A 116330-nucleotide genomic window follows, 5' to 3' on the forward strand; every position below is an offset into this window, starting at 1 on the left:
GAAGTCCTACACCTTTCTTTCCATTTAACTTCAGAAAATACTCTTCCCTCCTGCTTTGACCATAAAAGAACAGGGCTTGTGATGTCCCCTCCGAGGGGTGGTGGCAGAGCAGAGAATGAGGAGGGCATGAGAGGGAAGGAAGGAAACAGTTGGGAGGAGGAAGGGCTGGGAGGTGCTCATTTGGAAACCCAAGCTGGGTTACATTCAAGGAAAATTTAAAACAGGTATGGAAGTTAAGTCATTCTGAATCGATAGAGGGGAAAGGATTGCAGTTCTAATCCACATCAGTCTGAGCCACACACGTCATCTGAGTGAGCCCCTGGCTGGACAATGTTAAATGCCCTTGCTTGGAAGTAAGCAATGCCCTATTAAAGATAGCATTTTAACGATCACTTTGTCTTTGGATTATGTACACAGACCACTTATCTTTTTTATTTTTTAATATAATGAGCATATCCTCAGAACTAAGACATACCACATTGAAAGGGGCTTATTCATATATGTATATGTTTATAGGACTGCAACCTAAACACACCATCCTAAGGCAATAATTCCCATACTTTGGAGGAATCACATCCTCTTTTTCATTTTTTTTAGGAAATGTTCACACCTTCCCAACTGTCTTTTATCATTATCCAACCCCATTTCAACAAACAAACAAAAAATCCATTACAGTGGTGCCTCGCATAACGTTTTAATTGGTTCCAAAAAAAAAAAAACGTTATGCGAAACATCGTTATGCGAAACACCATTTCCCATAGAGATGCATTGGAAACCGGTTAATCCGTTCCAATAGGCATGGATTGCCGTCCTTAAGCGAAAAAACCCATAGGAAACATCGTTAAACGATACAATGTATCCTCCATTGGAATGTATTGTAGCTGACTCAATACGTTTCAATGGCTTTGCGAAGTCAATTTTTGCAAAATTAAGTGTGTCATAAAAGGGTCAAAAATGGTTTTAAATGCTTGGATTAGCTTCTGCACCCTCTAAAACGGATGCAAAAGTTAATTTGGCTTTGATCTGACTTTTCGTTAATTAATGGTGAATTTTTTTCCCCCAACTTTTGACAGCTGTCAAAATCTGACAGCTCCATTATTTCCTATGGGGGAAGAAAAAATTCACAAAAAATTAATGAAGACTCAGCAACTGTTCTAAATTCTTGGGTTCGTTAGAGGACCCCCTAAGTTGTGTGCAAACCTGATTTGGCTTTGATCTGAACTTTCGTTAATTTTTTGTAAATTGTTTTCTCCCCCATAGGAAAGCATGGAGCTGTCAGATTTTGACAGGTCCATTGGTTCCTATGGGCCAAAAAACAAAAATTCACAAAAAATTAACGAAACGTCAGATCAAAGCCAAATCAGGTTTGCACATGACTTAAGGGGTCCTCTAACGAATCCAAGCATTTAGAACCGTTTTGGACCCTTCTAAGACACTTTTGTAATTGAAAAAATGAACATCGTTAAGTGAAGCAGGGGACCTAAAACAAAAAACGTTAAGCGAAGCATGGTCCCAAAAACGCTATGCGAAAATCGCCCATAGGGAAAAACGTTATACGAAGCACAATCTGACTCTGAAAAAATAAACGTTAAGCGAAAAAAACGTTAAACGAAGCAAACGTTATGCGAGGCACCACTGTATTTAAATTGTAAAGGGAATACCAACAGGTCTGTAAAAATATTTACATTGGAAATAAGCACAACTTCAATTTTATTTTCACAAAAACTTAATAAAAGTATAATTAATCATAAGACACAGCAGAAATATGTTTGGGAACTAATGCTTTAAGTAGACGGGTATGCAGAATTCTTTACAAGAGGGGAAGAACCACATCATGTCATGTTAGCAGAACTTGTGTACATAGCAAATGCCATTAAGTGGATGGAATCCTGTTGATACAGCTCTGCATGCATAAGATGGATGACATAAGCAGCATTGATCTTTTATTTTAATCAAATATTTCCTTTTCCTGCCCCCCCCCCACCATTCAAAAAAAAAATCAACGGTACTGATTTTCTCCAAATGCACTGTCTCAGCGCAAATATCTCTATTCATCCCCACGGCATACCCATTTTCTTGATAATTATGGTTAAGAGAACTCCAAGGTCAACAACAGCAGGGAACATGTAGCAATGACACACAAATACAGAGATAGATGAAATTCTTACTGTGGGAGCAACTAGACAGGTACTGTATATCTCCTGTCATTTGTGCCACATTTTCCTTACATAGTTATTCTGTAATGCTAAATGCACGTAGATCCAATCTTTATTTATTTATTTATTTATTTATTTATTTATTTATTTATTTATTTATTTATTTATTTATATCCCGCCTATCTGGTAACATGACCACTCTAGGTGGCTAATCTTTGGGCATGATTGTGTGGTATATTTTGTTCAGCCAGCAGGATCTGCTGCTGTTGTTTAGTTGTTTTAATAGCATTTACATCTGCATTGTTTTCAGACTTCCCAGTGTTGTGTGGAGCGCAGAAGGAACTCTTCAAAAAGGTTACTTGTCTATTATATTGTAACACTGCGGTTGTTTCAGCATTTTATGCTACCCGTTCCGCCACCTTGCCTTTAAATTATCTTAATTATTTCTAGCTTTTAGTTATGCTGCTTGTTTTACGTTTATTTGATGTTTAATTTTGGGTTTTGGTTGTTATTATGTTTATTGCTTTTATATTATTGTTCATTTGTTTTCAAGTTGTGAACTGACCAGAAGGGCCCAGGCAGCCAGATGGGTGGTATAAAAGTCAAATAAATACATTTTGGCTTGTGCAATTCTTCTCTGTCAGTTCTCTAGGGCTGTTGGTGGGTATGTTCAGATGTCATTATTAATAAATGCACAGAACAGGATCTGGTGAGGGAGTGACTCCTACTTCTTTTGCCCCCCCTTTCGCTCACTGGTAAGGTCTGGTGAAGACTTCCACTGCAATTCAATCTGTAAGCTGTATTTTTTTTTAAAAAAAAAATACTTTCCCTCCTATTCTAATGCTATAGCTACAGTGCTGAACTAGAACGGCATTCATTTGAATGCTTAATGTGTTTTGTCACTTCCACTTGGGAAACGATTTTATAAAGGAGAGAGAAAACAGATTTGAATGCCAGCAAAAGAGTGGGTCGGAGGTTGATGATAATGCCAGGGCAGGTGGAGGGAGAAGGTTGTGTGATGTGCTGATGCGTAAACACACTCTCCAAAGATAAATGAACATTTCTGTGTGAACCGTGAAAGTGATTTAAATGCCAGAGTACTGAATAAATAAGTTTGTATCAACCCAGGACAAACTTTTGTGTGGTCATGCCCTGTCAGGCACCAATGAACTCTGATACTCTGAGCAAAAACATTTCTTCCAGCAGGGGGAGCTGTTCCCATCTTCTACTGTAGAATTCTATCTTGAGTCTGGCCATTTGGACTAGACTGGACGTATGATTACGCACCGCCTTCTCTTTAACAATCTGTAAGTTTCACAACCAGCACCACAAATTCCTCTCTGCCACAAGTCCCGTGAAAGATGGTTTTGTTGTGGCCAAATCTGTGATTAAAAATCTCCCTTGTGAGACTTTCCCAAGGACTTTCCAGTGATGTGTGATGTGCAGAAAAAGGAACTCTTCAAAAAGGTTAAATTTTTTTGACAATTTTTGTTTGTTTGTTTGTTTGTTTCCCTGTACTTTCCATGCCAGTCTCAGGTTATGGCATGGGTTACAATCATAGTCATCGCCTTTTTTTCCAGCAATGCATATTTTTTATCTGTGTTTCCAAGAGTACTGCACCATTTTCTGTCCTCTAGATCTGAATGCGGCCCTTGCTCTGTATCTCTGTTCAAATGCTCTTTCTTTTGGGAGATGGAATAAGGCAGTCAGGAAAAGGGCCATATTTGATTAATAGAAACTGCTAACTCTCCATATGGCACCAACCCTTCCTTTAGAGGATGTTTATCCAATCTGCTGCCCTCCAGGTATGCTGGACCACACATTCCAATGATAGACAGTTTGTGACTACAGCAGGCTCCCTCCCCTGAAATTTTAGAGTCAGCCATCTTTGACTTCAATGTATGGGGCGAAGCATCTGGAAGGCACTACACTGGGTATGATGCTGGTGCTGCTTTGCAATATGAACAAGAAAAGCCATTTCAGCCCAAGGAGCACTTTATTTTTTCACAGACCACATTGCAGCAGCAGGCAGTGCCAAAAGCACAAGTGAAAACAACAAGCCCTCAGGCATTACCTCAAACACATACTCACACATACAGCTCCCCCACAAAAATTACAGATCCTTGCCCCCAGTATAGCAATTTGGCTTGAAAAAAAGCTTCCCATGGATGCCTATGGAAGCTGTGAATAAACCTAAGTGATACTATGGGGGGTGGGGAAGGAATATCCATGAGGTGGACCTGGCCTGCAGGCCACTGGATTCCCACCCGTGATCTACAGCAATGGTTCCCAATCTTGGCTCTCCACTGTTCTAGAGTCAAGTGTCATATACTTCCCAAAGATATTTTGACAGGCCAACCTCATCCCCAGCCATGCCATATGTCAGTGGTGAATCACCCTTTAATAACTTTTTGCAGGTAGACTTGAAATCCCGTTTTTTAAAAAGAGCTTTTATTGGTTTGTTGCCAAAATTCAGTGGCGTGGCAACAGCAAGTTGGACCAAGGCATGTCTGGAGATGCCCCTTGAGATGCAGAAGTTGCTTACCACTGTTCTACTGCCTGTGGAAATGAGTGTGTCTCAGAGAGAGAGAGAGAGAGAGAGAGAGAGAGAGATGCTCTATTGTCTCCAAGACTATTTACTGACAACATTTCTCAGTCTATATCATGGCACCTTTTATACTCGTACCAGAAAGGTCTTTGAGAAACACACTATTCTGTATGCACAATTCAACACAGATCCACCTGCATATCTTTGTGGGGTTTTTTCACCCCAATGGCAAGGAAAATATTTTTGAAGGGAAAGCCATTCTGGGAATGGTCTCGGAGGAGGCAGAGCTGCGTCCTGTCATCTGCAGAGCCCCACAGGTAATGACGAGACTTGGATGCTGGAAGTGGTAACGCGTTTGATAAGATTCAGTTACACACATGCCTTCTTTGTGTTTCATTAGGAGGCTGTTTTCATCTCATGGGAGCTGGGACATGAGCATCGCCATTCATGTTACAACGCCCAGTCAGTTCATTCCCTTTCCTCTAGGTAAGCAAGTGAAACAGCTTTTCAGTCCACGTACATGGCTCTTAATGTTTGCGGTGGGGCTGTCCCTAAAGGATGGCACCACTTACGGGGCTTTGCATACCATCATCACTGACATTTCTGGTCAAGCACCAGGCCCCATTTCAAGCAAAACTCAGCCCTTTCATTATCCTCACTTTCCTACTGCTTGCCTGCTTGAATATGTGACATGCTTTTATGGAAAGGCTCTGAGGGAGGAGCAAGATCCTTTCCACATAAACACACCCTGCTCTGTGTCTGCAGTCACCTTGTCTGGGAGAATGGGGAAAGGGAGGGGTGCCCGTTGGAAGTGGTGAGCGAAGGCCGACAGGAATTCCCAGGCTTGTGTACTTTCGTCATGGAGGAAAGATCACCCTAAAACAACTCATGCACAACAAGGTCCTACCTAAACCTATTTCCCCTTCTCCCTTATTGACATACTGTGGGGTAGCATCTCAAAAGTGTGGTAAGTGAGTAAGTCTAGTCACAGAAACGATAAAAACTTTTAAGGAAAAATGCAGGCTCTCACTTTTAAAAATATTTGCTTGCTTGCTTTAATATACCACCTATCCAGCCAACTGCTACTCTGGGCGGTATGCGACAAAAATATAAAGCAATATATATATATATATATAACTGCAACAGACACTAAACAGGTGCGCAAAAAGAAAAATGGCTGTTGTGGCAAGGGAACACAAAGTGCAGTATTACAGTATTCCTCTCCGCTGCCCCAGGTACTTGGGGAGAACCTCCCCTAAAGCTTCTCTGAACAGTTCCGTTTCAAAGAGCTTTTTTGACTGTACAAAGGGAGGGTGCCTGCTGTACCTCACGTGAGAGAGAGAGCGTTCCACAAAGAAGGCGCCGCTGCTGAGAAAGCCTGGTTTCTGGTTACCATTTTCTAGGCTTCTCAGGATGTCAGCAGAGGTGAGGTCCATGAGGACCAACTCAAGACAGTCATTGAACTGGGCAGAAGATGTTCAGCCAAGTACCAAAGACGAAAACCATTGAGAGCTTTGTTAGAATATATTATTCCAGTGAAAATAAACCTACTTTTAGGCTTGTCATAAATGTATCATTTCCAGATCATGCTAAAATATAAAAGGACTCGAGGCTTTTCCATTGCAGAGTGCAACAGCTCCACAGTCAGTCAGGCTCCCCAGCCTGCAGTTGCACAAACCGGAGAGCGCCCTGTTGCTGTCAGTAGAACAGCCCTGTTGCTGTCAATACAGCTCTCTGCTCCTGCAAGGGGCTTGTGAATTCCCTGTTGCGCAAATGTCAGACATAAGACAACCACGTGGAAACCAGACTGTTTACACACGTGGTTAAAAGCAACAGAATACAGCCCTAGATTTCCAGCTGTCTTCACTTAGCATCTGTCCCGTGCTCATGCGTGCTCCTGAGTCCTCACCCTCTGCTAAGAGGTATTTACTCTACATTTTTCCCTTACTCTCCAAATTCTACCAAAATAAATGGACAAATTATGTATTGGTCAGGCCAAATAAAGTGCAGATCCTTTAAGGCACTCAACTGGAGATATTCAGCCTAGAAGATTCCTTTATGTGTCTTCTCTCCGTATTTCCTGAAGTACTGTAATGCTAAAGGTTTCGTGATTAAATGCTGAATCAAGAAACCATGGACTACAAATACAGGAGTCACATCCTGTTGCCTCAATCTCCCCAGGACACTGTTTTTCTTGAAATGCTAGATATTTATGAACACATAAATATTTTGTTTTTAAACAGGAAATTGTGATTTAAGGAACACTCGCACATCCAGTTTTCCGCACATTTTAATTGCCTCTTTGTTATATGCCGTAGCGATAAACTCCAGTTTTCCTAAAGCTAACAGATTTTTAATCTTTTCTGCCCATTCTAGCAAAAACTGTGGACCCTTCAGTTCATACAGATAGTGACAGAAGGTGAGATGGCAAGGCACTGGGTGAGAATGCCTACCCCAGCCAAGTGGTTCAGCCTCCTGGTGGGATTAGTTGAAGGAAAGGAATTTTTCACATAGTAAGCCAGGAACTAAGGCTGCAACTGATAACTTGATCCACAGCCTATATTACATCTGAATTAGCAGTAATCACACAGGAGCTGCAGATTGATCCAGGAGTTTAGTGTTCACATTCAATGTAATGCAATGGGCACATCAGCCCATGGCTTTCTGCTGCTCTGCTGAGTGTTCTCCCTCTCTTTCCTTGGTTGGTGGCAGTTATTTGCTGTTGAACTGTTCAGTTGGTTATTAAGTATATGAGCAGCAAAGAACGCAGCAAGCATGAGTCTGTAATTTCAAGCAACAGTAAGTAATGTTTTTATTCTTTCTCCTACAAACGTCTCAGAGTTACTGAGACTTTAAACACCAGTTAATGGGAAAAGGGTGGGCTCTGGGGAACTTGTAGCTATTCTTCTTTGTGAATCACTGTACTTCTAATGCACAGAAAAAGAAATTTTGCCAGAAATCTAAAACCTACAACAATTTGATCATGTAGTCATAGCCTTAGATAAGGCTGCAAATTTAAGAGTGCTTATTTGACAAATTACTCCCCCCAAAAAAGGAGGAACTTATTCCAGAAAAAAATGTATTTATAATGGGAGTGTCAGTATGAAATACACTATGACTTCTGTTCTTGAGAATTAACATGTGGATCAAAACTCCCCTCAACCCCAGAAATGTACTTTGCCTTTCTGGGGGTCCTCAGCCTCTTTTCTTTCTTTGGTGATATTCACACGATTGGCTAAACAGGAGAAATATATATAAAGACTGACTCAGAACTTTGATGACTCCATTTCAGAACCTTTCCCCACCCGCTTCCTACTTGTGGGATAATATGGTGGAGAAGCTTAGGGAGACGAAGGACCATTGGTGAGACAAAGTTGGGGTGTGGCAACAGCTCCATCTTTTCTTCACTGCTTCCATACTTTTGAAGCTGGAGTGAGAAGCCTTTGGCCTTCGATGCACTTTTGACTTAGAGTTGGGATCAATCCCAGGGTGAAAGGCAATGGTTTGTGGTAACCCACAATGGATGGGGTCAAAAGTTCTCTATGCTGATTCTAAAAGGGATAGACTTGGCTCATAACCCTACCAGGTATGGTGAGCTCGAAGGATCCTTTGGGGTTACCTTCAAAAGCTAGCAAGCTCATGGCATGTATTATATAACGTCCCACTGTGCAACTTTACTCTACCAACTCATGCATAAAACAGACAATGTGAATTGCCTACCTCCTAAAGAGCTATTATTAACAGAATCCTCTTGGAGAATTCTGTGTGCAGAATGAGCCCTTGAGCAAGTGGTTCTTTCCTTTCTCCTTGTTTGGAGTGCCACAGAAGCCACATCCAGGAGAAGAATTTGCTTGCAGTGTTGGGTAAGTGGTTCCTGACAGATATCAGTCCAGATGGGGCTGGTATCCTACTGCTCTGCTCCTACTATGAGTGGAGGCTGTTGGTGCACAAGGTCTAAAGGAAAGGGGGTGCAGTGTGACAAGGGAATAAAGAAGCTTCCGTGCAACGAGCAAACAACAAAGGGCCAAGAGGCACAAGGGGTGGCCTGCAACGGGGGTTGCTACATCTGCCATACCTACCACCGCTTCTGTAGCCCTGGCAGCACTGCAGAGGCAGTGATATCTGTGAAGAATGGGAATGATGATCCAACACACTTGGAGGATGCTGCACTGGGGGGGGGGAAGGTGCTCTCACACTGAAGATTATGCACTGTTTGTTTCTCCCACAGAGCTGTGAATACACTGAGCAACATGCCTCTGCAAAGATATGCTTTCAGTGTACTTTTCTGTGTTAGTGGGGCTTTGGAAAGACATAAAAGGTATTTGTTTCCTGCACATGAAAAAAGCCACCCACATTCCAAGTACTCCAAACTACTGGGGAAAGTATTGCTGACGGTCACCCGCAAAGCATTTCTCAGCCACTAAGTAGTCTCTTCCTTTGCTGATGCATCTGATAATGTTTTGCATCAGCTGGAATGGAGGAGGCATGGGAAATGCCATATTATAATCCGCCACCCACGCACTGCTCATTCTAATCCCCAAGAGCTGGGCATTGGCATTAGCCTGGGGAAAGGAGGGTTTAAACCCTCCAAAGATTGTTAGGCCATGCAAACAGATAGCCTTCATTGTCACTGCTGGAGGGGAACAGCTTTCTGATGGGGTCACAAAAAACATGTGAAGAGCTTGCCTCATTTGGGATAGCACTTTCTGGAATACCTCAAGAAATTTAGAAACCATTGGTCTCAATTATTACATTTTCTGGTCTTCCAGAACAGACTTCGGTTCACAGAATTCCAAACCCTTGGCTATGCTGGCTTTGGTTCTTAGAAGTCCAGAACATCTGGACAAGCTTTCAGTGAAAACTACTGATCCAGAACAGCCTCCCACCAACTGGAGTTCTCCCAGTGCTGCTGTACTAGAGCACCCATCAGCTGAAACCAGTATAGCTATTGGTTAAGCTATACTGACAGCTGAATTCCACACAGAAGGCATCAGTTTATGGATCAACAACTCAAAACACACTATTTTACATTTACATTTTGCAAAATGCAGCTTGATTCCTCAGTTTGGTATGTTTATTTTTGCTTCCGAGTACAGAATGATTTCCAAATTCCAAGATGTTTCAGGAACATACAATGTGAATTGGGAGAAAATTCGTTGGGTACAACTTTAATACCTAGCAGTGGGAAAGGCAAGTACTGTATCTTTTGTATTATTAATTGATATGGATCTCTATTCATTCACATGCCACCCTGACTGCTCCACCAAAGCAGCTTATTAACTCAGCATGTTTTCCCCTTTGTCAATGTACACGATCCTAGCTACATCCCCACCCCCAGGCTGTATTATTATTGGGTTGGGGTTACATGTTTCTTTTTAGGAGCTTTGGATTTGTTGCATTTCCCTCAACCAAGTTTACTTTAATAGCCTATTGGTTAATGGTCTGCCCTTTTAATCTTTTCATTATCATTAACAAATAATTATCACAGGAGTATCCTCTCTGGTCCTGAGATAAATAATTCCCGTGGGATTTCCCGCTGCCATCCCCCCCCAACCTCCCCAAGCCACTGCTTCAAATCAGCAGCCTCTCGCTTCTGCCTCTAGCGCTGTGAATTCTTCTTGGCCTGCTGGGGTTGCCCTGCTCTTTCATGTTTGTTCTCTTTTTGTTGTTACTCTGTACAAACTCCTGATGTACCGCCGACCAGCTGACTGTGCTGAGGCTGCAGAAAAACAGAGGCAAACAGAAGGGGGGGAGGGGCCTGCATGAAAGCACATTCCTGGTGTGCCACTCAGTGTGTTCTCCCTAGTTCCCCGTGGCTGATGCTGCAGGGAATTTGTATGGCTCTGCTCTCCAGTCATGCCACTCACATGCTTGGCAAGAGGCAATTCAAGGCCCTGCTTGCCAATTCTGCAAGATGAGTCATGCCCAAGATCCTAGACTAATGCCATTGCACGGCTATCCTGATGGTTCTTTTCATTTGGTTGGAACTGAATCACAGTGGAAGGAGGCAGCCATTCTGCCAGGAAAGTGTGTGTGTGTGTGGGGGGGAAGCACACAAATCAGCTGTTTTGGTCTGAGGAGAAGATACTGTTCAAGGCAGCTCCATCTTGAAGAAGGCTGCCCTGAACATTTTCAGCAGACAAGGGAAGATCCTGGGAGTGAAACTGGAGCGACAGAAGCAAAGCTTGGACAAAGTGCCGTTTTGGACTAAAACGCCCAGAATTCTCTGTTCAGTCATTCTGGGAATTAGTCCACAAAAAGTAGCTTTTCTAGCTCTGAGACATATATGGATCACTGGGGGTGGAGAGGCACTTTGAAAAGCAAAGAAAAAGTAAACTTGTAGCTAGACATCAGGCAGTGGAGAGTCAACTGCAATAACAAATTAGTAAACAATATATTATGTTAGCAGGGCCTGGGTTTTGGAAGATGGCGCTTCTTGTATTAGAAGTGTCACACAGCGGCTGCATTATCAGGTGCAATATCAATTCTGCAAGAAGGAACAAAGCAAACAAAACAAAACAAAACAAACCCCACTGGACAATCATGTTCCATTGCTAAAGGCAGCAAGACAGGTGGCCTTCATACAGTGTCACACTGAGTCTATATTTAAACAACAGCAGTATCCTTCATTATTTTGTTTTTTGTTGTGTGCTTTGTGCTATCAAGTCATAGTCAACTTAAGGTGACCCTCATAGATTTTTATGGTATGTATTTAAGGAGTGGTCCCCCCTCCGCTATCAGTTTCTATAGCCAAGTAAGGATCGGAACCTAGATTTCCTGAATCCTAGGCCGTCCCTCCACCCATTACACCTCATTGGCTCTTGTTTAGTCGTTAAGTCATGTCCAACTCTCCGTGATCCCATGGACCAGAGCAAGCCAGGCCCTCCTATCTTTTCCTGCCTCCCGCAGTCGGGTCAAATTCATGTTGGTTGCTTCGCAGACACTGTCCAGCCATCTCGTCCTCGGCTGTCCCCTTCTCCTCTTGCCATCACACTTTCCTAACATCAAGGTCTTTTCCAGGGAGTCTTCTCTTCTCATGAGATGGCCAAAGTATTGGAGCCTCAGATTCAGGATCTGTCCTTCCAGTGAGCACTCAGGGCTGATTTCCATTAGCTCTTACATCCAATGAAAAAGTCTACAGTAGAAAGTTATTTACCACCGAAATCAAAGAGTTAATTCTGATCATCAGCCTTTCCTTGGGTCATTCCCAAGAGACAGAGATGGGGTGGAGCAGCCTCATGCCATGAACTACTGCATATACGAGGAAGGATTGCCAAATGTGATGAGACTTCCTCAACCTGACACCTCCCGGCTGTGTTGGACTACAACTTCTATCTCCCCAAGCCATATTGGCTGGAACAATGGGAACTGTAGTTCCAAGATATCTGGCCGACACTCGATGGTGGAGAAGCTGTCTGGAAGTTTCTGAAGCGGTTGTCAAAAGCAGCTCTCCCAACCATGTTTGAAAACTTTAGCTTTAACCAGGGATACTCGCCCCTCTTTCCCTGGCCCCCCTTCCCCAAAAAGCCATAGACTGGACTTGGGTTTGCACAAGTTCATATTCAGATGGTGTTCACAATCTCTCTCTCTCTCTCTCTCTCTCTCACACACACACACACACAGAGAGAGAGAGAGAGAGAGAGAGAGAGAGAGAGAGAGAGAGAGAGAGAGAGAGAGAGAGAGAGAGAGAGAGAGAGAGAGAGAGAGCATACCATCCGCCTCCTCAATCTCTGCTCCGACTCTGGCCCTCTAATCCCCGCCCCCACCGTCGCCTTCTGGGAGGCCTGGCGTCACGTGACTTGCCGGCAGCTGGACGCGATGATGTCAAAGCATCTCCTCAGCGGCTCCCTAAACGGGTGCGGCAGAAAGCGGCTTAGAATTAATCTCCGCTTGTCCCCCTTTGGCCTGAGAGAGGCTGCCCGAGGGGGAGAGAGCGCGAAGGGACACGCACGCAGTGTGGGGCTCGGAAAGAGAGGGGCCCCCCCAGAGTCTCCCTTCTTTTTGGGGGAGCAGGAAGGCGGCCAACGGAAAAGTAAAAAAAAAAAAAAAAACACGAAACAAAAAGAACGAACAAAAGGCAAGCCGGAGCTAGCCTAAGAGACCCAGTCCGGCTGATGCGTCACGCCTTCCTCACTTGCCCGGAGGGGAGGGGAGAGGAGGCAATGGCGCTCTTCAGATGAGTCAGTGGTGCTGGGAAGAGCCCAGGGTGCTGAGCTGTTTCCTTTGGAGCCGCTTCCTGCCTGGGCACCTGTAGGAGCTCGCAGATGCACCTCCAGGGAGAAATGCACCAACCTGTACGGCTCCAGTTTTATTTACTTTTGCCTACTCTTTGCAAAAATGCTGTGCCGTGGTGGCTCTACTTTGCCAGCCTGGGCAGAGCAACAGGCCTGCAAGAGTGAAACGTGGGATGTATGCTTTTTCCCTTTGCTCGCAAACGCCACCTCACACTGCCTCTGACGCCACTTCATCCTGATTTAAGGCATCCTATTTAGAGCTGGTTGAAAGGGGGGGGGAACGTGGAAGCAGCTGTGACTTAATTGTTGTTGTTGTTTAGTCTTAAGTCATGTCCAACTCTTCGTGACCCCATGGACCAGAAGAGGCCCTCCTGTCTTCCACTGCCTCCTGGAGTTGTGTCAAATTCATGTTGGTAGCTTCAATGACACTGTCCAAACATCTCATCCTCTGTCGTCCCCTTCTCCTCTTGCCTTCACACTTTCCTAACATCAGGGTATTTCCCAGGGAGTCTTCTCATGAGATGGCCAAAGTATTGGAACCTCAGCTTCAGGATCTGTCCTTCCAGCGAGCACTCAGGATTGATTTCCTTCAGAATGGATAGATTTGTTCTCCTTGCAGTCCAGGGGAATCTTAAGAGTTTCCTCCAGCACCACAATTCAAAAGCATCAGTTCTTCTGCGGTCAGCCTTCTTTATGGTCCAGTTCTCACTTCCGTACATCTCTACTGGAAAGACCATAGCTTTGATTATGCAGACCTTTGTCAGCAAGGTGATGTCTCTGCTTTTTAAGATGCTGTCTAGATTTGTCATCGCTTTCCTCCCAAGAAGCAGGTGTCATTTTGTGGCTGCTGTCACCATCTGCAGTGATCATGGAGCCCAAGAAAGTGACTTAATATGTTGCTGCTAATACAAGAAGAGTCATGGTGGTGACCTCAGGTGGAGTTAGGGTCTGGTGTGGAAGGCCGCCCGGACACCTCAGGCATTGCTTTTCACTGCCTTCAACTCTTGCCTCTCAAAAAGGTATGCTTTCCTGCCCAACAACCTAGTCTTATTTGGTCTACACCACTCGGAGAGCTTTCCACTAGAATGATCAGAGGAGGCTTCTCTGGCTGCTCCTGGCAGGGCTGCAAGTTCCCAGGCTAGGAAGAGCCACCCACTCAGCACAGATGGAGTGACATGTGTAGTCAATTGAATAAACAAGGACAAAGCAAACACAGCCCTTAGCCCTAAGCAGCCTCCAGGCAGTCCTCCTGGCCCCCTCCTAGGGTTCTGTCCAAAGACAAGCCTCTCTCTTGCTGAAAGCCTAGGCCCAGACATCCTCACAATTTCCAAAAAATGCGTCCTCTTTTTGGGGTGGGGGAAGGGTTGGCTTTAGGTGCTAAAAGCACTGTATGGGCCGGATCCTTTTCGGCAACTCCAGGAAAGTGACCAAGCGTACCCTATGTTCTGGTGATGTTGCCTGTTCTTGTAGGTCGGGGGTTAGGGAAGCATTTCGTGACAACAGACACCCATACTGTCACATGAAATTATCCAAACACTAAGATTAACAGATTTGTATTGTCCTAGGATGCCACTTTCCCCTCCCCTCCCTGGACCTAGAAAGAGGTAGATGAAGTCTCCCCGATTATTCCCATTGTGCACTCTTACTTAGTACATAATGTGGGGAGGGGGACAAAACATGGCATCTATCTATTCAAGACAAGGTAACCTTTCGTTCTGCTGATGTCCCACAAGACAACTCCCATGACGCCTTACCATCTACTCTGCAAAATGGGGCTTCTGGGAATTGGTCCAATAAGGACGGGAGGGCTGGTGTTTCCCCAGTGCTGTGTTAGGGGAAGGGCACAACTGTGCTGGTGAACTGATCTGTAAAGTACTTTAGTTTCTCTGTTTTAAAAAAAGAAGAACGAAGAGCTGTAGAGTTGTGAGGACAGCAGCCACCTCTTTCCTATAACACCCCTCCCCCACCAGCCACCTTCCAATCAATAATACATATACTACTGTGTCGAGTAACTGCTATTACTGCAAGAGGAACCATGTGGCAGTTCTTCCTGCTGTGACCTTTGGCTCTTTCACTGGAGTCTGAAAATTGCATCAACTGCAGACATAGGCCCAGTTCTTCCATCTTCTACTGACTTATATCATGTCCCCAGGATAAGATGTAAGACTGCTATTCAAAACACTTTATGAAAGTTGTTTGCTGTAATTAAAGCCTAAGGACAGAAGGTTCACAGGGTTATTTTTTTAAAAAACTTGAGCTGATTATTAAACCATAGTCTAGGCAAGCGTCACAATCCAGAAATAAAAAGGGAGAGTCATAGTATGCCAGATTCTACCACTTAAGAAATAGCATTGACAGCAATTTGCCTCAAGCCTCTGCTCTTCTGTGAACTAGTTAAAGACACAGTCCATAGTGCAGAATGAAACTCTGGCTGCACTCTCTGGATCCCACTTATTCCTGCTCCATGCCTCCATCCATCCATATGGGTGTCCACTTCAAATGGAACCAAATGTGTTTTGCCGTTTTCTTGATGCTAACCAGCACTCTTAGTAATATAAGGTTGCAGGAAAAAGAAAAAAAAATTCATGGCATGAAATCATTTCGCCAACTTCTTTTCTTGTCCTCTGTTTCATTGGCTCCTGTTTGGGTGGTGGGAGGAATTATAGCTGTGTGTTTCTGCAAACACAGTTTATTTACCTTTAAAAAAACACTCAGTAACTCTGTGCAGTGTAAAGTCTATTTAGTTAGTACATACATTAGGAAGAAGTTGGAGGAAAGCCGCATCCATATATCTGTACAAAACATGGACTCTGGGACTGGAGAGGATTAGTGAGAAAGACTGATAGCCATAAGACTATAAATAAGGCACTGAAGTACAAAACACATAAATTGGAAGTGTTGTTTTAAATCTGTTTTTGAGTCAGGAACAAGGAAGCATACTGCCAAATGTGTGAGGTGGGGGGTGGAATGGATGTGTAAGGAAGACAAGGTACCTATGTTTGTGGTGGCGGTGTTTTGGAAAAGCCGCCTGAGTACTCCTGTGCAGGAGTGACATGGTCAGGGAAGACATGCAGCTTTTAAGTGGGGATGCACAGATTGTGGCCTTCCATATCTTGCAGGGCTACAGCTGTCATCAGCTCTAGGCAACACAACCAGCGGTGAAGAATGATGGGAGCTGGAGCTCATGAGGGATGTGTGCCTGAGCCCTGCTCTGAATAGTGATTTAAAAGTTCATTTTGAAAAAACCCAAGAAATGCCTCTAATACTTACTCAGTCACATTCCGTACAGCACTCCAGATTGCAATTCTCATGATGGGTTGGGGGTCTGGGGGATGGGAATCATAATTCACCCAGCAACAAAGTACTGAGGGTTGAAATTTAGACACAATGAGATGTTTAGCAGGAGAACTGAGATTTTGCAGAAAAATTCTGGCTGCCTTCAAACACAAATTAGAGGTGTGTATTCAAGACATTACACAGAGAGTATCTGGAGAGAACCTGGGTGATGTCAGCATTCGGCTCATGTTCAGCTGAAATGGCAAGTGCTCACCTCTCTATCTTAAGAGAAAAAGAGTTGCCAGGGCTGGCTGAGGGATTGGCCTAGCAACAAGCTGCAATTGATTAGGAAGGAAGTATAGTAGCAGCAGCAGAGCTGGTATGTGTGTGTAGGACTCTGACCTTCCCCATGAGAGGCAAACATCTGCCCTGGAGGGGTTCAGCTGCCTGCCCTTCACCCATCACAGCACAAACTCAAAGCAGAAGAGCTGCTCTTCAGCAGAATGGCATGTTTCTCCCCATCTTCCCTCCCTCTCCGTGCTGAGTCAGTATTTTGAAGAAGTCATGTCATGCTGAATTGCAAAAAAGGGCATTTTTCCACCCTACCTTGTGCGTGTGAACAAATAAATGCTGCCAGATGGAGCTTGTGAGTAAGAGGCAGAGTGCACAGAAATCCATTAGCAAGCAGGAAATGCAGAAGAACCAGGCCAGGGCACCTGTAGAAGGCATTTCAATTGCTCCCCAGCTGCTTAAAATCTTAAAGAAAAATTGCTTCACAAAATCTTAAAAACTCAGAGCACTTAAAATCCAGGGAAGGCTTGTACAGTAATAACAAACTCTGGGTCTATGTACATATCCCATCGTGCCTCACTTCATCCCACTGCCTATTTGATTTGTATAGCATGCATTCATATTTCCTAGAAAAAGATTGGCTGGCCATTGATTTCACTAAGCAGTACTTGCCCTACGTGTGTGCAAATTTGCTTCCAGAAGGAGGATATAAAGCCTGTTTAGTGTATTTACAAGTCCTGTGCCTCATCTATTTTTCTTTTGACAATGATGATCAACCTCATTATACATAGACATCCTAGAGCCCACATTTCTCGCTACAGGCCTAGCACACATCTTTCAGAGAGAGAGAGAGAGAGAGAGAGAGAGAGAGAGAGAGAACACACACATGCAAGGGACAACAGTAAGGAACTGAGGTGTGTGTGTGTGTGTGTGAGAGAGAGAGAGAGACAAAAAGCATAAATTAAAGTAGTTGGCATTTCAAAATAAAATGGATTTCATGCTTTTAAAAAACTGGGTGGCGAGCATTTACGTCGATGGCTTTTAATCTTGCATTTTAATCTTCTTCCATGAATATTAAAAAAATATTTTAAACAGAGTCTGGAGTTCAATATCATGATAGAATTCTTGGTTTTTCATGGACCCATAAAATGACAACAACCAAGATTAATGGGGAAGAGCTGGCAGTACAGGGCATCACCTTTTGCATACTGGCCCTGGCTGCAGCTTGCTCCGTTTCCCCCCCTCCCCTTCCCTACAACAGAAGGCAAAAAAGGTAGGATGTCTCCTTGATTCACCTTTTCTTTGGCAGGTTTTTCTATTAGCAGGGCATGCCTGTGCCAGTTAGGGTGGCACAAGAAGAAAGGCAGTAAGTAGACAAGTTAAAAAGCTGCACCCTAAAGGAAAAAAAAAACCTTTGCTCAAGCATGCCTTGCATAATTAACAGCCTGCTAGACTCTATCACCGCCACTTGCAAAGCAGAAAAAGGGAACCAGAATAAAGGCACCTGGAAAATCTGCTTAAGAGCTGGGGGCTCTTCATCTTCCCCACAGCTTCTGGCATAATCTGCAAGGCAGAGTGAGTGGGTCAATCCAGCATATCCTGTTTTGCAATTAGTTTCATTCCTGTCCACAATCTGAGAAGCATGACAGTGGAATTAAATCCATAATCATGCTGGCATTAGGAGTTCTTTTCCTTCCTCCTATGAGCCCTTCCAACGTTTAAAAAACACACTGTCCAAGTGGTAAATCAAGAAAGAACCACACCATGACCACCCCCTTTTGTGAGTTTGCTTTAGAAAGAAGCCTGTAGATTCTCCAATTCTGCACTCACAGCAGTTTCCATGGATTTGGCAGATGCTACCGAAGATACTAGTGGCTGCACAATGTCAAACATGAGGACGTCAGAAAGGCATAGCCAGCTGCGATGACCAAGGCATAATTAATACATAGAGACTACTTCCAGCTACACTCTCTATAGCCAAAAGAAAAAGAAAAAGAAAAAGAAAAAAAAGAAGAAAAAGCTCAAAAGCAGATCTGTGAGGAAGACAGCTACCTCTATGAATTCCAGTCTTTAATTAAAAGCTTAAACATAGGTTAGGGTTTCTCGGCATCCTATGGCCAAAATTCTGTTACTTATACCTGCTGGCATAATGCAATCAGGAGTAATCTTGGTGGTCAATTGCCACAAGTTAAGTTAGCGTAAGTATTTGCTGTTGTGTATGGACCATATTGGGTGCTAACCTAAAATGTAAGAAATCATGATTCTTTTAATAGTTTTTTCTTAAATATTATGATCTGAGGAAATGGAAGAAGCATTGCAGAAAGGTCCTTAAAGTAAAGCTGCATTTCAATGACAGCTGCATTTCCCAAATTATCCACAGCAAAGACCTAGGCTAATTTCCTATGAGAATGTATGCTAATTGTGTTATGCTGGCATAAAACACATTAGGTTTATTTTCATTTTTAGAAGCACCCTGTTTCACCACAACTGTTTTTCTACAGCAGCACACACTGCTTCTGCACATCAGGGACAAAAGCCTAGTAGCTGGGCATTAGCTACATTATCATCTAATTATCCAGGATGTTTATGGAATCAACTGTTTGAAATTTTATTACCAATGCAAATAATGCAGCTGTCATTGAAAAGCAGCTTTACAATGAGGACCGTTTTAGATCTATATACCCAAGTTGAAAGCAGCGTCGTTGTCATCGTTGTTTAGTCGTTTAGTCGTGTCCGACTCTTCGTGACCCCATGGACCAGAGCACGCCAGGCCCTCCTATCTTCCACTGCCTCCTGGAGTTGTGTCAAATTCATGTTGGTTGCTTTGCAGACACTGTTCAGCCATCTCATCCTCGGTCGTCCCCTTCTCCTCTTGTCATCACACTTTCCCAACATCAAGGTTTTTTCCAAGGAGTCTTCTCTTCTCATGAGATGTCCAAAGTACTGGAGCCTCAGCTTCAGGATCTGTCCTTCCAGTGAGCACTCAGGGTTGATTTCCTTTAGAATTGATAGGTTTGTTCTCCTTGCAGTTCAGGGGATTCTCAAGAGCCTCCTCCAGCACCAGAATTCAAAGGCATCAATTCTTCGGCGGTCTGCTTTCTTTATGGTCCAGCTCTCACTTCCATACATCACGACAGGAAAAATCATAGCTTTGACAATTTGAACTTTTGTTGGTGATGTCTCTGCTTTTTAAGATGCTGTCAAGATTTGTCATCGCTTTCCTCCCAAGAAGCAAGTGTCTTTTAATTTTGTGGCTGCCCAAGATGGTAAAATCTGTCACTGCCTCCATATCTTCCCCTTCTATTTCCCAAGAGGTGATGGGACCAGTGGCCATGATCTTACTTTTTTGATGTTGAGTTTCAGACCGTTTTTTGCACTCTCCTCTTTCACCCTCATTACAAGGTTCTTTAATTCCTCCTCACTTTCTGCCATCAGAGTGGTATCTTCTGCATATCAGAGGTTGTTGATATTTCTTCCGGCAATCTTAATTCCAGCTTGGGATTCCTCCAGTCCGGCCTTTCGCTTGATGTATTCTGCATATAAGTTAAATAAGCTGGGGGACAATATACAGCCTTGTCGTACTCCTTTCCCAATGTTGAACCAATCAGTTGTTCCATATCCAGTTCTAACTGTTGCTTCCTGTCCCACATATAGGTTTCTCAGGAGATAGATAACGTGGTCAGGCACTCCCATTTCTTTAAGAACTTGCCATAGTTTGCTGTGGTCCACACAGTCAAAGGCTTTTGCATAGTCAATGAAGCAGAAGTAGATATTTTTCTGGAACTCTCTGGCTTTCTCCATAATCCAGCGCAAATTAGCAATTTGGTCTCTAGTTCCTCTGCCTCTTCAGAATCCAGCTTGTACTTCTGGGAGTTCTCGGTCCACATACTGCTGAAACGTACCTTGGAGGATTTTGAGCATAACCTTGCTAGCGTGTGAAATGAGTGCAATTGTATGGTAGTTGGAGCATTCTTTGGCACTGCCTTTCTTTGGGATTGGGATGTAGACTGATCTTTTCCAATCCTCTGGCCACTTCTGAGTTTTTGCTGGCATATTGAATGTAGCACCTTAACAGCATCATCTTTCAAGATCTTAAATAGTTCAACTGGAATGCCATCACCTCCACTAGCCTTGTTGTTAGCCAGGCTTTCTAAGGCCCACTTGACTTCCCTCTCCAGGATGTCTGGCTCAAGGTCAGCAACTACATTGTCTGGGTTGTCTGGGATATCCAAATCTTTCTGATATAATTCCTCTGTGTATTCTGGCCACCTCTTCTTGATGTCTTCTGTTTCTGTTAGGTCCCTCCCATTTTTGTCCTTTATCATGTCCATCTTTGCGCAAAATGTTCCTCTAATATCTCCAATTTTCCTGAACAGATCTCTGGTTTTTCCTTTTCTGTTATTTTCTTCTATTTCCTTGCATTGTTCATTTAAGAACGCCCTCTTGTCTCTTCTTGCTATTCTTTGGAAGTCTGCATTCAATTTTCTGTAGCTTTCCCTTGCATTTTGCTTCCTTTCTCTTCTCTGCTATTTCTAAGGCCTCGTTGGACAGCCACTCTGCTTTCTTGCATTTCCTTTTCTTTGGGATGGTTTTTGTTGCTGCCTCCTGGACAATGTTATGATCCTCTATCCAAAGTTCTTCAGGCACTCTGTCCACCAAATCTAGTTCCTTAAGTCTGTTCTTTACTTCCACTGTGTATTCATAAGGGATTTGGTTTAGATTAAACCTGAGTGGCCCAGTGGTTTTTCCTACTCTTTTCAGTCTAAGCTTGAATTTTGCTATGATAAGCTGATGATCAGAGCCACAGTCAGCTCCAGGTCTTGTTTTTGCTGACTGTATAGAGCTTCTCCATCTTTGGCTGCAGAGAATATAATCAATCTGATTTCGATATTGTCCATCTGGTGATTTCCATGTATACTGTCACCTCTTGTGTTGTTAGAAAAGAGTGTTTGTGATGACCAGCTTGTTCTCTTGACAAAACTCTATTAGCCTTTGCCCTGCTTCGTTCTGAACTCCAAGGCCAAACTTCCCTGTTGTTCCTTTTATCTCTTGGCTCCCTACTTTAGCATTCCAGTCCCCTAGAATGAGAAGAACATCTTTCTTTGGTGTCAGTTCTAGAAAGTGTTGTAAATCTTCATAAAATTGTTCAATTTCAGTCTCCTCAGCAATGGTGGTTGGTGCATAAACTTGGATTATTGTGATGTTGAAAGGTCTGCCTTGGATACGTATTGACATCATTCTATCATTTTTGAGATTGTATCCCATTACAGCTTTTCCCACTCTTTTGTTGACTATGAGGGCTACTCCATTCCTTCTGCGGGATTCTTGCCCACAATAGTAGATATGATAATCATCTGAGCTGAATTCGCCCATTCCTGTCCATTTTAGTTCACTGATGCCCAGGATGTCGATGTTTATTCTTGCCATCTCCTGTTTGACCACCTCCAGCTTCCCAAGGTTCATAGGTCTTACATTTCAGGTTCCTATGCAGTATTTTTCTTTGCAGCATTGGACTTTCTTTTCACTTCTAGGCACGGCCACAGCTGAGCGTCCTTTCGGCTTTAGTACAACCACTTCATTAGCTCTGGAGCTACTTGTACCTGTCCTCCGCCCTTCCTCAGTAGCATGTTGGACGCCTTTCGACATGAGGGGCCCATCTTCCAGCGTCATATTTTTAGCCTTTTGTTTCTGATCATGGAGCGTTCTTGGCAAAGATCCTGGAGTGGCTTGCCATTTCCTACTCCAGGTGGATTGCGTTTAGTCGGAACTCTCCACTATGTCCTGTCCATCTTGGGTGGCCCTGCACTGCCATAGCCCATAGCTTCTCTGAGTTACTCAAGCCCCTTCGCCACGACAAGGCAGCAATCCATGAAGGGGAGTTGAAAGCAGCATTCCATCAATATACAAGCAAGAATGACAATACCACCACCTTGGTTAAAGGACACGGATTTAGAACGCATGTTCTTAATCTGTGGTCTAAAACTTAAGAAAAGGGGGGGGACTGTTCCTCTGAGTAGGGAATTCTATAACTCTGGCACCATTCTAGGAGGCACCTTGCTTTGCTCCTTGTTGAGCAGAAGGACACATTTGGACTGTTGATGAAATGCTCTGGATATTATCATAAAATGGCTGCCAGAGGAGAAGCCATTGGAAGCCAATTGCCGTGAATGGTTGGCCAGCCATGCAATATCCATTCCCCAGAAGGTATACTGGGGATCTTCACTTTGTTAAGGCAGAAATGGAGCTAGTGTCCCAAAAGATAAAACAATTTTTTGAGTTAAACTATCTGCTTAAGCATTAATTTTGCAGTAAGCAGACTGAGGAAGATAAGAGACAAAACTTGGCCAATAATGGAGTACAAAGACAAAATGCAGTTTGAGCCCCAAATAGTAAATCATGCTTTTGCCCTTGAAGCATCACAAACACTAGTTTCACAGAAGGCAAATTGATGATTTTCAGAGAAATACCAGCCCATGCAAAACTCTCTCTCTCTCAGTAACCCGCACATCACACAGAAACAAGCCAGACATGCTCATATAGCACATGGCCTACAGCCCTCATCCCCATCATCTCCAGGGCCTTCCCCCTCCCCAAATGTTCCCTACCAACACCCACCCACATATTTAACTTTTTCCTTTTTTTCTGGGCAGCTGGGCATATGGCAGAACAAAGTACTGGGCTGCAATTCTTGCACACCCATGTAGAGTCTATTAACATCCATTGTATCTGGCACCTCATTTTGCAACAAGACGACCTACCGTTAACTTTTGACTTAAGAAAATGATAGATTAAAAAGCCTTTAAACAAAACCAGGGTGGATATAGAAGCCTGACAAAGTTTGGGCACATTGACTTGTGAGCACAATAGTGTAACCATATAGGGGTAACCATACTGGAGACCATGGCAGTATTACATGTTTCTCCATCTCGTCTCTAACGGAGGCAGAATTTGGAAAAGTGCTGTCCCCAAAGGTCTTAGCACTCAAGACAATTCATAAGAGGAGGAATTCTCTCAGGCTGGGGTCCCCAACCTTAGGCCTCCAGATGTTCTTGGACTACAACTCTCAGAAGCCTTCGCAACCACCTCTGCTGGCCAGGATTTCTGGGAGTTGATGTCCAAGAATATCTGGAGGCCCAAGGTTGGGGACCACTGCTTCTAAGGCACTCACCAGAAGCACTTCTAATTGATGCAGAAGCACACTAGGAACCAATGCAGAGTGGTGTAGTAACCACTAAGTCCTTTCATAGGACTGCAGTGGTTTTCCAGATAATGTGAAGGTTCTGCCCTTAATACATTAAGATCAAAAGAGCCCATATGCATCTATATGCAGCTTGAAAGTCTCACAAGATTCTGAGTAATAAGGTGAACTTAGGCACAGGTGCGGATCCCGTGCCTTTAATAGCTAAATGACAGCCAGAATGGTATGGTGGTATAGAGCGATGGTTCTCAACCTTGAGTAATGCAGAAATCCTGGTCAGCACAGCTAGTGGTAAAGACTTCTGGGAGTTGCAGTCCAATATTGCAAACCACTGGTATAGAGTAACAAACTAGAACTAAGAAGCCCTGGGTTCAAATCCTTCCTCAGCTGTGGAAACTCATGGGGGAATTGGCCCTGGTAAAATCACTCCTTAAACGTCCTGCCTAACTTAAAAACTCTACTAATGTCTATACAAGTTGGAATAAACTTGATGGTGCATAAGATACAGATGAAGCAGATTTCAAGTGGTGCAGTTCTTCTCCCATGACCCATTGTGCTATGAATAGCAGTCATCATGAAAGACGTATACTGTCACAGGGGCCCAGGCTTTGTTCTCCATCCCATCTGGTTACTTGCTTGGGTCAACCATTTCTATACCTGCAGTCTAAAAGCTTCCCCCACCCCAACCCCCAATAAATTAAATATTTGGAAAGCCAGATGGCTCTGGCCTTTTGGCACTTGCCCTATGATTGATCCCACAGGGGTGGAGAGCAAATGCTTCCTACTTGCCTTCCAAATCCTGATGTCCCACTGCTCCTTTCAGTCCATACAATGCTGAACAACTGTTTCTGATCCAGCTCTTTTCACAGACCCTGAAAAGGTTTGAAGTAGCAAAGTCAGAGTGAAAAAGCCACCGAGCACTGGAGTATTTTGCAAAAACAGAAACAAAACCCTTGAAGGAACTAATGGGCATGCATAGAACTGAATTCAGTTTCCATGGAACGAAGAGAGGGGAGGGCACGGGGCTAGAGAGGATCATTATGTGCTTGGCTGAATGCAAACTCCTTTCTAGAGAACCAGCTTCAGCTTGGCTCTTGGAGCTGCTCTTGCCTCCCTCCTCTCCTTGCAGAGAAAAAGCAAAAGACATACAATAACACAGAGAATTATAGCCTAATTGCCCTTTCTCTGATCCATCTGCTCCAAGTGTACTGAAAACAAGCATCTGGGGTGGTTGCAACAACCTTTTAGTCAAATGTACACGCCACAGGCCCGTAGCTGCCTCTCTCATCTCCTGCACAAGAAAGGGAGCTCAGAAACCTACAGGCCTCCAAGAATAGGCATTCATTCCCTCTTCTGCAAAACAATTGCTCCACGTTGCCCCCACCCCTGCATCTCCCAGGCAGCACCTTAACATCCAATCTATAGCCCACACGCTTCCCCCCTTCTCTTTCCCTTGGCCTCCAAGGAGGGCTGCCAGCTTTTCATTTCAAAGATCCCGGCCTTTGGACAGAGCCAAGGAGATGCCCCCAAAAGGCAAGAGTCAGCAACCAGCCCAGGCGATGCGGATCAAGGCATAGATCTCCTAATACATGTATGCTGTGAGGCTAAGCAGGTTTCACAAGAGGGAAGGCAGAAGCTGTTCAGAAGCATCAGACTCCCATCATGGGACCGGCCCCCACAGATTACCATTCAAGCTCTCGGCTAACAAAGTCGTTCCATAACAAATTGCTCCAGATACAAGCAGGTCTAGACAAGCCGCACATACAGAGAGAGTCAGGGGAAGTGAAAACAGTGTCCTTGTCCTTTTACAAATTCTTCTGTAGCAAAGAGATACACAGAGATGCCCAGGCTGCCCAGAAAAGGATACTCTGGCCTTTTGTGAGGGACAATGATGCATCTAGGCTGTCCATTGCCCCACCTGGCTCTTTGAAATGCTGGGCTTGTACTGTTTGCAGAATGTACACAGTCCCTCTTTGCTGAGAGATAAGATGATGTTGGCTCTCTGTCTGGGGTCTTGGAAGCAGGCTAAAAATCAAGAGAGCTTGGTTACTCTTACTCGCTTTCATTTCCCAAGGTGGTTCTCCATTTAGAGAGCTGGTTGGATCTATTGCCAGGGATGGGGAAAGCATGGCTCTACAGTCTAAAACTGCCACCCTACCTTAGGTGGTAAGGACAATTTAATGTCCCAAATGTATCCTCCACAATGCACAGATGCCACATGCTGGCCCAAATGCAGAGGCAGACATGTGTCTGGCTGTGCTCGGTTTTGTTCTTGCCCTTCCAGCTTCAGAAAATACAATGTGAATTAGTAGTTGGTTAAAAAATATAAAACTGACAGCATATTAACCCCTGTCTCCTTGACTTCCTGTGAGAATGGTGGGAAAAGATAGTTTATCAGTAAAGCACACATTTTTTAAAAAGGGGGGCCATAGGGAACACGTAGGGAAGTAAACCTACTGGAATATCAAGGAGGCCACACCGTCTCCTACACAATGTTAGAATCAAACCAGATGTTTCAAGAAATGTGCATTCCTTGTGACTGATTCATACTACCTCTCCCAGTGGTTTTCCTCCAAAGATAAGTGGTCAGCAATCAGAATTGTAGATTTAACTGTTTTACTTTCCAATCACAAAACAAAGCAGGCTAAATGCAAATTTGTGCAGGTGAAAGAAATAATGTGCTGTGACCACCAGTCCACTTTTGCTACTTGAGGAGCACCTCTTTAAAAAACATGTTAAACTAGTGCTTAGTTTGATCTGTAGTTGTCTATGGGAAGCCCACCAGAAGGAGAGTGCTGTTCCCCTAATATCCTGCTAGTGGGTTTCCCATAGACAACTGATTAGATGAAGTAGCACTACATAAACCTTTGACACAATCTAGTATGGATGTTCTCTTGTTTCTGGGCAAGTCTTGTGCAAACAATATAAACCTGAAATACAAAAAATGTCTTGTATTTTTGAATATTGATTCTCTCTTTTTCTCTTCCTAACACACACAAGAATCACTTGTGTATTAAAAAAAACTATTAGCAATTGTTTTCCTTGATTGTAGCCACAATAATGAGAATTCACAACAAACTCTAGTCTGGAAATGTATGGCTCCAAGGCAGGTCAGTTATGATAACATTTCAGAAACTCCACCAGTTAAATTGTTGTCAAGGACTCCTCAAATATCCACCCTCATTTTATAAAAGCATATTATTCTGTGTGCTGTAGCTTATTTTCATTTATCCATGTCAGAAAGAAGAATCCTCAGAGCAAAGCCTTCGCGAATACAAAGGAGTCAAGAACATGTGTCTTTTCGTGATGCTTAGAATTTCCTTCAGAGGTAGTAGCAAAATGCTGTTGGCATAAAGTTATGAGACACAGCCAGTTGGCCTGAGCTGGTCTTTTGCCCTGGGGAGGCCTTTGGGAGTCTGGGGGAGGGGAGGGGGAGAACTTTGGACATACAAAAATTGCTGCTGGTTCACCACCGCTGGGACCTCATCGCCTGAAATGGGAGGGATAGGAAGCTTTCAGTTCATTTAAATTAAGTATTACTGGTGCCTGATGATGACGATGACACCCGGCTGGCATTGCATAACTTTGGGATGCACAACATAGGAGACGCACAAAATCCAGAGTGTCCATGCATTAGGCCAAATGATTACCTCAGACACACATTTTACTTCATTTTAATTCAAAGTATGTGAACTAAGCGATACTCATGTGGAGACACTGTAGGGGGAAGAAGGGTTCTGTAGGAGAGGACCTGCTTTGCAACCTTCCAGTCATAATTCCTGGCACCTGCAAAAGAGGCCCGGGAAAGAGCCCTGCCTGAAGCTCTCTTAACAACCACTACCAGGCCAGGCAGACAGTACTTTGCTACAGGGACTAATGCCCTGACTTTGTGTAAAGCAGCTGGTGACATGGACAAACCAGCCTCTGCTCTAAGGAGTTACATTCTTGATCACACCATTTCCGTGGCGAGGGCAACAGGTGACAACTGCTTCACAGTGCACTGTTTACAAAAACGGTTTCTGAGAACCATCTGGCCACAATCCTAACAAGCTGCCCTTGTTCCCAAAGCAATTGTGCGGGAATTGTCACGATGTGGGGAGGCAACCTTTTGCAACTCTTTCCACACACAACAATTATATTTAGCACCGTAAACATTACAAGAGTGGAGGCTAAGAGCACCATGGGGGGAAATCACCATGACTGGAAAATACATTCCCGTTCCAGTGTTTGCTCCCCTTTAAAACAGTGGCAGAAAAAAAGATGGTGTTGCCTGGGTATAATACATTTTATCCAGACCACCGGGGAGAAAACATTGTAGCCTTATGTTCACTGGAAGCCCTTCCTTTTCTTACAGTCCACTTCTGGCTCCTCTAAAAATACATTTGATAACATGCAAGTAATATGCTTCCATGGAAGATGAAACCTATTAAAGAAATAAAAATTGAAGCCATTCAGCATAAAATTTGCCGAAAGACAGTGAAATCTGTGGTCTTAGGGCACCTGATTCCATGCTGCATTTTCTCCCAAGTTTCCCTAAAATATTTTCAGATTATTCCCAAGGCTTATAGCTATCCATTCACATTAACCCACCAGCCAATGTCTAATCTTACTTGCACAGAGCAATTTTCTGTTTCAGTGGGATTATCCAATCTACAACATTTCCAATCAGGATGGCAACAAAGAATGATTCTACTGCAGATGTGAATCTACTCCCACCACAGCTTCTATTTATTCCAGCAGCATTATACAAATCCTGCAGGGACTAAGGGAATGTTACCTGTTATGGATTAGCCACTTGTGTCTGTTGGAACCACCTAGACTGACTCAGAAGGGAGTAAAAATACATATTTTGAAGGCATGTAGTATTTAATCTGTCCTGCAGAGTTGTTTTCAATCTGCAACCCTTGTAATATTCATGTTTTAACATTTTTAAAAAGTATTTTGCTGACTTGCATGGCTTTAAAATGGGCCAGGTTTTATATTATTTTATTAAAGTTTTCGCCAAATGTTGATTTTATCTGTTTTTATTTCTTTAATAACTATGCAAGCCACCTTAAGCGTGATCTTTTAATGGAATGGTGTAAATTTAACAAATAAATATCCAATGTAAGCTGCTCTAGTACCAACTTATTCTAGAGAAACTAGAGTAAAGCCATTTGAATTAATGGAATTTATTTTGGAGTTGACTCACCAAACCCCCAAATTCAATAGGCCTTCTCTAGTGTGACTTACTACACTATGCAACAGGATTTCAGCCAAGGAGTTCTGAAGGTCCAGGTGACATATTTTACTTTTAGGAACTTGTTCGGAAAATGAAAGGAAGGCTCAGTTACGGCCTATAACCATAGTCTGTAAATCTAATTTGGGAATAATTTGGGAGTAACAGAGGTTACTACAAGCAGTGTGCTTTTGTGGAAGATGAAACCTATGAAACAAATAAAAACCCACAGAGGCCTTCTCAGTAAACATCAAACATGGAATGAAGCCATAAGACATTTGTATTGCTGAGGAATACAACTTCAAACATTACTGCAGTGGCCCCATATTTCCAGTACAAATAACATGACAACATAAAAAGCATCCTAATCCTTTGCTCAGTCAGCCCTTTTAAATGCAATGCTCCTGACAGTAACGGGCCATTTACTAATAAATCTGGAATGCAAGACAAGATATTGTACACTATATAATACCTTGTATTATTTCTGAAGTTGAAAATATGCAGGATCTGAATGCATATGTAAGAATGTGTTATAGTATTGTTCCAGTAGTTTACCATTCTTTCATTTATCAGCAGGACCATTTTAGGAAACAGCCAGAAAGCTAACGTAGCAACTGAAAACCTCCTATCTCCTGAAGTGGAACTACCAGGGGCTCTAGGCTAAGATCTATGTTATGGCATGTTTACGGTGTCATTTAGTTGTATGTTCCCGCTCCCCCAAACACTGGGAAAGTAGCAAGATAATTGTGAAGCCAGGAATTATACAATCACGTACATTCATGCAATTATGTAATCCATGAGAACTGCACTCCATGCATCTTAGTGCGGTTCTAGGCATGATGATGCTACAGAGGTGGTAGGATATATTTCATAACTGGACTTCCCCTTCACATTTCATCCACAGCAAGGTGTGAAGTCTGTGAGATTCTGTGTGGGAAACATAGGCATCTTACTGCAGGTGCAAATCTGAGTTGAATTACACATTGTTACACACACAAAATGCAGCTGAATGTTTTTGTTTAAGAAAGCCCATGGGACCCAAAAACCACACAAAGGGAGGGAGACATTCTCTCTCCTCTCTGCTGGATTAAAAAAGAAAACATCTCCATTGATGCCAATGAAAACTTTTCTTTATTAACTGTGGGGTGGTTTGAAGAAACAAGGGACTGGCAGAATATGGGAAACCTTTATCTGCTCCCCACACAGTGACTGCAACCCAGACTAAAAGTGCCTCATGTTTACTTTAGAGTAGGAAAACAGAGGGGGTGGTGTCAGCTACACATTATGTATTTACCTTAAGATAATCTGTATTTACTGTGATGCCTGAAACCTTCTTCAAATATCAGCCCAGACTGTGTATAATGCTTGATGGCATTTCAACTCAAAGAGCTGATGAAGTCAGCCTTGTGCCTCGTCTCCAATTACCGCCTTTCATGAGGATGTAAGTGACATACCTGCCATCTCATCACATCTCTAGCTTCTGCTAAAGCAGAATAGCCTTCACTCATGCTGTTGCCCCTGTGCCCTATCCTTACTAGTTTTTCCTTCATTAAAAAATATTTCCATTTTCTTTTCCCAGACAGCAGAATGAATGCATTTTTGCTCATTTGGCACATAAACACCTCCCTCGTATCTTCAGGGTGGGGATGATGGGCATGTCAGAGCTTGTACAAATACTCCAACTCCTAACAGTTCCATCAAGACAGCTCAGGGTGTGACCTACCTTTCTTGTACATCACATCACAATTACCTGGGTGGCAGCACATATTCAGCATTGCTAATAAAGCAAAGCTGAACCCACACCCTGAAAACTGCTTAGGAAACAAACAAGATAACAGATAGCAGAAAATGTATGGAGATACAGTAGAAAGAAATGCAGAACAGAGTGGAGAGGTCTGCAGAGAGGGATTTCTACACATATACAACAACTGGTTTCTGAAAGTGCTCACTTCCCCAATACAGAGGAAGAAACAGTCCCCATCCCAGCACATTTGCTTCCTTTAAAAACTTCCAGGCAACTCTGAATAATGGAAACAAGCCACTTGATCCAAATGTCACCACATTTGACATGACATCTTCCACTGAGCAGCAACTAACTCCTCTCCCTAAAACAAAGCAATTGTATGAGGATAAAGACAGACATCTTTGTTCTTTGACATTCCACTATTTCACAAAGCCCCCCTTGCCCTCTGATCTCTAGGAGAATGTCATCCCAACTCCAGGACTCCCAGAAAAAAACAACATAAAGGCTAAAACTAGTCGAAAACTGCTGTTCAGGCTCTGTTACAAGAACAGGAGTTGCCTCCAAGAAACACTTGGTGTCATTAATCATGTTCTAGGAACATACTGACACAGTACATCCACAGTGCTTTCTTGGAAGGAGCTGCTGCTATGTGTACAGGTCTCTTCCTGATAAATGCTGCTTTACTTTTTCCAAGACAGTCCCCCCACCAGAAGAGGGAAACATCCACTTCCTTGTTCCATGGCCATGAGCCAAGTGTCAAAAGGAAGGCTCCCGGACCCTGAGAAGTACCTGATTCCCCGGGGATTCCAATCTCTGGAGTTCTCCAGAGGGACACACCCCTTGCTTGATGATATCATTATTTGGTGGTTTTTAAAGATTTTATGTTGGCCTCCCCCACACTCAAATTTTGAAAGTTACCTAAAACATGATAACTGGCACAAAGAGCTTCAGGCTTAAAATGCTGTTTTTTAGATAACAGCCTTTTGCCTCTGCCCTTGTCCTCCCCTAGAATGTAACCCCGATAATGAATGAAATTGAAAACCTGAACCAAGTTTTTTTACCCTTGATTTAAATAGTGTGTGTGGGAGGGGACGTTTGAGGAGAGCCCTTTTCTGAAAAAGGGCTTAGGCACAGATTAAAATAATTTTGGATATACAGGAAATGCCATTAAAGATTCTGCAAGCTGTCTATTTCTATGTTATTTGACAAGGTAACCTCATTCACTATTACCTGCCTGTACCCACTGGGACAGACGTTTAAGGTTCCGCTTAAGAAAATGGCACCCAAATGCAGCAAGACTGGTTTACCAGATTGCAAATGCCTACTCCAGGAAGTCCAGAGTCTTAAGTTGCCTAACTGCACCATTGCCTGTCTTCACTAAATGCTGACAGGAAATATGGTTGGGTGTGACAGAGTTACCCATTCTCAATTTGAGAGGGGAAGACTACGGCTCCTAGCCTCAGCCCTCCCCTGCATCCCCAAAGCAATTAAAATAAATGCATGAAGGTGTAACAGCTGGGCACCAACTGCAGGGAAAGTGCAATGCAATCTCCCTACTCCAAAGAGTTATTCCTTGCTATGTTGACCAGTTTCCCAGCAACCACAAGAGGATACTGTGCTCCATTTATAAAGCTGACCAGTTGCTGAGCCCCTTTTCCTCTTTAAGGGCACAATGGCAAGTACAGCCAGGAGCTAGCAAACACAGATAAGATACCCTGTCATTTAAGTGCTGTAACAAAATACTCCCCTCCTCTCCCTCCTTTCCTTAGCACAATAAAATGGAAGAATGCCAGCAAGGGCAGGACACTTTCAATGCTGCTGGAAGACAAGAGTCCTACTCTGAAACACGAGCGCAGTCACTGCTATGTGACCTTGGCAAAGAACCTCCCCCCCTCCAGCCTAGTCTTGCTGTTTGGACGTCAGTGAAAGAAGAACATATTAATCAAATCCAGCTCTTAATTACATTGCAATATGGACAATGACATTTCCAAATCAACATTTTGAAAAATAGAACACAGACAGGTCAAGAGTTCAGGAATACCTTGCACTCACTAGTGTCTCATCACTCATCCCTTGGCATGACACATTAAGGAATCTTCAAGGCACATGAGATGTCTTGCCTCCAGTGTAAGTGTGAAAAGAATCCCCCCCACCATCTCCACAATTAATGGAAAATATGTCTGCAGCAAGCACAGGAGTGGGCGATAGTTCAAAAAGAAACACAAAAAATTCCAGCCATTATCAAATGCTTCCAAATTCTTGTAAGTCCATCAAAGAACAAATGTCATTTTGCACAGATTGTCTTATTTATGTAAAAATTATTCTCATAAATTGAAAAATCCTGCTGAGGCACACAGAAAGCATCTTGCTCTTTGAGAGGTGTGAACACATTTTTGCAGGTTCTCATTCACATCCACAGGAGTGAGATAACTTGTGAATTCACACCCCTCCAATAAACCTGCCAAAGTCTTGCGATCAGCACCAACAATTTTGCTCTTCTCACTTTCAGATGTTTCCTAGGTAAGTACAAAAGAGACACTCTCTGCTTCTCAAATACGGAATGGCATGAGAAGAGTTATACATTTGCATACCCACCAACTTCTAACTGCTGGCTGCTTTGAAGACTCACCAGCTAATCAAGCATATTGCTGCTTCAGTATTTGATTTGACATACAACCAGCTTACCTTCTTCATGTGCTGCTGTTGAGATCTGGCTGTTTCAGTGTACAGTATGCTGTACTGCTCAAATCCTGTGAGCCTATTTTATCAGCAGTTGAAAAGCAGGGTAACATTTTTAATTCAGTGGTTTGACCACGAGGTCAGACAATTCTTCAGCAAATCTTAGAGCCAATATTAAAAAAAATCAGGAAAGACAAATCAAAAACAACCAAGCAGTATACTTCAGAGGAGATATTGGGTGGGGCATATTACTGAGTGTACCTTCCTGCTAAAATCACTCCAACAATTTAAGCCTTGATCTGGCAGGCTAACTTTTTAAGGAAGTTGTAAATTTATGTTGCAGGCAAACCACCTCTGGTTCAATCCCTCACATCTTTGGGTAGACATAACAATTATTTCTGCCTTGAATCCTAGAGACCTGCTGCCAGTTAGCACAGAGTTCTACACAAGATGGACAAAAGCTTTGCTATTTCTAATCCAAAAGGAGATTTCTGAAGGGGGGGGCAGAGAGAAAAGTGCAAACATGACAGCTGCCTTCACCCTACTTTCCTATGTCTCATAGTACATGTTTTTTTAAAAAAATGCACACACATGCTGGATATTAGCTGCTATATTTTGGATCTAAGTCCAATTTCTAGTTCAGCTCTTCTGAAGTTCAGTACAGTTAATCACCTCCAAACCACTCATGTTAATATCATCCTGTACATTCTACAGTACCATTAAAGCAACTGCGACAACACATTAAAAACCATACAACTGTATTTTTCATAAGCCAAAAAAAGTACCTCATAAATGGCAGGAATAAACTTAAAAACAGCACCAATTCTGTTCTTTTCCATATACAGTAATACCAACTGTGTGCCTGCAAGCCAGTTCTGACCTATGGTGAACCTTTTCAGTGTTTTCTAAGTAGAAAGCACTGAGTAGGAGTTTACCGTTCCCTTCTTCTGGGGGGTGATCTGGTACTGTGCAGCTTGCTAAAGGCCATAAGCTGGATCTTAGATACACAGAGAGGAATAGAGATTCCATCTTGGGCCAGCTAGGTACTTAAGATGGAGCTATCCAACCAGCTATTCCTTTCCTTTATGCCTCCCCAACCCACTTCTGAAGGGTAACCAATCATCCAGTTTGCATCACTCATGGGAAGTACAACAGATGAATGTTTTGACAGAGGAAATATAAGAGGTGGATAAACCATACACCAGTTTTTAAAAATTCAGGCTTCCAGGGCATGATCAATGGGTCAATAATGTGTTCCCATTCCTGTTTTAAGCCAGGCAACAGTTAAAGCAAGAAGTGCAAGAGAAGTGCAGTTATGGTGCACTCACTGAATTTTGCAATAATGTCATTGACTTCCTGAAGCATTTCTAAATGTTTCCATCAGAAAGCACTGGCTTTGCACACCTTGAAATCAGAAAATGGCAGTGATGCTGGCCTTTTAAGCGGGAGGACTGAGTTAACAGGAAAATGAGTCTGAAAGCGCTTCTTTGAATCAATTACGACCAGAGAAGATCGTCCAATTTCAAAACAAAATGAGTCCCAATGCCGAGTCTTGAATTCTGTCAAGAACACATTTCCCCTTGCTTTCTTGTTATTTTTTTGTCAAAACACCAAACTGGCAAAAATACACATAATTGAGAAGTAGGTGGTTCTGACTATCCTCCTGATCCTCTCCGTAAAAGTAACTATTTGCCAATTATAAATCAAGAAATATAACACTATTAATGAAGTCCTAAGTGCCACAAGCCTTTTATAGACTAGGCATGCTTCAGTCTCGAGAGAATATGATAATGTGCTCTGAATAGAGGACTTGGAACAGCATCTAGTGTGACTGAGAAGGCCTATTTGAGAGTGACAGTGCCTTCCACACTGAACACCTTTTAACAAGCCTTATAAAAATGGGAGAATAGCTAGTTTAAAGTAGGCTTTGGCAATATTGGTACAAATCTTCGTGAAGGAAAATACTGAGAAGTCCCATACTACTCAAGAGGAGATTAAAAAAAGATATTTTGCAAGTGAAGCAATAGTGTAGCTTTGCCGCTTACCTTACCCAAGGCCTCAATGCAGAGCTAAACTCTGCAGTTAAGCTCTATAACTACTTCTCAGCTTCAACATAATCTGCTAGGGTTAAACATTCTCCAATTAACAAGATAATTCTCATCATCACCACTCATTCAATACTCATGCAACTGGGGGATCTTTGGGGTGGGGGCTTTTATAAAAAAAAACCAAAGGAACAATTAAGATAAACACTTATACATACAAATAAAGGTTGTAATACTAGAATCCTCAAACAATGAACTCCTGTGTGGCAATCAATCCTAAAATTATGGAAATAGATCCACAAAACTGCAAAGAGGCAGTTTTATATGCTGATGCTGTTTACTGGAAGGTAACCTCTAAGCTTGGTGTTCCACTGGAAGTGTAGTTTGGAAAGACTATAGCTCAAATTTCTACTATCTATGCCATTATGCCAGGTCTTCTTAAACTCTGGTCACACAATTCTAATTAGTATCCACCCTTCAGGTTTTGGAAGTTTAATTCAGCATTCAATAATTGCTGACCTTTGTTACACACAATAATTTGCTTGATAGCAATTAGATTACCAGTACGAGGCTCTTTGAGTCAAGAGTTTTATTTGTACACTTCATTGTTCAGCATACTTGGTGAAACAGACAAGAGTTAAAAAGAAAAGTTGCAACATTTGGTCAATTAGGTCAGTTGATTAATGGACTAAAAATCTGTAGGCCCCCTAAATATGTGACCTCTAATTAGCAGGCCATTTTAAATTAGTTACTCCTTATGAAACTGCAGACAGCATTCACACTTCTCAAGGCAGCAAAGGGAATTAGTAAGAGGTTGCCTGCTACAACATAAATGTGTGTCTCAAAAAGCCTCATTTTAGAAGGCATCTTCTTGAAAGTTTTTGTTCCAACTGCTTTTAACATACACATATGTGCTAATTCAAATCTGTGAAAGTTAAACTAATAGATTAAGATTCTAATAGATTGTTTCCTTTAATCCAGCAGCTGTCAAAATCCAACTTGAATGTCAACTGACTTGATTACTTCCAAAACTGTTTTGCAAACTTAAAGAATGCAGTAATAAGAGTAATAACAAAAACACTAACAGTAACCATTTTGCTGGTATTACTTCTCTGTGTACTTCCACCTGGCACCTTGTATCAGTTAGGATCATAAGAGGCAAGCAGATTCACTCTGAAGTAGGAACTTGTCAAAATGCACAAAGGTCTGCCTGTACTTAGCTAGAATATTTTTGATGATTAAAGATTTTTTCTTGCTCTTAAACACTATTATATATTCTTCCTGTTGACCATCTTTCACTAGTGTGACTGAACTGTATTGCAACAACTGAGTATACAATAAGGTACCCATGATATCTGAACTACCCATTCTTCAAAAAGTATAGTGCATTTGTCTAGTTGAAATTATCAAACAAAAGTAAAAATTACCTTCTTGGAGATACAAAATCTCGATGTTTGGCAATACTGAAATCTCAGCTAATTTTCAACAAAGAGCATTTGCAAATAAGACTCCCTGGAATGGTTCTTACAGGCATATCCCATGTATTGAACATGTTCTCCAGATAACCGCATTGCTTTGCCACAATATAATTAACTATACATTTTATTGGGGGGGAGAGCTGCTGGAGATATTCAATGTCCCACAGAAAAGTATGCATTGCAACCCATACCTCTAATATACACAGACAAGGTCTAGAAGTCATAAAAACCATGTACACAATAGGCATCTGGCAGCATTTTCAGACTTAAAATTTATTCTGACATGCTATAAAGGAATAAGTTACACTGTTAGATGAATTTGCCAGCAGTAAGAATATCTTTCAGCTGGATTAAAGTGAGAAGGATAGCCTAAGGCAGCAACCAGTAAACCAATGTGAACACTGCACACTGAAAGGCTGCCTGAGAACAAAAGTAAATCTGATCACATCTGCTTCACAAGAACTTGAAATAAAATTCCTCCTTTTAAAGCCCTCCACAACTTCCATTTTGAATCTGCAAATTAGTTCAGCCAACGTAACACAACGGCAAGCCCTGTGAGGTGCTGTGATAGATCTGAAAAGATGCCTTTATTTTTGTTCCATCTCTTCTGATAGCAAGCCGGGTATCAATGCAACAGATTATAAAAATGCAAGAGTGCCCCTTCCCATCAAGAAAAAAAAAATACAAAATTTATTTAAAAACAAAAGTGAGGAAGAGCTACAACACTAGACCTAAAATGATTAAGAAATAGGACTTTTGCTTTAACAAATGGCCTTGTAGTTGCCTATTTTTTTAAAAAAAGGGTGGTGTCTAATTTAGATTGCAAATTATCAAGGCAAATTAAAAAAATCTCATTTCCTTACAGAAACAGTTTAGTTTTTAATGAACTTGTAAACAAAAAAGCTCCTGTTCCAAAATAAAAACAAAATCCCAGATCATATAGATGTTTACAGTGATTACATTTATCTAAGCAACTTACATACAGTTTCAGTTGTAAGATGTTAACTAAATTTGTGACAAATATGCTGTTTCTCCTTTTATACCAAGAACATTACAGAGTTAATGCAGAGTCCTAAATATAATCTAGTAGTCGCTAAGTTTCTCTTAAGTCTTCACTTTAGACGCTGTTACTTCTAGCACAGGGTAAGCAGGCAGAGTCTTTCATATGCTTAACAACTGGAATCTTTGGTTACTACCATGTCAGCTGGCTTCTTATGTCACTCAGACACCAGCAATTTTAGAATGTTTTAAGTGTACAACTTTGAGAACCAGGGAGGAATACCCAGAAGGAGTGCACAATTGTGAGCATTTACAATTATCACAACTGTTCCTGAAGACTTGCTCATGCCATTCTTCCAAAACAATGAGATCTCATAAGCAGTGTAGTTCAAAGTAAAAAGGTTACAAAAATTGGCATATGCACAATTCTTTCCACCACTTGTGTGTCAACCACTCAGTTAACTTTTCCACTTGAAAAATGCAATAGAAAACTGGACACCATGTTCAACTATCTCAGTAATATTCACAATTACAGCTGCTACAACTCAACGGTGCAGCATCAATGGTGCTGCCCAGAGCCAGTTTATACTGAAATTAAGTCTTTACATCAAGTAGATGGTTGTCCACACCCACTGGCAAGTGTGTTTATGAACTAAAATTCCTAGAATTTGGGGAGTGATGCATCCTGCTCCATTCTGCTCTGCTTCGTTTCTTCTCTTCTTCATGCTCAAAAACCTGGAAAGCAAACAAAAATTCTGATATTAGGAATCCAACAGCCACTTGAGTGGGGGAGATTTTCAAAAGCATTTATGGCCTTCTTTAGATAAAGCATTACAGAATGCAATGTAATGATTTATTTCCAAACTTAGTGCTGCTTGGTTGAGTTTATCATCTGACAGCAGCCCTCCAGAAAGTGTATTCGATTTAAACATGCTAAAATCCATTTTTCTTAACACAAACTATTAATCACTTATCTTAATGAAAGATCAATAGTTGTATTCTAACATACACAACAAATACTATTAAGTATGTATAGAGTCACCATTCTTGTTTAGGGCTGCCAACTATTAAACGATGTTTGTTGAATAATCATTTTTCTTTTACTCTGTTAAATTTAAACAGTTCTGCATTTGACAAGTTTCAAACACTGGAGTAAGAACTTAAACTAGTCATTCCCAGAATAATCTAAATGGTCTTTTGTCATGCTTTCTATTATCTTACATTATCATGTGGCTCCCAGAATGAACAAGAATATCTTATCTCAGTTTTGCTGATTATCCAAACCAGATCAGCTAAAATGTGTAGTACACAGTAATATATTAAAATTAAGCATTTTTGTAGCTAAAAGTACACTACTACTCAGAAATAAGACCAACAAGCTTCATTCATATTTACTCCCTAGTAAGAGTGCTGCATATATAAGAAAAAGGCTGTCATTTTACAGAATTATTTCCAAAAGGAAACTACAGTGCAGAGCTAATCAAGTGTGTAGAGAAATGTAAGTAAGTAAGTAAGTAAGTAAGTAAGTAAGTAAGTAAGTAAGTAAGTAAGTAAGTAAGTAAGTAAGTAAGTAAGTAAGTAAGTAAGAAAGAAAGAAAGAAAGAAAGAAAGAAAGAAAGAAAAAGTTTTCAGAAGAGAACTGACTTCTGCTTTACAGGTCTTCAATTATGTGGATAATGAAAAGTTATGAATCATTCTAAAAGAAACGTGGGTGCCACAACATTTGAGTGTCCTAATGTATAATATGCACCCCTGGACAAGATGCAGTTAGTACTGAAAATGGAGGAACGGAATACAGTGGGGTCTTGACTTGAGAACTTAATCCGTATTGGAAGGCGGTTCTCAAGTCAAAAAGTTCGCAGGTCAAATCTGCATTTCCCATAGGAATGCATTGAAAACCATTTGATCCGTATCTGCTCTTTTCTGTCCATAGAAACTAATGGGAAGCTGCTATTCTGCCTTCGACCACTAGAGGGGGATATTTTGTTTCTTTTTTACTTAGGTCAAGAAAGGTTCAGGGAAGGCAGGGAAAATACAGTCCAGGCAGTACAAGTACCAGGCAGTCTGAAGACTGTCTCCCAATCCATTCTCTAAATGCTGGGAGGAATGAGGAAGCAGACAGGCACCCTTTTCACTGGCCAACAGTTAACTGAAAGTTCAAATTTTGCACTTTCCCTGCCTCCCACGTGGGTTTTTTTCAGTTCTTAACTCAAATCTAAGTACTTAAGTCAAGTCAATATTTTCCTATGAGAGTGGTTCTTAAGTCAAAATGTTCTTAACTCAAGCCGTTCTTAAGTCAAGACCCCACTGTAGTTTCTAAAAATGTCAAACAAGTATATATTGTGTCTCCCTATCAATCATCATCACCACCACCACCACCACAGAACTGCAGAGCTGGAAGGGAATGCTGATCGGCAAGGGCAAGGTCATCCCCACAATGGTGTTCCTAACTGCTACATACAGATATGAAAAGCAGGACATAAAGAAAGCTAACAGTTTAAAAAAAACATTCAAATGTGATGTTGGAGAAGAGCCACCATGAATTTCCAGGAAGGCCAATGAATTTGCAGATTAAAATTTACAGCTATAGAGCAATCAAACCTAAACTCGCATTAGATACTTAAATTATTAAACTACAGTGGGGCCTCACATTACGACGTTAATTTGTTCCAGCGAAATCGCTGTAGAACAAAAACGTCGTAATGCGAAATAAAGCCCATAGAATCACATTAAAACCCAATTAATGCGTTCCTATGGGCTTGAAACTCACCGTCCAGCGAAAATCCTCCATAGCGCGGCCATTTTCACAGCCTGTGCAGCGAGGAATCCGTCCCAGAAAAGAGCGGGGAGCTATTTTTTTTACCCAGTGGCCATTTTGGAACCACTGATCAGCTGGCCGAAAATCGTCGTTTTGTGAGAATCGGTTCCCGAAGCAGGGAACCGATCATCGCAAAGCGAAAAAAACCCATTTAAAACATCTTAAAGCGATCGCAAAAAGTTTGTCATGATGCGATTTTGTCGTTAAACGGGGCATCCGTCTTGTGAGGCACCACTGTAGTCTACTGTACTCTGGACATCTCATAAGGAGGAAAGGCTCACTGAAAAAGCTAATAATAGTAGAAGGAAGCTCAAACATGAGATGGAGTGATTGAATAAAGGAGACCACAGTATTTTGTTCACAAGACCTGATCAGAGCATGATAGCATGCATTAATTCTACAGGATCACCATAAATTAAAAATAAATTCAGCAGCATGTAACCAAAAGTAGTCCTTCAAATCATCATCACAGAACTTCAGAAGCCATCTATGGACCATCAAGTACAGCCCCTGTCAGGGTGGCACAGTGGGGAATTGAATTCTCAACCTTTGGTTCAGCAGCCAGATACCTAAACCACTGAGCAATCCAGCATACTATGTTGCTCAATAAATCTGCTTTAAAACTGAAAAATGGCACTTTCTGTTTCATGCTGCTGTTCAAACCACAGTGTTAGCCAACTTAATTAATGGTAAAAATCCAGTAACTCATGCTGACTGTAAATCAAAGATCTATTCAAATTCCTTGTGGAACCTTTATAAGTAATCTTATAGCCGCTTAGAGTGGACTGGTAGTCCAGATAGGCGGGGTATAAATCAAATAAATAAATAAATAAATAAATAAATAAATAAATAAATAAATAAATAAATAAATAAATAAATAAATAAATCAATCAATCAATCAATCAATCAATCAATCAATAATCTACCCCAATTCAAATATATAGAAGCAATCCCCTTAAGACCAATAAGCAGACCAAACCTAACATCAGATATAACTAATACATAGGAACACACAGATTACGATCCACATGTTTACCATCCACGTTTATCCTAAATTAGGTACTACTTGATGACCAAATAATAGCTACCTAAATTCAAGCTGCCAAATGGCAAGGGTCAGAAACTACAGTGCAATTTCTGTGAAATAACTGAAAATTCACTTTGGTTGGGAAAATCTTGGTCCAAAGCCTGTGAACATGCCTGTCCATGTACGTTATTGTGGCAGGGCAGAGCAAGAGTGGTAGACTGAGAGGAACACCAAGGATAAGGGATAACATGAGACAGGGAACCCAGGAGGCAGGATGAACAAGTCAAATCAAGATGAGGCTGGTATACAGGCTCCTAAAGGAATGGAAAGCTAAAGACACAAATTTCTGAAGGAAACATGATAGAAAATTTGGAGAAATGCTGTCACCATGCCCACGTATAGAAGGTCATTTGCACCGTTAAGAACCGAGGTTTTAGGGAAAGGGTTTTTAACACATTAATATGAAACGATGAGGTATATCCTTCACCTCTATTTACATACAATTAGGCCTTGGATGTTTTAAATATCTTTGTCAGCAATTCTCAACTTAGATTTTTAAAAAAACATTCAGTAGCCACTACATTTTCTCTACCCCATTTCTCAGCACCAGATAACACCAGCATTTACATCCTTCCAGAGTACTTTTGACTTAAGTTCATCCTTCTGATTATGTCATTTCCTATCCTTTGCTATAAAATGGCAATATGTGGTATACATAAAAGCAAACCATGTGAGTCTAGACGTACAGCATTCATGCATGATAGCACCTTACTTTAAAGACAAGGTTATCCCTGGCGAAGAAAATTGCATCAGTCTATACAACCAGACAAGGATATGGCCTGGAGAAACTGATTCATCAGAACAGTACCAATGACTGGAAGTTTCTGGTAAGCTCTTACCATAGATGGAATTCTGACCTGCTGACATCAATTAAATGCACACTATGCTTATCACTACACAAATGAATTCAATAGAAAGTTTCAAAAGTCTACTGTGCCTGTCTCTGTAACTAGTAACAACAGTCTAACTATTAAAGCAGCAACCATAAATGTGAAGTTAATTTAAATTCCCGAAAAACCCACAAGCACCATTAATCTAAATAATTTTTGTTCAGTATCTTCTAGATGGCCAGTCGTTAGAAAGTGTAACTTGGTCTTCTATCCAGAATGTAATTCATCAATCCTTACAATAAAAAGGCAGCCCCAATTTCTTAGCATATTTTACTAAAATACAGTGGTGCCTCGCAAAATGAAATTAATCCGTTCCGGGGTTAATGTCGCCTTGCAATATTTTCATCTTGCGAGTTGTGGTTTCCCTTAGGAATGCATTGAATTTTAATTAATGCGTTCCTATGGGATTTTTTTTTAAAAAAGTCACATACCAGTTAGGGAGCTGGAGAAGCACCATCAGGGGACTGGTGGGGGGGGCCTCGCCCGGAACACTGCCTTAGGAGGTCCCCCAGGGCTTCCCCTGCACCATTGGAAGACTGGTGGGGGTCCCTCCGAGCGGCGCTTGCAGAAGCTAGCCAAGCACCATTTTTGAAGATTGCGCCCCTTTCCCCTGCCTTCGGTAAGACTCTGAATGGGAAAAAAAAAAAAAAAAAGAAAGCCTTTTTCCATTCGGAGCCTTACTGAAGGCAGGGGGAAAGCCTCTGCAAGCGCCGCTCGCCGTTCGGAGGGGCCCGCCGCAAGTCTTCTGATGGTGCAAGGGAAGCGCCAGGGTCCCTCCAAGCAGCGCTTGCAGAGGCTTGTCCAGCACCATTTTTGAAGATTGCACCCTTTCCCCCTGCCTTTGGTAAGGCTCCGAATGGAAAAAGGCTCCCCCCCTTTTCAGTTCGGAGGCTTGCCAAAGGCAGGGGAAAGGGGCGCGATCTTCAAAAATGGTGTTGGGCTAGCCTCTGCAAGAGCATTCATCATGCGAAAAATGGCCATAGGAACAATCGTCTTGCGAGACACCAAAAACCTCACCGGACCCATTCGTCTAGTGAGTTTTTCATCCGGTGAGGCAATCGTCTTGCGAGGCACCACTGTACAGCAATTTACTACTGTACATGCATATAGCATAAACAAGCTAAAACTCTGAATTGTTTTAACAAAAGCCATTGTTCACTCCTTCATCCTCAAAATGTTTTCAATGTTCCTAGTTCATGCTACTGATTTTTAAGAATCAGATAACTTGAAAATTTTCTTAAATCGTAAGTATTTCTTAGTCTCTTATACATAGTTTTCAAGAAACATCTATATGCGCAAGCCCATCTTACTGGTTTCTCATACGTTTTATAAACTGATACAATGATCATGTGTATACCTCAAATAAAAAAGATACGACTTTTTATTTTGGCTTGAACCTAAAGAAACCTCAAATCAAAGAAACTCTTGAGTCATGGGGTTCAGTTTTCTCCCTTCGTTGTAGTACACAATGTTCATACTCCTATTAAAAAAACCTCTATGGCATTTTTGGGAACCAGGGACCCAGCAAGAAAAACCAGGAACACTTATGTGTCTGTTGCTCAAACATGAGGAACTTTGGATCTAATCCATGTCTGCCAGGTTCTGTTGGGGGTCATGCAAAAAATGTGCCAGAAATATGCCATGACAACACACTGAAATCTCTGAAGTTCAAACCTTTCTGTAAGCCAAGGAATAAGACTGGTTTCTGTTGTTTTAAGACTTTCATGTTTGATACCAATATAAATTAGTCAAGAGTATTATTACGTACCCTTTGACAGACTTTTATGCTACCCAGTTAAAGCTACTATTGATCAAGAAGTCTGCAAATCCACTGTTTGCTCCTCTGATTTATACCAGTGGGTTATTTTAGTTTCTACCATTAAGATCAAACTACTAACCAAGGCCTCAAAATATAAGCAACCATTAGTTTACAACAACAGTTGCAGTAAAAATACTAACAAAATTATTGATCTGCTGATTGAGGCATGTATCCAAATAAATAAATAAACTACAGTAACTCAACAGTGGCTGTGTTAGTGACTGCATATTTTCAGCCTGCACAAGTGAAGAGTTCTGTACAACCAATAACACAACAATTTTGCAATTCTTTATATGACTTGCACAGTCTAAAAGTGGACACAACAGCTCAATTTTCACAACACTACTACTGTGCAGGATTTAGCTCAAAGTCGAAAGGTTAAAAACCATATGTTTACTCATGTTTGCTTTCCACTATAGAGCTGGAAACAGAGTGCTGTTTTTGAATGTCTCTGCTTTGTGATGCACCACAAACAAACATGTGCTTTAAGACTGCAGCTTGTTGAGAAACCTCAGCATTTGAGGCTAATTATAATAAAAAAAGAAAAGTGATAATCCAGGTATACTGAATGGTTTCAATTTATATTCTGATCTTCTAGATATAGTCCGACTATTTAGGAATAGATCTCAGAGAGAACACCACCAATACATTTATGCAGGCATGAAGTTTGTATTTTGCAAAACGTATTTTCTATCCCTCACAAATGCATTAGACAAGGAAGTGTAACTTACAAACTGTCAAAATTGTATAAAAAATTAAATCTACCTAATGGCATGTACATATTTCAATACTGTTTTATTAATGAAATTACATTAAATATGCTGGTGATACGTAAGAGAAAATGTGAAAACTCTGCTCAAATCTGAAACAAAAAATAAGGCAAAAGCTATTCTAGACAAAAACAATTATTATGCTCTACCGTTTGGACTGACATTTTACTGCATACTAAAGGTTATCAGAACTCACAAGGATATTAAAGGTACAGGCTGGGAGCCACAGTTACTTGTACAACTCAGTTCTATAAAAACTATTCTAATTTTGGTTGTTGTGGGTTTTTCGTGCTCTTTGGCTGTGTTCTGAAGGTTGTTCTTCCTGATGTTTCGCTAGTCTCTGTGGCCAGCATCTTCAGAGGACTGGAGTAGGAACTGTGTCCATGCTCTGTTGCCGTTTGTTGGATAGATGAGTATCAAGTGTACATGTATAAAATATTACCAATACATAGTACAGTACCTAAACCATACAGTATTAAGTTATTGTTTAGATAATATTAAGTCTCTTATTGAGCTATATAAAACAATTACCAGTTAGTGATGGAAAAAGTTAAATCTCCAAGAGAACAGATGGTTAGTGACAGACGTATTCTACTAACAAGAAACTTTGGAGATTGCAAAACAACAAAACAGAATGACATGAGAGACAGTTTCCATTTATTATTATTATTATTATTATTATTATTATTATTATTATTATTATTATTATTATTATTATTATTATTATTATTATTATTATTATTATTATTATTATTATTATTATTTATACTCCACCTATGTATACAGTCTACTCTGGGTGGCATAATTTAATATATTCCATCCTGTGTTTTCAAAGAGCGCAGTTCTCATCAGATTCACTACTTGCAGGTAGGGGATGGTGAGAGGTTAAAATTGAGTAGTATGTTGACTGACATGCAAGTGACTAACCAGACAAATGAGGCTGGAAGATAAGGAAACAGTGGGGACAGATTAGGTGAACCTTGCTCACTGGGCTGTTATATCCTTGCTTTTTCATTTCTCTGTTCCTTTGTGCATCCTTGATTCTTATTTCAAAAAAAATTTAGCCCCTTGTTCTACATGCACCATGAACACATTGCTGGTTTGGCTGACTTTCTGCTGAAACCACGATCTACTCTTCCATTTCATTCATGTCACAAGGGCAAACATGACTGTGAAAGGAAATTATCTTATGGTCTTCAATCTGATTTCGGTATTGCCCATCTGGTGATTTCCATGTGTAGAGTTGCCTCTTCTGTTGTTGGAAAACAGTGTTTGTGATGACCAGCTTGTTCCCTTTACAAAATTCTTTTAGCCTTTGCCCTGCTTCCTTTTGAACTCCAAGGCCAAACTGTTGTTCCTTTTATCTCTTGACTCCCTACTTTAGCATTCCAATCCCCTATAATGAGAAGAACATCTTTCTTTGGTGTCAGTTCTAGGTGTTACAACTCTTCATAGAATTAGTCAAAGCCTCTTCGACATCGGTGATTGGTGCTTAAACTTGGATCACTATGATGTTGAAAGGTCTGCCTTGGATTGGTATTGAAATCATTCTATCATTTTTGAGATTGTATCCCAGTACAGCTTTTCCCACTCTTTTGTTGACTATGAGGGCTACTCAATTTCTTCTATGGGATTCTTGCACACAATAGTAGATATAATTGCCTGAATTGAATTTGCCCGTTCCTGTCCATTTTAGTTCACTGACACCCGGGATGTCAATGTTCATTCTTGCCATCTCCTCTTTGACCACATCCAGCTTACCAAAGTTCATAGATCTTACATTCCAGGTTCCTATGCAATATTTTTCTTTGCAGCATCTGACTTTCCTTTCACTTCCAGGCACGTTCGCAGCTGAGCATCATTTCGGCTTTGGCCCGACCACTTCATTAGCTCTGGAGCTACTTGTACTTGTCCTCTGCTCTTCCTCAGTAGCATGTTGGGACACCTTCCAACCTGAGGAGCTCATCTTCCAGTGTCATATCTTTTAGCCGTTTGTTTCCGTTCATGGAGTTTTCTTGGCAAAGATACTGGAGTGGCTTGCCAGTTCCTGCTCCAGGTGGGTTGCGTTTAGTCTGAACTCTTCACTATGACCTGTCCGTTTTGGGTGTCCCTGCACAGCATAGCCCATAGCTTCTCTGAATTACTCAAGCCCCTTCGCCATGACAAGGCAGCAATCTGTGAAGGGGAGTCAGCCAAGCAGGGACACTATATACCAGTCAGCAAATAATGTTGACCTTACGAATGTGCTGAGTGGCTGCTACATTTATGAGAAAAAGAGAAGTAACTGCCTCATTATGGTTTTTATCACAGAAATGTGTCTTGTCCTAATAATTGCACCATCTTGACTTTTCATGAAACTAAATATCTAACAATCTGTTCTATAATCCAGCATCCAAATAAATTTAGAAGTCCATCACCACTGAAGACTATCAAGACCTTTGAGTTCACAAAATTAATTATGAATGTATTGTCAGTAATTTGCATGCCTGAGTGCAGGGCCAGAAGTAGGCAACAAGGTGGCTATAATTTGAGTAAGATAATTTGAATAAGAAAATGTAAAGTTCTCAGGAGGCCAATGTTCATTTGTGGGAGTAAGACCATAGTATCAATATAAAGTTTGCACTAAAATTTGGTGATTTCCAGGTTTAGGGGAATGTATTACTGTAATAAGGTACTCAGAAACAAATTAACAAAATCACTGACACCATTAAACCACCACCCCCATACTGAATATCAAACTTAATTCTCCTAAATTCTCCTAGAAGTGAAAAACCCTATACAGGTGTTCAGCCTACTCAAGTGAGGAGCTAGCACAGTGCTTATCAATTTTTCAATCCCAACACTACTACACACATTCACTTTCATGGAAAAGAGAAGCCTCTGCATAATCAATAGCCTGTAGAAGCAGAATTCCCCATCATGTAGAGGTTTCTATTCATGTCCAGGCAAACTAAAAGTCCCTTCAGCTTCCACCTAGGACAAAGCTAGCGTAGTTGCTCACATGCCCCAGTACCCTCTCTTCTTTTAGCCACCATATCAGCACGTTGAATGCTTCAACACAAATAAAAAGTTTCCCAGAATTTCAACTGATGTCCACATGTTGACTCAGATAAACCATTTTAGGCCATTTCTCCTCTATGGCAAGACGTAAGCACTGCTCAGCTCCACCATTCACACTGCACTATCACCTTCTACTCTAAACCAGAGGTCATCAACCTTTTCCTTACTGTGGACCGGCTGAGCCTCTGAGGAAGTGGGGCGCTCACACTCTCGGATGCATGTACAAAATGTTAGGGGATCACGCGTGCCGGAAGGCTGCGGTGGGAAATTCAAATGGTGAAGGACGGGGAGGAGCGCCAAAGACTGGCACGGCAGCCCTGGCAAGCAGCCGCTGGTGCCGGTTCTGGAGCTAGAGGCACCAGCGGAAGCATTGGCCTACTGAGGACGGCGAGGAGCGCCGACCCTGGCCTTGCTGGATCCTAGGAGGTGAGCAGCCAGAGAGAGCACCCCGGCCATGCTCAGACTCCCAGGCTGCTGGCGCTGGCAGGCACTCCTGCACCCCTTCAAGCATGTGACCGTGCACTGGGGTAGGGTGGGCAGGCACTCCTGCGCACCCGCGAAGCGGTGGGGGAGCATGCGTGCGTGCCGGAGGCATGGCAAGAACTTTGCAAATGGGCTTTGGTTCCCAACCTGAGGGTGAGAATACCTCAAGCCAGCATACGTATTCTTTCTGCCTCCTTACCAGGGGATGTCCTACCTCTGTTCCCTTCCTGATGTAGACATGCTTGCTTGCCTCTCTCACACTCTCTCTCTCCCGGCTCTGCATCACCCCCGTCGCCACCGCTGCTGGGCCACGAAAACAGACCTTCCCCCCTCCCCCCTGCATGCACTTGCCTCCCCACAGCTGCTTTGCACACACGGGTGCATGCGTGAAGGGGTGAGAGCGCTCACGCCGGCGCTGGCATGCGCGAGTGTCCACAAAGCAGCTGTGGGGAGGGGAGTGCGTGCAGGGGGTAAAGTCTGTCTTCGCGGCCCAGTCTGGCTCATGCCAGGGACCGGCACCGGGTCATGGACCAGGGGTTGATGACCTCTGGTCTAGACTGAACATGTAAAACATTCCAGATTACCCTTTAAGTTTCTCAGACTTACAGTTACCAATAACATCGGTTTTGTATCACACATGACCTCAAAATGGTCAAACACAAACACTGTATCTAGGATACAGCTGTCCCTCTAGACAAGTCCTTTTGTTTAGAAAAACAGGCATGCGTATGTAACCATGAAGATCTTGTGTAACTATCTTCAGATTGTTACAGTGCACTGAGCCAAACTAAACACTAGAAAAACCAGAAGTCAAATTCATCACCTTCCAAAGGATTTGTTACTTCTAGTAGAGAAACTCTTTTTACCCTGGCATTTCAGAGAGACTGATTTTTCAAATTAAACTTCTTCATGGTCACTGTACTCAAGTGTTGAAGAGCTGGACATAGGTTTCAGATCTGATTACACATTACACAAGCTGGAATGTAAGCATATTACATCTACACAGCTTTGCTGCATTCTTAAACTGAAGTACATTGAAATTATTATTTTCACTGGAGTTCTACTATTTTAACAATTCAATCAGCACTGATTTCTTTCACACTTAAGATTAGAAAAAGAATTAATTATGCTGTATGAATAAGGTGGTTGTAATTAATTTAGTAATAATTCAACTAAACCAAATGTTTTGAACTGTAAGTAGTTATGAGATTGTACTCTCCATTCCCAGAGTAGCATAAAATGTATGCCTATTAAACACAACTCCTTGATTAAAACTGTATGCGTAATGTTAAGTACATATTTATCCCAAAATCAAGAATCATGAATCTGTTAATAAAATGTTAAAGAATATATAATCTAGCACATAACACTGAAATTGGGACTTTTCGTCCACAGACTGGAATCAAGTAGTCACCCAGAGTGGTAGAATATACCAGATGGGCAGGATATAAATCGAACAAATAAATAAATAAAACAAGTAGGCTTTTTACCTGTTCTGTTTTCTAGTTCATTTTTCAATTAATAATGAACAATTCAAAATGAAGTCAATAGTTGCTTCTATCTGCTAAATAAACTTTGCTTGGAAAAGCTGATTTAATACTGGAAAAAAACAACTCCAAAAACGTAACAGATGTTCACTTCTTTAAAAGATAAGGATCAGGCATGTGTATCTTGAATATCTGGCCTCTATGTGAAATTACAGCTGAGCTGACCAATTAATGCTTTTTGACAAATTTTGCTAATCTAACTAGGCCTCTAACCTGTGCTATGGACTAAAAACATACAGGGAACTATGAGGTAAAGTTAGTACTTCATTAGGGCTTGCATCTCGATTTTGTTAATATTTTTCTTTCAATATCTACTGAAAATTCTTCTAAAATGCTTATTGCTCCAGCAATACAACAGCCATCTTATGTGTTATATAGATGCTATAGATTCCTCCTGTATAATTTTTCTATCCATTTGAAAAATAATGACTTTCTTCTGAATGTTAGTACAAAAAATAGCCTTTAAATGCCAAATGTACAGTGGTACAGTGACGGAAAAGGCTGCCTTGCAAGAAAGAAAGCTGGGCAAGCATTGTACAATTTCCTTCTATCCTCAAAGACACACTTTCTTGTTTAACAACATAATCCTATTCCCAATTAATTAGAAGCTTCACTATATAGAATGAGGTCTATTTCTATATGTGTCATCTTAAAACAAACTTTAATTAAAATCTAAGATGATCAAATGAGATTCATAACAAATTTGAATGAGAGACATTAAATGAGACCCAAACCTGTTCACGTTTCTACATAATAGAGACCCTTTATTTTTGCTATGCATGTAATAATGCATATAACAATGCCACATTCTTTATCACTTTCACTCATACTTTATGTTAGCAACTCTTCCCATCCACTATTCTGAAAAACAACCCTATATCCTGCTTTGAAATAAGGAATATACTGTTGAATTACTGTGGATGTTGTTTTGCTGAGCAAATCGAACTAGTTGTTCTCCATTGGATTTTCACTTTCTATTTATGCACCCATACACTCTAGTCAATAATATTTTAGGAATTTCTTACTTGATAAAATTAAAGCCTGGCCATAATGAATGAACTATACTAATAACCATATTGTGACACACACCCAACACAAAAGGGCCAGTTGCACAAAATGTCTCTTTTTAAAATCTATTATAATAACAAGACCATCCATCCAATGAATGAACATTTCGGTTTTAGGGTTTACATTCTATTGTCCAACAATAAAACTCAATTTAAATAATGGTCTTCTATATAAAGGCTCATTACTGCTGGCTGTTATAAATATTTACAACACAAATGAAGGTTTTATTTTTTTGAATAGTAACTTTTCAATTCAGTTTTACAGTTATATCAGAATATTAATGATTATGTGGTTATCCACCATCTGAAACACAATTATGAAATCATTCTGAGACAGTGATAATGAAATCACTATCAACCAGTTTAATAAATTAAACATCCGTATTTGGACAACATTTCTGCTGTACCTTATTGGAAGGAGAAAAATTATTATTAAAAATAACAATAACCTTTACAATTGTTTTATTTAACAGAAACAAAATTATATAGCATATATATTTTGTATTTGGTTAAACATCCAAGTTTTTTAACAGATGGGGTTAAACAAAAAATTTAGTGGGAAAACGCAAAATACTGTCTTCTGCACTTCACTCATCTTCATCTTCTTGTTTGTTTAAATCTTTGTGGGGGGGGGGGGGGACAAGCTTCTTTGCTTTATCAGATTCCAAATTATTTCTCAATTTAGAATGAATGAGTCCAAAGGAAGAGAATATTCTTTCTATACCAGCAGAAGCTACTGCTGTTAAAAACGAATTCATTAATTCAACAGTCTCTAAATCCAAGTGCTTAAGTGACTTTCACCAGTTCACTGGTGTGACTTTAAGACATCAGCAGCAAACATATACAGTGGTACCTCGCTTAACGATTGCCTTGTTTAGCGATGTTTTCGCTTAACAATGTTTTTTTTAAAAGAATTCTATGCATCATTTAACGATGTTTCCTATGGGTGATTTTTGCTTAGCGATTTTCGGACCATGCTTCGCATGCTTCGCATTTTTAGGTCCCCTGTTTCGCTTAACGATGTCCGTTTTTTCAATTTTAAAAGTGTCTTAAAATGTTCAAAAATGTTTTAAATGCTTGGAATCGTTAGTGCACCTTCTAAAACGTGTGCAAACTTAATTTGGCTTTGATCTGACTTTTCGTTAATTTTTGGTGAATTTTTTTCTCCCCCATAGGAAAGTATTGAAACCAACTTTTGACAGCTGTCAAAAGTTGGGCTCAATGCATTTCAATGGGGGAGGAAAAAATTCACAAAAAATTAGCAAAAAGTCAGCAACTGTTTTAAATGTGTACGTTCGTTAGAGCACCTTCTAAATCGTGTGCAAGCCTAGTTCAGCTTTGTTCTGAGTCTTCGTTAATTTTTTGTGAATTTATTTCTCCCCCATAGGAAGCAATGGAGCTGTCAAAAGTTGGGCTCCATTGTTTCCTATGGGGGAGGGAAAAATTCACAAAAAATTAACGAAGGCTCAGCAACTGTTTTAAATGCTTGGATTCGTTAGAGCACCTTGCAAAACCTGTGCAAACTTAGTTTGGCTTCGTTCTGAGTCTTCGTTAATTTTCTTGTGAATTTTTTCTCCCCCATAGGAAAGCATGGAGCTGTCAAATTTTGACAGCTGTTGAAAGTTGGTGGGGGAAAAGAATTCAGCAAAAATTAACGAAAAGTCAGATCAAAGCCAAATTAAGTATGCACCCGTTTTAGAAGGTGCACTAACGATTCCAAGCATTTAAAACAGTTTTTGAACCTTTTAAGACACACTTAAATTTGCAAAAATGGACATCACAAAACCATTGAAATGCATTGAATAGGCTTCAATGCATTCCAATGGAGGAAACATTGTATCGCTTAACAATGTTTTCTATGGGTTTTTTCGCTTAAGGATGGCAATCCATGCCTATTGGAACGGATTAACCAGTTTTCAATGCATCTCTATGGGAAAACGTGTTTTGCTTAACGATGTTTTCCCATAGCGATGGTTTTTTTGGAACCAATTAACATCGTTAAGCGAGGCACCACTGTATTTCTTGAATAGTTCCACCTTAGCTTTGAAGTTTTTTATAGATGGCATTACAAATGGATGATTGTTGAATACTCAGGTCATAGCTAAGTCCTCTTCTTCAGCATTTAAGGTTTGATCTGGTACTGAATATTTGTGACAAAATGAGCTAAAGAAATGATTGCCCCATTCATTTTTTAATGCTTGCAATTTAATTTTGTTAGTGCATAGTTCTGTTTTTAAGTGCTCACTCAGTTCCTTCCAAATTTCAGCAGCATCAACAATAAAGCAGCTATTTTACTCTATTTTATTTAAAGTTTCAGAAATGGGTTTCAGGATAATCAGTATTTCTCTCAAACGCAATGTCGAAGATTTTAGCCATGACAGTGCCATCCATTTTCTGAGTGCTGTCCTCTGAAGATGCTGGCCACAGAGACTGGCAAAATATTAGGAAAAACAACATTCAGAACACGGCCAAAGAGCCCGAAAAACCCACAACAACCATCCATTTTCTCTTGATTTTTTCCACAAACTTTCATCAGAATAGGCCAGTTCTTAATATACTGCTCAAAGCAGTCCACTATAGAGTTGTATCTAACATCTTGTTGGAGCATTAGGATGGTTCAACATATCCTTTTCAGAGCAGCTGCTGTAAAATGATTGTTACTGAAGTATTTAGCAATTTCAATGACATTAGTCTATTTCTGGAACACTGAAGTCTTTGGCTAGGAGGTGTAGCAAATGAGCACTGCAACCATGTGTTATTAAGCTTTGTATTCTCTTCCTGCTCTTCCATATGGGATACATTTGCATTGTCTGTGACCAAATGCGTACTAGACATCTGGATTTTTATTTACATATTATTACAGCTTTTACTGCCACTTCCTTTAAATATTCAGCAGAGTGTGCATTTCCTGCCATATCAATTGTTTCTGCAACAATTGTTTCTGTTATACAGTGGTGCCTCGACTTACGAACACCTCTACTTACAACCATTCCGAGTGACAACCAGCTCTGGCCGCAAAATTTTGCTTCTACTTGAGACTGGAGCTTCAAGTTACGAACAGAAAAAGGGCAGGGGAAAAAAAGGCGGAAATTCAAATTTCTAACTGTAGGTGGCGACAAGGCTGCTTCTTTGTTGAAGCTCTTTCACCCCAGCAGTTAGAGTGTGTGCAATCTTGGAGGACACTGCCTGGTAAGGTAAGGTGTTTTCTGCTTTTTAAAAATTATTCTGGTTTTTATGCAGTGTGGTTTTGGGCTGGGGAGGGTTATATTTCTGTTCTGTGATGGGTATTGGTGGGATTTGTGTTTTTTGGGGGCCCCATTTCTGATGGGTCTTGGGGGGTTTCGTTGCTTTTGGATCCCCCCATTTCCGATGGGTCTTGGGGAGTTTGTTTGCTTTTTAGTTCCTCCCCCATTTCTGATCTTGCATGATCTGCTTTTGCTTTGTCTTGTTAGCATTTGCAATGGGTCATGCATAGTTGATTGGTTTTTGGTTTGTTTTCTTTGCATCAGGTCTTCCAAACTTGATTGCTTTTTTTGCTTTGTCTTGTTTGTATTTGCAATGGGTCTTGCACGGTTGATTGCTTTTGCCCCCCCCCCCCCTTTTCGGCTGGAAGGGATTAATCATGTTTCTGACCAGTTTCGCAGTGATTTTTTTCGGTGATTTTTTTTCTTCGGCCGGAATGGATTAATTGCATTTCAATGCATTCCTACGGGAAATGGTGCTTCGACTTATGACCATCTTCTGGAATGGATTATGGTCGTAAGTTGAGGCACCACTGTACAAGCACACACAACAGAGTCATTGTACACATGATTCTACCCATGAAGACTTAGGTTAACAATTTTACTCTTTAAAGCTGTTGCACATTGCTCTATTTCTTTGTCATACATTTTATCCAGAAGTTTTCCAGCAACACCTTGCTGTCCTTCTGCAAGCTCTGCTGGGTGGACTGTATCCTGGTCTCAAGTGACTGAACCATGCCAATGAAATGTGGGTTTTCAATCAGATGAAAAGAATTATTACATAAACAAATTGGGCAAATTTTTTCATCAGTCATCACTGTTTCTAATCAGCCAGTTTTTATTACAAACTTATCAATAGTGATCTTCTGGGTAGTTGGCTTTTTTCTTTCTTTTGGGTGATATACAGTGGTGCCTTGACTTACAGTATTCACTGCCCAAAAAGGGGAATCTGTGCTTGTTTCAATTCATCGTTTCTTTATAACAATTATATCAAAATGACATTAATATACAGTAATATTTTTCCCAATGTGACAGTTCAAGGCAGTCTTTAATATTACGAAATCAAAATGTTTATCAACCTGAAGATCCTGCCTGTTCAAACATGTTCCTTTTATTGTCTTCATCACAGAACATCTCGTTATTTCATTCAAGCAGCCAGGCCTTGCATTTCTATACTGCAGTGCTTGCATTTGCACACATGCCTGTCCTATTCATAGGCAGAAAACTTACTGGGTCTCTTTTATGGGCTGCTGCCATTATAGGTTTTCTTCTCCAGAGAAAAAATAATTCAATTCATTAAAAAACCCTCCGGATTATGAATGTGAAATATTGTGCTTCTGTACTCACCAATTCAAAAAGTCAGGAAATAGCCCAAGATTGCTGCACAATATTATGCCCATGTTGCCAGCAGCAAAAAGGATGCCAGGCTTCACATAGCAAAGGAAAACCTGACAACTGCCTTACAATATCACCTTCAATTAATGAGTATAAACACATGCTATGCTCAATATAGTTATTTCTCATTTTTGTACTGCTTTATTTTGTTCATTTGGACCCATTCTCAACATGCAGGATTCTGATGACTCTTTACCATTAGTGTTTTTCTAACGTTTCAGTGTTACCTCCTGAACACAGGGATAGTGTTTCAGTATCACCAATGTTGCGCCATAGAAGCTTCTACATCACCTGAACTTTTTTTTAAAAAATCCCCATCATTCAGAAACCATAACAAGTTGGAGATAAGAATCAGAAATTTAGAACAATGCAGTGTAAAAACCATGTTTAAAAAAAATGTGTTTTAGCTATTTGAATATGTGAGTTTGTTGCATGTACATCAATACATGCACTAAAATGGCTGTTGTACATGCAATAAACTCTTATTCAAACCACTGAAAACACACATTTTATTAAATATGGGTTAGTCATCTGGACCATCAAGCTCCAGAGCAGATATCACAGGAAATTTGCTGAACAATGTTTAACTGGACAATATACAAGTAGTTTGGAGGAAACATTTGTAGCCTGAATCTTGATGATTGGAGCAATGTCCACAATTATTCCCCTCTGTATGTACTTGTGTAACAGCTGAATACTTACAACCAAGTAGAGAAAATATAACAAAGTATGGGAGAGAAAAAACTAAATGTGTGGTATGTTGCTTGGTCACAGATGTTACAAATGCAACCAAGATGGGAATTACTCCAGAAGAAGTAAAGAGAATCCCCAACACATGGCTGTATACTCATCCAACATATCTCTCAGCCAAACACATCAGTGATCCAGGAACCAAGACTTATATTGAAATTACAAAGGTCTTCTGGAATAACTAATTTGCAGCAGCAGCTCTGAACAAAAGTGAGAGGAGCAAAGTTAACTGACTCGCGGCATGTGCAATGGAACTCTAACAGACTGCTGTGAGCAGTATCAAATACAGGCCAGATCTGATTTTAAAAAAGCTTGTGAAAAAATAAGTGACAGCATTACATAAAAAGTTCTTAATATGGCTTTAAGAAAAATGTGGAACACTTATTTACTATACCAAAGCTTATTTCACAGCCTTGAACAAAGTGCACAAAATTAATATTTTTACTATTAAAGGAGTTCCATTTTGCGAGGAACTGAGATGTTACAAAGATAAACAGAATGATAGACTTTTACACACATGCACGCACACGGGGTGGGGAACAAACATACCCTCGTTTTTGTTGGGGTGTGTGTGTTTGCAAATATTCTCAAGTTTCAGAGCCAGTCCTTAATTTCTGAAAAAGAGGAACTGGCTACAATAAAGGTGTCTCCCTTTAAGAGCCTGCTCGGGTATTAAGATAATCAGGAGAGGCCTTTTTCTCAGTTCCACCACTGTCACAAGTGTGTTTAGTAGAAATACAGGAGAGGGTCTTTTCTGTTGCTGCTCCCAGACTTTGGAACTCCCTCCCACAGGTAGCCAGGCTGGCTCCATCCTTGCTGTCCTTTATCTTTATCTTCAGGCAAGCTTTCCCTGAGTGACTGACTGCATGAGTGCGGTTTATAAATGTATCTTACTGCTTTGGATGTATTTTTGGTGTAGTTTTTATTTACTGTCTTTTAGTGTGGTGTATGATCCTTTTTAGTACTGTGTTTCCCTCAAAATAAGACACGGTCTTTTAATTTTTGCATTCCAAAAATGCTGTACAATGGTGGAGGGTGGGGTTTCACTTAACTGGGGTTTATTTTTGGAGTAGGGCTTATATTATGAGCATCCTGAAAAATCATACTAGGGCTTATTTTCAGGTTAGGTCTTATTTTCAGGGAAACAGGGTATTTCTATATTCAATGTTTTTAGCTTTAAATATTGTCTATTAATGATTTATAATAAAATAAAATAAATAAATACATAAATTTATTTATTTGTTTAAGGGTCAACCATTCAAAATATGTTTGCTTATGATGTTTTAAAGAAAATTATACCAGTGAACTGGTCTAAGTCACTTATGTGCACTCCCAAGCCAACTACACCAGAGCAGAGTGCTGTCCTCTGAAGATGCCGGCCACAGAGACTGGCGAAATGTTAGGAAGAACAACCTTCAGAACACGGCCAAAGAGTCCGAAAAACCCTCAACGACCATTAGATCCCAGCCGTGAAAGCCTTCGCGAATATATTTAAGTGATAATCCAGCGCTTCTTCTATGTAGAAAAAGTGTTTTGCTCACACGGACTAGTTCTTTCTAAACTGAGAAATCTTGTTTTTCTTTCCAGATTAGAAGCAGACAATGAAAAGGCTACTGTATTGGCCGAATAAGCCAAATGTTGTGTTTTTCATGCTGTACTGGTTTAATTTTTTTTAAAAAAATAGTTACAATATACTTGATTTTAAAATGTCAGAACTTATAAGAACATTTTCAAAAAAACCCAATGTTTTTTGTTAAAGAAACAAACATCCACAACACAAGCTAAAATCCTGTTTCACTGTTAGAAAAACAGTGTAATGTTTATGTACAAACTGCTGCAACAAATCTCTATAGACATTTCTGTCAAGCAATTCAGTATGAAATTTTGTCAAGGTAAACTGCTATTTTTTTAAAAAAAAATTAGGTTACTTACCTGTAACTTTGGTTCTTCTAGTGGTACTCTGTGAATTCACACAATTGGGTTAATCCTACGCAGGCGCAGGATTAACCCAATTGTGTGCATTCGCAGAGACCACTACGAAGAACATATTGAATGGGCTTTCTAAGCATGGAACTTACATCTCTGAGTTATGAAAAATATGCATTAAAGTTATAGCAACCAAAAATGCACTTTTGAGAGGAAAATGACTGAATGCCTTTCAGTATTATTTTATTTGTTTTAAACCATGACTTAAACTAAATTTGCCTTTCTTTAAAGTAATACTTCCCAAAATGTTTCATCCATGCAACCAGGTATTATGTTTCTTTGGCACATGTGCATCTCCTACTGAAAGTACTTCTACTTAATTAAAATATTCATTCTTAAGGCCTGTTGCCATTCAGATTCTTTTCTTCTAGTGCAGGGAATGGCACAATAGATGTCAAAAACAATGGAAACTACATTCAAAAGATCTCAAAATTTCAAAGATGCTCTGCCCAGATCATCTCAGTTTTCTTCCTATTACTTGTCCCCTCTCCTTATCTGCAAGTTTCTTCTCTATGCCCAGATCAACCTCACCTCCAACAGTATTTTATCCATTAAGGTAAGGGCTTGTTTTAGTCTACACAAAGTTGCAGAGGGACAACACTGGTTGCTACACTAAAGGAATAAGCATTACCCAATAAAACTACTGAGAGCCTAGAGATTTAAATTGGGCTTTCAAGAATTTCAATCTTATCAAGTTGAGAAGAACTCCAAAAATGGAACAACTATAAGATAGAAAGGGCTAGCCATATCTCTTACTTCTCATATCCATATGCTATTAACAAGCAAGTACATTTGGAGAAATAAACCCAGCTTGATAATATTCTGATGGTATCTTATTATATAGGTGGGCAACAGTTGGTTGATACGAACTAGGTTGTTTTTTTTTAAATTGAAACTTGCTCATAAAAGTTCCCGTTTGCCATATGGGGGCATGGAGAGGGGCATTTTTGTCATGTTCCAAGAACTCACCATCCTGCATGCCCAAATTTTATTTTATTTTTTAAACTTAGTTTTAATTAAAAATCTGTAAAACTTTTTAAAAAATCCATTAGAATTGGGCTCTTTCACCACACCTTCCCCGCTAGCATCTTCCGCTTGGGAAGATGGCCCTCAGCCTGCTAGCAAATTTGAAAACTATTCTTTGGCCCTGTTGAGATCACATACCTCTCTTCTAGATTGAATACAAGACCAGGTTATGTGGTAAGACACAAAAAGTAACCTAATGAATCTATACAGAAGCCTATGTTGTTGTTTAGTAGTTTAGTCATGTTCGACTCTTTGTGACCCTATGGACCAGAGCACACCAGGACCTCCTGTCTTCCACTGCCTCCTGGAGTTGGGTCAAATTCATGTTGGTAGCTTCAGTGACACTGTCCAACCATCTCATCCTCTGTCGTCCCCTTCTCCTCCTGCCTTCACACTTTCCTAACTTCAGCGTCTTTTCCAGGGAGTCTTCTCTTTTCATGAGACGGCCAAAGTACTGGAGCCTCAGCTTCAGGATCTGTCCTTCCAGTGAGCACTCAGGGTTGATTTCCTTTAGAATGGATAGGTTTGTTCTCCTTGCAGTCCAGGGGACTCTCAAGAGTCTCCTCCAGCACCACAGAAGCCTATGGAACCCCATAAAATTATGGCCCAAATCAAAGGGACTGTTGGTGTTGGATCCTCCTTACAAAACTTCATTAAAATATCATATGGACATGAAAATGTTCTCTCATAGTACAGTGGTACCTTGACTTGAGAACGTCCTTACATATGAACGGTTCGAGTTAAGAACAGCTCCGTTCACAAAAAGTTGCTTCGACTTGAGAACGGAGCGTCAACTTAAGAACAAAAAACAAAACAACAACAACAACAAAAAATCCTGCCCCTTTTTTGACCTAAATTCACCTTAGGTCAAAAGAAGAAAACAATCACCCCCTAGTGGCAGATACTGATTAACCAGCTTTTTCGACTTAAGAACAGCGCCTCGACTTAAGAACGAAAAATAGATACAGATTAATTGGTTTTCAATGCATTTCTATGGGAAATTGTGCTTCGACTTAAGAACGCAGTCCCAATACGGATTATGTTCTTAAGTCGAGGTACCACTGTATAAAATTAAAATTTGTATTTTCTACTCCATCTTTGAGCATATCATATTTCAAAATAAAACTACCAGCACATAGAGCTTTAAAAAACATTAATGATCAAAAGAGAAAAATGATTATTAAAAAACCTATCTACTGTACTTTTATATTTCCTTCAGCGTCTCATAATACAAACCTCTTAGTTCTGGAGAAGGTATACACCACTTTTTTTTGCTATTTCTCTCTAGCTGCATGCCAAGGACAATTTGTTCCAAAAATACTCTTCCTCTGCCTAGGGACCGTTCTGCGCAGTCTACACAGGACTTATCTGCTTCTTCTCTGGCAGCCTCCTTATTTGCTCAACTCCTTTCTCCTTGTGTAACATCCTATTTAAACTCCATTCTGTAGATGTGGCATCTGATCCACTTAACTATACAACTTTCTAAAGGTCTCTCCCCAGCTATTTCAGCTCTTATTCACTCTCAACATCTCCCTGAACAGCTGTGATCTTGATAGCACCATTCTAGGAAATGGTAAAGCAGGCTCCTCTATGGAGAATAAGCCAGGCTGACAACATACCTAAGGTAAAATATATAGCTACTTTCTGTAAAGTTTGGTTTCACAAGACAGACATTCCTATGGCTTGTTCTTCACACTTGCGTCTTTAACGCAAGTATTTAACCAGAGAATCAGGTTTAAGAGGTATATATCGGTTATCAAAAGTTGTTTTATTTGAGATCACATATTTTCTAGACAACAAAAGCATACCATTTTATAATTTTATCCCAGGATTTATAATTGAAGATGGAAAATTGACACTGCTGATGACAAAGAATAAAAATTCATCAGACAAGTACTTTAGGCAGAACTTCAAACAAGATCATGCCTAGCTTTCCATCCTCACTTGAAATGGTTAAGAGTAAGGACACTCATACCAAAGCCTCTATAGACTGGCCCAATAGAAAAGTCAACAGAAGAGTGTCCCCTTAAAGTGTTAGGTCTAGGATTTGGATCATATTACTTATGTTCCCATCACCAAGACAGTTTTTTCGAAGAGGGGTTAATGCGGAGCAGAAAATGCAGTGGTTAAATGACCCAACATCCCCAAAGAAATGATATGAAAAACAAGGACACTTGGTTTAAAGTTAGTAGTCAAATTTTCCAAGGACGTCCATTTTCTTTAATACTAAATAGCCAAATGTATGTTTTTAATGACCTCCTTGATCTAACACTTAACTTCACAAGACATTATCCAAATTAGTGTTTATTATTTTTGGACTGTAACGTCACTTGGTTCTTGGCTACTAACCTTTCATGTTACTCTTGGATTTGTCAGTTTGCTTGCCTGTGGGGGTTTGGGCTTGCTGCCCCTGCCCACTGGAAGAGGCTGCTTGCTGTGCTGCTTTCTGCTTTAACATTGTCCAGTCAAATGTGTAGTCATATTGGTGATTCAGGGTCCTGGGGAGAATGAAAAAAACAACAACACATAATCACACTATTCATTTCAATGTTATATACATCAGTGCTCTCCATCAAGCCCAATTTTACTGCAGCTAAAACTAACTGTGGTTTACAAAACACTCTGAAGATTAAATAGAATTGGGGATTAATAATTAAAATCTATTTTGAGGAAACCTAAAAGCCACAAGGCAGGTATTTACAGGAGAAACACCAACCAAGATCAAAGATCATGGGTACAGGGGGAGTCGGACACTGATCTTCACACATTACTTTCTCTTCTCCACCCAATCCCAACCTCATGAAAAAAAAGGCAATCAGAAGCAGCTTTCAGGGGTGCTGGAAAACCTCTTGGAAGCCTGCAGTCCACCGTATCTGGTCTTAGGATCCTGATCATTTTCTATTAACTTAGTCAGCACTAAAGCTCTCATTAATTCTGAACAATTTAAATCTGCAAATATGAAGGTTGACAAACAGCTCGCTAAGCAAGTAAGACACAAGTTAAAAATACATACCAGGTTGAATCTTATAGAATTAAAAAGCTTCAGATTCAAAAGTACTCTATTACCCTATCAGAATGGATTTACTTCTAATTTGTCTGTTTGGATTCCTATAACTCATTTAGCTTATTCAGCCATTTCACAAATATTTCTCAGAATTGTCCTTACCTACATAAATGATTAGACAGACAGTGGAATATCAACAACAGCATTTTATGGCAACCAAATGTTGCTCAACTCCCCCTCTTGAAAATTAAGCTAAGTGAAGTAGCTTGAAGTTGGTTTTCTATTTCTCAAAAATTAGCTTTGGTCTTTACTAAGAGTTTTAAACAAAAATCTATTCCGAGTTCCTCTGTGAAAATTGTAAATTGTGAAATACTTGCTTCAGGATTATTTCGTAACTTGGGTGCTATAAACATCTTCATCCAGATAAAGGAAAGTATGACTCATGTTCAGCACTTCACCTACTGAAGTTGTTTCTGCCAAGAAGCAGAAGGGTGAACTCACTTCATCTTGACCCATGCCATAAAAAAACAGCAAGGAAGCGGAGAGAAACAGTCCAAACCAGATCTGTGGTACTGCTGTGGACTCGGGGGGTGGGGTGGGGGGGAGAAGGGTACTAGAGATATTGCAATAGATTTAAAGATCATGCTGACTGGGCTTTGTAGGGATCTCACAAGAAAAGTTTTTATGTAAATTACTGTTTAAAATCTTTCCTAACCACTTCCTGGTATTTTGAAATTTTAGTGGTTGCTAGTATCTAAAATGTTTACATTTTGTGCAAATTCTCTTTCCCCAGAAGACTGACCTGAAGAGAATACGGAATAACTGCCTCAGATACATATAATCAGGAGCCTCCTCAAAGCGCAGGCCACGGCAGTAGTTCAGGTACATTGCAAATTCTGCAGGAAATCCCTATGAAGAAAAGTAGTCAAACCATAATTTACACATGGCATCTCTAATAAACCTTCAACACTTAGATCACACATACACAAAAATTATTGCAGGTCAATCTAATCACCACTAATAAAGAAACGTCATTAACACGGAATGAAACACCTAGTGTAACATTCGTAATGAATTTACATATCACTTAAGGTGTTCTTGTTGTTTGGTCATTAAGTCGTGTCCAACTCTTTGTGACCCCTGGACCAGAGCACGCCAGGCCCTCCTGTCTTCCACTGCCTCCCAGTCAAATTCATGTTGGTAGTTTCAATGACACTGTCCATCATCATCTGTCGTCCCCTTCTCCTGCCTTCACACTTTCCTAACATCAGGGTCTTTTCCAGGGAGTCTTTTCTTCTCATGAAATGGCCAAAGTATTGGAACCTCAGCTTCAGGATCTGTCCTTCCAGTGAGCACTCAAGGTTGATTTCCTGCAAAATGGATAGGTTTGTTCTCTTTGCAGTCCAGGTTTGTCTAGGTTTGACATTGCTTTCCTTCCAAGAAGCAGGCGTCTTTTAACTTTGTGGCTCCTGTCCTCATCTGCAGTGATCATGCAGCCCAAGGAAGTAAAATCTGTCACTGCCTCCATAACTTCCCCTTCGATTTGCCAGGAGGTGATGGCACCAGTGGCCATTATCTTAGTTTTTAGTTTTTTTTTGATGTTGAGCTTCAGACCATTTTTTGCACTCTCCTCTTTCACCCTCATTAAGAGGTTCCTTAATTCCTCCTCACTTTCTGCCATCAGAGTGGTATCATTTGTATATCGGAGGTTGTTGATATTTCTTCCGGCAATCTTGGGATTCCTCTAGTCCGGCCTTTCGCATGATGTATTCTGCATATAAGTTAAATAAGCAGGGAGACAATATACAGCTTTGTTGTACTCCTTTCCCAATGTTGAACCAATCAGTTGTTCCATATCCAGTTCTAACTCTTGCTTCCTGTCTCATGTACAGGTTTCTCAGGAGACAGATAAGGTGGTCAGGCGCTCCCATTTCTTTAAGAACTTGCCATAGTTTGCTGTGGTCCACACAGTCAAAGGCTTTTGCATAGTCAATGGAGCACAAGTAAATGTTTTTCTGGAACTCTCTGGCTTTCTCCATAATCCAGCGCATTTTAGAAACTTGGTTTCTAGTTCCTCTGCCCCTTCGAAATCCATCTTGTACTTTTGGGAGTTCTCGGTCCATATACTGCTGAAGCCTACCTTAGAGGATTTTGAGCATAACCTTGCTAGTGTGTGAAATGAGTGCAATTGTACAGTAGTTAGAGCATTCTTTGGCACTGCCCTTCTTGGGGATTGGGATGTAGACTGATCTTTTCCCGTCCTCTGGCCACTGCTGACTTTTCCAAACTTGCTGGGATATTGAGTGTAGCACTTTTAACAGCGTCATCTTTTAAGATGCTAAATAGTTCAACTGGAATGCCATCACCTCCACTGGCCTTGTTGTTAGCCATGCTTTCCAAGGCCCACTTGACTTCCCTCTCCGGGATGCCTGGCTCAAGGTCAGCAACCACACTATCTAGGTTGTCCGGGACATCCAGATCATTCTGGCATAATTCCTCTGTGTATTCTGGCCACCTCTTCTTGATGTCTTCTGCTTCTGTGAGGTCCCTATCATTTTTGTCCTTTATCATGTCCATCTTTGCACAAAATGTTCCTTTAATATCTCCAATTTTCTTGAACAGATCTCTGGTTTTTCTCTTCCTATTATTTTCCTCTATATCTTTGCACTTAAGATGTACTGGCTACTATATTAAAGAAACAGTTGTTTTCCAAAACATTTCATTTTTAAAATCAGTTTTCATAATCTTACCTTACACAAAACTTCAACAGGAGTAGACATCTTCTTTTCACTAATCTTTTCATATTTCTGCTTCTTTGTTGCAGCCTGAAGAACACAGAAATCAATTTCAGATTACACTAAGATTCTTACAATATTACAGACAGAGCTTTGAAAACAAAAGCTTCATATTAGGTTTTGCTAACTGAACAAAAATCAGTCTGGTATTAAATTTTTGAATACAGTTGAATGCCATCTACTGCGCCCAAAAGCCTTTTCATTACAGTATATGGTTATCTTACGTAGCAGACATCTGATAATTTTGCCCATTAAATCATATAACTAAATACAATAATTTTCTGGTATATCTCTTGAAACGTTGTTGTCTTAGTCTGTATCTGAAAAACTAACATTTCCAACATAAACTGCCACAACTGTGACTGCATCATCCACCTTGTGAGAGACCTAACTGACATCATCCAACACATTTTTACCACAAAGACTAACAATTTAATTCAGTGCGTTCTTTGGTGGATTAAGGTCCACTTTCTCAGATACAGCAAGGAAGCTCACAATGAAACAAAATTGCTAGCCTTTTAAGTGCTACAATATTTTGCTTCTTTGGGATTTTTCTTTACTTTTATTTCACCAACATCTCAATTAGACTAACATGACTACAATCTTTGGATACTTTTCATTTTACTTTTTATACTGCTTTGGACATATATACCTCTATGAAATCCTAATGTAACCATACCTTAACACTTAATATCTATATATACCCAAATATAGAAAACACCCTGGTTTTTTATTTTCAATGCAAAGCTTATTTCTGAAAGTAGCTGTATTCATCTAAATCATGTAGATTATATATTGGTATTGGGGCAAATGGAAAGTGACAGGTGTACAGCACAGTGCCCTGTAGAACCCTCTACAACTCTTGAAACAGATTAGAAACATTTGGTAAATTTTCAAGACATACCTTTAAACCTTGCCACGGTAGGCTAGTTCTGTTGAAGTACATCAACACATACCCTAGTGACTCCATATCATCACGACGACTGTGGGAAAAGAGGCAGTTTTATAAGAATATGCTTAAAACGCACACTAACATTTGAGGTCTCAAGGTCTGAGTCATTTTTTCAGAACAGATTTTGCAATATGCTTGAATTTTAATATACTCAAGGATTACAAGAAAGTAATTAACTCAGCACAGTAAAGTAACAAGTACGTGATGATCTAGTCTCACATCATTTTAAGTAAAGGAGGAATGAGATACACATTTATCCATCTGGGTCCTTTCACAATTGATTCCAGCAAAGATCAACCACAGCACTGACATAAGATTTAGGTTGTGAGCAAAGTTCATTACTGTTGATGATTCATGGAGATCTGCTAAGCTTTAAAGGGCATTACTCAGCCATCCTTCTAGAAAGAATGCTGAAACTAATTATGGGATTTGAAGAACACGACTGGCTTTATACAAAGTACTATTGAATGAAGAAACGTTTTCCCCATTCAAATAATCCTTCAATGAAGATTTAACAGACATAGGCAAACACACAAACCCAATAAACTAGCAACACAATGGCTAGAATCCGACTGGTAAATTACATTATCTTAAGTGCAGCGCCAAATTACGGCTAACGAATCACCACTTGTACTCCTCTGCATGCCAGTCATGAGTTAGTGTATGATGAGAGATACAAGCAGCAACTTCTTAACTAACTGCAACTGCTGCCATTTCACTTATGCCAGTGTAACTAACCAATATTATTTTATCCACTATTATATCAAGGTGAATAGAATGTAGAATCTCTTCCATGAGCCACCAGGGCAGGAGGAAATTCATTTTTTACTTGCAAAGTGTGTACAGTGGTGCCTCGCTTAGCAACGTTAATCCGTGCAGGAAAAAACGTTGCTAAGCGATTTCATCGCTAAACGGAATTAAAAAGCCCATAGAAACGCATTAAAACGCCATTAATGCATTCCTATGGGCTTCACAACTAACCTTAAAGTGAAGATCCTCCATAGGGGCGGCCATTTTCGGTGCCTCTAAAGCGAGGACACACAGCAGGTGGCCATTTTGTTTACCCGGCGGCCATTTTGAAACCGCCGATCAGCTGGCCAAAAATGGGGGCTTTGCGATGATTGCTTCCCTGCAATCATTGCAAAGCGAATTTTCCCCATAGGGACCATCGCTAAGCAATCACTTTTGGGATCGCTTAAACTCCATCGCTAAGTGATTTCGTCGCTCAACGGAGCGATCGCTAAGCGAGGCACCACTGTATTTTTGATTTGTCTATTATATTTATATTTTTCAACTTATCTTTAAAAATTCATATCCAAGTTCACTGAAATTGTTGGGAAGGGGAATTTCCATCTGAACAACTACCATTATAGGAACAAGGTCTCAGATATTTACTATGTCTAGTATTATGTCAAGTGAATGGACACCTACCTCTGTTCAATGCCAAGGTGAGCATTAATGCTAGCGTATCTGGCTGTACCAGTGAGATTTTTGTCTTCTCTATATGGTATGTGTTGCCTTGTCCTGTTGTCCCGGTACTTTTTGGCCAACCCAAAGTCAATAAGGAATAACTTTTGGGGGGAAAAAATGAAGCAGGTTAAAGTTTCCATGCAACATACAGAAAGTATACCCATGTATTTCAAGTACAGATTCATTAGGAACTTAAGATCTAAAAATGCAAAGTATGACTGTAATTAAAGACAAGGAAAGCACAAAACTGGTTCAAGCATAAAATATGCAAACATTCTTCAATCACACCCATTAAGGAGACTTAAGAATGTTTAAATACATTAAATGACAGTAAACTTTAACATTTTCCTACAGTATGAGTGTAATTTGACAAATGGGCTGCCTAATCAAGTAAAAAAGCCAGGGTGACGCCCCACCTAACTATAATTCCACATTTTTGTGAGACTATGATAAATATCATCATATAGGTCATAAATCAAACAAAAACAGGTCTGTTTTTAAAAAAACGATAACACCTGACAAATATACTAGTACAAATGCAATTTGGTTTTTCTTCTTAAAAAAAAACAGATTCAAAATAGTTGCCTTTTTAAACTTACTGATGCCTAAGTATCTTGGACTGACAAGTACAGAACCAAGAATAAGAAGGGCAGAATCAAAAGGTCAAAACAAAAATAATCAAACAAAAAACCAGATATGTTTATGCTGTGAGTGGAAACTACCTAATCATTCATCACAAATAGATGACTAGAAATAGCCATGAAAGCACTGAATGAATAGTAGATTCAAATAAAAAGACAGTCAGTAACTTTTCACTGCTCTTGGATAATGCTCTGAATGTTCATATTTTACCATCTTAAATTTCAAATATGCCATGACTTGACTGCCTTGCTCATATGTGATTTGTTAATTTTTTTCCAAAGATGCACATTAAATTATATAGTTGAAAGTCTATTATTTCTAACTTCTGCTAGAGTAGGGTATTACTGATACTTTCTTCTTCATTTAAGCACTAAGAGACAATTTCAGAAAACAATTGGGACTGTTTAGGCTTACTATATTTCTTACATATCTTTTCCTGGAAAAGGCTCAAAGCACCTTAAAATAGGCTATTTTCTCCTCTTTACAGAATTATAAATACAGAAATTGCAATGGCTCCATTCCTACAGGAAGCTTTTTAAAAAAAAGACAAACTAGATCTTCCGATACAAATCTCATTCTTTAAAACTGCATCTGTTTAAATGGATCTACAGACTATTAAGGTTTCTGCCAATTAAAACTAGTTAGCCTTTAAAATCAAAAGACACTTCACCATTCTTTTTAAAAAAACTTTAAAGGTTAATGTACTGGTGTCTGATAGACTGGAATATTAGACACTGCACACATAACAATATGTGCTTTTCTGTTATGAAGAGCGTCAGGAAAGGAAGTTACCAGAGAAGGGAGAAAGGTCCCTTTTAAGTCAAGGTGTTTCAGCTGCAACTCCAAAAGATAACAATAGGCTAAGCAAGACACAATTTTATTCACAAAATACACAACTGCATGAAAGGGATGGACTTAAATTTATAGTATCAGCTTAAGCATCTTAAATGTCTTGTTGCAATCTAGTCTAGATCAGAATCTCCACCATACATACACCTATTACAGTGGTGCCCCGCATAGCGACGCTATACGGAAACATCGCTGAACGGAACAAAAAAACCCCATAGGAACGAACTAAACCCTGTTTAATTCATTCCTATGGGGCAAAAACTCACAGTTCAGCGAAGATCCTCCATAGGGCTGCCATTTTTGCTGCCTCGGTAAGCGAGGCACGAAACGGGCGGCCATTTTGGAACCACTTATCAGCTGGGCGGCGGGCTCTCGGGAAGGAGTGCGGGGACCTCCTCCACTCTCCTTCCAAAGCGCCACCTGGCCTTTCCCCCCAGCTGGGCGGCGGGCTCTCGGGAAGGAGTGCGGGGACCTCCTCCACTCTCCTTCCCAAGCGCCGGCCGGCCTTTCCCCCAGCTGGGCGGCGGGCTCAAGCGGCGGCAGCGGCTGCAGGGTGGAGGGGTGGAGGGGTGTCCCGAAGGCTTCCGGGCAAAGGCCAGGACGCCTTTGGGACACCCCTACCCTGTCCCTGCCGCCAGCAGCCGCCCTGCACCGCCTACCCTAGCTGTGCTCGGACGCCTGGAAGTCCGAGAACGGGTGGGGTAGGCGGCGTGGGGCGGCTTCAAGCGGCGGCGGCGGCTGCAGGGTGGGGGGGGTGTCCCGAAGGCTTCCAGGCAAAGGTCTGGAAGCCTTCGAGACTCCCCTACCCTGCCCCCGCCGCCGCTGAGAGCCTTCCGAGCTCTCAAAGGGCTTTCTCCAATGTCGGAGGGGGGCCCTTTGAGAGCTCGGAAGGCAAATGTCGGCGGTGGCTCCGGGGTCCTTCCAAGGCCACCGCTGACATTTTCCCCCAGCTGAGCGGCGGGGCCCCCGCTGAGCTGGGGGAAAATGCCCCTTCCGAAGGGGAATGCAGGCGGTGGCTTCAGAAGAGTCCTTCCAAGGCCACCGCCGGCATTTTTCCCCAGCTGAGCGGCGGGGCTTCAAAGCTCCCGCCGCTCAGCTGGGGGAAAATTGGGCTATGGGGAAAAATCGCAAAGCGATTTTTCCCCACAGTCAATATAGTAATGCGATCGCAAAAGCGATCGCAAAATCCACATCGGTATGCGGATTCATCTTTAAACGGGGCGCTCGTTAAGCGAGGCACCACTGTATTTGCCTTGGAAGGAAAGATTCTATTAGGACTAAACATTAGAATTATACCACTGGTGGATAGCTCAGTGGTTTAAGGCATCTGGCTGCAGAGCCAGGTATTAGGAGTTCAATTCCCCACTGTGTCTTCTTGGTGGGCTGGCCTTGATGACCCATAAATCCTTTCCAGGTTTGCAGTTCTGAGATCATTATATTACCCTTTCCAAGGCCACAAGCAAATTACTGTTCATGAATAGCCATGTACATTTGAGACATAACCTCTCTTATTTTTTACTTACATAGTTTTGTAACTATATAATATATTGTTGCATACTATAAAATGGCACAACATCTAGTTTTCTCCATGAGCTGATCCACAGACAGCTCTAGACCATGGTTTGATGTATGGGCATAATCGTGAATGAATCCATGTCAACCATCATGATTTTACATTCCTCCTCCTCCGACATGAATAGGGAGAGTGTTGCTAGAATTTAAATGGACTTCCATGAAAGCTAGTCTGCCTTTTACAGTGCAATCTTGCAATTTTTATGTAAGATACAAATAAACTGCAAAATCATAATGTAAAACAGTATAATTGATTAAACAACCTAAGTTTTGTGTTTTTAATGATATAACCTGCTTTGGTTCCTTTTTTATGAGAAAGGTGGAGTAAAACTATTTTAAATAAATGAAATAAATAAGCTAGCTAGCTTGTTTAAACTAACCAGTCTATTTCAAACCGCAAGTCATTGAAGTAATTGAAAAAACAAACCCTAGACTCTCCTAAAGTCATGCTAAAAGATGACACATATGATTCCAAGACTCCACCCACTCCATCTGATGCATATTCCAGTTCATCCTGATTTAGTATTACCAATAAGCAGTTTAAAAACTAGATCAGAACAGTTTCACAAGTGGGATCGATAGCACTCTATCAATCATTTGCTAATCCCAGCCTAATAAGAGGCTTTATATAATGAAATTCTATCTACTTCAGCTACTGAATTTTGAATGTGTAGCGCCTTAAAAAGCACAGCTTTCATGAGCAAACAAAATTGAAGCTTAAGAAATCTTGTGCCAATTCAATGGGATATAATAGCTTTGGGAATAAAAAATATATTTTTATTACTTTAATTTCTTGATCTATACTCAAAGCAAATCTAAGGAAAACAAATGTCACTGAGAACTCCCCCACCCAGATGCAGACCATGCACACATAACAGGCATATGTGATTCCTCGTTATTTTATTTTAGAACACAGAGCTATTCCTCAAGTACTTCACACAAATCATTTAGATAAAGGACACCCAACATGTTTCACATTTAAATGTTCAGGAAAAAATATTGGCAAGCACTGCCAAGTAAACATCTTAGTAATGTTACATGTTTGCCAAGTATGTCTGAATAATGCCAACATAAGGTGCTTTTTGCAAGTCTACGTGTCTTCTGAACAAAACAAAAAAGCATGAGAGTTTGGGATTGAGGTTGGAATAGGAGACAGATTCAGACCTGGTTTAATCCTGAGAAAGATGGGTCCTGAGAAGTACTAACAGTCATGCTTCTTTTCCTCTTCCCCACTGGAGATTCTAAACACTAAACAAACAATAGAGGGTGGCAGTGCATCAAACAGTATTGCTTACAATGCAACATTGGCTGGCGCAGACAGGCAACACCGAGGCGTTAGAGAAAGAATAGGGTAGCCAAATGCCATCCTTCTTCCACCAAGCACTACAGTTTTCTAGAGGATATCATATCGTAAGAAAAAATTTAGAAGATGTGGCAAGATAAATTCTGAGCATGAGCCACTCCAAAATGACACTGCCTTGTATAGGGATAGCAATGGCAACATTTGGCTTTACCAAAAAGGTAATTTGGATTTAATGAACAAATAAACATTTCCTTTGGTTACACAAACTGCCCTTCCCCCAAACAAGTAAAAACTAGATCTTCAGTAAGGAAGAGGTAGAAGGCATTTAGTCACCTTACGTTCACTTTCATAAGCATGCAGGGCTTATTCTAGCAGAGCTCAAAGATCATCCTATGCTAGGAATGAAATCACTAAAGAAAGTCAAATTAATTCAAGAAATTCAGCATTCCAATTTTACTCACTACATTTTTAGTTAGTTAAAAATATTACTGGAACAAGATTACCATAGCACCCTAACTTGACTTGCATGTCATAAAAGACAACGAATAACAAAATTTACCTGCATTTTTGCTAGAAGAAAACTGCATGCTGCAAATAAAAGCTAACTTTCTTTCTAAAAGGAGCAGGTGTTTATATAGGCTTACAGAAAAACTTTATTTAAATTCTCCTTAGATTAAACCAAGGGATTTACACTCCTATGTCCAACATTATTTGAAATGTTAAACAGAAAGCAGATGCCCACTATTTAAGCATTTGGCACTGATCCTGAAAAGCTTCTTGAAAACAGGTAATGTAGTCCAGCTTACATCTTCCAATGTGATCCTAACAAGATCACCAAATAAAGCACAATCATGTTTTCCAGGCGACATTTCCCCCTTTAAAGAAAGACAAGGTACTACAATGCCAGCACACTATGACTTTCAAAATTGTGGAAAAGGGGCCCAAAAAAGAAAAATCAGAGTATAACTAGCTTAGCAGTTGTTAATTACATTTGTTTTTCTCTGACAAAGTTAAAGAACTGGACCATGCTAAGAAAATTAAATGCTAGAGCATGAGACTTACAATAAATGAAGTTTATCAGAGAGAGCATTACAGAAAGGCATTTTTCCTTTTGCATTTGACTACTGAATTTTCTTTCTACCCTCCTAAAATGTGGCCCCAAGTTGGCATTCATACAGGCAAACAAAGGTAACATTGTATAACTAGTACTATCTGAAAAGATCGACACTGATTGCCTATGAAGAGCCCATGTGGGAATCTTGCTCTTAGTAAAAGAAATTCACTACATTTGCCCTGCACTTGAGAATTTCTGATTAACAGCATGCACTGCCAATGCTGCCTGTCTGCCCGAGCTCAGAAATAGCAACTTTTCTCTCAGAAGCTAGTGAAAAAATATTTTCCAACAAAAATGATCAAGGTTTCAGAAGGAAACATGCATCTCCAACTAAATTAATGCATTAGCCCATTTTGCCCCAAACCCAGTTTTAAAAAGTTAACAGTAGTTCAAATCTGAAGCTGTTAATCTACATCTATCACAAACTGCATTCTGAACTTCCACAAGGTTGTGAAAGCACAGGAAGCAATTCAATCAACAGACTTATTATTAGAAGCCAATGGATTTTCTACAAAATTGATTGCAGCCAATTTAAAATTTATGTAGCTGGTAGTTGAGTCTCCACCATGCTGGCATAAATGCACTGTACAATAGGAAATTGCAGTTTATGATAAGTGGTGCTACCGCAATATACTGATTCTAGATAATCAGAAGTATCACTGAACAGACTGAGCTTAGGAGCTCAATCAAGAGTCATTTATACAATTTATTTATTTATTTATTTACTTACTTATTTATTTATTTATTTAATTTAATTTAATTTAATTTAATATCTGGCCAAAGGCTGGAGGCACAGCTCATTTCTGCACATAGCAGCATAACTGCAATTCCCAAGTCTTGCCAAATATGACACGTTTACTAATGACAAGCAATTAGCAGCACAGCATTTCCAGGAACTACCATTTTCAGAGGCGTTATCTTTTGTTCTTTCATGCAAAAAATATATCAGACTAACCTTATTACAGTGACGCCCGATACCCATTAGGAAGTTATCTGGTTTAATGTCTCTGTGTATAAAATTCTTTGTATGCACATATTCAATTCTACTGATCATCTGTAAACAGAAGAAAATGGTCAAGGTTTCAATGCTTTTAAAGAAATAGTATTTGGGGCACATATTTAAGCATGTCTAGCAATAATCTAAACATCAAAATACAAGTACTAGTATAAATATTATAGTTGGTTACTTCTCAGAAATCAAAACCAGTAATAGCGCTCATGAAAATTAATTTATCCAAGAGATCATTTCCCTAGGTACTAATACAGTCCCTATGACATTTGTTTGGTTACAGTGCAGAAAAAGATTTGTTCCACTCTAGAACCCATGATACGGAATGATCTCCCCACTAAGATCCAACAGGCTACCACTACCAAGTTGCACCACCAGCTGAAGAATTGTTTGTTCAGACTTTTTTCTGACAACTTACCTAGTAAACTATACCTAGAAATTTTAATGAGTTATGTTGTTGTTTTAACGCGGTTCTATTACTTGATTTTACTATATTTTGTGACTTTACAGTGGATTTAAAAAGTTTACATGTCAAGTGTCTGTGATGTAAAAAATGAGACAAAGATAAATCATTTTAGAACTTTTTCCACCTTTGATGAGACCTATGAACTGTACAACTCAGTTGAACAGTTATCCACCGTACTTTCTACAGATCAATAGTACTTAATTTTCCCATAAAGACTAAAAGTGCTTGAAGAATTTCATTCTATTATTGCAATAGTAGAAACTTATGAAAATTTTGATATAATTAAGAATTTGTATCTTCCACTAGAATTCTCCATACAATGAGCACCTGTGTATAACGTTCACTATGTGTTTACAGCTCAGTTTGCAAACAGAAGTAATCTGTACCCAAACTGGTTTAAGCAGTAGAGGACTTCACTTGTATTTTGCTGAAACTACTACTTCAAGAGAAATTATTCTCCCTAACTGTGCCACCACATCAATCCTAAAAGCATTCAATGATAAATTCACTGAGAAGTGAACCAGAAGCCTGTCAATACTGTCCCTTCCTAAAAATGCCTAAAACTATTTGCAATCTTCCAAATAATTAATGTGAAATGTGACTAGAAATTGTCAACTTGGGAGCAAGTCTTTATTTCCATGAAGGAGGAATTTTCACAGTAAATGTACCAGTGCTGACTGGCATTCCAGATTACCGTATTTTTTGCACCATAAGACGCACTTTCCCCCCTCCAAAATGTGGGTGGGGAAGTCAGTGCGTCTAATGGTGTGAATGCAGCAATTTCGTCGCTGCTGGCCCCGTGGGGGGGAGCGTCGCAAGGGTCTGGGTGAGCCTTCCAGGACCCTTGCGAGGCTCCCCCACGCCCCCACGGGGCCAGCACCGGCGAAATCGCCAGCTTCCAGGTGGGGGGAACGTCGCAAGGGTCCTGGGAGCTCACTCAGATCCTTGCGACGCTCCTCCCACCCACACACCGGCCAGCACTGGCAAAATCGCCAGGTTCTGGGAGTGTTTTGAGGCTTCCCAAGCCTCAAAACACTCCCAGAACCTGGCGATTTTACCCCCCCTGGTCCCATGGGGGGGTGGAGGGTGGCAAGGGTCCAAGGGAGCCTCCCAGGACCCTTGCCACCCTCCCCCCACCCCCCCACGGGTCCAGCCCTGGCGAAATCGCCAGGTTCTGGGAGTGTTTGGAAGCTTGATAAGCCTCCAAACACACTCAGAAGCTGGCGATTTTAAACACCCCCCCGCTCCGTGGGGGGTGGGTGGAGGGTGGCAAGGGTCCAAGGGACCCTCCCTTGGACCCATGCCACCCTCCCCCCACCCACCCCCACGTGGCTAGGGGGGGTAAAATCGCCAGCTTCTGGGAGTGTTTGGAGGCTTGGGGAGCCTCCAAACACTCCCAGAAGCTGGCGATTTTACCCCCCCCCCGGTCCCATGGGGGGGGTGGAGGGTGGCAAGGGTCCAAGAGAGCCTCCCAGGACCCTTGCCAGGCTCCCACCCACCCACCCCCACGTGGCCAGGGGGGGTAAAATCGGGAGCTGGCGATTTTACCCCCCCCTGGTCCCATGGGGGGGTGGGAGGCTCCCTTGGACCCTTGCCAGGCTCCCACCCACCCACCCCCACGGGGACAGCGGGGGCAAAATCGGGAGCTTCCAGGACCTTTTCTGAGCCTGGAAAGGCTCAGAAAAGATCCTGGAAGCTGCCTATTTTGCCCCCTCTGTCGCCCGGGGGAGGCAGGGTGAGTCTCCAAAGGGTCCTAGGGTGTGTTCTAGGACTCTTTGGAGACTGACCCTGCCTCCCCTGGGGGCCGGAGGGGATGAAATCACCACCTTTGGGGGCTCTTCTGAGGCTTGGGAAACTTCAGAAGAGCCCCAGAAGGTGGCGATTTGACCCCCTCTCGCCCCCGAGGGAGGCAGGGGGAGGCTCCAAAGGGTCCTGGAACACACCCTAGGACCCTAGGGTGTGTTCCATAAGATGGACCTCTCCATAAGGCTCACCAAATTTTAGGACAAGCAGATAAGTTTTTCCTGTTTTCTTCTCCTAAAAATTTGGTGCGTCTTATGGAAAGGTGCGTCTTATGGAGCGAAAAATACGGTATATAATGCAAATTCTTTCCCAACGTTTATTTACTAATATTCTGCCTTTATTCCCTCAAAGGGGACTCAAGACTGCTTACAAGAAAACTGAAGATAAATGCAATTAAAACATAAAGCAAATACAAGAGGAAATTATTAACAACACACTATCCCAGTTAAAAGTTTCTTCAACGCAACCCTGCTAAAGTGAATGCTGCCCTCATTGTTCCTAATTTCACTTGGTTTCAGTTTACCACCTACAGTGGTACCTTGACTTACAAACGTTTCCACTTACAAACATTTCAAGTTATGAACGGCTCCGGTCGCAGAATCTTGCTTCGACTTGCGAACAGAGCTTCGACTTACAAACACAGTAAGGCGGGGAAAGGGCGTGAAATTTGAATTTACTGAACTGTTGGTGGTGAAGAGGCTGCTTCTTTGTAGCTCTTTCGCCCCAACAGTTAGAGAAAGGAATGCGCTGAGATAGCCCAGAGCCAGGAGGCTTGAGCCTCCTGGGTGCTTTGGCCGCTCGTCCCCATCCGCGGCAGCCACTCACTCCCAGCAGCACAGCACTGGGAGGCTTGAGCTGGCCAGGCACTTGGCCACTCACCCCTGTCCGTGGCGGAGGCAGTGGAGCGCCGGGAGGCTTGAGCTGGCTGGGCGCCTAGCTACTTGCCCCCTGCTGCAGTGGAGGCAGCAGAGCGCCGGGAGGCTTGAGCTGGCTGGATTTCTTCAGCTGCTCGCCTCCCATTTGCTCCTCGACACCCTCCACCATTCGAATTTCCCGCCATCGGCCCACGGAGGGTGGCGCGGAGCAAGTGGAAGGCGAGCGGCCGAAGAAACCCGGCCAGACTCAAGCCTACTGGCCGCGGCAATAGCAACAGAGATGGAAGCCCAGGAGGCTGAGAAGGCTTCAGACCGGTACGGTGCTGCTTTTTTAAAAAAGTTTTTTGTTTTGTTGGTGATTGGGGCATTGAGGGTCGGTGTTGTTTCGTTGTCTTGTTTTGTTTTTGGTGACTTTCTCTGTTTATTTTTATTTTTGGGGTTTTTTATTTGAAATGCTGGAATGGATTAATACCGTTCCCATGCATTTCAATGGGAAATTGTGGTTCAACTTACGAACGCCATTCTAATACGGATTAAGTTCGTAAGTCGAGCACCACTGTATTCAAAGATACGGTATGTAGAAGACAATAGCAACCTCAGAAATATGCAGTGAAGCTCTATTGTTGCCCCACTGTCAAAGCTGCACATACAACTGTGCAATATAAAACAAATAAGTACATGAGGCCAAATACTTAAAATGGCCACTTGCATTGTTTCGCTAAGCATTTTCTCCAATGCTAGTTTTGTGCTTCACACAGAGTAATCTGCTAGTATTGCTCCTTTTTTGTTTCTATCTGGGTCAAGTATTCACTAGAGTACATGTAATACCAAGTCTTGCAGTCTGACCTACTTGGAAGTATGAATCAAACAGAATTTTAAGGCACTGCAATATCCACTGTGTAGCATTTGCAGATGCACTTACCTGATCTGCTAACATAAGTACTGTTTTCATTGTGAACCTGCGAGAACAGAAGTTGAAGAGATCTTCAAGGCTCGGCCCAAGAAGGTCCATGACTAGAACATTGTAATCTTTTTCTTGGCCATACCACCTGCAGAAAAGCAGAAACTATTAGAACTTCACAGTTAGTTGTTTAAAATGTATACAGAGCCAAATATACTCGTTTGCTAAAATTCATTTGAACCAATAATCAGAAGTGTGATGTTCTTAATGTTTTTGATGATCCCCAAAAAGTGATGCATTGATGAGCACTGATATTGCGAGATACCTGTCAACAGGCACTACCAATCCTTGGAGGTTCACTTTTTTATCAACCTTGAATCTGAGCACACTAGTCTTTATTTTCTGAAAAAGGTCCAGAAGAACAAATAATGAGTTCTGTACACTTTGGCTTTTCTGCTTGTGAAGTAATACTGAGGCTAGCTGTGGAAAGCATGCAAAGCGGTAACAAGAGCCAAAAGAAGAAGGGCACCATTAGCATATCACTTAAACGGTTTCCTATGGATCCAGAACCATCAGCAACATTCAATCAGATGGCACCTAGTACAGTGGTGCCTCGCATAGCGATCGTTCCATTTAGCGATGAAATTGCTTTGCGACACATTTTTTGTGATTGCAAAAGCGATCGCTTTGCGATGTTCACTATGGGGGAATTTCCCTTTGCGATGCTCGGTTCCCTGCTTCTGGAACCGAGCATCGCAAAGCGATGATTTTAAAACAGCTGATTGGCGGTTTCAAAATGGCCGCCAGGTAAACAAAATGGCCGCCCGCTGTGTTTAGGAATGGGTTCCTCGCTTAAGAGGCAGCACTATGGAGGATCTTCGTTGAACAGTGAGTTTTAAGCCCATAGGAATGCATTGAAGGGATTTCAATGCGTTTCTATGGGCTTTTTAATATCGCATAGCGAAGTTTTCTGCAGCTATTTTTACGGAACGAATTAACGTCGCAATGCAAGGCACCACTGTAATCCTAATCCCTGTTTAAAGATTACATTATCCTGGATTAAAAAACTTAACAGAGATCTGTGTGGATCTAGCACAAGAATATCTACAGTCCAACAAGACCTGAAAATCCACATTTTGCCTACTGCTGATTCATCTTGAACACAGCAAAGACCATCACCGTATCAATTTAAAATACAAGTATGAGTTCTACAAAAACAGCAGACCATGTATAAGCACAGTGATGCATACAAGAGTAGGTTTTTTGAGACAATTAAAAATACAAGCAGTGTCAGTTGTTTGAAATATAAGTATCAGTAGTATGAACACAAATTAGGCTCAAAAGTGATAACCCCAGGAATATTCATAAAACTAATAGGTCTGTGAGACAAGCCTTGTTGGCTCATGGCAAAATATTACACCACAGACACACCTCTGGCAGCTTTTAATTAAAGACAACATGGCATTTTTTTCAACTGGCTATCACGAAATATCACTTCATTATGTACCATGGATTGTGTTGCAAATCCCTGCTCTAAGGTATAGTGACAAGTGATATTAAATTGAGCACAACACTAAGTAAATTACATACATACTAAGCATCAGGTCTAAATTGTTCTCCAACTTTACTATCACTTTACAGCTACAGGAATACAACCCCTGCAATATATTTCCTTTGACTGTACAAGCAAGGAAGCATTACAAGAAAAATATATATTAGCTAGATACAAGCAGACTAGTACAACAGTGCAAAAAAGATTTCAGAATGAATGAAGTACAGTGGTGCCTCGCTTGACATTAATCCGTTCCAGCGAAATCGCTGCAGAGTGAAATCGTCGTCAAGCGAAAGTAAAAAGCCCATTAGAAATCATTAAAAACCGGTTAATGCATTCTAATGGGAGAAATACCTCATCATAAAGCGAAGATCCTCCATATGGCAGCCATTTTCTGCTCCCTGTAGAGAGAAGAATCCATCCCTAACACAGGAGCCATTTTGCACAGCGGGTGGTCATTTTGGAAACCAAAATGATCAGCTGTTTTGATCATCTTAAAGTGAAAAATCAGTTCCCGAAGCAGGGAACTGATCATCATAAAGCTTTTTTTGCTATCTAAACATTGTTTTGCAATCGCAAAAACCTAATCACTAAGCGGATTTGTCATGGAGTGGGGTAATCGTTAAGCGGGGCACCACTGTATTGTTTTATTTTGAACTGCTTAAGCTAAACATTGGTCATAAGGTGCAGAAAAATTCAAAAGATGCATCACAGCATATAGATCTGTCTACATTCCATGCTACTTAGTATCAACAACTATTTTGTGAACCCAGGCAAGTAGCTACCTGGGAAATTCCGAGCCACAATGTCCTAAATTAAAGACACTTCATTCTGAGCCATGATGTGGCAAGTACAGTCCACTTTCAGCAACATGTCCTTCCGATGTAGTACCATGCAGTAATTGTGAACAGGACTTTCTAAGCAGAAGAAACAGTTACTATGCATGACGGCTGTATTCTTCCCCACTCATCTACACCATTCTAATGGAACTCTCAAGTACAGGCTTGATCCCCCATTCTGCTAATAATCTAATATAGTGGTGCCTTGCTTAACGATGTTAATTGGTTAAAAAACCATCACTATGGGAAAACATCGCTAAGCGAAAAACGTTTTCCCATAGAGATGCATTGAAAAACGGTTAATCCGTTCCAATGGGAACGGATTACGGTCGTTAAGCGAAAATCCCCATAGGAAACATCGCTAAGCGAAACAATGTATCCCCTATTAGAATGCACTGAAACCTATTCAATGCATTCCAATGGTTTTGTGATGTCCGTTTTTGCAATTTTAAGTGTGTCTTAAAAGGTTCAAAAATGGTTTTAAATGCTTGGGATCGTTAGTGCACCTTCTAAAACGTGGGCAAACTTAATTTGGCTTTGTTCTGACTCTTCGTTAATTTTGGTGAATTTTTTTTCTCCCCCATTGGAATGCATTGAACCCAATTTTGACAGCTGTCAAACGGGCACTTCAGTGCATTCCAATGGGGGAGAAAAAAATTCACCAAAAATTAACGAAGAGTCAGAAACTGCTTTAAATGCTTGGATTCGTAAGAGCACCTTGTAAAACGTGTGCAAACTTAATTTGGCTTTGTTCTGCAGGTTTGACAGCTGTCAAAATCGGGTTCAATGCTTTCCAATGGGGGGGGGGAATTCGCCAAAAATTAACGAAGACTCAGAACAAAGCCAAATTAAGTTTGCACACGTTTTAGAAGGTGCTCTAACGAATCAAAGCATTTAAAACCGTTTTTGAACCTTTTAAGACACTTTTAAAATAGCGAAAATGGAACATCGCTAAGTGAAACAGGGGACCTAAAACTGTCATCGCTAAGCGAGGCAAGGTCCCGAACATCGCTATGCGAATTTTCCCCATAGGAAACATTGTTAAACGGAGCGCAAAATCGCTCCAAAAACCTCATCGCTAAATGAATACATCATTAAACGAGGCAATCGCTAAGCGAGGCACCACTGTAGTCGTGTCCTGCTTAATGATTGCCCCGCATTACGACAAATTCGCTTTACGACTATGTTTTTGCGATCGCAACTGCTATCACAAAACAATGGTCTAAATGGGGGGATTTCGCTTAGCGATGATCGGTTCCCTGCTTCGAGAACCGATTTTTGCTTTACGACGATCAAAAACAGTTGATCGTCGGGTTTTCAAAATGGCCACCGGATGCTTAAAATGGCTCCTCGCTGTGCTTAGGGATGGATTCTTCACTATAAGGCACCGAAAATGGCCACCGTATGGAGGATCTTCACTGGATGGTGAGTTTTTAGTCCATTGGAACACATTTAACGGTTTTCAATGGGCTTTTTAATTTCGGTTTACGATGTTTTCGCTTAACAGCAATTTTCCTGGAACGGATTATCATCATTAAGCTAGGCACTACTGTACACACAAAGAAGTGAGGGTTAGAAACAACTGATAGAACTCATTCTGCGAAGTCTTTCTTCGTATTTTTCCTTATGGGGGAAAAAACTTGACAGGAAATTTAAAAAACCTTTCTTTTTTTTCATTTAGAACAAGTTAAACGCTTGACAGCAAGGATTTAGCTTACCTCCCTCAAAATGTTTTTGAGTTAGCATCTGTGCAAGAATATATAATATTAAACAATTACTCCAGTACACTGTATATATAACTCTTAAATCCTCTCATTCTATCCAAATTTCTCTGCTGAACATAAGAAAAAGCTATCTGCTCTTGGAAATGCACAAAAAATCAATAAATAAACTAATGTGTATGAGAGTAGGGAACGCTGTCTTAATTTTTATAAAGGAAGCTCATAGAAATAAAAACAGAAATAAAAGTGAATAATCAAAATCAGAGGCTAGTGATGTTTCAGATACAGATTCTGATAAGAAGAAAACACGAGATAGCAATTTAAGCATTAATTCCTTTATTTTATGTGGATAATTTTGCCCACTTTTAACTATCATGTTCTGTTCAACATTCGGATGTGCTAACTAGAATTAAACAGTGATTTTCGAACAAAAGCAGAAACTAGCTTGTCCCACCTCTCTTCTCCAGAGAAGCTGAAGCAATTTGAAAGAAGGCTCAATACTTATGCCTGTGATATACTATATACAGATGTACACCCATACACAGGGTTCCACCCGATAAACTACAAAGCTTATATTGATGTGGGTTGAAACCATGATCATTTTCACAGATCCAGATTTAGGTACTCCAAGCTTCCATACCTACAGTCAGGTTTGTAAAATATAATTCTAAACTGAGTTTCCACACCGTTAACACCCTTTTTCCTTCCTCCACCACCCTTTTCCATTTCTTTCACTCTTATGTCCTTCCTATTCTCCACCCTGTCTCCAGCCCTCTTTTGATGTTGTCTGATTTTCTGAAAGACCCATTTGCAAAAACTCACCATGTGGGGGAGGGGGTACAACATGCCACTCCCCTCCATTATAGCCATGGTAGGAGTTGAAAAGTAAGTTGTACATATCTCTAATTGTTGCCCAACAGAATGCATGTTAGAACAGTGATTGGACAGAAAAGTTGTTTCTATCAGCTTCTGCTCTCCTCTATCCCCACCACAACTGTTCATAGCCCAGAATTTGTCAGCAGCTATCAGTTTGTCAGTGGAAGCTTCCATTTTGTGAAGAGAATGCTGGTTTCTTCCTAGCACAGAAAAAACTGCAAAGGTTGAAGAGCTAGGGTCATTATCTCTTTTTTTTCTTACAAGATGAAACAGTATATTATATTGATCCTGCCAGATATTAAGCAAGGGCAACTGGACTTGGACCACTACCCAGTTTAGAGCAGCCTGAAAGGAAGCCCTGCTCTATGCTGGGAACACTTTCACATATAACATTGCTGATAGCAAAGGAGTGCTCTGTACATCCTCCCAAAAGAACCAAGCTTGTTTGACTCCAAGGAACAGAAGAATAACAGATCTAGAAGGACTTGAGCTGGGGAGGAGTGGACCAGTTCCCAAGTGAGATAAAATAATCTTGAAATGGAAAACAGTGGAAGGGTTTGAGTTTCCAGTAACAGAATACAAATCTGTAAAACAAATGTGAATCAATGGGCAAATGAATCTCCTCTTAAACAGAAGCAAACAGAATGTGTGGAAAATGTCTTAATTATCTACTTTTCTTAAATAAGTATTGTACATTTATATATTTTTTCTCGAGTATATCTGAATAAAGCAAAGAGAATTACTTTAAGATTCACAACTCTTCAAAAGTACAATTTTATGTTACTTAGTTATTGAAACACCTTTATTTTGAAGTTCCCTTTTCTGAAAATGAAAAATAATAAAGTGGTTGTTGTGGGTTTTTCGGGCTTCTTGGCCGTGTTCTGAAAGTGGTTCTTCCTAACGTTTCGCCAGTCTCTGTGGCTGGTATCTGTTCTGGCAGAGCACAGTTCGCTGTCCTCTGAAGATGCCAGCCACAGAGACTGGCGAAACGTTAGGAAGAACCACTTTCAGAACACGGCCAAGAAGCCCGAAAAACCCACAACAACCATTAGATCCCGGCCGTGAAAGCCTTCGCGAATATAAAAATAATATACTTCCACATAATTGGGAGCAGTAACACTTGGCAACACAAAGGTGCAAACCCATCATGCACAATGAAAGAGGTAAAAGTGATATAACAGTTTAAAATCTAAAACCATGCTTACTATTAAAAATATTGTATAAAAGCTGTACAGTGGTGCCTCGCTTGACGAGGATAATTCGTTCCGTTCAAATCGCTGTTAAGCGAAATCCTCGTCAAGCGAAACGAAAAAGCCCATTGAAATGCACTGAAACCCGGTTCAATGCGTTGCAATGGGCGAAATACTTCAGTGTCCAGCGAAGATCCTCCATAGGGCGGCCATTTTCTGGTGCCTGTAATGCGAGGAACCGTCTAAAGCACAGCGGGGAGCCATTTTGAAGACCTGATGATCAGCTGTAAAGATCGTTGTTAAGCGAAAAATCTATTCCCGAAGCAGGGACCAATCGTCGTGAAGCGGTCAGTTCCCTATTAAAAGATCGTTTTGTGATCATAAAACTTCATTGTAAAGTGATTTCCTCATCTAACAAGGTAATCGTCAAGCAGGGCACCACTGTATAGTGTAACACATTAGCTATGACTTAAGGCTATAAGTAGACATGCGACATTCATATCCATACACCATACGGAGCTTGGCACGAGACAGCTCAACTATTCCCGCGCAACCAGCTTGGTCCACTCACCAGGCTCTTTACAATGTGCCTGTCCAACGATGGCAACATTGTGCCAATTGTGGATGTAGTTCTGCAAGTGCTGCCCCACAATTTACCTCAGCTGATTAGTCAGCAGCTGTGGGGATCCTTGTCTTCCTGCCTTCTTGCCGGAGCAGTTGGCTGTGGGGAGAGGCGAGGCAGCACCAATGGGACTATATCCGTGATTGGCACAATGCCGCCACTGTCAGACACACACACTGCAAGAAGCCTTGTGAGTCAACCAGGAAAGGATCACCGAAGAACCGAGCTTCATATCTGTATCACCCAGGATACGAATACAAAGCTCCCATGTCTAACTATAAGCAACAGAGCTCAGAAATACGTCATCTCAGGAGCCCATGCACAGTTGCCACATTTCAGTTACACAGATAGGACAAGATGAACTATATAAAGCTTATACTTCTGCAATCTTCTGTCACCACATTAACCATAAATATGAGACCACGCCTTCTCTTCAAGTCAGAAGAGAAAGGCCCTATCAGTTTTGAGGCTGCCCGCTTTATTGATGCAGACAAAATAACTTCACCCACGGACTCAGTCTAGGTATTATTATTATTAGTACAGTGGTGCCTCGCACAACGATTGCTTCATATAACGATGAATTCACACAGCGATGGGTTTCTTTGAGGAATTTCCCCCATCGTTTAACGATGTTCTCTATGGGGGAATTTCACTTAACGATGTCCCTTTTTCGCTCCTGTAAAAGTGTCTTAAACTGTTAGAGACCTGTTTTAAATGCTTGCAATCGTTAGCCCACCTCCTGAACCCTATGCAAACTTAATTTGGTGTTGTTCTGAGTCATTGTTAATTTTTGGTGATTTTTTAAATTCTCCATTGAAAGCCTTTGAATGGTCTGTTCAAAGGCTTTCAATGGAGAAAACAAAAAATCACCAAAAATTAACGACGGCTCAGAACAACACCAAATTAAGGTTGCATAGGGTTCAGGAGGTGGGCTAACGATTGCAAGCATTTAAAACAGGTTCCAAACATTGTAAGACACTTAAAAATGAGTGAAAACGGACATCGGAAAGGACTTCAAAAGCACTGAAGCTGGCTCTTTGATTTCTGTTTCACTTTTAAAGCTCTTTCCGATCTCCCTTTTCGCTCCTGTAAAAGTGTCTTAAACTGTTTGAAGCCTGTTTTAAATGCTTGCAATCGTTAGCCCACCTCCTGAAACCTATGCAAACTTAATTTGGTATTGTTCTGAGTCTTTGTTAATTTTTGGTGATTTTTTTTCTCTCTCATTGAAAAGCACTGGACGGACGGTCCAACACTTTTCAATGAGAGAGAAAAAAATCACCAAAAATTAACGACGACTCAGAACAACACCAAATTAAGTTTGCATAGGTTTCAGGAGGTGGGCTAATGATTGCAAGCATTAATCTGTTCCAATTGGAACGGATTAACCGGTTTTCAATGCATTCCTATGGGAAATGGTGTTTCACTTAACAATGTTTTCACATAACGATTTTTTTAATGGAACCAATTAACATCATTAAGCGAGGCACCACTGTAGTAGTTTTATATATATGCCACATTTCTCCCAACAAGGGACATAATGGGGTTCAGAAATTACAATTCACACAATTTAAAAACACAATAAGTTAAATATTAAAAGATAAATTAATATATGATTTAAAATACAATTAAAAGATTAAAACATGAAAATATAAAATATATTAAAATTATCTGAAGAGATAGGTCTTTAGCTTTATTTTGAAAGGATAAAATATATTGTAAAGTGAGACCCATAATTACTAAGGAGGTACATCTATGGAAATGTTCACACCATCCTGAATTGTTCAGTTTCCAAATACAGGTATTTGTATTTGTGAGTTGTACTCACTATATTTTGGGAGGAAGGGAAAAGAGCAATTAACCAATTACTTATCTGCTTTTATCTTTACTGAAATATTCTCAAACAATTTTCTGCTATTGGTTAGCATGTTTAAAAAAATGTGTTGAAATGATTTTATACCAATGAAAATGTCATTAATTATTCTACTGGAATCTACTTTCATATTCAGACTTCTAGCTACTTGAGCACATTTATATATACTAACATCCTAAACATATGATGCTTTGGAATGAGAAGCCAAACAGAATTTTATTCCACAGTGTTGCTTTGGAATAGATGGCATACACTACATTATTTGGCACCTTCTACTAAACAGTACCAACTGTATCTCAGTTACAGTGGACCCTCGACTTGCACACGGCTTCACTTACAAACTTTTCGACTTACGGGCTTCTCCGGCCGCAAAATTTCACTTTGACTTGTGGCCGGGTAACCAACCTATGGACCAGGTGGGGAAAGCGCCAAATTCAAATTTGGTGCTTTCCCCCACCTCCCCCTTCCGGTCTGTATGCCGCCGATCATGTCTCTGGATGCATTCCAGGGCTTCTCCACCACCATGGGAGGCATCTCGAAGGTCCCACCCACCAACGATTGTGCTTCGAAGACATGATTGGCGGCGGCGGGGACCTCCGAGAGACCTCCGGCAGCGGTGGAGAAGCCTTGGAAGGTCTCCTGAGGTCTCCCTCGCCGCCAATCACCCTCGCCGATTGCCCTCGTCCCCCTTGCCACCCAGGCTTTCCTGGGGAGTAGACAGGGTCTTCCGGGGAAAGCCCTCCCCTAGTAGACCCGGTCCACCCTGGGAAAGCCTGTGTCGGCAGGAGACCTCCGAAAGGCCTCCGGCAGCAGTGGGGAAGCCCTCAGAGGCCTCGGGCAGTGGCGATAGAGGCAGCGAGGGACCACCGTGAGTCCTCCGGTAGCGGCGGGGAAGCCTTCGGGCAGAGGAGATGGTGGGGGACCCCTGGAAGACTTCGGACCAGTAAGGTGTATCTATTTTCATTTTTTGTGGGGGGTTTTGTTTCCTTCGGCCGGTTACGGAGTACATGGTTTTCAATGCATTCCTATGAGAAATGGACCCTCGACCTACAGACTTTTCGACCTGCAGCCATCGTTCCAATATGGATTAATTCCGCAAGTCAAGGGTCCACTGTATAATAGAGTCATATAATATAAATGACTCCAAAAGCTAAAGAAATGCGTCTGAGCCAAACTGACAGCCATGACGAAAAACTAGTGTTACTAGGTCATAAGGAAGAGTCAATTAAAAAAATTCAAAAGCAAATTTGCAAAGATATTTATACAATTATGAGATCCTATTAACTTCAATATAATTTGTGATTAAGTTAGAAAAGTCAGTAACTGGTCTGGCAGCGGCAACAGCAGACAAAGAAGACTATTTCCCACCCTCCATGTTCTTTTCTGACTCAAAATGGACAGAATAGGTTCTTCTTTCAGAATATGAAAACATGATGAGTGACAAAAAGTTTAAAAAGTGTTTAGAGAAATCATTTTCACTCCTAGCACTCTTAGACATGGTTTTTCAGTTCACCCGGCCAGTCAAGTAAAAAAGTACAATAGATTTCAAAAGTTGTAAGAGTGAAACTCTCAACTTTCATTAAATTAAGGAACGGCACCTCAGGGAAAACATTCCTCTTCATAGCTGAGGATTTGATGAACCATAATGTTGTGACTCAAATGTATGAATTCGTCTCAGTGCTAGTGATATGTATGACAACATAACCTGTCAACATAAGGCTGAAGCAGTCTAGACCAGAAATATTTTAATATTCAAAAATTTGCTTCTCCATCCAAAATAAGAGGCCTGTCCATGGAACAGATTCAGAATATCTGGAACCTTAAACTTTCCAGATAGAAAGGAACCAAATTTGGAACATTATATTAGCACAAATACAGTAGTTTTATTTACTTTCACTAAAAAGTATAAACAGCAATATGTTAATCTGCAAGAATCAAGGAACTAAATACACCTTCAAAACACGGCTGAACATCCCAAAAACCCTACAACAATCATTGGATCCCGGCCATGAAAGCCTTTGAGAATACAAATGAAATACAGTGGTGCCTCGCTTAACGAGTGCACCGTATAACGACGAATCCGCATAGCGATCCCTTTTTCGGGATCGCTAATGCGGAGGCATAGCATCAGTACCTATGGCAAAAACTTGCATAGCGACAATCGGTAAGCATTTCGCTTACCGATCTTCGCTCTGCGATGCCCGCGGATCAGCTGTTTGGCGGTTACAAAATGGCCGCCGGAAGCCCCGAAATGGCCGCGCGCAGCGTTTTCGCGCCCTCCCCTCGCTTACTGAGGGCACGAAAATGGCTGCCGCTATGGAGGAAACTTTGCTGAACGGTAAGTTTAGGGCCCATTGGAACGCATTAAACGATGTTTAATGCGTTCCAATGGGTTTTTACATTCCATTTAGTGATGTTTTCACATAGTGAGGGTTAATTCGGAATGGATTAACCTCACTATGCGAGGCACCACTGTATATATTTGTCTGGTGGCTATAAAGTGTTACAGTTTATAACTGCATATTCATACACATTTCCAGCACTGAATTTTAGTGTATTACACACATCTTACCCCCCCAAAGTTACCTAAAATTAAGATGTGTAAATTCTATCTTTGCCATTCTATTTCAGCTGTCTTAGTAAAACACACCCAGCGCATAGAGGTATCATCTGTAACACGGTCAACCATAATATTACATAATGCACATGTGTACATGTGGCTTTTATTTTGGACTTCAAATCCAAGAATTCTCCATTCTGAGTTCCATCTGCTAGAAAGCCACCTGAATTGTACTCACCTGGAAAAAGGCTGGGCTGAAGGCCTCATTGCCAGGATAGGTGGGGCTGAGGCAAAGTCTCCTGTTGGAAAAGGAAGTATCTCAGCTCCTTCTCATATTAGAAACTAGGCCTAATAAAAGCCTATTTTGGGCAAGGAGGCCTTCCAGCCTATCCTTCTTCTAGGTTAGAACCATTCTTTCTGACAGATGGAGTTTATTAAAATCAATTTAATTTAAACATTGATTTAAATTTTAAAAATCAATTTTTAATTTAAATTGTCAAAAATTCTGATTTTTAAAAAATTCAAATCAAATCCACCTTGGTATACACTATTTCTTCAACATAGGCAAAGGCTTCCCCATTCTAGTGCTTACAGATTAGAATTATAACATCAGGAGGATACCAGCTTGGTCAAAGCTGGCCTGGAAGCGTAAGATTGATAACTTGGACCCCACAGAGATAACAGTACAATTGCTAACATTATATTCATCCAGACCATCCCGTAATATACCAATAATCTCAATTTTGCAAGTGCTGGTCTTTATGTAATCACAGCATAAAGTCTCCCTGGTTATGTATTGCTCAGGCTGGGACAAGCCCAAGTTCTGTGGAAGTACTAAAAATATTTAGGGGGAAAAAACAACAGATCCCTTACCAGTACTAAAACTATATCCTGATGAGGGCCGAACATGTCCAATGACCACAGACTTTTGAACAAGTATGAGGTGGGAGGAGAGGTGTACCAGAATGAAATGGGATGGTATGAAATGGAATATTCAGAATAGGAGACACACACCCAGCAACATTTTGTTGCAAGCACCACTTTTTACATACTAATAATCTAAATTTCATGAGTGACAGTCTGTACACATCAAAACCAGCACATTCACAAGCGAAAGGAACAATCAACAAATGAGTATGCACAAGAATAAGAGCTTTGTTGCTTAATCAGATTGAATAGGTACATAAAATGTACCGTATTTGCTAGTGTACAAGACAACTTTTTGGCCCTGAAAAACATGCCTCCAAGTGGGGGGGGATCGTCTTGTACACTTGGTGCATGTCCAGCAATCCCTCCCTCTCTCCCAGTGAAGTCACTTACCTGGTAGTAAGACCGAGTAGAACCCCGCTCCTAGCCTGGGAACAGCCTGACTCTAGCACCAAACAGCTGACTGTCAGGAACAGCAGAGGAGGCAGCCATTTTGAGATGTGACCACATGGCTGCTGCCTCTCAAAATGGCTGCCGCCTCTCTGCTGTTCCTTCTTCCAGCAAACCCTGGCTCTCTCCGAAAAGGAACCAAAAGGGGCAAAAGGAACTCTCCCCATGATACAGCCAAAGCAGAATCACACATGAGAAAGAGGGGGTAGTCTTATACAACAAGTATATAATAAACTCTACATTCTGAATGGGAATGTTGGGGGTGGTCTTATACGCCCAGTCGCCTTATACACCGGCAAATACGGTAACTCTTGATCTTAGTTTAAATTATAAAATTAGTTAAATTTGCTGAATTCAAATCAAGACTAATTTGATAGTGAGGGATTAGGAACCTACTACAGTGGTACCTCGCAAGACGACAACCCCGCTGAATGACAAATCCGCATTACGATGACTTTTGTGATCGCTATAGCAATTCGCAAAAGTCATTCCAATGGGAGATTTTCGCTGGACGGCGATTAGGCCCGTGCTTCGTGAACCGTTTGTTCGCAAGACGACGATTTTTCCGGCTCCGCAAAATGGCTGCCGTGTGTTTTCTGGACCCATGCTTTGCAGGGCAGCCATTTTTACAGCTGATCGGCACTCACAAAATGGCTTCCCTATGGGTGATCTTCGCTGGACAACGACATATTTTCCCCACTGTAACACATTAAATGGGTTTTAATGCATTCCAATGGGGAAAAGGATTTCGCATGATGACGATTTCACTAAACAGCGATTTTTCCGGAATGGATTATCGTTGTCATACGGGGCACCACTGTATATTTGATCTGTGAACTGAATAATTTCAAGTCTCAAGCTTGAAATAAATGCTATACTGAACACATACCTTTTTAATATAAAAAAAGCAGAATTCATATTAGATGAGTGCTGAAGATTAAAACCTGCAGATCACAATTAATCCTAAAGCTAGTCTTCTCAATCCACAGTAACATGACTAAAATACTTAGGGAATGTGCATACCTAAACCTCATCTGTACCTAAAGAAGTACAAGGTGTGTGTGTCCTGTTATACAGTGGTACCTTGACTTATGAATTTAATCCGTATTGGAATTAAGTTCGTACGTTGAAAAGTTCGTAATTCGAGGCAAACTTTTCCACTGGAATGCATTGAAAACCATTTAATCCGTATCTGCTGTTTTCCGTTTGTAGGTCGAGGCGCTATTCGTAGGTAGAGGCATTAGTTCCCATAGGAACTAATGCAAAGCTGGCTCATCCATACTCTACCACTAGGGGGTGATATTTTTTTTTATTTTTTTTCTTCTTTTGACCCAAGGTGAACTTACGTCAAAAATGGGCAGGAATTTTTTTTTCTTTTTGGTTCGTAAATCGAGACTCCGTTCACAACTCCAATCATTTGCTAGTAGGGACATTCATAAGTCGAGGTTCCACTGTATTTGGGCAGATTTGTATTATATTTGTCAGCAATGTAATTCTACAGTAATTCTCTGAAACATATTGAGACAGATTTGTACTTTATTTCTCCTGCTTTAATTATTTTAAATATAGCTTACTATAATCATTAACAAGAAATGAATACTGACACATATGTACATCATTTTGCATGAATTCTCTTTCCTGCTCTATCCCCAAGATCTACCCTGGTGGCTTGGAGAAACCCTCCAGAATAGCAACACGTATATGCAGGGGTTCTGGAAGAAAAAGGAACTGGTAAATACAGCAGATGCATTGCTATCCTACACATCACAATATCACATAAAGGTAAAGGTTCTGTGTACACACTTACACTCACCACAACTTTAAAGAAGGAATAAATGACAACAACCAGCACATAATTCTACAGGGAAGCCAGAATAATATTATGTTTAAACTACCAGGGTTACTTGTCTATAACTCATACTCCCACATAAAGATAATGAAAGAAGTCTACTTAAAAACTTCCAACTCTTAGCACAAAATGCCTCTGAAGCCTTTAATCAGTGGCAATTTACTTATAATGGCAACGCCATTCCCACTGTACCAAAGGAGCTGTACAACAAGCTTTCAGTCAACGTCTCCTACACAAGAAATTAGCCTGAACCAGTAAAGTAAGCTATATTCAGGTGTTCAGATTGAAAGCATACTGTATAGTGTTTAAATTGTACTAGAGCAGGGTACAGACAGAAGTCATACTCCCACTCCACCTTCTAGTATGTAGACTTTCACATGTTCAGCAAGCAGCTATCTATAGGCACTGTGACTGCATTCAATGCAGTACATATCCAGCATTTCCATGATCAACAGCCTGCCCTTCTCAGATCTTTTGATCAGAGAAATACAGTATTTGCATTTATTTGATGCACTTAAGAGAACACATGCAGATCTTTGTGTTGCACATGCAACTTCCATGTTGCAATTGGGTTTACCTGTGATCTCATGTCACCATTGTGGTTTGTGCCACATAGGGTCTCAGGGTGAATGCCTTCACAGGTCTGTTGTCAAAAGCCACCCCCACTTTTCTTCTTTCTCCCACAACCATCTCCAAGAAGCCATAATTTGCAAAATTAAACCATTTATACTTTAGCAACATAAGCTCACAAAAAGTTAAACACATTATCAAATTCTTCTCTATAACAGAACATCTAACAAGAGGTTAGATATAAGGCTGCTGGAAAATACATAGCCACAACCTCAGAGATGGCTACAAACTTAATGTATGTATAGCCTAGTCCTAGCTAAATACAGTGGTGCCTCACACAACGATGTTAATTGGTTCCAAAAAAATCAACGTTGTGTGAAACATCGTTCTGTGAAACACCATTTCTCATGGGAATGCATTGAAAACCGGTTAATCCGTTCCAATTGGAACGGATTGCCATCGTTCAGTGAAAATCCCCATAGGAAACATCGTTGAGTGAAACAATGTTTCCTATATTGGAATGTATTGAAGCCGACTCAATACATTTCAATGCCTTTGCGAAGTCCTTTTTCGCTCCTGTAAAAGTGTCTTACAATGTTTGGAAGCTGTTTTAAATGATTGCAATGGTTAGTCCACCTCCTGAAACCTATGCAAACTGATTTTGGTGTTGTTCTGACACTTCATTAATTTATGATGATTTTTTGTTTTTTCCATTGGAAACCATTAGACAGACCCTCCAATGGTTTCCAATGGAGAAAATTCAAAAAATCATCATCAATTAACGAAGTGTCAGAACAACACCAAAATCAGTTTGCATAGGTTTCAGGAGGTGGACTAACCATTGCAATCATTTAAAACAGCGTCCAAACATTGGAAGACACTTTTACAGGAGCGAAAAGGGAGATCGTTGTGTGAAAATCCCCCATAGGAAACATCGCTGTGTGAGGCAGCAAATTTAACAGAAAAAGGCATCGTTGTGTGAATTCATCGTTGTGTGAGGCACTCGTTGTGCGAAGCACCACTGTATGTCTCATACCTAATGACAGATAAACAGGAAATTATTTATGTACAGATTTAGATTCTAGTCAGCTCATCTGAGTTTGAACCCTCAATCTAACAATAATCAGGTATTTTTAAATCCAATGAAGGAAAGAGAAACATGTCAAGACTTAGCATAACAGCCTCCTAATTCAAACCCTCAGGAAACACGTAAGCTGAGATGGTGCAGTAAGGCAACGTCAACAAGAAATGGACTGTACTCAAAGTTCTCCTTTGGAAGAAAGCTTCCAATATTTTTCAACGAGCCATTCTTGGGGAAACAAATAAGAGTATCACCACCACAGGTGGCTGGGCCGTTTCCACCCATCTCCAAGAACTTAGCACTTGTGGAGCGGCTTGCAGGGCTATTGTCATTGGCACTGTCTCCCTTTGCTACTGACTACCCCAGGAAGTCTCCCTGCTCAGCTGCTGAGTGGCCAGCAGCACAGGGAGTTGGGGAAGCCCTGGCCAGGCTACTTCTGCAACTGGTGTGATGTGAAAGATGACAGCCCCACATGCACCAAGCAGTAAGTGGACTGGCCAGTTCGGGGGGGGGGGGTTGAAAGAGATTGGTGATATCTGTATTCGTCTCCCCCTGGGAGACAAATATTAACAGCCTATCTCTAATCCTTAACATCTAAGGTAAGACTAAAAGTATCACATGTGGCTACTACAAAAAAGAGTATGTATATAAGCAGTTACACATGACTGAAGAGATTGTTGGAATAACAATCTTAGTGGTTGTTCATAAGGAATACACCAGCATTAAAGAACTGACTGACAAACTTGACAATAGCCACAAACCTGAAATCTCTGGCAACTCTCCAAATATGACACTATCATTTCAGATTTTTGAAACCAATCCTACCATTCATTTCATGACACTGCTGTTATACAAAGATCACACAAAAATTGTTAACAGTAGAACTAATGAAGACTGTTGCAAGACATGACAGCATATTTATCTGCCTTTCTGGAATGAAAATCATGCAAAAACTACACTGTGTACATCACACATGAGAAATGTATGGCCTTCCAGATGCTGCTGAACTGTATCTTCCATCATCATTGTCCTATGCTGTCTAAGGATAATTGATAGGTGGCTCAAGTCTATGAATTTTAATCAAAACTAAGCACTTGATATTTCTTCCCAATACTGGCTATTTCATAAAAATGTTGACTGAATAGTAAAGTTGTTAAATCAGACACAACACACAAACATTTATATCTATGAATGAAACTATACAGTGTATATATAGAGGGTTCAATTGCAAATAATTCTGCAGCTTTTTAACATGAAATGTCTTCAAAGATAAGTCTTAGGAGAGAGAACAAGATCAAGATGGCTTCTAAAATAGACAGAACTATACACTCTTGGCAACGGCAGCTCCTGATGCTGAACTAGAGATCACTTCCACAGCTTTAGAATCAACTTGTTTTGTACAAGAGGCAGCTTTCCTAACAAGAGAGGTCACAGAAGCCCCTTAGTGCATACAGAGCTTACTACATATAGCACTTGGGGTCCTGGTCTAAAGCCCTCATAATGTTACTTCTTGTTCTTCATTTAAAAAACTGCGCTTTTTGAAACCTTGGAGTTCCTTAGATACAATACATAACATTTTGACAGCAGTTTACACCAAGTACAATATTTCTATCTGATGCTAACACATGCCTGGTTTCAAAAGTAGCAAAGCCAGAATCCAATGTATCATTTTTAATAATAATAATAATAATAATAATAATAATAATAATAATAATAATAATAATAATAATAATAATAATAATAATAATAATAATAATAATAATAATAAATTTATTGTCATTGTAAGTATATACACAGTATACCCATACAACGAAATTCACAGACACACAGAGACCAGACACATGCACACACATAACATTCCCCAAACACTCCCCACCCACTAAAAGTCCCCCACTAAAAATACAAACATCTACACCTCAGGCCAAGTAACACAGTCCAACTAATTATTCACTACTGGTAGTCTTTAAGCTCATTATTAATTGCAATTATAGCTCTAGGATAAAAACTATTTAGAAAACGTGTGGTCCGAGTCTTAATTGTTCTGTATCTTCTGCCAGACGGTAACAGTTCAAAAAAGTTATAAGCAGGATGGGAAGAGTCTCTCAGGATGCTGTGTGACTTCCTCAGACAGCGGGATGTGAAGATGCCATCCAGGGTTGGTAACTGGAGCCTGATGATATTCTGGGCAATTTTAATGGTTCTCTGTAGAGCTTTTTTGTCCACTACAGAGCTACTCCCAAACCATGCCAGAATGCCATAGGTTAGGACACTCTCAATGGTGCTACGATAGTAGGACAGAAGTAAATGCTGTGATAAATTTAACTTCCTGAGCATTCTCAGGAAATACAGCCTCTTCTGTGCCTTCTTTATTAGCATGTTGGCATTTATAGTCCATGAGAGGTCCTCTAAGATGTAAGTACCCAGAAATTTAAAACTACCAACTCTCTCCACTTCCTCACCGTTTATGTACAGTGGTAAATGTACATTTCTCTTCCTCCTAAAATCAATTATGAGTTCTTTAGTTTTTTTGATGTTAAGTGTGCGATGATTTTCTTTACACCATAGTATCAATCTTTGTACAGGTACTTCCTTTCTATAAGCAGACTCATTGTTCTTATTTATGAGTCCCACCACTGTCATATCATCCGCAAATTTAATAATTGCATTGGTGTTATATAGTGGGGTGCAATCATGTGTGTACAGGGAATAGAGGAAGGGACTTAGCACGCAGCCCTGGGGAGCTCCTGTACTTAGTACCAGGGTAGAAGAATGGTGGGATCCCATCCTTACTGACTGTGGCCTATCTGTCAGAAAATCCTTTATCCACATGCAGATCTCCTGAGGTAATCCCAGGTTGATCATTTTTAAAAACAACCTATTTGGTAGAATGGTGTTAAAAGCAGAGCTATAATCCACAAACAACAGCCTCGCATAAGTTCCCTGTTGTTCTAAGTGGCTCAATACAGTATGGAGTACGATGGACACAGCATCATCAGTAGATCTATTTCTCCTGTATGCAAATTGCCATGGATCCAAAGAAGGTGGAAGACTAGCCTTAATGTAATCCAGCACCAATCTCTCAAAACATTTCATGATAACAGATGTTAAAGCTACTGGTCTATAATCATTGGGAGATACCACAGCTGACTGCTTCGGGACTGGCACTATAACAGATGTCTTCAGGCAAGTGGGGACAGAACACTGCAACAAGGATAGATTGAAAATATCCGTAAAAACTCCAGCTAATTCTGCAGCACAGCCCCTAACAACTCGTCCCATGATTCCATCTGGTCCAGTTGCCTTTCGAATATTAATATTCTGGAAAGCGCGTCTCACATCTGAAATCTGCAGTACTAGTGGTTGTCTGTCGATGGTAGATTCTAGTGATGTATTATGGACGGTAGGTGCTGGAATAATGGTTGTTCCTGTTTCCACCTCAAAACGGCTGAAAAATTGATTTAACTGCTCAGCCAAAAAATCAGTGCTGCTACACAGACTGTTTTTGTTACTCTGCCCCGTGATTTGTCGTAGGCCGTGCCATACTTGACGAGTGTCAGAACTCTCAAGGTGTTGCTCAATTCTCTGGCTGTACATAGCTTTGGCATCCCTAATGCCCCTTTTCAGTTTAGCTCTGGCCTCTCTATACTGTAGTTCATCACCAGAATGAAAAGCAGCATTTCTGGCTTTTAATAAAAGGCGCACTTCTCTATTTAGCCAAGGCTTGTTGTTAGAAAACACTCGTACTTGTCTTGTGCTAGTAGTAACATCGATGCAGCTTTTGATATAAAACAGTACTGTCGAGGCATAAGTATCAACATTGTCCTCCTCAAACAGTGTCCAATCAGTGCTCCTAAAGCAATCTTGAAGTTGCTCAGTTGCATCCACTGGCCACACTTGTATTTCTCTAATTGATGGTCTGATTTTTTTAACAAGGGGTCTGTACGATGGAATCAAAAACAGGGATATATGATCTGACTGTCCCAAGCTAGGCAATGGCTTCGTCTTATATCCATGCATGATGTTACAATATACCTGATCCAAGGTATTTTCCCCTCTAGTGGGACAGTCCACATACTGATAAAAGTTAGGGAGGATGGTCTTTCAATTGGCTTGATTTAAATCACCTGCTACCACCAGCACTCCATCTGGGTAGGCCTGCTGCTGTTTGCTGATAGCAGTTAACAAACAACTCAAAGCTGTGGTTGTGTTAGCATCAGGAGGTATATATATTGCTGTTATTATAACAACATTAAACTCACGAGGCAGGTAAAAGGGGCGGCATTTCACTGCCAAATACTCCAAATCAGGAGAACAGTGAATGTCCATTATTTTAACATCTGTGCTCCAATTATCGTTTGTGTAAACACAAACCCCTCCACCTCTGCTCTTCCCAGATTCAATAGACCTGTCTGCTTGATGTACTCTGCGTCCTTGTAGTTCAATTACCTCCCCTGGGATGGAAGAAAATGTATTTATTCAAAAATGTACAAAGTGAAAATACCAAATGCAGTATAAGTGAGGCATATTGATAAATGGAAACTGCGTGTGCCAACACTATACCTAGTTACAACTTTAGAGAACATACCTTGGACTAGTTTTCTTAAAACCAGCTCATTGTTTCCTAACTATAATGTACTCTCATATTTCTACTTGTTTCTGTGTGTAAGCATAAACTGACAGTGCCTATTTGTTAGCAAGAAAAAAGGAACCAGCAGTTTGTTACATCACAATTTGAGCTCTTTCGCTAATAGAGTCATCACACTTCAACACAATTCAACCTTAGGTAAGCATTTATCTGTAAGCCACCTTTCAGTCACACAAGGGACTCTTAAGGTAACAAGAATGTAAGGAAATACAGAACAAAGATAGGTACAACTATTTTTAGAAAGCATACAAACCAAAGTACACCAAGTCAATGGTGAAGAACAAAATAATCTATCATGACTTTCACAGTTTAATGAAACACTGATTTATCAACACCCACTCAAGAGATCTACTTCAGAGATTTATTTGTATTTTGCAGTGGCTGAGTTACCATAGATTTTTAAAATTAAATGAGAATAATATATAAATGGCAATATGCTAGTGTAGCATACTGGTTAGAACTGGTCTATCAATTGTAGTAGTCAATTGGCTAGACGGGTGGGGTATAAATACAATAAATAAATAAATAAATAAATAAATAAATAAATAAATAAATAAATAAATAAATATCAACCATAAAACTTGCTGGGTAATGTTGAATAAGTCCCACTTTGTCAACCTTACCTATCACACTGGGTTACTATGAGAATACAATTGCGAAAATAGCCATGAATACCTCCTTCTTACCTCAGGAAAACCACAATACAAATGCAATTATTACCTATCTAAAACTACTGTTGTATGAGGAAGAGAATGGAAAACATGTGCAAAATAAAATAGATGATACCCAAACTAAACAAAATCTGGCTTATATTAAGCAGATTTAAAACCCAAACCAGGGTCAAAGCTTCAAAATGTTACCTTAGTATCATAAAACTAACTTCACCCCTTCTCTACAGTGCAGGAGTCTTGGGACTAAGAGCAAAGGCAAATGCTTCTGTCAGTTCAGACACTGCATCAAGTATTAGTCAGCACAAAACACCTGAAAAGCCACCTCAAACCATTGATACCAAGTTCCAATTTGCCAGCTGACAGAAACCAATATTTGTTAATTCAGTCATCACTGCAAATCAATGGGACAATTCCTTTAACCATGGTTTGACATTTATGTCCAGTTCAGACATGAGCTATACATTAAATGTAGTTAGCTACATACATTCAAAAGTTATTTAAAATTAATCAGATAATCAAAGGCAAATGTGACATTTAAAGCACGGATTTCAAACAAATATTTAAATCAGTATAAAGACTGTGTTTTTCTGCCCTCTTTATCCATTGCCCTGATTTTTTCTCTTTAACACAGTCGCTTTGAGAAATAATTTCTGAGGCTGTGAAACATCACTGTTTCCACAAGTGTCCCATATTCTGGCAGCCACCTACTGTGACGTGACACTTTGCCTCATCAAATCAATGTATTTGTGAAAACTGGCATGAACTGCTTCTATTACATAAGCCATTACATTGGATAGCTGAAGTATATTCTGTATTTCCTCAGAAAACTCTTCTGCTCTTCCTTTTCACTCCTCTGAATGTTTATTCTTTTTTTAAAAAAACCCCACCCACTTAATTGTTAATAAACTAAACAATACCATAGATACATGGAATTCAGAAAGCTTTCCCTCTGATATTGACAAGCAATTTAATACAAACTCATTATTTCACACAGCATCTATAGCACTTCATTTTTACATGTGCACAGTGACAAACACTGAAATTTAAAAACAAGATCATCCAAATCTGTATATTTACATTACACTTCCGACATTTAACAAGCCAAAACAGAATTTAGAGCAGAAAAATACAAGAGCAGAAAAACCAAAATAGTCTTGTCGCATAATAAACACAGTTTCATGGCTACTGTTATATTACAATTATAGGTGGGAGGGAGTTCCTTTTTCCAGGTGTGTCATCAAATTTTGCGGCCATTTCACAAGGGACTTATCTATGTAACAACATGGCCTTGCTGGCTATATAACTGACGACCCTCTTACAGCAGGTATCTGTCCTGATCAAAAACTCACAACATTTCCTACTAGTTTAAACTGTCAAAGACTTTTTTACCACTGAGAGAAATAACCTAAATTATCCATAAATAATACTGAACTTTACTCTCTGCTTAAGCCTGTGTCACTTTGATCTTCGTATGTTGTAAAGACAAGGTGGCACAGCCCTACACATACAAGTGAAATGTAATACTTCAAAATACCCATGCATAGAAAATAGAAGTTATATAAAATATAATTATTAATCCAACTTCACTTACTTCAAAAATGCTTACAACTTGTATATATACAACTAATTTATCACTAACAAAATTCAACAGTACTGTATAACCCAAACACATTTTTCAGCTGCCCACTGCTTTTATAATTGTTACCAAACTTCCAAGAATGAGTATAGCCAGCTTTATAAAAACAAATCCCCTGGATTTAGACTTCATACATCACAGTATACCATTAAAAAAAAACATGATTTTAGTCAACATCTATGCTAAAAAACTAACTGAGCTACTACATTACTTACTCTCTTGCTTGGTTACTACACTTACCAACTACAGTGGTTAATTAGGCAGGCATATCTAAATATATCTTGAAGAAATTTGAGAAAATTTTCATTTTTAAAAGACCAAATGAAAGAAAAACTGCTTGAAAAAGGAGCACATAAATGGAGAATTGCTCGAACAATTACCAACAGAAAGACGCTTCCATGTATCTCTATTCCCTTCTCTCCCCAGTTCTTGAAAGCTGTGGCCTTTATGGATATAACATTTATGCTAGAAGAGAAAGGGGGACATGAAAAAGCATGCCCCATTTCCCTGGAATGTTTTAAGTATTGACATCCGCCATTTTCTGAGCAGAGGAGGAAGACATATTGGAACAAAACACAAAAGAGAGCAGCCATTTCCACTGGCTCATCCCAATCCTCAGAGTAGCCAACTACCCTTACTACTTCAGGAAATGCAATCTCTTCAACAAGAAATTTAGTTTCCCTAACATGAGGAAGGGCAATTACAGCTGGCTGGGAAATATTTTCAAGATTTCTTTTCCAGACACAATTTACTGCAACTCTCAAGAAAGCTTACAACAATTTTAGTACAAAGGGAAAAAAAACTAATTATTGGGCGGGGGGGGGGAGAGATAACAGGTGTTCTGCCACTCCAGGACTATGATTCTTACCGTATGTGAGGGATGCCAACTCCCCCTTGCAGAATCTTGTAGAGTTTGCTTTCATATAACAGCTGGGGATGCCTGGCCTTCTGCGACTCTAACTTCACAGCCACTTCCTGCAGTGGAGAGGGGATATGGGTCAGATACTCTACTGTAGAAGCAAACTATCCACATCTCTCAGATTTAGAAGGAGAGTCTACCGTGAGAGATTATCCTCTGAATTAGGTAAGTGCCGTGAACACACAGTGCTGGGATAATATTTGAGTAAATATCCATTTTAGGGAATAATACCACCAGGATTCTAATGATAATCCATCACTCTAAGAAGATCGTGAACTGGAATAGCTTTCTGTACCTCTCTGAAAAGCCACATGAAAAGCTTAAATAGGGCCTTTTTGCAGAAAGTCAAAATAAATATTAAATAGGGTCTTTTAAAAAAAAAAAAAAAACTTTTTTTGCTCACCTATCACTAAGAGCTATGAATGTTGTTTACTACAAACGCTAGTACAAGTCCTGAAGAATAAAGATCTTCTGGGATGGGGTATCATTTTCAAAATTTGTACTCAAAAGCACTGCAGTCTCATCACCGCAAAGCCACGTAAGAACATGCTGTTTTAGCTTTAATCTCCCCTGCCAGCCGAATACACTCGCACCCTAAAAATGATTATCAAAAACTTCCCGGGGTATTAGTAAAGGAAAATCATCCAGCATCAAATTATGTGGAGTCCATAACTAAACTGTCCAGATACCCAACTTATACAGTACTGAGGGGACACAGAGACGACAAATAAAATAAATACAGAGACCAACCCTACGAAGATGATTGGGGGGGGGTGTTGGAGATATTTCTGGTGCTTGTCTAAAGTGATGGCTGGCCGGGTCCGGGGAAGGGATGAAAACGACCTCTATTTACGGACGCAGCAATGAGCGTGGCAGGAGAGTACGTGCCTCCAGCCCTTACCTCCCCGTTGGTGATATTGATCGCCAAGTATATATCCCCGAAGGAACCTGAGCCGATCTTCCGCACCAGTTTGTATTTGGACCCGACGACGAACTCGGCCTTGGAGCCACTGCTGCTTGCCATGGCGAATGAAGGGTGGGGGGGAAGGGGGTTATTCCCACGCCGAGTGTCCGCTGAGTTTTTCCTCAAGGAGCTCTCGCTCCGTCGCTTCCAGATAGCTGGGGGGGGGGGGAAGTAAAGGGGAAAGGGCGGGAGGACTCCGGTCCCTGCGGCTCCGTTCACACCAGGCCTCTATAGAAGGTGGACGCCCCAGACGCTTTCCCGGTTGCCAGTGCACTTTGTTCCCTCTTAGGAAAGGTAGTCCTCGTGGTTGGGAAGAGAGGGAAAAGTCCAAGCGGATCCAGCCGCCGCCAGCAACTGGCGCCTCACTCGGCGGCCGCCGCCATCTTGTCTGCCTCCCTCACTCTCTTTTTCGCTACTGATATCCAGGACACAAAATGCCTCCAGCCCGCGACCGACGCTTCTTCACAGCGCAAAGCACTCTGGGAAACAGAGGCGACGAGGGCCGCCCTGCGCATGCGTTTCCCAGAGGGAGGAAAAGAGGACAAGCAGGAAGTGTGCGTGATCTTAACGCCTCGGCAAGGGCGAGGCCAGTTCAAAGGATACGCGTGTGCAAAAAAGGCAGTTGGGGCGTTTCTCTCGAGCAGCTCCGCCCTTCGATACCGAACACGCCTGGAAGGATCCGCCTTCCATCGTTCTGTATTCGCGAACATGATCATTAAGTACATGGTTCAAAGGGCGAGAGTGAAAGCTGCCTGGCCTGAGCGAAAGACCTCTTTAGGCCTTTTAAAAACGGCAAAGATCTAGGAATACTGTAGCTTGAGAAGAGATAGTCGTGGGTTGGCATGTCAGGCAAAGACAAAACAAAAATGAAGATACTGTATAAAAGAAGACAAAAATTTTATGGCACCTTAAAGACTAGCAGCTATATTTTAACATTAGCTTTCGCGGACAAAGTGTCTAAAGAAGTGGACTCGCCCATGAAACCTCACAGTAAAATATAGCAACCTTTAAGGTGCCATAATGTTTTTGTCTTCTTTTTTTTCCTTTCATTTTCCTTTTGTTTTTGCCTGACAGAGATACAGGAGGTTCTGCAGCTTGTCTTCTCCCAGTAAGATAGAATGGCCAACTCAAGTTATTATATTCATACATTAAATCAGCTCTAGCTGCAAAAAAAAAATGCCACTTCCAAATAAGAACAGAAGTAGTCCAGAGACTGGAAAACTACACGCCTCCCACAGTAAAGGGTCTTCAGAAGCTGTGATAAAGGAAGTGGATTTTTAATCCACTGTGTTTCCAGTAGCTACTCTTTTTTTGTTAGAAGTATTTTCCTGCATCTTGTGTCAAATACAAATTATGATCTTTGTGTCATGTCTCTGATAAAAAGGAGTGAAAAATACCTTGGATGAGGAGCTAGTGCATGGAAATGTTTGATGTGATTTGGCAAAAAGCCACCCAATGCTCTTTTTAAAATATTTTCTTACAGGTTTCCTAAAAGTGTTGCAGCTCTGTGTTAGGTACCAATCTAGGCATAACAATCCCACCAACTCAGAGTCAGAGGAGAATCATGGCTGAGCCAAAGCCACAAGGTTGGAAGGGTAGGGAAACATCAGTTTCTTTGCTAATTTCTTTCTGTTTTGGCTTCATTTTTCACTTATCACTTCCAAACTTTGGTAGTGGGGGGGGGGGCAAGGTGTCGCTTCTTGGATAATCCATTTCTGATTCCCACAGTGCAGTCTGAGGTTAGTAAAACACTGAGGATTTCTTTTGCCACATCAGAGAACCCTCTGTTCTTAGAGAGCAAGGTCAGAAGCAGCTCTCTAAGAGAGCAGAAGAGTATTCCTTAAATTATTGTCATAGTTTCTGGCATGGTTTTGAAATCCTATACGTTAATTCAAAGGAATACGTATACCATCCATTGCACAATAGCACCTCTTACTAAACCCAAAATTTTAACCATTTACAATTACATTCTTTAAAAGTTTTCGTATGTGTATAAAGTTACTTTTATATAACACTGCATGAAATGGGATTGTGAAATTAATGTTGGATGGCATGTTTGTTATTATTTACATTTAGCGTTATTGGTATATTGCCTTTCAACAGAAAATTGCCATATAAGTTGACATAGTAAAACTGGGCAGTAACTAAAGTATCCTAAAAATCTTAATTCTAAAACTTCCATTATAGTTACTGCTGCATTTCTTCTGAACAAGGTTTTCCTTTTAGATACTACAGAGCACAGGCAAATCAATGTACATTTGAGTTCTCTTCTATCTGGCAAAAGCAGTACATAAAGACTTCAAATACATGTGTAGTTGTGTAAGAATATGGTTCCGGCTATGTCACGAATGTTCACTGAAGCATGAGAGTGGTAAATCAATCCTTGAACATTTCAAATACTTTGAAAATTGTATTATGGATACCATAAGTCAGAAGCAACTTGATGTAACATAACATACTCATCCAAATATAAAGTGTTAATTGGGATGATATCGAGGTTGTTGTTTTGTCTTTTTAAGATGCAAATGTCTCTGACCTGGAAAATAAAAAAATGTTCCAGAACCTCAAAAGCTAACTCCTCGTTCCTTATTCAGCACAGGGATGCATTAGCACCATAAACTAACAATTGAAGTGTTCACACCCCTATAGTCCCAAACAGCTTTTGGGCTGCTGCATTCCATATACAGTACTTCTAGACCGGTCCTTAGGAAGGATGGGATATGCTTTGGTACCCATGGAAGATGACAAGGAGAAAGAGTTGTGTGAAAATGAAGTGAAGAGGATGCTAGAAAGAAAGTAATAATAAATCTGTAGTCTATTTTGTGCAGCTAAGCATGCTTAAATCTTTTGAGTTGAATTGTTATAGGCATGTCTGAGTCTACCCAGGATCAAGAACCAAGTTTTTACATTGCAGATACTATTAAGAGTGTTTTCTTTGGAAGGAAAGAGCTAGTAAAAAGATACAAATAGAAGAACAGGTAGTAGCTTTTACTCGACCATTAGGAATATAAAACAAGGAAAAAAAGCTTTTGATGATAAATCTTCTTCAAGGCTATGTTCTCATGGGTGATTCCAAACGTATGTGCTGTTCTTAATGTCCAAAATTCACATGGCTGATGGTGTAAAAGGCTGAGTTTGCTTCTTAGATGGAGATGGTGCATTAAGCAAGTTGTTTTCAAGCTCCTTCTCAGCTAGCAGTTTGGAATTTATGGCCCAGTAACTTGATGCACAGCCTTGAAGATGATGTTTTATCATTGAAAGCTCACTGTTTTTTGTTTTCTGGTTTTTTTTAATATATATTTTTAATGTTCTATTGAATGTATCACCTGTTCCTGTATTTATATCATTTCCACAACCATGTGGCCATTTCCTGAATTTTACTAGTAAAAATATGAGATTTTAAAAAATATTATAATATTTATTTATAATATGCAGGCCAAGGCAAAGAGGCAGTCATGAAAGCAGCAAAATCAGGGAGCTGGACAGGGTACAGATTGTATTTGTCTTCAGGGTGGAAGGGATTGTCACTCTCGAATTGACCTTCTCAGCCACATTAGACGCTGTTCGAAGTCCTCCATATAGAGCACATTACTATAGTCTCTCGAGACTGAAGGATGCCTAATCTATAATATGTACAGACATAACAAAGGGATACTGATATTTCTATCCAGCTAACTTGGATAGCTCAGTGAATTAGGCATCTGGCTCTGGAATCATAGGTTTGCAGTTCAATTCCACATTGTTTCACACTTGTCCTGGGAGAAAGGCTAGCTATTTTGAGCCTTAGGAAATCTGCACAGTCACAAAGCACTCCCAGAAGGTAGGTACAAACTATGTCTAGAAAACCCTGGAAGGGTTTGCCATAAATTGGAATTGATTTGAAGCACATACAGTGGTGCCTTGCTTAGCAATCGCTCCGCTGAGCGATGAAATCGCTTAGCGATGGGGTTTTGGCCATCGCCAGAGCAATCGCTTAGTGATGGCCCCTATGGGGAAAAATCGCTTTGCGATGATCGTGGGGAAGTGATCATCGCAAAGCCCCCATTTTCGGCCAGCTGATTAGTGGTTCCAAAATGGCCGGTGGAAAACAAAATGGCTGCCTGCTGTTGCCTTGCTTTAGAGGCACCGAAAATGGTTGCCGCAATGGAGGATCTTCGCATAAGGTTAGTTTTAAAGCCCATAGGAACTATGGGCTTTTAAAAATCGCTTAGCGACAAAATCCCTTAGCGATGTTTTTTCCTGCACGGATTAACATCGCTAAGCGAAGCACCACTGCATTTGTAATTTTTAATTGAATAGCTTGATTTTAAATCAATTCAAAGGGCAATCCAATAGGACAGGCACTGGTTTATAAAATTAGCTCACACATTTTGCAGTAAGGCATCTGTCATTCAGTGGGAATGTCTAGACCAGTGATGGTGAACCTATGGCACGCATGCTACAGCTGGCATGCGGAGCCCTTTCTGCCGGCACGTGAGCCGTAAGTCGCCAGACCGCTACTCCCCCCCCCCCCGTGCAGCTAAACCTGAGAAGGCAGCTGCAGCCGCAGTGCTGGCACTTCAGCAGGCGAATCTGGAGCAGCTGGCGCTAGGAGTGGATCTGGAGTGGGGTCTCGAGGCACCTCCGTGCCGGGATTCCCCCTTCCGCTGCCATTTCTGGTTCCTACGCCACCATGGCACCCCGCCCACTGGTGTTTTTTTTCATCCCCAGTTTGGGCATGCAAGCCCAAAAAGGTTTGCCACCACTGGTCTAGACAAAAAATACATACATTTCCTTTATCAGTTCATAAAATTATCTGTTCATAATCACATCCCTTTCTATAATAAGGATTTTTTATACAGTATTTCAGCAGCCTCTTTTCCTCTAATTCAATATGAATCTTGAATAAACATAAACACCTGGGTTTCATAGTTCTGTCAGCTTCCAGTTCCGCTTCTCTTTCTTACAACACAAGCAGAGCACAGGAAGCATCTGCCTAGTGAAGCAAGCAACACATGATTGTACAATACACAGCAAACAATAAACACAAGCAGTGTTTTGAATAAATGGCAAAATCTTAAATTCAATTCAAAATGTTAGGCCTGCAACCTATGGCCAAACAAAATGTCTAGTTTTGATCTTAAGGATGGGAGATATGTTTAACAATCTTCTGACTTGTCCCCCTTCTTTTCTTTCAAAAGAAAAGCAGCAAGAGGAGGTCACAGCTTTGAACAGAGGAACACTGAAGCAGAATCTTTTCAGTATTTATTTGTCTAGTGCTTTTGTGTGTGTTTTCTGTGGGGGTCCTCCCCTTATTTTGGTGGAAATCACTCTCCAGTGCTTACCAGTCTGTGGGTAAAACATGCATTTACCATTGTCTCTTAAGTGGAAAATACGTTGGAGGAGCTTCTAAGCAGAAAAACAGCAGAGGAGGACATATTTCCATGGTCACCTTTTCTCCAATCCTTGATAAAGATTCATACAACTTGTTTTAAAAACTATTTTGAAAAAGACAAGGACATTGATTTAGAACCCCATGTGACTCATAGATTGGTCCTTACTGAAATTGCAGGCAGGCATCCAGAAGAAGATACAGTGGTGCTCTGCTTAACGATTACCACGTCTAACAACGAATCCGCTTCACGACGATGTTTTTGCGATGTTTGAATGGAGTTTTTTCCCTTAGCGATGATCGGTTCCCTGCTTCGGGAAATGATTTTTTGCTTTACGACGATTTTCCAACAGCTGATCATCAGGTTTCAAAATGGCTGCCGCTGTGCAAAATGGCCCCCCGCTGTTTTTAGGACTGATTTTTCGCTCTACAGGCACTGGAAAATGGCCGCCCTATGGAGGATCTTCACTGGACGATTAGCTATTTCGCCCATTGGAACACATTAACCAGTTTTTAATGTGTTTCAATGGGCTTTTTTATTTCGTTTGATGACGATTTCTCTACAGTGATTTTGCTGGAACGAATTAATGTCGTCAAGTGAGGCACCACTGTATTAAGGAAGAGAGTTCCAACCTAACCCCTGGCATGTTGGCTTTCTATGGATAGTGTATATTTTTCCCGTGAGGTGCAGGATTCTCTCTTAGCAGTTCTTGCCTGTGGTCTGATATGGCCAAAGATGAGCTCTATAACAACTTAGTGAGAACCAGGGCCTAGTTTCAGATAAATCCATGAGTGATAGGTATTTTATGCTAAGGTATCCTGCTGGAATCAACAGAACCTAGGTACAATTTACTTTGCCAAAACTAGAACCAATAGTTTGTTAACATGTATATAAGCAAGCAGGCTGTCTTGGCTTACACATCTTTAAACAATTGATGCCAAAGAATGGTTTCACAGGGCATTGCCCAGGAGACCAAAGAGCACTGAGGGAATGTACTCACTGCCTCATAGGAAGAAGTCTCTTCTGTTGACCAGAGCAGGAGTTGCTACAGCAATATTTGCCGCTAATTCAAAACTGTCTAGCTAGTTAAAATGAATCTCTATGTGGTCTTGGAAAGAGATGAGCACAAACTGCAGGTTTGGCTGTTCATTCTGGTTCATTTATCAGCCTTCAAATTTATGCTTAATTCTTTAACTCTCATTAAGTTAGTTCAGATCATAGATTGACTCCCTGCCCTCACTCAAAACCAAGGCACATTGATGCATACTTATTATATTTTAACTTTCATCTTAACTAAAAACAAGAAATAAACACCATACTTTTCATTCTTTAAAGAAAAAAAAACACTTTGTGTTCCTAAGAATCAGCAAGTATCTTACTGGGTTTTCACAGAGCAGAAAGTCCCACCAGCATATTAATGTGGAATTGTGCTATTTACATAAGCATTACCATTACAGAAGTGAATAGAAGCCAGTTCTGCTTGCCTACAACAAAGCAGAGAAATCCTGCATCATTATGCTGGGAACTTTCCACTCAGTAGAAACTCAGTTAGATACTGGCCAAAGAGACTTCCATCTGCTGTTTCTAAATCTAAATTGTGATACCACCAAAGCATTTATTTCAGCTTTTCCATACCACTATTGATGTGTTATATAGGGAATGGAGTGGGTAATGGGATTATGCTGTAGAGTTTGCTTAGGGTAGAAGTTAAGGGACAGGAATGGTGTGTCAATGTGCCAATTTTGTCAGTGAGGAAGGTCATAGTTGATCTGCAGTTTAACCAGAACTTTTGGCAAGTATGACCAACTACTGTATATCCTTTTGCTTTAACATGAAGGTCTTTTATCTGTGGGAATTTCACAGTTGTTTTTTAATGCAGGAATTAGTAGCTGTCAATTGTAGGAAAAGAAATATTGCGTTTATTTGGCAGATCGTCTTCTTCCACCCAGATCTACCCGAATCACCCGTCATCGCCAGTAGGGACGGCTGAGGGGTCTGACGCCGAGAGAGGCTAGGAAGGAAAAAACTAGAAACCGGGGCTTCTCGGCGGTGGCCCCTCGGCTGTGGAATGCCATCCCAACAGAAATTCGGCTGGCACCCTCGCTGGGTGTTTTTAAAAGCCAGTTAAAAACTTGGCTATTTAAGCAGGCCTTCCCTCCAGTCAGCTAAGTCTTTTTTTTTTCTCCTCCTCTTTTCTTATTCTATCCCATCTTGGTACTCTTTTCTTAAATTAATTGCCTTAATTAATATTGTAATTGTATTTTGACATTTTTTATATTGATCTATTTTATGCTGTAAGCCGCCCCGAGTAGACGTGGTCTAGAGGGGCGTGGTATAAATTTAATAAATAAAATAAATAATAAAAAATAATTTATTAAACAAGGTCAGATAGTTGTTAAATTCCTGTAAAACAAGGAGTCAAAAAACAGCATGGCAATTTTGCCCAAACAAATTGGATCTCAAAGAAAACCACTCCCACTCACAAATGAGAGGAAGTTGTCATTTAAGCCTCTCTCTCTTAAAGAGACATACTCTGCATACTCCAAGGTATTACTCAAAAATCTACATCCCTCAGGAGCTGATGTGCTGTTCAAAGCTTTGCCCTGAGAAATGTTCAACATTCAGACATGTTCCATCAGCATCTTGTCCTGTCCTCTGAAGAGGAGTTGGAAAATCACACTGTAATTGCCACTATATACTGTAAACATTTCATGTTTTCAGAAGGTAGCAGGGTTGAAGTAACTGCAATGTAAGTGAATGATGGGGATGGGGAAGATAGTAGAAAGGAATTTCTGTAGGGGGGATAACATGGAAATCTCTCATCAGATGTAACCACGGAGTGCTAAAAACACCATACATTCATTACACAGGCAGCTCTAATGACATCCTTTAGATATTATGACAGTTCTGAAACATCCAGAATATTCCACGCAAACATCTTACCGATATAGATCTGAACATTAAATCCTAATACTTTCAGTCATACTTTCTTGTCAGGGTGTGTCAGATTGGAAACTTAACAGCTTCATTCTATGCAAAGTTAGACGTGCCAAAACATTTCAAAATGTACCATTAGCTTATCCTCTTTTAAATGAATTTTTTTTTCTAGATGGACTGAACAAAGATCAAAAGTGGGCAGTTTCTTTTGCACAAACACGCTTAGCTTCCTAGTTTGTATCAGTCATGGCCAGGTGTACACTTCCAGATGTTGTTGCAGTATAGAAACCATCATCCTTCACCACTGGTCATGCTTACTAGCACTGGGTGGACTTGCAGTTCAGCAAAATTTGGAGGACTACACCTGGCCATGACTCTGCTCTAAATCAAACATCTAACATACAGGGGAAGCATGGTGATGGGATGCAATGGTCCATGGTCCAGAAACAGCCAGGGTACGAGCCCTCAATAATAATCCCTCCTCTCCTTCCAGTAGGGGAATGATGTCTTCCTCTCGAACGTCCACCCAGTCACATTCCCTGGGGGGGTTCCCCCACCCCCCACGGGACTCCAGGAATTCCCTCTGTTGGGTCTCCCAAATTCTCCATTCTAACCTCTCCCTTCGTTCTCTTTCCGCCCTCTCTCTTTCCTCTCTCCACTCCTTAGTTTCTCGTTCACCCAGTATGATGGTTTGGAGCTTAACTCACGCCTGCTCCTAGCATCAGCTTCTTCTTTGGGGACACACAGTTTCTCCGTCTTTCCTGTCCATGGATCTTCTACCCAGATCCACTCCCAGCCTACTGGCAACTCTCCTTCCCCCCCTTTTTATATCCCCTAACCCCGCCTCCACTACTTCCCGCCTTTTTTCTCCCGCGCCCGCCAAGGTAGTCCCAGGTTCTGCGATCATGAGTCCTTTCAAATCTCCCTCCAAATTCCCCGGGACATGTCCAGGAGGTCTCATCTTCCCCTCCATGGAAGCTGGGTGCCTTGTCTTCCTGCAGCATCCCTCCATTGTCCCCAACCTGCATCTAAAGAGGGAACACTTCTTATGTGGAGAACGGTAACATGCAGGCAAGAGCAGACCACAGGGGGAAATCTTGCTCTCTCCAGGTTGTCATCCTTGCTTGTTCGCTGCACTCATTTTACTTCTGGCTCAAAAACATGCAGGTGGGAACCCTTAGGAAAGCAAGTTCCCTGCAAGGAGGAGGACTTGTGCTCTTCCCTCCCTCCCACCCCTTTCCTGTTTCTGCTCACGGTCAGGCGAGCAATGCACAAGTCCGGCCGTCGCCAAAGACAGCCGCCTTTTCCCTTTCACCTAGCATCTGTCCTCAGCTTTTGAATGCTCGCCCAGATATAGTGTGTCTGAACAGGGAGGCTCTGTCCATTGACTGGCCGTCGTTTATCCTCCCTCCTCCTCCTCCTCCTGCCCCCAGCACCCTCCGGTGAGAGCCCTGCCCTGCAGCAGGACAAACGGGGTCAACCCAAGGAAGTGACTCCGTCACCGCTCAGGACAACCCACAGCCACCGATGCAGGAGCTGCTTCCTTTGCACCTTTTTTTGCTGCGGATGGGGCACCAGGGTGACCAGTCTCTCCAGCAGATCAGGCCAGCTTGCCGATGAAAAGTGTGCCAAAAGCCATTCGCCACAGTCAGTGGACAGAGCCTCCCTGTTCAGACATATTATATCTGGGCAAGAATTCAATTCATTTTGTATTAAAAAAATAAAGAGATTTGAGAAGACTGGAATTTTTTTAACAAAGCTTTTCTTGTGGAAAATCTGATGCAGCCCAGCCTCACCCAGCCTCTGCCTCCAGCAGCCCCCAGGTAAATCGAGTTTGAGACCCCTGTGGTAGGGTCTGGCTCTCTCAGCGGTTGGTGGGAGGGACAGCACTCCTGAGAGAGGGGTCTCTCTCTCCCCCTCCTTCTTACAATCAAAATCTACTCCTTTTGGATTGGCAGTACCATGGGAATAAATGTAGAAGACATATTTACACTCTTTCTATCAGAGGAGTCAAAATACATGTCCTCAGTGTTTATTCCCGTGATGGTGCCAGTCATGTCCAGATAAGGATACAGATAATAGGCAAAGTAAATGGTAAATCCTATTCCTATGTTAATGAATGATTGTCGCTATGGTCACCTGGACATTTCTGAGTCTGATTATGCAGACTATGACATCACTTCCTTGAGTTCATGACTACCTGTGTCATCCATGTGGATGAGTGTCTTGCTCCCTGTAAAAGCTGGCAACTGCATGGAATTCCACACACTGTCTGAAAAAGCAGATGGATCCATGAATGCTCACTTGAAAATAGTCTTTAAGGTGCCACTAGTTTTTATTTGGTTGTTTGTTTGGCTTTTTCATGGATACGGATTGCCACAAGAAACAAAGTTAGCCAGTCTCCTTAATAATCCTGTTGTCTCCCTTTCTATAAGATCAAAAGTGCAAGAGTATAAGAATATTTTTTCAGCAGACTGAAAGCTAAGAAGTCAGTTTCATTGGAATTTCACACATAGTAAACAAACGAACAAACAAGAATTGGTTATCTGTAGTGATAAAATGGATTGTGTGTTTTATGATGCCATGTTGGATGATAATCTGACCTTATTTTTAATGTTTTTTTCCCCAGAACTCTGTTTTGCCACTGCTTTGTCTCCATACAAGTTTATTCTTGTCTTTCCCGTCATTGTTTACAGAGGTCAGATGTATAGTTTTGTATGGAGCTGGAGAGAAATAATGAGTTAATTATAAGGGTCTTCTTCCCTCCCTCCACCGTAACCAACAGCATACGACAACTGCAATGTACCAAGGATTAACTTTGCTCTCTTTCCAGTGTAACTATTTTAGTTACTCTTCTAGTTATGGGGGTGATATTAGGGATGATCTCATGACTTGTGTTATGTATCACAGTCCAGCGGCTAGTAGCATCCTGTTTTATTAAAAAGTAATGGACAAACAACTATTTAAGTCACTTCAGAAAAAATATATTTCAAAAACATGTAAGAAATGGAAATAAACTATTTTGTTTTTCTTTAAGATCTGTAACAGAAACTAATTATGTTTTAAAACTAACCTTTTTAGTTTTTTGTGTATGCATTATTTATTTATCTGAATAATGAGTAATTTTCATGTGTTTGTAAAAACAAAGAATCATGTATGTTTTCAGGAGTAATTTCCTTCCCCCTTTCATTATTCTTTGGTTTCCTTCTTTTTGGCTTATCTTTTTTTGTTCTGGTTATGGTGGTTATTGTTATTATGCAGCCTTGCTAATCCTGGTCTGTCACTTCTTCAGCACCACCACCACCACCGAGTTTTTGGATGCATAGAGTTGCATTGGAGCATCACAGGGCAACCGTGCACAAGCCCTTGTGGATAACTGCTCTTGCAGATGACATGGTGTAGGTTGCTAGGAATGACACAGGCATTTTTGTTAATGGCAGTCTTCTCCTAGGAGATGGCTGGCTTCTGTAGGCCCTTGTGCTTCTTGAGGGCTTTTCATTAATTAACAGCCAGCTCCACCACAACAGTCTTGCAATGGATGACCTCATGGCAAGGAGGAGTTGTGGGCACTGCAACAGTTTCTGTGTTATATGTTTGCTTGCTCCTCTTAATAAGAAAATTGGAGCAAGTTGGACCCAATAATCTATTGCAGATGGGCAAACATTGTGTAATGTCTTCCACGAAAAATATATGGCTGGCTCTCACAGTGTTGTTTCAGTCATAGATGGAAATGGCGGAGTTTTCTTCATGCCTTCTCAAATCCCCAACCCAGCCAAGGAGTCTCTCCAGCAAGGAGTATTGTGGCATCTTAAAGAGGAACATTGGGCATGAGCTTTCATGACTGTTGGCTGCTTCTTCTGGTGTGTACTACTTCACCTGTATCTGAAGAAGTTGGCTACAATCCAGAAGAGCCTATGTCACATAGATTGTGGTAGTCTTTAATGTGAAATGAGACTCCTTGTTTTCTCTGTCTTTGAGCAAGTCCCTTGAAATTGGTTGAGCTGATTTGAGTAGACAGGAATAGGTTTACAGGGCTAGATGAATTAATGTTAAATGTTGTAAGCCGCCCAGAGACCTTTGGGTAGTGTGGGCGGCATATAAATTAAATTAAATTAAATTAAATTAAATTAAATTAAATTAAATTAAATTAAATTAAATTAAATTAAATTAAATTAAATAAATAAATAAATAAATAAATAAATAAATAAATAAATAAATAAATAAATAAATAAATAAATAAATAAATAACTGTGCCATTAAAAAACCACAAACACACATTTAGAGTTGTATTTGGCACTATGGACTGGCTACTATTTTTTGCTGGCTGAAGTCCTTTTCTTGAGAGACATAACAGGGTGAAGACATAACAGAGTGGAGCAGCAGTCTTTCACCTCTATTTTTGTTAGTAGACATTACAACAGTACCATCTTTCTTTGGCATACCTAGGAGAGTATAATTTGATTTAACCCTCACATCGATGTCCAGCTACAGGCCTCTCTTGATTGCATTTACAATATG

At 40.8% G+C, this 116330-nt stretch overlaps 1 protein-coding gene across 5 annotated transcripts; it reads right to left on the reverse strand.

Annotated features, from left to right (window-relative positions):
* Window positions 1-35963: 35963 nt before the first annotated feature.
* On the reverse strand, window positions 35964-104120 carry CSNK1A1 (casein kinase 1 alpha 1). 5 transcript variants are annotated; one of them, XM_020780467.3, is made up of 11 exons: window positions 103441-104032; window positions 102489-102595; window positions 78583-78709; window positions 74463-74561; window positions 72255-72338; window positions 67989-68128; window positions 66510-66588; window positions 65561-65635; window positions 63613-63719; window positions 62192-62304; window positions 35964-38601 (listed from the first exon to the last, which is right to left on the reverse strand). In XM_020780467.3, the coding sequence occupies exons 1-11, from the start codon at window positions 103561-103563 to the stop codon at window positions 38594-38596; spliced, it is 1062 nt and encodes a 353-aa protein (XP_020636126.1). In that variant the 5' UTR covers window positions 103564-104032; the 3' UTR covers window positions 35964-38593. The 5 variants fall into 5 exon arrangements, with proteins under 5 accessions (XP_020636126.1, XP_020636123.1, XP_078241935.1 ...); XM_020780464.3 differs by having other exon boundaries at window positions 62156-62304; XM_078385809.1 differs by lacking the exon at window positions 72255-72338 and having other exon boundaries at window positions 103441-104120.
* Window positions 104121-116330: the final 12210 nt, after the last annotated feature.

This window comes from Pogona vitticeps, chromosome 2, assembly GCF_051106095.1.
Source record: "Pogona vitticeps strain Pit_001003342236 chromosome 2, PviZW2.1, whole genome shotgun sequence".
Classification (NCBI taxonomy): domain Eukaryota; kingdom Metazoa; phylum Chordata; class Lepidosauria; order Squamata; family Agamidae; genus Pogona; species Pogona vitticeps.

What these genes read in the sequence shown, in the direction of transcription:
- CSNK1A1 (XM_020780464.3), bottom strand. Translation starts at nt 103,563, where the DNA reads ATGGCAAGCAGCAGTGGCTCCAAGGCCGAGTTCGTCGTCGGGTCCAAA. An exon ending in GTTGGCATCCCTCACATACG is followed by an intron (nt 78,710 to 102,488) that starts GTAAGAATCATA and finishes GCTTTTCTGCAG; the next exon opens with GTGGTATGGCCAAGAAAAAG. An exon ending in CACCTTGGCATTGAACAGAG is followed by an intron (nt 66,589 to 67,988) that starts GTAGGTGTCCAT and finishes CTTTTCCCACAG; the next exon opens with TCGTCGTGATGATATGGAGT.